Genomic DNA, 120,184 nt, shown 5'->3' with positions numbered 1-120,184 from the left:
TGCAGCACTGCTGGTCACAGCTGACCTCCAGCTGGAGCGCTCGAGGGCCAGGGCCTCCCAGTTCTCAGTGTCTATGCCAGAGTTTTTAAGGTTGGCTTTGAGCCCATCTTTAAATCTCTTTTCCTGCCCACCAACATTCCGTTTTCCGTTCTTGAGTTCGGAGTAGAGCAACTGCTTTGGGAGACGGTGGTCAGGCATCCAGACAGCGTGGCCTGTCCAGCGGAGTTGATGTTGGAGGACCATCGCTTCAATGCTGGTGGTCTTTGCTTCCTCCAGCACGCTGACGTTTGTCCGCTTGTCTTCCCAGGAGATTTGCAGGATTTTCCGGAGGCAGCGCTGATGGAATCGTTCCAGGAGCTGCATGTGACGTCTGTAGACAGTCCACGTCTCACAGGCATATAGCAGGGTTGGGAGGACAATAGCTTTATAAACAAGCACCTTGGTATCCCTACGGATGTCCCGGTCCTCAAACACTCTCTGCTTCATTCGGGAAAATGCTGCACTTGCAGAGCTCAGGCGGTGTTGTATTTCGGCGTCGATGTTGACTTTGGTGGAGAGGTGGCTGCCAAGGTAGCGGAAATGGTCGACATTTTCTAATGTTACACCATTAAGCTGTATCTCTGGCATTGGAGAGGGGGCGGCTGGTGACTGCTGGAACAGCACTTTGGTTTTCTCGGTGTTCAGTGACAGGCCAAGCTTTGTGTATGCTTCTGCAAAGGTGTTGAGAGTGGCTTGTAGATCTTCTTCTGAATGCGCACAGACGACATTGTCATCAGCATACTGGAGTTCTATAACAGATGTTGTTGTGACCTTGGTTTTGGCTTTCAGTCTGCTGAGGTTAAATAGCTTGCCGTCTGTCCGATAGATGATTTCCACTCCGGTGGGAAGCTTCCCATCAACAAGGTGTAGTATCATGGCGATGAAGATGGAGAATAAAGTTGGGGCAATAACACATCCCTGTTTGACACCCGATTCCACCTTAAATGGGTCACTTTGGGAGCCATTGCTGTCCAAGACTGTTGCCATCATGTCATCATGGAGGAGCCGCAGGATGTTCACAAATTTGCTTGGGCACCCGATTTTGTGGAGGATGGTCCAGAGAGCGCTGCGATTCACTGTGTCGAATGCCTTTGCAAGGTCGATGAATGCCATGTACAGAGGTTGGTTTTGTTCCCTGCATTTTTCTTGGAGCTGTCGTGCAGTGAAGATCATGTCCACGGTTCCTCTGGAGGGGCGGAAGCCGTTCTGGGATTCTGGGAGGGTGTCTTCTGAGAGGGGCAGAAGGCGGTTTGCAAGGATTCTTGCGAGGATTTTCCCAGCAGAGGTTAGAAGGGAGATACCTCGATAGTTTCCGCAGTCTGTTCTTTCCCCTTTTTTGAAGAGGGTGATGATGGTGGCATCCTTGAAGTCTGCTGGGATTTTCTCGGTCACCCACACTTTTTCTATGAGCTGGTGGAGTTGGTGTGTCAGCGCAGGTCCTCCCTCTTTAAAGATTTCAGCAGGGATCCCATCCGGTCCGCTGGCTTTGTTGTTCTTTTGTTGGCTGATGGCATTGCTGACTTCTTCCAAACTAGGCAGTGCTGCAAGCTCATCCCTGGTTTGTTGTTGCGGGATTTGTGAGAGGACCTCTTCGGCCACACTGGAGCTGCGGTTTAGGAGGCTTTGGTAGTGTTCTTTCCAACGTAGTGCAATTGACTTTTGGTCCTTCAGGAGTTTGGTTCCGTCTGATGAGCGTAGAGGCTGTATGCCATGGTTTCTTGGCCCATAGATGACCTTTGTGGCTTTGAAAAATCCTTGAGCATTATGGGTATCTGCCAGGTGTTGGATTTCTTCAGCCTTCTTTGTCCACCAGATGTTCTTGAGTTCTCTTGTCCTTCTTTGGACCTCAGCTTTTGCACTGGCGTAGATCTTTTTCTTAGCAGCACAGTTGATGTCTCTCTGCCATGCTTGGAAGGCTTTCCTTTTCTTGTCAATTAGCTGTTGGATCTCGATGTCATTTTCATCAAACCAGTCTTGATGTTTCTTGGCTTGGTATCCAATAGATTCTTCGCAGGCTTGGATGATGGAGGTCTTCAGTTTGTTCCAATGTTCCTCAACATTTTCGGGGTGTACTGTGGGTAGATGGTCCTTGAGTGCTGTTTGGAGATGGGCTCGCCTGGAGGGCTCCTGAAGGGCTTGGGTGTTCATTTTGCGCCTTGTCTTTCTTCCTTGGAGTCTGCGCTTGGGGGCGATCTTGATAGCCATCGTGGATCGGATTAGCCTGTGGTCGGTCCAGCAGTCGTCAGCACCTGTCATGGCTCTTGTGAGGAGTACGTCACGCCGGTCTCTGGCACGTGTGATTACATAGTCTAAGAGGTGCCAGTGCTTTGACCGGGGGTGCTTCCATGATGTCTTGAACTTGTTTTTCTGGCGGAAGAGCGTGTTGGTGATGACAAGGTTGTGCTCCGCACATTTGGTGAGAAGCAGGATGCCATTCGAGTTGCTGTTTCCAACCCCGTCTTTTCTGATGGTCCCTGGCCACAGGTCGAGGTCTCGCCCGACTCTTGCATTGAAGTCCCCCAGGAGAATGATTTTGTCCTCCTTAGGTATCCCTGATAGGACGGTGTCCAGCTGACAGTAGAATTTCTCCTTGATGTCTTCGTCAGCATCTAGTGTTGGTGCATAGGCACTTATGATGGTTGCCCGTTGGTTTTTGGCAAGATCAATTCGGAGGGTGGAGAGTCGTTCGTTGATGCCAGTGGGTGCTTCGGACAGATGTTTCACCAGATCACTCCTGATGGCAAAGCCAACTCCGTGCAGTCTTTGGTCTTCTTCGGGCAGTCCCTTCCAGAAGAAGGTGTAGCCTCCTTTTTCTTCCTTCAGCTGTCCCTCTCCTGCTCTCCGGGTCTCCTGAAGGGCTGCTATGTCGATGTTGAAGCGTCCCAGCTCCCTTGCGATGATGGCAGTTCTGCGTTCGGGGCGTTCACTGTCACTGTTGTCCATCAGAGTCCGTACGTTCCACGTACCGAAGTTCATTTTCCTATTTTGGCCGCAGGGTGGTGACCCCACTGGACGCGGCAGTCCAGTCAGGGATAGGTGAGGCAGACTATGTTTAGGGCACCTTTTCTAGCCCCCTCCCCGTGTGGGGTGAGCAGAGTGGGTCCTCAAAAGGGCTGCTCAGTCGCGGATACAGCTGCCGAACTACTCAACTGCCTCGGACCTTGAGGTAGAACGACTGAGTCCGTACCCACCGCCCATGTGCCAGTCTGTGACTAGGGGCTTCCAGATTTCACAGTCCTGCCCCCGTCGCCACTCGCTGATCGCCATGGGACTTTGGTTGCTTGGTTTTTATTTTCTTTGGAAGACGCCTGTGCGTGGGTTTTTTTAATGTGTGGAGGTCAGTGCACAACTGATCAACACACAGTCTTCACAGATGAGGTTCCACTGGTGATGTAGTTTAACACAATGACCGTGGCTTCTCAGTCTGTTGCAGCCTTCTTCCGCCTTCGCAGCCGTTGTAACATGTGCCATGTTATCCTCCGCCTGCTCCGCCGTTGAGGTCTTTGGGTCTTCGGACTGTGCTTGGTCTGGTACCTCCCCCCCCCCCCCCGCGGCCACTCCTGGGAGTGCACGACTCCAGTTGTTGTGCCCACAGGTTCATCGGAACACGCAAGCCCCCTCACCACGACAAGGTGACAGTCCATCGAGGGGGATGTTTCTTTATAAAATACATGTGTTGACTACTCAAGAGTAAAGACATTTTTTCTTTTATACTCTGTGTATTTTCAACTTGGGGCCTGACGCTGGGAAGACTACTGTGTATTTTCAATATAAACTAACAAGCCACAACAGAGCCAATACTCCAGAGGACAGGAGCAGGATTCAAAACCATCTTGACAGATTAGAGAGATGAAGGGCCAAAACTAACACAATGAAGTTCAACAGTGACAAATGCAAGATACTCCACTTTGGCAGGAAAAACGAAATGCAAAGATACAGAATGGGGGACAATGCCTGGCTCGAGAGCAGTACGTGTGAAAAAGATCTTGGAGTCCTCGTGGACAACAAGTTAAACATGAGCCAGGAAGGTGATGTGGCGGCAAAAAAAGCCAATGGGATTTTGTCCTGCATCAAGAGGAGCAGAGTGTCTAGATCTAAGGAAGTCATGCTACCCCTCTATTCTGCCTTGGCTAGACCACATCTGGAATATTGTGTCCAATTCTGGGCACCACAATTCAAGAGAGATACTGACAAGCTGGAATGTGTCCAGAGGAGAGCGACCAAAATGATAAAAGGTCTGGAGAACAAGCCCTATGAGGAGCGGCTTAAGGAGCTGGGCATGTTTAGCCTGAAGAAGAGAAGGCTGAGAGGAGATATGATAGCCATGTATAAATATGTGAGAGGAAGCTACAGGGGGGCGGAGGGAGCAAGCTTCCTTTCTGCTTCCCTGGAGACTAGGACGCAATGGAACAATGGCTTCAAACTACAAGAGAGGAGATTCCATCTGAACATTAGGAAGAACTTCCTGACTGAGAGCCATTCAGCAGTGGAACTCTCTGCCTCGGAGTGTGGTGGAGGCTCCTTCTTTGGAAGCTTTTAAGCAGAGGCTGGATGGCCATCTGTCAGGGGTGCTTTGAATGCAACATTCCTGCTTCTTGGCAGAATGGGGTTGGACTGGATGATGGCCCAGGAGGTCTCTTCCAGCTCTAGGAATCTAGGATTCTATGATTCCCAATGTTACCTGACTAAATGTAGACCAATGATTCTCAACCTGTGGGTCCTCAGGACCTTTGGCCTATAACTCCCAGAAATTTCAGCCAGTTGACCAGCTGTTAGGATTTCTGGGAGTTGAAGGCCAAAACACCTGGGGACTTGCAGGTTGAGAACCACTGATGTAGACCTTGCATATACGAAAAAAACATATTGGAGATCCAAATACATTGTATTGTCATATCTGTTCTCTGTGCCTGGGAAATCATCTCCCATATATTGGCAGTTTTCTATTTATTTATTTATTTATTTATTTATTGACCTGACTTCTATACGGCTGTTCTCAGCCCGAAGGCGACTCACAGCGGTTCACAACAAATACGAACAGCAACAATTCAGTGCTACAGTATAGAAACAGTTAACAACCTAACACATTACACAATTAATAAACAGTTACTACAATACCCATTCACTGTCGTCTCATCATCAGAAAACATGTTCCAGATTCGTCATCCATTGTTCCATTCCAGTGTTCATTAACCAATCATTGCACTCATTATTGGAACGCCTGCTCAAACATCCAGGTCTTCACCTTTTTGCGGAATACCATTAGAGATGGTGCTAGTCTAATGTCCGTAGGAAGGGCGTTCCACAGCCGAGGAGCCACCACCGAGAAGGCCCTATCTCTCGTCCCCGCCAGCCGAGCTTGAGAAGCAGGCGGGATCGAGAGCAGGGCCTCCCCGGAAGATCTCAAAGTCCTGGTGGGTTCATAGGCAGAGATGCGGTCGGATAGGTATCTTGGGCCGGAACCGTTTAGGGCTTTAAAGGCCAACGCCAGCACTTTGAATTCAGCCCGGTAGCAGATGGGTAGCCAGTGGAGTTGGCGCAACAGGGGGGTTGTATGCTCCCTGCGCTCCGCTCCTGTTAAAATCATGGCTGCCGAGCGTTGGACTAGTTGGAGCTTCCGAGCCGTCTTCAAAGGCAACCCCACGTAGAGAGCATTGCAGTAGTTTAAACGGGATGTAACCAGAGCGTGGACTACCGTGGCCAAGTCAGACTTCCCAAGATATGGGCGCAGCTGGCGCACGAGCCTAAGCTGTGCAAATGCTCCCCTGGTCACCGCCGAAACCTGAGGTTCCAGGCTCAGTGACGAGTCCAGGGTCACACCCAAGCTGCAAACCTGCGTCTTCAGGGGGAGTGCGACCCCGTCCAACACAGGCTGTAACCCTATGCCCTGCTCAGCTTTCGACTGTCTTGTCTGGATTCAGTTTCAATTTGTTCGCCCTCATCCAGACCGTCACAGCGGCCAAGCAACGGTTCAGGACCTGGACAGCCTCCTTAGTAGCAGGTGGAAAGGAGTGACAGAGTTGGACATCATCCGCGTACAGATGACACCGTACCCCGAAACTCCGGATGATCTCCCCCAGCGGCTTCATGTAGATGTTAAACAACATGGGAGACAATATTGAACCCTGAGGAACCCCACAAGACAATGGTTTTCTAGCATAGTTTTATACGGGGGAGCGGGGGGTACATAAACTATTTCTTACCATGTAGTAATGTTGTGATGAGAAACTAACTGTGACAGTTCTGAGCTACACTTTTATAGTCAACACTCACAAAAGTCACAGAAAAAGTACTATTTGGGTCAGTTAATGATGATCTATGAGGTCTCTTCCAACTCTATTATCCTATGATTCCAATATCATCATCCTCGTCATTTTTGCCATCAACTTCTGGTCGATAAACATCCCATTTTATCATACAGTCTTTCACTTGCTCATCTTCCAACTGAAATGTAAAAATATATATATAGATGTATTGGTAAGTATTTATACCAATATTACCAATTATCTGTTCACAACCGACCCTTTTGGATGAGTGAGAGAGTGCTTCATGTTAAACTCTTCTACACCAATTGTGTAACTTCCAATAAAGAACACCCTAGGCGCCATCATGCATTCTGCCATACGTAGCTTCATAGATTGCAGTTCAAAGCAGTTCAACTATATTCTATAGTATTGCAGATGGGGCCTGGTGTCAAGGGTTGCCTCAACTGTGGTTGACATGGAGTCAGCCTCAGCTGATCACAAACACTCTGATGCCATGGGTGATGATGATGATGATGAGGTCACTATGGGGATGACCTTCAGGTCTGAGCAGAGGTGGCAGCTGGGAGGGAGAGAGGCTGGCCACTGGCAAGGCATCCAACTCCTGTCCAGTTGTGTCTTTGAATCCGTTACAGATGCGGTTATATGCGGCTTGACTACACTACCTAGAAAACCCAGATTTACCTTGAATTCAACATAGAGTTTATCTGCTATGCACATGTATTTTTGGTGAGTATTCTAGGTTTTCCTGGTTGAATGCTATTTTGCCCCATTTAGGCAAAGTCTGGGGATGCTCCTTCTTCCCTATGGCATGGGAGTCTCATTCTGACATTAGCAGACTCGATTGGTGACAGACAGGCAGTCGCGCAGAGATCCATGGCCCCCAAGAAATGGTGGTGGTGGTGGTGGTGACTCAAAGGAGAATGATGTCCCAGTGTGGCCAAATTGGAAGTATGACATTTCCTTTGTGATGTTTGTGATCCGTTCCTGGTTAATTGACCCGCGATTGGGGAAAGAAGGAACCTTTCCCAAAGTTTTTAGTGCTGTATATTTTAGCAAAGTGGAAACATTTGGCATCTTTGACATTAATTGTTATTGAATAGAACAGAAATACAACCATGCAAGCAAGCAGAATCAAGACTCTACAAAGGAAGAGGAAGAGACAAACATGTTTTTCTATATGCAAAACTAAATGACAGCCAGGAACAGAACTCTAAGGCCATCATCCTAATCGATGCAACCCACACTGCTCAGAAGAAGTCCCATAGAATGACTCTGTGAGACGGAGCCCCCAGCCAGTGGCGCAAAGGATGAAACCCTCGTGTCAGCAGCAGGACTGCTCTTTGGGAACCAGACGCCTTGTGCCGTGGACTCAAGCCCTTTCTCTCTTTCTTTCTTTCTTTCTTTCTTTCTTTCTTTCTTTCTTTCTGCAGGAGCACAGCTTGGACGACAAGCCCCACAAGACACACCAAGGGTGAGGCCAAGCTTTCAGGCAAAGCTCCAGGCACATCAAAACCCACCCCGCCCCCATGGTACAAGTATGTATGGATAAGTTGTACCATGAAGATCTGTATCACGAAGACATGCTCACACGTATGGCTGAGAAAGACCCAGGCCTGTTTGGTTGCCAACCATGCAAGGAGAAGGATGCTGCAAGTGGCTTCCAACTGACACCAGAGCTCTTGGGTTGCCCCGTTCCTCCTCCTGAGGTGAGTCCAAGGCAGCACAGGACAAAGTCTGTTCTAGAAGTCTTTGGTAGTTTTTGCATTTCCTTCTCTGGTTCATTAAAGCAGTTTGAACTGGTCTGGCTGGCTTCCCGGCATGGGGTCTCCACTCCTCTTCCCTGCTGGACTTCTGATCTGGGAAGGGAGCCAGGCAACAGGCATCCTCATATTTGAGATCTGGGCCCAAAATTGGGTCCTTCACCAAGCTGGTGAAGCTGCCTTGTGTCATGGGATGTCCTTCTTCTCATTCTCCTCAGGTGAAAAGCCTCACAAGTGTTGGGATGTGGCAGAGATATCAGCCAGGGTTTCAGCCGGATCAAGCCCAGTCGGAAACATACTCTGTGCCAAAGACTTGGAGAGAAAGGTGAATTTGCGGAGACAACAGGAGACAACAGCACCAAGAGAGAGAGCCAGGTGGAATCCGAGGAAAGCAAGAGAACCACGACTACGCCAAGGCGGCGTTTGGCCTTCTTCTTCTTCTTCTTCCTGATGGGTTGTTGCCCAATGCCCAATGTTCCTCTCCTCAACCGCCTGGATGTTGGATCCACTTCTGGCTAGATTGGAACTCAACAGGACATCACAGCATTGACCAGTCGTGGACAGAACTGAACCCAAAACATCTTGAGATGAGAGTAGAAGGCCATGCTTGAAGGAAGGCAGGCTGAACCGTCCTCTTTTTTTCCTGCTTTTTTATACTTCCCACCAGTTTGAAATCCCAAAGACTCGAGATGTGTGTTCAGTTGTGGCAAAAGTCTGACTGTTCAATCCCCCCCCACCCTTTCCCCTCCCCCCTCCCTCCCCCCCCTTCCTTCTCCCCTCCCCACATCTGACACACCACACACATCACACAGAACACTTCATCACACAGAACACACACATCAGGTCATACATAATACACGCACCTCATACACCAGGCAAACCACACACATCACACATCATACACCACACACATGTCACACAACATGCTATATTCCTGCTTCTTGGCGGAATGGGGTTGGACTGGATGGCCCATGAGGTCTCCTCCAACTCTTTGATTCTAGGATTCTATGAACATGCCCATTTCATATCACCCATTTCATGTCATATGCAACACACAGAATACGAACATCGCACAGAACACATACCACACGCATAGTACACACAGTTCATACACCACACAAATTGTGCACATTATACTGCACACACATCACATACACCATGCACATCTCACACATGTTGCCCATCTCAGATCACTCTTTTCTCCCTTTTTCTTGTTATATTTTGCTTTTTTTCTGGTTTTTCCCCTCTCTTTTACCTTTTTCTTCTCCCACACTCTACACATCTCACATCCCTCACATTCTCACTCATCTGCCTCACTCTTTCCCTCCTTTCTGTCTCTTCTCCCTCCTTTCCTCTCTCTCCTCTCCCTCTTCTCTTTGCCCTTCTCTGTTCTCTTTTTCTTTTCTCCTTCTCTTTTGGCCTTCTCCTTCCTTTTCTCAGTTTTCCCCTCTCACGCCTCCGTCTCCCTCTTCTTCACCTCAGTTTCATACTTTGATCCAATTCTCGCCTAGGTCGTAAGAGTTGGTAGATTTCACTTTCTTGCTCCAAATTCTTTTCCCAATCAGTCATTCATATCGTGTGTCCAACATTTGCTGCTCACTTTGTGAAGCAATCTTTAATTTCTTCCTTTTCAGATGACCATGTTAGAAGGGCTTTATATACTTTAGTCATCACTTTTGTCTGTGATACCATTATCTTGTCCCATAGTTTTCCTCCTTCTTCAAATCCTAATTTCTTGTCCTTGTTGAAGGCCTCCTTCAGCTGTCTGTATTGGAACCAGGAGAGATTTCCATAGAGTTTTCTGATTTCTTCCTGGGTCTTTAGCATAACTATTGTTTGGGTTCATTGTCTCTCTTTGTACCTGAGCCACCTTTCCCACCCTAGATCTCTCCTCTGTACCGCTTCCCCGGTGGGTATTCAGAGGGTTTTTGAAAAATGAAATCTGCTTTTCTACTTTCCCCAAATTCTTATCAAGGAGGATCTTACAAATCGGTATATTATTCTATACCGATTTTATGGCATTTATGAAGTAGTGCCCCATATCGAATTCTTGCATGAGTTAGATGAAGGACTTCCAATTTATGTTGTTGAAGGCCTTCTCTGCGTCTAAGAACACACATTCTTTATCGTTGTTCTTTTCAGAATGACGTTTGTCGTGGTTCTGACGTTATCATTCATTCTTCGTTACGGGAGGAAGCCCCATTGTTCTTCCTTTCTCCATTAGAAAGTGCTTTAGTCTTTCTACCAAGATATTAGCAATAATTTATCATCAATATTCAATACTGAAATTGAGCGGTAGGTTTCTTTACATCCATCTTCTCTTTTGTTTTCTCTTTCTGATTCTCTTTTCTCTTTCTCTTTTTCTGTATCCTCTGATTTCTATTTTTCTTTTTCCCTTTCCTTTCTTTCTTTCTTTCTTTCTTTCTTTCCTTCTGTTTCTCCTGTCCCTCCTTTCTCCTCCCTTCCCCTTCCCCTTCCCCTCCCCTCCCCTCCCCTTCCCTTTTCCTGCCACTCTTCAGCTGCCTACTTGCAGAATTCAAGTTATATCTTCTTCTTCGAAGAAATGTAAGAGCAGCTGGAAAGGAAGAGACTAAAAACAAAGAAATAAACTGAGTATTTTGCTATTAAGAACTGATGTTGTGTGATGTTGTGTCAGAATGGGAGCAACCCGTGCGCAGAAACAGACCTTCCTTCTGAAATGGTGGTTGGTGCTTGAAGTGTGGAGGGATGGGTGTGTTGTTTTTGTGACGTCTGTTGGGGAATTCATTTCCTTTTATTGTGCAATGTACAGAGACAATACAGTTATTCTATCATTCTAAAGACTTTAAGGTTTCTGTGGTTATTGGACCATTCAGTGAGAGGTAGCCAATGTGCTTCTGATACTCTGGTGTATGTATGTGGGGGACTTGCTCTGAAATGTCCCTGTTTCTGGAATGACTGAGGACTTTGTGTCTATGGGAAGAACAGTAGGACACCCGTGTGATAAATCCCTAAGGCCACCCAGCCCAAGCCCTTTCGGCTAGGAAGGAAGACCAGGGAAAGCCCTCCCAGAAGACGGCCATCCGGCCTGTTTATGTAGCTCCAGGGAATGAGATGCCAGAGACCCCCAAAGGGAATTTGGTCCAGCCCCCTCCAGCCAGCAGAGAAACTGACTCCCTACAGAAGTGGAAAGCTGGTCTTGTTCCAGTGGAGATGATACTATTAGCACGTTTATCACTTGCACAAAGTGTAGATTGATTTGAGTTAAATAACACTAACATGGATCCTATTTTTCAAATTAATGGGCGTAATTTGGCACAAATAACCGATATGCCCAAATCTGAATACTGCTGGAGTTGCAGTGGGATAGATGTTGTCATTTGGGAGTTGTAGTTGCTGGTATTTCACCTACACACAAAGAGCATTCTGAACTCCACCAATGATGCAATTGAACCAAACTGGGCACACAGAACTCCCATAAGCAACAATAAATACTGGAAGGGTTTGGTAGGCATTGACCTTGAGGTTTTGGAGTTGTTGTGCTGTCGTACGCTGGGCCTGCGCATAAGACTGTAGGCAGGACATAAATTCTGTGTGCCCAACGGGATGCCCAACGGGGCTGCCTCAGGTGAAAGGCCCTTGGATTTCCTTAAACAAAGTTCTGTCGAGGCTTAAAGGAAGTCCAGCAAAGTTCTTTATGGATGGAAACAAAGAGGGACTTTAAAGCTTTCTTCACAGTCTATTGGCTCTTGCAATCTTGTCCACAGGGAACAGGCACTATCTTCATAAACTGTATACTAACTCATGGGGAAATGCTTAACTTCTAATCTGGGCAGTCTGTACATGCCTCTGTTGGCGTGGAGCCCCTGCACCCGGTTCCAACTGCGCCCGGCTTCCGCGAGCGACCCTTACCGAGCAGAGCTTTGTAGACTTCCAGGGCAAAAGAAGGAGTTCAGGGTGCTGTGATGGCTGACTGGAGTCCCTCAGCAAAGGAGCTGTAAGGTGGTAAAATCCTCCGCCAAGCTGTGGGGCCTTTTCTCCCCGGCCAAGCTGTAGGCTGTGTATCTCCCCGGCCAAGCCGTAGAAGACTGATCCCCTTGTTGACATGCAAGGAGGAGGGAGCAAGGTTGTTTTCTGCTTCCCTGGAGACTAGGATGCAAAGGAACAATGGCTTCAAACTACAAGAGAGGAGATTCCATCTGAACATGAGGAAGACCTTCCTGACTTTGAGAGCCGTGTATAAATATGTGAGAGGAAGCCACAGGGAGGAGGGAGCAAGCTTGTTTTTTGCTTCCTTGGAGACTAGGACGCAAGGGAGGAATGGCTTCCAACTACAAGAGATGCTGTTGCCTTAGAGTTGGATCCAGAGTGGCCTCCCAATCAAAGAGTTGGAAGAGACCTCATGGGCCATCCAGTCCAACCCCATTCTGCAAGAAGCAGGAATATTGCATTCAAATCACCCCTGACAGATGGCCAGCCAGCCTCATAGAATCCTAGAATCAAAGAGTTGGAAGAGACCTCATGGGCCATCCAGTCCAACCCCATTCTGCCAAGAAGCAGGAATATTGCATTCAAATCACCCCTGACAGATGGCCAGCCAGCCTCATAGAATCCTAGAATCAAAGAGCTGGAAGAGACCTCATGGGCCATCCAGTCCAACCCCATTCTGCCAAGAAGCAGGAATATTGCATTCAAATCACCCCTGACAGATGGCCATCCAGCCTCTGTTTAAAAGCTTCCAAAGAAGGCGCCTCCACCACACTCCCTCCGGGGCAGAGAGTTCCACTGCTGAACGGCTCTCACAGTCAGGAAGTTCTTCCTCATGTTTAGGTGGAATCTCCTCAAGGGCGAGAAGGCAGGAAGGCCACTCTGGATCCAACTCCAAGGCAACAGCTCTAGCTTCATGACATCGATGCTGGGTCCAGGGCTCCTCCTCAGGGTCAGATATACATCAGAGTCACCTAGCCAGGGTTGACATATCTCGGAAGGCGTATCGTAAATGTCATCAGAGGATAGGTATTGAGCACCCATTTGCTTATTGGTTTATCTATCCATAACCCATCCATGTTTAGGTCAGTTAATACAAGTTCCAGCAGATTGGAGGAGGGCCAATGTGGTCCCAATCTTCAAGAAGGGAAAAAAGGATGACCCAAACAACGACCAGTGTCCGGTCAGCCTCACGTCGATACCGGGCAAGATTCTGGAAAAGATTGTTAAGGAAGCGGTCTGCAAACACTTAGAAGGAAATGCAGTCATCGCTAATAGTCAACATGGATTTATCAAAAACAAGTCATGCCAGGCTCATCTGATCTCTTTCTTCGATAGAGCTACAAGCTGGGTAGATGCGGGGAATGATGCCGTGGATGGAGCGTGTCTGGATTTCAGGAAGGCCTTCTTTGACAAGGTCCCCCATGACCTTCTGGCAAGGAAACTAGTCCAAGGTGGGCGAGGCACAACTATGGTGAGGTGGATCTGGAATTGGTTAAGTGGACGAACACAGAGAGTGCTCACTAATGCTTCCTCTTCATCTTGGAAAGAAGTGACAAGTGGAGTGCCACAAGCAGGGTTCCGTCCTGGGCCCGGTCCTGTTCAGGATCTTCATTCATGACTTGGATGAAGGGTGAGAAGGCATGATCATCAAGTTTGCAGACGACACCAAATTGGGAGGGATAGCCAATAGTCCAGAGGACAGGAGCAGAATTCAAAACGATCTTGACAGACTAGAGAGATGAAGGGCCAAAACTAACAAAATGAAGTTCAACAGTGACAAATGCAAGATACTCCACTTAGGCAGAAAAAACGAAATGCAAAGAGACAAAATAGGGGACAATGAGGCCTGGCTCGATGTGTGGGGCCTCGGCCTCTTGTAAGCCACACCTATGTAAGTCCTATGGGAGATGTTAGCGGGGTAGAAATAAAGGTTTATTATTTTTATTATTATATTATAAAAATAATATAATGAACTATAACAATAATAATAATAAATATAATACAAAGAGAATCATAGAATAATAGAGTTGGAAGAGACCTCATGGGTCATCCAGTCCAACCCCATTCTGCCAAGAAGCAGGAATATTGCATTCAGATCACCCCTGACAGATGGCCATCCAGCCTCATAGAATCCTAGAATCCTAGAGTTGGAAGAGACCTCCTGGGCCATCATCCAGTCCAACCCTATTCTGCCAAGAAGTAGGAATGTTGCATTCAAATCACCCCTGACAAATGGCCATCCAGCCTCTGTTTCAAAGCTTCCAAAGAAGGAGCCTCCACCACACTCCCTCCGGGGCAGAGAGTTCCACTGCTGAACGGCTCTCACAGTCAGGAAGTCCTTCCTCATGTTCAGGTGGAATCTCCTCTCTTGTAGTTTGATGATGATGATGATAATTATTATTATTATTTAATCCAGCGTCCAGTGACAAACATCCTAACTTTTTGGACAATCCCCATTTACTTGGTCTTACCATCTGGAGCAGAGTGGAGGGTGGGACCTGGACCTCAGCAACAAAGGTGACACTCATATGGTATTAAGGCCTGAGCATGAATCCTTCCCGGTAAAGCAGTGCCTCCCAACCTTTTGAGCCTCCAAGTGTTTTGGACTTCAACTCCCAGAATTCCCAGCCAGTTTGCCAGCGGTTGGGAACTATGGGAGTTGTAGTCCAAAAGACCTGGAGGCCCAAAAGTTGGGAGCCAGAGGTAAAGAAAGAGCAAAACATACACACATTCATGAGGTTCTTTCTACGATTTTTATTTTCCTAGAAGTGATGGGAAAGGAAGAGGAGGAAGGGGTTCATGGGTGCACGACTCGAACTCAGGATCCGGAAGAGGAAGAAGAGGAAGGCCCTCCGTCCCGGTTACGCAAAAGTGGATCCGTTCCATCCCACGTTGGCCGCATTCATGTCATAGTAGTTGATGTAGACCCTGCGGGAATAGTTGGAGATCTCTTATGTATACGTTTGTGTATATTAAATATATAATATTTGAATTATATATGCCACACATGGTCCAACTTCGGCCCTCCCTCCCTCCAGGTGTTTTGGACATCCAACTCCCACAATTCCTAGCAGCTGGTTTGTTATTATTATTATATTTTAATATTTATTATTATATTGTTTTATATTATTATATTTTATTATTTTGTTTTAACATACTATTTTTAATATTTACTAGCCATCCCCTGCCATGCGTTGCTGTGGCCCAGTCTGTGAATATTATTATCATTATAATTATTATTATTATATCTTAATATTAATATTATATTGTTTTATATTATTATACTTTATTATTTTGTTTTAACACACTATTTTTAATATTTACTAGCCATCCCCTGCCACGCGTTGCTGTGGCCCAGTCTGTGTATATTATTATTATTATTATTATTATTATTATATTTTAATATTTATTATTATATTGTTTTATATTATTATACTTTATTATTTTGTTTTAACACACTATTTTTAATATTTACTAGCCATCCCTTGCCATGCGTTGCTGTGGCCCAGTCTGTGTATATTATTATTATTATTATTATTATTATTATTATTATTATTATTATATTTTAATATTTATTATTATATTGTTTTATATTATTATATTTTATTATTTTGTTTTAATGTACTATTTTTAATATTTACTAGCCATCCCCTGCCATGCGTTGCTGTGGCCCAGTCTGTGTATATTATTATTATTATTATTATTATTATTATATTTTAATATTTATTATTATATTGTTTTATATTATTATATTTTATTATTTCGTTTTAACATACTATTTTTAATATTTACGAGCCATCCCCTGCCATGCGTTGCGGTGGCCCAGTCTGTGTATACTATTATTATTATTATATTTTAATATTTATTATTATATTGTTTTATATTATTATATTTTATTATTTTGTTTTAACACACTATTTTTAATATTTACTAGCCATCCCCTGCCACGCGTTTCTGTGGCCCAGTCTGTGTATATTATTATTATTATTATATTTTAATATTTACTAGCCATCCCCTGCCATGTGTTGCTGTGACCCAGTCTGTGTATATTATTATTATTATTATTATTATTATTATTATTATATTTTAATATTTATTATTATATTGTTTTATATTATTATATTTTATTATTTCGTTTTAACATACTATTTTTAATATTTACGAGCCATCCCCTGCCATGCGTTGCTGTGGCCCAGTCTGTGTATACTATTATTATTATTATTATATTTTAATATTTATTATTATATTGTTTTATATTATTATATTTTATTATTTTGTTTTAACACACTATTTTTAATATTTACTAGCCATCCCCTGCCACGCGTTTCTGTGGCCCAGTCTGTGTATATTATTATTATTATTATATTTTAATATTTACTAGCCATCCCCTGCCATGTGTTGCTGTGGCCCAGTCTGTGTATATTATTATTATTATTATTATTATTATTATTATTATTATTATTATTATATTTTAATATTTACTAGGCATCCCCTGTCATGCGTTGCTGTGGCCTACTCTGTGTATATCATTATTATTATTATTATATTTTAACATTTATTATTATATTTTATTATTTTGTTTTAACATACTATTTTTAATATCTACTAGCCATCCCCTGCCATGCGTTGCTGTGGCCCACTCTGTGTATATTTTTATTATTATTATTATTATTATTATTATTATTATTATTATTATATTGTTTTATATTATTATATTTTATTATTTTGTTTTAACACACTATTTTTTAATTTTTACTAGCCATCCCCTGCCATGCGTTGCTGTGGCCCAGTCTGTGTATATTATTATTATTATTATATTTTAATATTTATTATTATATTGTTTTATATTATTATATTTTATTATTTTGTTTTAACATACTATTTTTAATATTTACTAGCCATCCCCTGCCATGCATTGCTGTGGCCCAGTCTGTGTATATTATTATTATTATTATTATTATTATTATATTTTAATATTGTTTTATATTATTATATTTTATTATTTTGTTTTAACACACTATTTTTAATATTTACTAGCCATCCCCTGCCACGCGTTGCTGTGGCCCAGTCTGTGTATATTATTATTATTATATTTTAATATTTATTATTATATTGTTTTATATTATTATATTTTATTATTTTGTTTTAACACACTACTTTTAATATTTACTAGCCATCCCCTGCCATGCATTGCTGTGGCCCAGTCTGTGTATATTGTTATTATTATTATTATTATTATTATTATTATTATTATTATTATATTTTAATATTTATTGCTATATTGTTTAATATTATTATATTTTATTATTTTGTTTCAACATACTATTTTTAATATTTACTAGCCATCCCCTGCCACGCGTTGCTGTGGCCCAGTCTGTGTATATTATTATTATTATTATTATTATTATTATATTTTAATATTTATTATTATATTGTTTTATATTATTATATTTTATTATTTTGTTTCAACATACTATTTTTAATATTTACTAGCCATCCCCTGCCATGCGTTGCGGTGGCCCAGTCTGTGTATATTATTATTATTATTATTATTATTATTATTATTATTATATTGTTTTATATTATTATATTTTATTATTTTGTTTTAACATACTATTTTTAATATTTACTAGCCATCCCCTGCCACACGTTGCTGTGGCCCAGTCTGTGTATATTATTATTATTATTATTATTATTATTATTATTATATTTTAATATTTGTTATATTGTTTTATATTATTATATTTTATTATTTTGTTTAACATACTATTTTTAATATTTACTAGCGATCCCCTGCCATGCGTTGCTGTGGCCCAGTCTGTGTATATTATTATTATTGTTGTTGTTGTTGTTGTTGTTTATTCAACTTGTATACAGCTACTCCCAATTTGGCTCGGAGTGGTTTACAGAAACAGATTAAAACAATACAATTAGCTTTAAAATGACCATAACAATAACAACATGTGTTTTGTGTGTGTATATGTGTATATATGTGGTTTTGCACATGCATTGTAATGTATTTTTTGCTTTTTAAGCCCTTTCTGCTGTGTTTTTCAGTGTTTTTATGAGTAATGGTCACTTGTCGGCCTGATTCGTGTCTTGGGTCCAAATTTGGTGTCCATTCGTCCAGTGGTTTTTGAGTTATGTTCATCCCACAAACAAACATTACACATTATTTATATAGATTGTTATATCTCATATTATATTATTATATTATTTTAATTTTTATGTGTCAGGAGTAACTTGAGAAACTGCAACAAACGCACATTACACATTATTCATATAGATTGTTATATCTCATATTATATTGTACTATATTATTATATCATTAAAAATATTTATTATTACATTATTTAAATTTTTTCGTGTCAGGAGTAACTTGAGAAACTGCAACAAACGGACATTATACATTATTTCTATAGATTGTTGTATCTCACATTATATCATATTGTATTATTATATTATTTAAAATATTTATTATTATATTATATCATTTTAATTTTTTTCATGTCAGGAGTAACTGCAACAAACGGACATTACACATTATTTATATAGATTGTTATATATCATATTGTATTATTTAAAATATTTATTATTATATTATATTATTTTAATTTTTGTGTGTGTCAGGAGTGACTTGAGAAACTGCAAGTTGCTTCTGGTGTGAGAGAATTGGCTGTCTGCAAGGATGTTGCCCAGAGGCTTCCCTCATTTCCCCGCATGGAGCTGAAGCTGACAGAGGGAGCTCATCCATACTCTCCTTGGGTTGAATTCGAACCGGCAACCTTCAGGTCAGCAACCCAACCTTCCAGTCATCACTCCTGCACCACTAGTGCAATTCTGCAAGTTGCTTCTGGTGTGAGAGAATTGGCCATCTGCAAGGATGCTGCCCAGAGGCTTCCCTCATGTCCCTGCATGGAGCTGAAGCTGACAGAGGGAGCTCACCCCTACTCTCCCTGGGTTGGATTCGAACCGGCAACCTTCAGGTCAGCAACCCAACCTTCCAGTCATCACTCCTGCACCACTAGTGCAATTCTGCAAGTTGCTTCTGGTGTGAGAGAATTGGCCATCTGCAAGGATGCTGCCCAGAGGTTTCCCTCATGTCCCTGCATGGAGCTGAAGCTGACAGAGGGAGCTCACCCCTCCTCTGCCTGGGTTGGATTCGAAACGGCAACCTTCAGGTCAGCAACCCAACCTTCCAGTCATCACTCCTGCACCACTGGTGCAATTTAATAATAATTAAAATATTATTATTATTTTATTATTATTATTATTATTATTATTATTATTATATATTATATATTATTACCAGCTGTTAGGAATTGTGGGAGTTGAAATCCCAACACACCTGGAGGGGGGGAGGGCCCAGGTTGGCCCATGCATGGTGTGTGTGTGTGTGTGTGTGTGTATATACACACACACACACACATACATACATACACACACACACACACCATGCATGGGCCAACCTGGGCCCTCCCCCCCTCCAGGTGTGTTGGGATTTCAACTCCCACAATTCCTAACAATTCCTCTATATATATATATATATATATATAGTATTTCCTGGAGTCTAATGCGCCATCGAATCTGATGCGCCCCTCCATGTTCAAAACCCTGAAAGCCACAAAAGTATTGACCATAGATGATGTGAATCTAATGTGCAGCCTGGTTTTGGGAAGGCAGTTTAGGGGAAAATAATAATAATAATAATAATCTTTAATTGTAACCCGCCCAAAGGGGTGCGCCTTAGATTTGAGTCAATGTGGTCCCTAGCGATGGGTGGGGTGCCTGCTTGGCTGCCTTCTGTGGTCCCCTGGCGCTCTGCCCACCTGTCTACCTACCTGTCGGGCGGGATGTGTAGCTTGTCCTGGAGGAGTGCGCAGAGGAGCTTGGAGTAGGCCTTGTTCTGGGCGGCCCCGATCTTGCCGATGCTGTGGAGGCTGCACAGGGCGCACGGCTCCGACGAGGAGCCCCCAAAGGACATGCGCTGGCCGGGAAGGACGTGCACCGCGATGTACTGGGGAAAGTGAAAGAGGGAAGGAGAGAAGGAAGGAAATGAAGGAGGGAAGGAAGGAAGAGGAAACAAAGGGTGGGAGGGAGGGAAGGAAAGACATGAAGGAGGGAGGGAAGGAAGGAAGGAAGGAAGGAAGGAAGGAAGGAAGGAAGGAAGGAAGGAAGGAAAGAAGGAGGGGAAAAAGGGTGGGAGGGAAGGAAGAAGGGAGGAAAGGAAATTAGAGGAAAGGGAAGGAAGGAAAGAATTAGGTAACAGGGTGGAAGGGAATGTAGAAGAGAAGAAAGGGAGGTAAAGAGGGGGGAGGGAAGAGAGGAAAGAAAGGGAACAAACAGGTGGAAGGGAGGAAAGGAAGGAAATGAGAGGGAAAGGAAGGAATTAAAGAGGTAAGGAAGGAAATGGAGGCAAGGCAGGAATGAACAAAGGGAGAGAAGGAAAGAAATGAAGGATGGAAGGGAAGGAAGGAAAGAAGGAGGGGAAAAAAGGTGGGAGGGAAGAGAGGAAAGAAAGAGGGAGGGAAGGAAAGAAGGGAAGGATGGAGGAAAGCAAAGGAAGGAGGGAAGGGAAGACAGGAAAGAAAGAGGGAACAAAGGGTGGAAGGGAGGGAAGGAAATGAGAGGGAAAGGGAGGAATTAAAGAGGGAAGGAAGGAAAGAAGGAGGGAACAAAGGGTGGCAGGGAAGGAAGAAGGAAAGAGGGAAGGAAGGAAAGAAGGCAGTAGCCAAGGGTGGGAGAGAATGAATGAAGGGAAGGATGGAGGGAAGGAAAGGAAGAGGAGAAGGAAAGGGAGGGAAGAGAGAAAGGAAGGGGGGAAATAAGTAGGTCACAAAGGGTGGAGGGAGGGAAGGAAGGGCGAAGAAGACAAGAGAGCATTGTCTGGGTGTGAGCTTTCTCTCAGAGAAGATTCCTCCCTCCCTCTTTCCCTCCTCTCATTCCTCCTCTCCTGGAATCTTTCCTCTTTCTTCCCTTCTTTCCTTCCTTTGCCCTCCCTTCCCATCCTTTCCTGTGTTCCCTCTTTCCATCTATTCCTTCTTTAGCATTTTGTTTTCCCTTCTCCCTTTCTCTCCTTCCTTCCTCCCTTCTCTCCTGGAATCTTCCTCCCTTTTCTCTTCCTTCTTTCCCCTTTTCCTCCCTCCCTCCCTTCCATCTTTCCTTCCTTCCTTGGTCTTTCCCTCCCTCCTTTTCTCTCCTTCTGTGTTCATTCTTCCTTCCGCCCACTTCTTCCTTCCTTTCCTTCCTTCTCTCCTTTCACCTCTCCTATAGTTTTCCCTCCTTCCTCCCTTTTGTCCTTCCTTCCATCCATCTATCCCTTCCTTGGCCCTTCCTTTCTCTCTCTGCCTTTCTCTCCTTCCATCTCTTCCTCTTTCTTTCTTTTCTTTCTCCCTTCACTTCCCTCCTTCCTTTGCCCTCCTTTCCCACCCTTTCCTCTCTTCCTTCCTTCCTTCCCTTCCTGAGCCTTTCCTTCCTTCCTTCTCTCCTGCAATCCTTTTTCTCTTCCCCCTTCTTTCCCTTCACTTCCTTCCTTCGCCCTCCCTTCCCATCCTTCCCTGTATTCCTTCCTTCCATAGCCTTTCCTCTCCTCCTTTCCTTCCAGACCTTCATTCCTCTCTCCTTCCTTCCTCCTCTCCTGGAATGTTTCCTCTATCCTTCTTTCCTTCCTTCCTTCGTTTTCCCTTCCCATCCTTCCCTCTCTTCCTTCCTTCCTGAGTTTTCTCTCCTTCCTTCTCTCCCTCTTCCTTCCTTCCTTTGTCCTGCCTTCCTCCTATCCTTTCCTCTATTCCTCCTTCCTTTCCCTCTTTCCCTCCTCTCCTTTCTCCTCTCCTGGAATCTTTCCTCTATCCTCCTTTCCTTCCTGCCTTTGTCCTCCCTTCCCATCTTTCCCCTCTCCTTCTCTCCTTCCTTCCTTTCTCTCTCTTCCCTTCCCTTCTTTCCCTCTTTCCCTTCCTCTCCTCCTTTCCTTCCAGCCCTCCCTCCCTCCCTCCTTTCCTGGAATCTTTCCTCTATCCTCCTTTCCTTCCTTCCTTCGTTTTCCCTTCCCATCCTTCCTTCCTTCCTTCCTTCCTGTGCTTTCTCTCCTTCCATCTCCCGCTCTTCCTTCCTTCCTTCCTCCTTCCTTCCTTCCCTTCCTTCCCTCCTTCCCTTCCTCTCTTCCTGACCTGGCTGGGCTTCCCGGTGGCCTTGGCCAGCTGGTCGGTGATCTCTGCGGTCAAGCTGTCCGGAATGCCTTCCGCCGCCACGTTGGTGTTCAGCACGAACATCGGCATCTTCCCCCAAGGAAGGAAGTCGAAGCAAGGAAGCCAAGGAAGGAAGGAAGGAAACAGAAGCCCGCCTGGGTCGCAATGCAGCGCAATGGCAGGAAAGGAAGGAAGGAAGGAAGGCAGGAAGGCAGGGAAGAAGGCAGTCTGTGCGTGCAAGCACGTAGCTGGCCAGGACCGGAAGAGGGCGGGGCCAGGGGAGGGGTGGCCACACCCCCTTGGGGGGGACACAGACACGCCCCCCGCGTCACGTGGGAAGGAGGGAGGCAGAGAGGGTTCAAACGAGGACAGCCTGGAAAAGGCAGACAAACAGGCAGACCCTCCTGGAGCCCGAAGGCAGGGAAGGAAGAAGGAGGAAGGAAGGAAGGAGAGCCCTCCCTCCCCTTGGCAGAGAGTTCCACTGCTGAACAGCTCTCCCAGTCAGCTTTCTAAACAAGCCCCTTGGTCTCTCCCTATGGATTTCCCGGTCCTCAAGCACTCTCTGCTTCATTTGGGAAAATGCTGCACTCACAGAGCTCAGGCGATGTTGTATTTCAGTCTCAATGTTGACATCTGTAGACAGTCCATGTTTCGCAGGCATAGAGCAGTGTTGGGAGGACAATAGCTTTATAGACAAACACCTTGGTCTCCCTACAGATGTCCCGGTCCTCAAACACTCTCTGCTCCATTCAGGAAAATGCTGCACTCGCAGAGCTCAGGCGGTGTTGTATTTCAGTGTCGATGTTGACATCTGTAGACAGTCCACGTTTCGCAAGCATATAGCAGGGTTGGGAGGACAATGGCTTTATAAACAAGCCCCTTGGTCTCCCTACGGATGTCCCGGTCCTCAAACACTCTCTGCTTCATTCAGGAAAATGCTGCACTCGCAGAGCTCAGGCGGTGTTGTATTTCAGTGTCGATGTTGACATCTGTAGACAGTCCACGTTTCGCAGGCGTAGAGCAGGGTTGGGAGGACAATGGCTTTATAAACAAGCCCCTTGGTCTCCCTACGGATGTCCCGGTCCTCAAACACTCTCTGCTTCATTCAGAAGAATCTTGGCAGAGAGTTCCACTGCTGAACAGCTCTCCCAGTCAGCTTTCTAAACAAGCCCCTTGGTCTCCCTTCGGATGTCCCGGTCCTCAAACATGCTCTGCTTCATTCAGAAGAATGCTGCACTCACAGAGCTCAGGCAGTATTGTATTTCAGTCTCAGTGTTGACATCTGTAGACAGTCCACATTTCACAGGCATAGAGCAGGGTTGGGAGGGGAATAGCTTTATAGACAAGCCCCTTGGTCTCCCTACGGATGTCCCGGTCCTCAAACACTCTCTGCTTCATTCGGGAAAATGCTGCACTCGCAGAGCTCAGGTGGTGTTGAATCTCAGTATCAATGTTGACTTTTGTGGAGAGGTGGCTGCCAAGGGAGCGGAAATGGTCCACATTTCACCTGGTGGGCCATCATCCAGCTCAACCCCATTCTGCCAAGAAGCAGGAATATTGCATTCAAAGCACCCCCGACAGATGGCCATCCAGCCTCTGTTTAAAAGCTTCCAAAGAAGGAGCCTCCGCCACACTCCGGGGCAGAGAGTTCCACTGCTGAACGGCTCTCACAGTCAGGAAGTTCTTCCTCATGTTCAGGTGGAATCTCCTCTCTTGTAGTTTGAAGCCATTGTTCCATTGCGTCCTAGTCTCCAAGGAAGCAGAAAGGAAGCTTGCTCCCTCCTCCTCCCTGTGGCTTCCTCTCACATATTTATACAGGGCTCTCATCATATCCCCTCTCAGCCTTCTCTTCTGCACGCTAAACATGCCCAGCTCTTGAAGCCACTCCTCACAGGGCTTGTTCTCCAGACCCTTGATCATTTGAGTCTCCCTCCTCTGGACACATTCATAGAATCATGGAATCATGGAATCCTAGAGTTGGAAGAGACCTCGTGGGCCATCATCCAGTCCACCCCCATTCTGCCAAGAAGCAGGAATATTGCATTCAAATCACCCCTGACAGATGGCCATCCAGCCTCTGCTTAAAAGCTTCCAAAGAAGGAGCCTCCACCACACTCCCTCCGGGGCAGAGAGTTCCACTACTGAACAGCTCTCCCAGTCAGGAAGTTCTTCCTCATGTTCAGGTGGAATCTCCTTTCTTTCCTGTAGTTGGAAGCCATGTCTCCCTTGCATCCTGGTCTCCAGAGGTTGGAGATCTTCTTCTGGAAGTATAATTAGATATCAACCAAGGAATCCTTTTGGGAGAGGAATCAACAGCAGAAGAAATAAGTCATGAAAAGTAATGTATGGACTCAAGAGGCTGGGGGACCCAAGCGGATGGACTGGATGGCCTTTGGGGGACCATCCCAACTCTGCCATCCCATCACTAGGATTCTATGGCTCACCCGGTCAGAGACTAAGGCGGCCATTCTGTCCGTCTCTCCCTCTTTCTTTCCACTTTGGCCAAAGGAAAACCAAAAGTTGATGCAAGCTAATTGTTGACCCTTTTCAAGTTTGCAGTTAATGCAATTTCTGGGCAGAAGTTGGCAGAAAATGCAGGAAGTGAGTTGACAAGGACCAATCAGAGAGCGGGAAGGGAGAGTGCCCCTTAGAAAGTAGTTCAAGACACACCTTGTCCAGCATTCGTTACTTAGGCATAGTGATAACGTTATCTACACCGATCTCTTTGAGCCGCTTTGAGTTCGCTTTAGGGAGATACAGCAAGGAATAAATACATAAAATAATAATAATAGTATCTGCAGTTCAACTACATATCATGGTTTTCTTTTTGTAATTGCAGTTCCTTTTGTACGTTTCGTTTGGTATTATAATTACTCACATTTCCTTTTGCAACTATGATTATTCTTGAGTGGTTACTTTTGTGTTGTAGTTACTTGTCATTACTGTTGCTGCTACTTTTGTACCTTTAGTTTTATGATGTCATTACTTACATTTCCTTTTTCAACACATTTTTGGAATTGCAATTACTTTTGTACATTTCATTTTGTATTGTAATTAATTACATTTCCCTTTGCAAATGCAGTTACTTTTGAGTAGTTACTTTTGCACATTTAGTTTTACAATGTTGTTACTTACATTTCCTTCAGCAACTGCAGTTACGTTTGAGCAGTTACTTTTGTGTTAGTTACCTGTAATTACTATTGCTGTTACTTTTGCACATTTAGTTTTATGATGTCATTACTTACATTTCCTTTTGCAACAAGAGTTACTTTTCAGCAGTTGCTTTTATGTTATAGTTGTAATTATTGTTAGTTACTTTTATACATTTAGTTGTACGATGTTATCTACATTTCCTTTTGCAACAAGTTACTTTTCAGCAGTTACTTTTGTGTTAGTTACTTGTAAGCACATTTAGTTTTACAATGTCGTTACATTTCCTTTTGCAACAAGTTACTTTTGAGCCGTTACTTTTGTATTGTAGTTACTTGTAATTATTGTTACTGTTATTTTTACACATTTAGTTTTATGATGTTGTTATTTACATTTCCTTTTGCAACAAGTTACTTTTCAGCCGTTACTTTTGTATTGTAGTTACTTGTAATTATTGTTACTGTTACTTTTGCACATTTAGTTTTATGATGTCATTACTTACATTTCCTTTTGCAACAAGAGTTACTTTTCAGCAGTTGCTTTTATGTTATAGTTGTAATTATTGTTAGTTACTTTTATACATTTAGTTGTACGATGTTATCTACATTTCCTTTTGCAACAAGAGTTACTTGTCAGCAGTTACCTTTGTGTTAGTTACTTATAAGCATATTTATTTTTATGATGTCGTTACTTACATTTCCTTTTGCAACAAGAGTTACTTTTCACCAGTTGCTTTTATGTTCTAATTCATTGTAATTACTTTTGCAGTTACTTTTATATAATTAGTTTTACAATGTAGTTACTTACATTTCTTTTTGCAACTGCAGTTATTTGGGTAATTTGCATTATAATTAGTTGCCGTTACTTGTAGTTACTATCAGTAATTCTTTTGTGGTGGACAGACACAGATAACAAGGATGCAAAGTAACTTAGAGAGCGAGAACAGTTGCTTTATTAACAAAAAATGGAAGCATAAATTTGGATTTCTAGAAAGAAGGAATTTTGGGGTCCAAAAATCTATCCCCCCCCCCCCCCCCCCAATCCTTATAATTTGGTGCAGAAGGCGGGGGCGTCTGGGGCAGCGCTCGTTTCCAATTCCTTCTTGAAATTGATCTTGTCGAATTCCTTCCGGATTTCCATGATCGACTTCTCTTTGGTTTCCGGAAGATAGAAGTAAACGAGGAAACCGGAGAGATACAAGACGGCCATGAAAAGCAGGAAGCAGAACTGGCCAAAGTGTTCCTGCAGGAAGGAGAAAAAGAGGAAAATTACATTCATGTTAAATCAATTGTTCTACAAAAGTAAAAATTTAAAAAATATTTAATATTTTAAAAATATTTAAATTAAACCATTTTTCATATTTTAAATATTTTAAAATATTTAATATTTTGAAATATTTAAATTAAACCATTCTTCATATTTTTTTAAAAATGATTAATTTTATTTTAAATTATTGAAATTTAAAATGGAATAAAAAAATTTAAAAACAAGAAAATTAACCAAACTTAAAATATTACATAGAAAATTCTTAAAATATTACATAGAAAATTCTTCTAAATATTTTTTTAAATGATTAATTCTATTTTAAATTACTGAAATTAAAAATAGAATAAAAATGTAAAAATAAGGAAATTAACTAAACGTAAAATATTACATAGAAAAATTAAATTCATATTAAATTAATTTTTAAGTAAATATTTTAAAAATATTTAATATTTAAAAAATGATTAATTCTATTTTAAATTACTGAAATTAAAAATAGAATAAAAATGTAAAAATAAGGAAATTTACCGAACTTAAAATATTACATAGAAAAATTAAATTCATATTAAATTAATTTTTTTTAAAAAAAGTAAATATTTTTAAAATATTTAATATTTTAAAAATATCAAATTAAATCATTCTTAATGTTTTTTTAAAAAATGACTAATTCTGTATTAAATTATTGAATTTTTTTAAAAAATGTAAATATTTTAAAAATATTTAATATTTAAAAATATTTAAATTAAATCATTCTTCATATTTTTTAAAAAAATTATTAATTCTATTTTAAATTATTGAAATTAAAATTTTAATAAAAAATTAAAAATAAGGTAATAAACTGAACTTAAAATATTACATAGAAAAATTATTGAAATTAAAAATGGAATAAAAAAATTTAAAAATAAGGAAATTAACCAAACTTAAAATATTACATAGAAAAATAAAATTTGGTATTAAATTAATACAGATTTCAAAACTTAATTTAAGTGGATTTTTTTTAAAAAAAGGTTTAAAAAATTTAATTAATGGTTTAATGTTTTAAATAAGGCCGGGCATAAGTAAGCCTAAGAATAGTGGTTCTGATTGTAGGGATGGCGCAGGTGCGTGCCCCTTACTTACCACAATGAAGGGGAAGACCATCCCGATGACGAGGGTCCCGACCCAATTCAAGACCGCGCTGAAGACGAAGGAGGAGGGTCTCGAAGCCTGGTCAAAGATCTCCATGCGGACAGACGCCGTGGCCCCTGCTGTGGACCCAAGTGGGAGAAGAGGGCTGGGAAGGGAAGGGGCCCCAGGGGTCATCTAGCCCACCCCCCTGGGAGTGGGGTGCAGCAGCGCAAATGCCCAATGCAATCCTAGTCCATAGCGCCTAGGCCAGGCAACTTCAGCCCTCCTTCCCTCCAGGTGTTTAGAACTACAACTCCCACAATCCCTAACAGCTGCTAATAATACTATAACAATAATAAAAATAAGAATATAAAATGTTTTTAAAAATAATAGAATAATAATAGTACATAAAACAACATAATAATATATTATTATTGTACAAAAATTGTAATATATAATAATATAAACAATAATAAAATAACATAATTGCAACCGTAAAAATATAATATTATTATAAAGATAATATTACCATTATTTTTTAAACTTTAATTACATTTGGCCCAGCCATAAGACAATTAACTGAACTTAAAATATTACATAGAAACATTAAATTAATATTAAATCAATTTTTTAAAAAGTAAATATTTTAAAAATGTTTCATATTTAAATTGAATTCATATTTTTTTAAAAAATGATTAATTCTATTTTAAATTATTGAAATTAAAAATGGAAAAATTTAAAAACAAGGAAATTAACCAAACTTAAAATATTACATAGAAAAATTAACTTCATATTAAATAATGTAATATGCCATAGATTTTAATTGCGCACTGTATTTTGTTAAATGTTTATGCTTTTTGTGTTATGAGATTTTAATTGCTTTGTATTGTATTGTTGTTGCTTGTTTTGCTTGTATTGTTGTATTGTGGGCTCGGCCTCATGTAAGCCGCACCAAGTCCCATGGGGAGCTGGTAGCGGGGTATAAATAAAGTTTTATTATTATTATTATTATTATTATTATTATTATTATTATTATATGATATAAAATGTTGTAAAATGAGAGCGCTGACCTGGTCCCATCCCGAACGAGAAGACAAAGCCAAAAATGAGGCCAAGGCTGCAGTACGGAATCCAAGGCTGCAAATGCTATCAAGAAGAGAAGAAAATATATATATCTCATTATATTGTATTATTATAATCACTTATATAAATATAGCTGCCTTGAGTCTCCTTTGTGGAGAGAGTGGAGCATAAATAAACATAATAAACATAATAATAATAATAATAATAATAATAATAATAATAATAATATAAAATTTAATTCAGTTACTCAACCATATGTTTTAATGGTTTTTGACTGGGAATTTTTAAATACTGTTTAATCCTGTTTTCATGTTTACATATTGGTATGTTTTAAATTGTATGCTGAAGCTTTTATGTTAAGCTGATTGGTCTCTTCCTGCAGGAGAGATAAAGTGGGGTGTAAATAAATATAATAATAATAAATAATATAATATATACTAATATATACTATAATAATAGCAGTAATAATAATAATTTAAATTTTATGCTGATGCTTTTATGTTAAGCCACTTTGAGACTACTTTGGGAGAGATAAAACAGGGTGTAAATATAATAATAATAATAATAATAATAATAATAATAATAATAATAATATACTAACATATAATAATATTGGTATGGAGTTTCCTGCAGGAGAGATAAAACAGGGTGTAAATATAATAATAATAATAATAATAATAATAATAATAATAATAATAATCTAATATATAACTATAATAATATTAGAGATGGGATCCATGCAGGCAAAGGCCCATCGCCCACACCTGGCTCACCTGTAAGGAGAGGGTCAAGGTGAGTCCGGCCAGGACGGTGGCCATGACCCAGTATCCGCCCCACAGCAAGACCCGGCGCCCAAACCGCTCAATGACAGCACTCTGCAGACATAATAACATAAGAATAGAATACACACCTAATATAATAGGAATGTAATGATATAATATAATGTAATAATAATAATAATATAAAAATAATGACATGTGAATATATAATATAATATAAAAACAATCATAATATAATATACACCTAATATAATATGAAATTAATGATATAATGATATAATATAATGTAATAATATAATAATAATAATAAGTAATAGTATGTGAATATATAATATTACAATATAGTTAAATAGTATAATAATAATATAATAGTATAATATAAAACCAATCATAATATAATACACATAATATAATATGAAATTAATGATATAATATAATGTAATAATAATATAATAATAAATAATGATATGTGAATACATAATATTATAATATAGTTAAATAGTATAATAATAATATCATAATAATAGTATAATATAAAAACTATCATAATATGATACACACCTAATATAATATGAATGTTATGATATAATATAATGTAATAATAATATTATAATAATATAATAATAAGTAATAGTATGTGAATATGTAATATTATAATATAGTTAAATAGTATAGTAATAATCATAATATAATATACACCTAATATAATATGAAATTAATGATATAATATAATGCAATAATAATATAATAATAAATAATGATATGTGAATATATAATATTATAATATAGTTAAATAGTATAATAATAATATTATAATAGTATAATATAAAAACTATCATAATATAATACACACCTAATATAATATTAATGTAATATTATAATATAATGTAATATAATAATAATAATAATAAATAATGATATGTGTATATTATAATATAGTTAAATAGTTTAATATTATAATAGTACAATATAAAAACAATCATAATATAATAGACATATAATACAATATTAATGTAATAATAGTCATGAAATAATATATGACAGATGATATGTGATAATATAATATATAATAATGTAGTTAAATAATATAATAATAATATAATAGTATTGTAATATTAAAATAATAGGTTGTTGTAGATTTTTGGGGCTCTATAGCCATATTCTAGAAGCATTCTCTCCTGACATTTCGCATGCATCTCACTACCTCTGAGGGTGCTTGCCATAGATGCAGGTGAAATGTCAGGAGAGAATGCTTCTAGAACATGGCCACACAGCCCGAAAAACCTACAACATCCCAGTGATTCCGGCCATGAAAGCCTTCGACAAGACAATATAATAATAGATAATGATATGTGATAATATAATACATACTAATGTAGCTAAATAGTATAATAATAAAATAGTATGATATAAAAACATCAATAATAATAAAATAATGTAAAATACACATAATGTAACATCAATGTAATACTAGTAATCTGTATAAATAAAAATGTAATGTTCGTTTGTGGGATTAGCATAACTCAAGCACTGAAATGTATAGAAAAATTAAGTTTCCTCTGTATCAGAAACCCAAGCTGACCGGACAAGCAAGCTGCGTCCAGGCACAGCAAGAGGGAGGTGAACATTCCAGGGGGAGATAAGCTCGTCCTAGTAGCAACAGAGACTGGTACAACATAGCCCAGCGTCTTCCTTCTAAGTAAGGAGCCTATCTCTCCCTCCTGACAGGTCAAAGAAGGCCCCTTGATTGATGAATGTAAGCTGTAAGCTGTATGCTGCTCTTTAGAAAGAAATACAGAGACATGCCTTTCGCATGCTGGAAGATAGAATTTGATATTCGTATGATGCTAAAGTGATGCACTAAATGATGTCAATCTATGTAGAAGCATGTTTCTTTGTTTGCCTGCAGTGGAAGTGTATAAAAGGCAGTCAACGCCTTTATCGGGCACTCTGGTTGCTTTTGGACACAGCTCCACTCCAGGGTCCCAGCTGGAAATAAAACCGTGCTTTTTCAGACCTCAGGAACACTCCTTGTCTCTTTTCCTCAAATCTTCTCCCTGCCATTTAAACAGAGCATTCCGAACCCCACCAATGACAGAATTGGGCCAAACCTCCCACAGCAACGCGTGGCAGGGGACGGCTAGTATATAATAAATAGGCATAATATCGTATCATATGATATAATACAATTGCACTGGCCACCTGCCCCCAAATACTCCTGATATGGGAGGGGATGATGGGGACTCACGCAGAGGAGGGCCGAGAGCAGCTCGAAGGCGCTGAGGCCCATGGACAAGGAGGGAATGTCGTCCTCTTGGAACCCGGCCGCGCTCAGGACCTCGAAGGTGTAGCTGTAGATCTGCGGAGGGAAGGAACAGGTGCCGGGCAGTCCATGGCGGAGGGGTCACTCCAGGTCACCGCCCCCCAAGCCTGACCTGGCCTGGCCCCGGACTCAACTGCCTGGATGCCGCTCAGCTGGACGCCCGCGGTCAGCAGGATCAGCAGGCAGAGCTGCCGGCGGAGGGACCGCTCCCGGAACAAGGACCAGCATGCCCGGGGACCCCCCGCTGAGGAGCAGGCGACACCGCTGGCCTTCTGCCGCCAAAGGTCCTCCATCTCCTCCTGGATCCGCCATGGCTTCCCCGCGCCCCAATAGGCCTCCATGGCTGAAGAGGGGAAAAGTTGCATCAGATCACATTATGACCCATTCATTATATTATTATTATTATTATTATTATTATTATTATTATTATTATTACTGAAGTTGAACATGACCCCCTCCCCCATAAAAGATAGTAACTTATAGTTTTGCTAAGGACAAGGACACCAGACTGGATAATAAGGGTTAAGCCTTGGTCAGTTTGCTAAGACACTGACAACAACAAGGACCCTTTCCATGCTAGATACTAGTGTGTACATTTAATCAAGGTGTTATGCCCTAGGTTTCATATATAGCAGAAGGGAGCACATTTATTACTGAGAAACCACTTCCCTTTACACTTATGTACTCTCTTGAACTTCTATGGGACTCTGGTGGGAGGGAAAAGTGGGTATGTTTTCTATATCATGATTTCTGTATTTCTATATTTCTCCCTATGTGCCTGACCTTTTCCTGACCCTTTTGCCCAATTCCCCTTTATTGAAAACATGTATAAAAATCTAAGAAGCCACCCCTGTGACCCTGTAAAGGAGGAAATCCTCGGTTAGAAAAGACCCTTATCAAAAGACACTATTTGCATGGACAATAACAAAGGACCGTGACCTCTGGCCTCGGAGTTGGCCCCCCAGGGGAAGCGGTCACTTGGCATTTATAATCATATCTCAACAGGACAAAGGAAGCCTTCGGAAAGCCACGCTTTGTCCTAATCTGTTACTGATTCAACTTTTATTCACTGAAACCACAGCCAAGATTCCCTCATTGTTTCTGTGTCTCAGCACTGGAAAAATCCGGATTATGGCAGGCCTGCCAGACAATCAACGTTTATTGCAGCCATTCAAGGACAATAGCAAAGGCTAACTCGCAGGCCCTTGGGACTCGCTGGTCACTTGGACATCTCAAAATCTCCATAATCCACTCAAGAATGCATTGTTTCCCCTTGTCCTGCCTCCCTCTCTCCTGATTCGTCAGGACGCCGAGACAGCAGAAGCCCAACAATTGGCCTAGGCACTCAGGAGGCAGTCAAGCCTCCTCCCAGCTGTAGAGCGCCAACCAATCATCGTCGAGCCGGCAGAGGGGCGGGGAATGGGAGATTCAAAACTGGAAGCTCTGTTTTATGTATAAAAAGGCCTTTATTTTTGTACACTGTATGCTTAGCTTGGCAAAATATTGCTGCTCTGCATCCTTTTCAGCTGAATCGCAATAAAATCGTCATGGTGGTGCTTCCTTCAACTTTGGTGAGATTCTTTTGGGAACTTAGGGAAAAATCTTTGAAATTGCGGCTTCTCTTGCTCACCATTGTAGCGAGCCCTTTTTGGTGGGTCCGCAGGGTCTCTCCTTCAGGGCCAGACCCTTTTAAATTCCTCCATGATTTTTATTATTATTATTATTATTTTATTATTACATTATATTATACTATTATATGACAAGCTGGAATGTGTCCAGAGGAGAGCGACTAAAATGATAAAAGGTCTGGAGAACAAGCCCTATGAGGAGCGGCTTAAGGAGCTGGGCATGTTTAGCCTGAAGAAGAGAAGGCTGAGAGGGGATATGATAGCCATGTATAAATATGTGAGAGGAAGCCACAGGGAGGAGGAGGGAGCGAGTTTCCTTTCTGCTTCCTTGGGGACTAGGACGCAATGGAGCAATGGCTTCAAACCACAAGAGAGGAGATTCCATCTGAACATTAGGAAGAACTTCCTGACTGTGAGAGCCGTTCAGCAGTGGAACTCTCTGCCCCGGAGTGTGGTGGAGGCTCCTTCTTTGGAGACTTTGAAACAGAGGCTGGATGGCCATCTGTCGGGGATGCTTTGAATGCAATATTCCTGCTTCTTGGCTGAATGGGGGTGGACTGGATGGCCCAGGAGGTCTCTTCCAACTCTTTGATTCTATGATTCTATGATTCTATTTTATTATTGTATTACATTATTATATAATATATCATCACATATCAAAAATAATAGTATTGTATTGTGTGATGTGGCAGCATAAAAGGCCACCGTCCGCTCCGGTTTTCAGTCCCAATCCCCCAGTGGCTGACCTTCTCGGCTGCGCTGCTCGTCTCCTCGGCACAAGAAGAGGTCCGGCGGAGACTCCGGGAAGAAGGGCAGCGTCAGGAGCTGGACCAAGGCCGGGAGGCCGCTGAAGGCCATCAGGAAGGGCCAGCGGTCAGCCGAGCCCAGGACCTCCCTGCAGGCATTGAGACAGAGAGAGAATAGCAAGACCCATCACCCCTGCATGCATCTAGATTGCATGACCCATATGGAGTTGGACTACAATGGGGGGCAATGGGGCCTCCGCTGCCTTTACCTCTGCCCGGTCACCTGTCCGCAGACCTTCCCCAAACTCCAGAAAGTGGAGGCGGTGGCATTGGCGAAGCCCCGGAGGGATTTCGGGGAGACCTCCCCCAGGTACTGCGGGTGCAAAGGGATCCCCAGCCCTGAGGACAAGAACATTCATATACTGATATAATATAATATAAATACATATATATGAATATAATGTATATAAATATTATATATACATATATGTTATAATATATAATTTAATATATTTAAGTATAATATATATTTGTAATATATATTATATTTATAATATATAAATATAATATATATAGATATATATATTTGTAATACATTTATTATTTTGTATTTATGTTCTGTCCTTCTCACCCTGAAGGGGACTCAGGGTGGATCACAGAACATACATACATGGCAAACATACAATATCATTTACACACTGACAAGACAGACAACTGTACATAGATAGAGGTATATATAGGCTTTCCCCATCTTTGGCACCTTGGAGGCTTGTTCTTCCTCCTTGATTGAATCGCCGGCATTTCCTGGCATTTCTTTATGGCTGCCTTAAATACCTCCCCACTTAAAGCGGTACCTATTTACCTACTCACATTTTGCTTTCAAACTGCTGGGTAGGCAGAAGCTGGATTAAAGGCCAGGAGCACACCTGAACACGGGCTTCGGTCAGCCTTTCGATTGGCAAGATTTACTGCAGCTTGCGGTTAACCTGCTGTGCTAAATATATATTATAATGTATACACACACACATATATATATTATAATATATAACAATTTATATTATATACATAAATATATATGTATAATATATATAATATTATATAAATATTGTGTGTGTGTGTTGTAGTAGAGTCTGTTGGCAACGCTGCAACTGGTAGTAGGAGTGGTAGAGGAGGGAAACGAGGCGCCCAGGTGTTGGATGAGGAGCAGCAAAGGAAGAGAATTCGGGAGATACTTATGTCACCCACTGATGAAGAGTCCTTTGAAGGGTTCTCCGAGAGTGAAAAGAATGAGGAGGAGGAGGAAGGAGATACAGATGGGAATAGAGGGACTAAGAGGATTACTTCAGAGCAAGAGTCAGACGAGGAGGGTCAGCGAAAGAAGATTCAGGACATATTTATTTATTTATTTATTAATGCACTTGTATACCGCTAATATCTCAGCCTAAATCGGCGACTCATTGCGGTTTACAACATTTAAAAAACAATATTCAGTTAAAAGCATAAAACACATATACAGTACAAATTATTGGGCCACCAATAACAATCCTATGCATCTCATAACTGGAATCGTAATCCAAAATTCATCGTCCGTGTATAACCAATCCTTAGTCATCACAATTCGTTACAACGGATTAACCGAATGCTTGTTTAAACATCCATGTCTTCAATCTTTTCCGAAACACCATCAGCGAAGGGGCTGATCGTACCTCTATGGGGAGGGTGTTCCAAAGCTGGGGGGCCACCACAGAAAAGGCCCTATCTCTCGTCCCCGCCAGCCGAGCTTGAGAAGCAGGCGGGATCGAGAGCAGGGTCTCCCCGGAAGATCTCAAACTCCTGGTGGGTTCATAGGCAGAGATGCAGTCAGATAGGTAGCTTGGGCCGGAACCGTTTAGGGCTTTAAAGGCCAACGCCAGCACTTTGAATTCAGCCCGGTAGCAGATCGGTAGCCAGTGGAGTTGGCGCAACAGGGGGGTTGTATGCTCCCTGCGCTCCGCTCCTGTTAAAATCATGGCTGCCGAGCGTTGGACTAGTTGGAGCTTCCGAGCTGTCTTCAAAGGCAACCCCACGTAGAGAGCGTTGCAGTAGTCTAAACGGGATGTAACCAGAGCGTGGACTACCGTGGCCAAGTCAGACTTCCCAAGGTATGGGCGCAGCTGGCGCACAAGCTTTAGCTGTGCAAATGCTCCCCTGGTCACCGCCGAAACCTGGGGTTCCAGGCTCAGCGATGAGTCCAGGATCACTCCCAAGCTGCGAACCTGCGTCTTCAGGGGGAGTGTGGCCCCATCCAACACAGGCTGTAACCCTATGCCCTGTTCGGCCTTGCGACTGACCAGGAGTACCTCTGTCTTGTCTGGATTCAATTTCAATTTGTTCGCCCTCATCCAGACCGTCACAGCGGCCAGGCACCGGTTCAGGACCTGGACAGCCTCCTTAGTAGCAGGTGGAAAGGAGTGACAGAGTTGGACATCATCCGCGTACAGATGACACCGTACCCCGAAACTCCGGATGATCTCCCCCAGCGGCTTCATGTAGATGTTAAACAACATGGGAGACAATATTGAGCCCTGAGGAACCCCACAAGACAATGGTTGTGGGGTTGAACAGGTGTCCCCCAACAACACCTTCTGAGATAGACCCTCCAGGAATGACCGGAGCCACTGCAAGACAGTACCTCCAAGACCCATTCCCGCGAGGCGTCTCAGAAGGATACCGTGGTCGACGGTATCGAAGGCCGCTGAGAGGTCGAGCAGCACCAACAGGGACACACTCCCCCTGTCGAGCTCCCGGCGCAGGTCATCCACTAAGGCGACCAAGGCTGTCTCGGTACCATGTCCCGGCCTAAAGCCAGACTGTGCCGGGTCTAGATAATCCGTGTCTACCAAGAATACCTGGAGTTGTGAGGCCACCACACGTTCCAAGACTTTGCCCAAGAAGGGGAGATTGGAAACTGGCCGATAGTTGTCGAATTTAGTGGGGTCCAGTGATGGTTTCTTCAACAGCGGTTTTATTATAGCTTGTTTTAAGCTCGCTGGAAACTTGCCTTCCCGAAGGGAAGCATTAACCACCACCTTAACCCACTCAGCCAATCCCCTTCTGGCCTCCTTTAGAAGCCAGGATGGGCAGGGGTCCAGGATGCATGTGGTTGGCCTCATTCCTCCAAGTATCTTGTCCACATCCTCGGGTTTCACCAATTGAAATGAATCCATCAAAACTGGACAAGCAGGTGCTCGTGTTACATCCTCAGAGACTGCCATTAACATGGTATCCAGACCAGAACGGATCAAAGCGACTTTGTCTGTAAAGAACTGAGCAAAAGCTTCACAGCGAGAAGTCGAATCGTCAGGGTTCCCACCTTGAGTGGTGGGATTTAAAAGGCCTCTGACAATTCGGAACAGCTCAGCCGGACGGTTCTTTGCAGACGCAATAGTGGCCGCAAAGAAGGCCTTCTTTGCGGCTTTTATTGCCGCGGCATATGCCCTTAAAAAGGACACAAACCGTGTTCGATTTGGCTCACTCGGATCTGAACGCCACACACTCTCTAGTTCCCTCTTCCTTCGCTTCATCACTGCCAGCTCCTCGGTGAACCAGGGAGCTGGTTTAGCTCGGCTACTTGAGAGGGGACGTTCCGGAGCGATCGTGTCAATTGCCCTAGTCATCTCCCCATTCCAGAGAGTGACCAGGGCCTCGACAGGATCACCTACCGAGGCGGCGGGAAACTTCCCAAGAGCCATCAGGAATCCATCCGGATCCATAAGCCTCCTGGGGCGGACCAACTTAATGGGTCCTCCACCTCTGCAGAGGTTAGGGGGTGCAGTGAGCCTAAATCTGACCAGGAAGTGGTCGGTCCATGGCAACGGAGAGATGGTCAGCTCCTCGACCCCACCACCTTCCTCCCATCCCTGGCAGAAAACCAAGTCCAATGTATGTCCTGCACTATGAGTGGGGCCAGATACTTGCTGGGACAGCCCCATGGTTGCCATGGCAGACATGAAGTCCTGAGCCGCTCCTGAAAGGGCCGCCTCAGCATGGACATTGAAGTCCCCCAACACAAGGAGCCGCTGGGATTCCAATGCCAGGCCTGAGACCACCCCCGCTAGCTCAGGTAAGGAGACTGTAGTGCAGCGAGGTGGGCGGTACACTAACAGAATCCCTATTCTGTCCCGGTCACCCAACCTCAAGTGGACACATTCAAAATTTGTTGACTGCGGGATGGGGCCCCTGGTCAGAGGGATGGAATCTCTATAGACAACTGCGACCCCGCCTCCCCGCCCTCCGGATCTCGGCTGGTGCTGCACGGAAAAACCTGGTGGGCAAAGCTGGGTCAAATTCACGCCTCCCGCTTCGTCCAACCAGGTCTCCGTGATGCACGCCAGATCTGCCCGCTCATCCAGGATTAAGTCTTGGATGAAAGTTGTTTTTCCATTGACAGATCTGGCGTTCAACAGCACCACCTTCAATCCAGAGGGACCGCCATCCTGGTTACACCATTTTACCATATCAGGAGACCTGTTTGGAATCACTAATGTTGTTACACGGTCCCTAGGCCGAATTAATGGTCTCCTTTTCCCGCATCTCCCCTTCCCCACCACCACTTCTATGGGGGCCCCTCGGCTGGCGCAACACCCCCCCTCCTCCATGCCGCATTCCATATCCAGAATCTCAATATACTTACTGCTCCTACGGAAGAGGAGGATTTCATGGGTTTTTCTGGGAATGATGGGTCTGGGAGTGATGGGGATGAAGAGGGATTGGACCAAGGTGCAGGAGGTTCAGAATGTGTGTAGTCAACCAACGTCCAGTGGCACTTTTGCGGGGTTTTCTGGTGGCGGGGATTGGCACTCTGGTGATACTGTGAAATCCTGGGGAGACCTAAGTCTTGACAGCTGATAGTGATGAGAACAGGGTGGAGGGCAGCTCATCATCGGATGATGAGTTGTAAGATAAATGAAGGCACTGGAGGGATAGAACTTGGCAGTAGGCAAAGTGTTGGTTTCGTGCCTTGGGTCTTGTCGCTGCCGCTTTCTTGTTGGGCTTGGGTCCTGGATCTGCAGGTTGCTGCTTTCTTCATGTACCGACCGGCTTGGATTCTCGTGAGTGCGGATTTCCCCTCTCCTTGACGTCGGACTGTTTTGACGACGACGCTGCCCTTTGGACTTTGGAATCTTCAACTGGGATTTCTTCGACTGCTACTGGATGACGGCTTCTCTTCACGGCTCTTTGTTTGCTTACTTTCTTTGAACTGTGTGATTTTGGTGTGTTTTGGAAGAACTCTTGTTTAATCCGGATTTTTTGCCAGTTTAATCCAGTTTATTTTCTGAGTTTGTTTTAGAAGCTGCAAATTGCTGCAAACTTTGAGTTTTGACCAGAGGCACTGAAGCAAGTGTCTCTGAGTCCTGTTTACTTTGCTTTAATAAACTATTTTTTTGGACATACTCCTGTGTCTGGCTCTTCAAGGCGTCTGGGTTCCAACAGTCTGTGTGTGTATTTGTGTGTGTGTGTGTGTGTGTGTGTGTGTGTGTGTGTGTGTGTATCGGTCTTTCTCACTGTGCTGTCACACCCAAACGCCTTAAAAATAAGACTGCGATGTGTTGTTCTCTTTGTCTGGGTGGACCGCTGGGATCTTTCTTTAAAGGCTCAAACTTTCTGAGTAACTGAGTCCACTTCAAGTACGGAACAGCAAACAGAGCATTTATTTCCAGAATCTTTGTAGACTGGGCACAGCTTATCAACGTTACAAACAGTCAATTGGTAAAGCATAGAGATGAGTTTTCTTGCATTTAGATATTGAAGTAATCTTCCTCCAAAAGGTATAACGAATTCTGAAATCCTTCTACCCTAACCCTGAGCTCCTATGGTTAGAAAAAAGCAGGTCTTTTTCCCCCTATCTATGGCTCAGGGTTAGCTTTGGAGGCAAATGCTCAATACTATCTACCGTATATACTCGAGTATAAGCCGACCCGAATATAAGCCAAGGCACCTAATTTTACCATAAGAAACTGGGAAAATTTATTGACTCGAGTAGAAGCCGAGGGTGAGAAATGCAGATGCTACTGATAATCATCAGTAGGTTAAATGTTTTTGTGTCTTTACATAAAACTGTAATTTAAGATAATACTGTCCAGCTGTCCAAACCATTATGCTAACCTTCCTCAATGTAAATGTGCTTACGTATCCTTCCGATAATAATAGAGTAAAATAATAAATGTAATAATAATAATAATAATAATAATAATAATAATAATAATACATAGAATAAAATAATAAATGTAATAAAAATAATAGTACAGTAAAATAATGTAAAGGTAATAATAATAATACATAGAGTAAAATAATAAATGTGATAGTAATAATAGAGTAAATAATGGAAATTTAATAGTAGTAATAGAGTAAAATAATAAATGTAATAATAATAATAATAATAGAGTAAAAAATGGAAATTTAATAACAGTAATAGAGTAAAATAATAAATGTAATAATAATAATAATAATAATAATAATAGAGTAAATAATGGAAATTTAATAACAGTAATAGAGTAAAATAATAAATGTAATAATAATAATAATAGAGTAAATAATGGAAATTTAATAACAGTAATAGAGTAAAATAATAAATGTAATAATAATAGTAATAATAATAATAGAGTAAATAATGGAAATTTAATAACAGTAATAGAGTAAAATAATAAATGTAATAATAATAGTAATAATAATAATAGAGTAAAAATGGAAATTTAATAACAGTAATAGAGTAAAATAATAAATGTAATAATAATAATAATAATAATAATAGAGTAAATAATGGAAATTTAATAACAGTAATAGAGTAAAATAATAAATGTAATAATAATAGTAATAATAATAATAGAGTAAATAATGGAAATTTAATAACAGTAATAGAGTAAAATAATAAATGTAATAATAATAGTAATAATAATAATAGAGTAAATAATGGAAATTTAATAACAGTAATAGAGTAAAATAATAAATGTAATAATAATAGTAATTATATTAATAATAGTAATAATAATAATAATAGAGTAAATAATGGAAATTTAATAACAGTAATGGAGTAAAATAATAAATGTACTAAAATAATACTAATAACATAGTAAAATAATAAACAACCTTGACTTGAGTATAAGCCGAGGGGAACCTTTTTAGCCTAAAAAAGGGGCTGAAAAACTAGGCTTATACTCAAGTATATACAGTATCTATCTATCTATAATTTCTCTATAAACTCAATAGAGTTTATATCTATCTATGACTCAATTTCTATTCTATCTAAATAACTCCATTACTCAATATTACTCAATATCTATCTATCTATCTCTATAACTCTCAATATTATGTATTTAGTACTTGCAATGATTTTCTCAGAGCTTCCCTGTTCTGGCCCTCCAGCACATCTGAATCCTTCCTCTAGATGGAAGAGGCAGGGGAAACTCTAAAATGGAGACCCCTTCCCTGGGAGAAAGGGCGGGCTCAAAGAGCTGCTCTCTAAGCCAATAGCTGCAAAGGGTCTGCAGATTGATTTTCCTGCCTCTGAAACTGCTAACCTTTTAAGGCTTTGCAAAGCTGCATCAGCCCTGCGAGCAATGCAAGGGGAAGATACTCTAAGCAACTAAAAAGGTAATGTAAACCAGACTCCTGGGAGACGGAAGACTCACCAACGCAGAATCCGCACAGGAAGCGTCCGGCGAGGATCAGCTCGAAGGAGGCGGCCCACCGGCTGGAGGCGAGCAGCAGAGAGGCGGCCAGCATCGCAAGGTTGTTGCCCAGAAGGCACTTCTTCCTAGCAAGACAAAAGGTTCTGGGTTCAACTCTTTCTCCTTTCGGGGAAAGAATGGATTCCATTGACAAAGGGAGAACAGGACGACTTACTTGCCGTATTTGGTGGCCAAGTAGCCGCTGAGGATGGAGCCCAAGAGGCCCCCGAAGGCAAAGATGGAGACGACCAAGGACCAGAGGAACGTGAGGGTCTCGGGGGGGACGGGGTCCCGGAAAGTGGAATTGAGGAAGGCCTTCACGTGCTGCAAGAAATGGAAGAAGGGAAGAAGGGAAGGAAGCACGAAAAGAAATAAAAGGTGAATGAGCAAACAAAAAAAAGAAAGGAAAGACAGAAAAGAATGGAAGAACAAGTGAAAGAAAGAACAAAATAAGGAATGAAAGAAACAAGAAAAAGAGCAAAAATGACGAAAATAAAGAACGAACTATTATTATTATTATATGTATTATATTTATTTATACCCTGCTTTATCTCTCCCGAAGGAGACTCAAAGCAGCTTATAATTAAAAGTATGACCACATCATTCATAATATACAAATATGCAAACATTAAAATGCAATTAAAAATACATAACGGTATTTTTAAAAATCAGAGTTAAAATCCATTAAAACATATCCAAAACTAAAAATCCCAAGCAAAACAAAGAAGAAGAAAAACAACTAAAGGACAAACGAAAAACGTAAACAAAGGAAAGAATAAAGAAACAACATAACAAAAGAAAGAAAAGAAAGAAACAAGTGAATAAAAAAGAATGAAGCAAAAGAAAGAAAGAACAAATGAAGGAAAGAAAGAATGTACAAATGAAAAAAAGTAAACAAAGGAAAGAAAGAGTAAAGGAACAAGATAACAAAAGAAAGAAAGAAATGAATAAAAAAGAATGAACAAGCAAAAGAAAGAAAGAACAAAAAAGGAAAGAATCAAGAGAAAGAGCAAGAATGAATAAAAGAAAGAAAGAGCAAGAAGGAAAAGAAAGAAAGAAGCAAAAATGAACAAATGAAGAAAAACAAAGGAAAGAAAGAGTAAAGGAAGAAAATAACAAAAGAAAGAAAAGAAAGAACAAGTATGGAAAGAGAGAGAGAGAAAGAAAGAAAATAAATAAATAAATGAAAAAGGGAATCAAAGAATGAAAGAACGAATGAAAGAACAAAAGGAAGGAAGAACAAAAAAGGAAAGAAAAACAAAAGAAAGAGCAAAAATGAATAAAAGAAAGAAAGAGCAAGAAGGAAAAGAAAGAAAGAAGCAAAAATGAACAAATGAAGAAAAACAAAGGAAAGAAAGAGTAAAGGAAGAAAATAACAAAAGAAAGAAAAGAAAGAACAAGTATGGAAAGAGAGAGAGAAAGAAAGAAAATAAATAAATAAATGAAAAAGGGAATCAAAGAATGAAAGAAAGAATGAAAGAACAAAAGGAAGGAATAACAAAAAAGGAAAGAAAAACAAAAGAAAGAGCAAAAATGAATAAAAGAAAGAAAGAGCAAGAAGGAAAAGAAAGAAAGAAGCAAAAATGAACAAATGAAGAAAAACAAAGGAAAGAAAGGAAAGAGTAAAGGAAGAAAATAACAAAAGAAATAAAAAAGAACAAGTATGGAAAGAAAGAAAGAAAGAAAGAAAGAAAGAAAAGAAATTAACAGAAGAAGGAAAGAATCAAAGAATGAAAGAATGAAAAAACAAAAGGAAGAAAGAACAAATAAAAGAAAGAACAAATGAAAGGAAGATCAAAGAATAAAAAAGAAAGAATGAACAAACGAAAGAAAGAAAAAAATGAATAAAAAAAGAACAGATTAAAGAAAGAACAAATGAAAGAATAAATGTATAGTATTTATACTATTATACATTATTATATTTTTATAACTATTCATATTTTTATATTTATTATTGCTACATAAAACTATTGTATTTATTATAACCATCATTATTTACAGTATACATTATATATAAGTGTGTGTGTGTGGGGGGGGCTGTCATATTTATTATAACAATTCTATTTATTACGTATCATATTTATGATTATTTATAGTATTATATATTATATGTGTGTGTATGTGTGTGTAAAACATATATTTTATACAAAAATGTAATAGAAAACAAATGAAAGAAAGAATAAAGGAACAAAAGAAAAAGAAAGAACGAGCAAACAAAAGAAAAAAGAACAAAAAGAAAAAAGAAAAATTAAAGAATGAAAGCAAGAAAATAAACAGCAAGAATGTATAAAAAGAAAGGAAGGAAGAAAAGAAAGAGCAAGAATGAGAAGAAAGAAAGAAAGAAAGAAAGAAAGAACGAGAAAAAGAATGGAAGGAAGGAATGCATTGAGGCTGACCTTAGGTGACCCCAAGCCAGACCTCCCATTAGGAATAATGGGGGAAGCGTGACCTCCTTACTGGGGAAGTGAAGGTGATCATGGAGACCTGGAACCCGGCCTGGAAGGTCCCTCCGATCCCAAGGACGAGGATCATTTGGAGGAGCTTCCGGTACTGGATCTATTGGGAAGAGAATTGATCGATTGGTGATCCATCAGCCCATTTGCATCCCCCCCCCCCACCCGAAGAGGCCAAAGGGCTACTCACTGCGTCCCAAAAGGAAGAAGTAGAGGAAGAGGAAGGCATTTTGGCCCTGGGGTCACTCGGGGTCAGGCTGGGGGTCCAAGTGTCCAGTTGTCCGGCTGGTGGTCAGTGTCCCTCTGGACTTCGCAGAGAGATGGAGAAGGGTTAATGTTTCCTGGGAAGTGGATGATGCGGTCCGATGGGTCAGTCGCTGGACCGGAAAAACCTTAATTCTGATTAAAAGGAGCTATTAACCATTATAAAGGTGGATAGTTCTATTTGGGGAAAGGGGGGATGGAAGCAAATGACATCATCATCACCACTATCACCACCACCATCACCACTAACATCACCACCATCACCACCACCACCACCATCACCACCACCATCACTATCACCACCACCATCACCACCACTACCACCATCCCTAGCATCACCACCACCACCATCATCACCACCATCATCACCATCATCACCACCATCACCACCATCACCACCACCATCACCACCACTACCATCATCACCATCACCACCATCACCACCACCACTACCATCATCACTACCACCACCATCCCTAGCATCACCACCACCACCATCATCACCACCATCATCACCATCATCACCACCATCACCACCATCACCACCATCATCACCACCATCACCACCATCACCACCACCACCACCACCACCATCACCACCACTACCATCATCACCATCATCACCACCATCACCACCACTACCATCATCACCATCACCACCATCACCACCACCACTACCATCATCACTACCACCACCATCCCTAGCATCACCACCACCACCATCATCACCACCATCATCACCACCATCACCACCACTACCATCATCACCATCACCACCATCACCACCACCACTACCATCATCACTACCACCACCATCCCTAGCATCACCACCACCACCATCATCACCACCATCATCACCACCATCACCACCACCACCACCATCACCACCACTACCATCATCACCATCACCACCATCACCACCACCACTACCATCATCACTACCACCACCATCATCACCACCATCATCACCACCATCACCACCACCACCACCATCACCATCACCACCACTACCATCATCACCATCACCACCATCACCACCATCACTACCATCATCACTACCACCACCATCCCTAGCATCACCACCACCATCATCATCACCACCATCATCACCACCACCACCACCACCACCATCATCACCACCACCACCACTATCATCATCACCATCACCACCATCATCACCACCACCACCATCACCACCACCACCATCATCCCTAGCATCACCACCACCACCATCACCACCACCATCACCACCACTATCATCATCACCACCACCACCACTATCATCATTACCTTGGTTACATGTATTATCATTATATTTATTATAACTATTCTTTTTATTCTTATACTTATTATTGCTATAGAAAATTATTTATTATAATTATTCTATTTATCATTATTTATAGTATTATACATTATTATTTTTATTATAACTATTCTTATTCTGATATTTATTATTGCTATAGAAAATTATTGTATTTATTATAATTATTCTATTTATCATTATTTATAGTATTATACATTATTATTAATATTATAACTATTCTTATTCTGATATTTATTATCGCTAGATGAAATTATTATATTTGTTATAACCATTCTATTAATTATATTTATTGTTATTTATAGTATTATATATTATTTTTATTCTAACCATTCTTATTCTTATATTTATTATTGCTATAGAAAAGTATTGTATTTATTATAATTATCCTATTTATCATTATTTATAGTATTATACACTATTATTTTTATTATAACTATACTTATATTTATTATCGCTATATAAAATCATTGCATTTATTATAATTATTCTATTTATTTTATCTATCATTATTTATAGTCTTATACATTATATATATGTGTGTGATATTTATTATATTTACTATTTTGGGTCCCCGTCGTTGGCCAAGTTATCTGAAAATGTCAATTTTTTAATTATACAAAATGCATAAGGCTGTGGGTGAACTACAACTCCCATCATGCCAGGTTCACCCCCTGGAACTCCCTCAAGTGCTTAAAGTTTGTTATGTTGGGCAAGTTTGCTCTAGGTGTATCATTGGTGGCACTCAGTCTGCTCTCTGGACTTAGGGTAAACTACAATTCCCACTATGGTGAATCAATCCCCTCAAACCCCTCCAGTAGGTTGAGTTGGTTGTGGCGGTTCTGTGTACCAAGTTTGGTCCGGGTCCATCATCGGTGGACGTCACAGTTGCTCTGGTTGCAGGGGAACTACAACTCCCAGAAAGGAAGGTCAGTTATCCCCAAACCCCTCCAGTAATCAGCATTATCAGGGATGTGTGCCTAATTTGGTTCAGATCCATTGGTGTTTGGATTCACAGTGTACTCCAGATGTAGGTGAACTACAACTCTCTCAAATCAAGGTGAATTTTCCCAAAAGAGTTCCAGTATTTTTAGCTGACCATGGGGAGCTCCATGTGGAGCTCAGAGTGCTCCTCGATTGCAGGTGAACTATACATCCCAGAAACTATAACCCCCAAAATGTCCAGGCCAATTCCCCTCAAAACCCAGCAGTATTCAAATGTAGGCATATTGGGAGTGCATGCCAAGTTTGGTCCAGATTCATCGGTGTTTGGGTTCATAGTGCTCTCTGGATGTAGGTGAACTACAACTCCCTCAAATCAAGGTGAATTGTCCCCGAAGAGCTCCAGTATTTTTAGCTGACCATGGCGGGTTCTGTGTGCCAAGTTAGGTCCAATTCCATCTTTGGTGGAGTTCAGAGTGCTCCTTGATTGCAGGTGAACTATACATCCCAGGACCTACAACTCCCAAAATGCCCAGGCCAATGTTGGTTGTGTTTCTCTCTACATTTGTTTATTTGTTTATGGTTTGATTGGTTTTTTTCCAGTTTGCAAATTTGTAGCTCTGTCACTGTTGTAAACGAGGGGGGAAATGTTGCCAAACAAAAATGTGCATGTGTGTGTATATGTGTGTGTGTGTAGGTTATATGTGTGCGCGTGTGTGTATGTGTGGCTGTTATACATATGTGTGTATATGTGTGTATATGTGTGGATGAATATATATGTGTGTGTGTATGTTTGTATATGTATGTGTGTACATGTGCATGTATATATGTTTATGTGTGTTACATATATGTGTGCATATGTGTGAGTGTATATATATGTTTGTGTGTTTGTGTGTTATAGATATGTGTTTACATGTGTGAATCCATATATTATGTGTGTGTGTGTTGGTTATATATATATGTGTGTGCGTGTGTATGTGTGGCTGTTATACATGTGTGTATATGTGTGTATATGTGTGGATGAATATATGTGTGTGTGTGTATGTTTGTATATGTATGTGAGTATATATATATGTGTGTACATGTGCATGCATATATGTTTATGTGTCTGTTACATATATGTGTGCATATGTGTGAGTGTATATATATGTGTTTGTGTGCCTGTGTGTTATAGATATGTGTATATATGTGTTTATATGTGAGAGTGCATATATTATGTGCATGTGCGTGTATGTGTGTTGGTTATATATGTGTGTGCGGGTGTATGTGTGGCTGTTATACATATGTGTGTATGTGTTTATATGTGTGGATGAATATCATAGAATCATAGAATCAAAGAGTTGGAAGAGACCTCCTGGGCCATCATCATCCAGTCCAACCCCATTCTGCCAAGAAGCAGGAATATTGCATTCAAATCACCCCTGACAGATGGCCATCCAGCCTCTGCTTAAAAGCTTCCAAAGAAGGAGCCTCCACCACACTCCGGGGCAGAGAGTTCCACTGCTGAACGGCTCTCACAGTCAGGAAGTTCTTCCTCATGTTCAGATGGAATCTCCTCTCTTGTAGTTGGAAGCCATTATTCCATTGCGTCCTAGTCTCCAGGGAAGCAGAAAACAAGCTTGCTCCCTCCTCCTCCCTGTGGCTTCCTCTCACATATTTATACATGTGCCTCATCATATCTCCTCTCATCCTTCTCTTCTTCAGGCTAAACATGCCCAGCTCCTTAAGCCGCTCCTCATAGGGCTTGTTCTCCAGACCCTTGGTCATTTCAGTCGCCCTCCTCTGGACACATTCCAGCTTAGAGTCAATATCTCTCTTGAATTGTGGTGCCCAGAATTGGACACAATATTCCAGATGTGGTCTAACCAAAGCGGAATAGAGCATGGGGAGCATGACTTCCCTAGATCTAGACACTAGGCTCCTATTGATGCAGGCCAAAATCCCATTGGCTTTTTTTGCCACCACATCACATTCCTGGCTCATGTTCCCCTTCCTCCCCACGAGGACTCCAAGATCTTTTTCACACGTACTGCTCTCGAGCCAGGCGTCCCTCATTCTGTATCTTTGCATTTCGTTTTTCCTGCCAAAGTGGAGTATCTTACATTTGTCCCTGTTGAACTTCATTTTGTTAGTTTTGGCCATTCATCTCTCTAATCTGTCAAGATCCCTTTGAGTCCTGCTCCTGTCCTCTGGACTATTGGCTCTCCCTCCCAATTTGGTGTCGTCTGCAAACTTGATGATCCTGCCTTCTCGCCATTCGTCTAAGTCATTGATGAAGATCCTGATCAGGACCAGGCCCAGGACGGAACCCTGCGGATGGCACTCCACTCGTCACTTCTTTCCAGGATGAAGAGGAAGCATTGGTGAGCACTCTCTGTGTTCGTCCACTTAACCAATTCCAGATCCACCTCACCGTAGTTTTGCCTAGCCCACATTGGACTAGTTTCCTTGCCAGAAGGTCATGGGGGACCTTGTCAAAGAAGGCCTTCCTGACATCCAGACACGCTCCATCCACGGCATCATTCCCCGCATCTACCCAGCTTGTAACTCTATCGAAATATATATATATATATATATATATATATATATATATATATATATATGTGGTGTGCGTGTGTGTTTGCATATGTATGTGTGTATATATGTATGTGTGTACATGTGCATGTATATATGTTTATGTGTCTGTTACATATATGTGTGCATATGTGTGAGTGTATATATATGTGTGTGCCTGTGTGTTATAGATATGTGTATATATGTGTTTATATGTGTGAATGCATATATTGTGTGTGTGTGTGTGTACTGAATGGTGACGAACTCTCTTTCTTTGGTATTTGGATAGCCGTCTGTCGGGAGGTATTTTATTGTGTCTTCCTTCCAAATATGGATCATGCAATGATTATATCCACACAGAATTGTTTACCATTTTGTTTATTGACACATTACAAATCTGGAATCCAAATAAACAGAAAACAATTCAGAAGTTCTCGTAGGGAGATAGATCTTTCCGGAAGCCCTTCCGGAAGACGGCGGCCATCTTGCTTCTCGGCCTTGGCTCCGCCTTGAACTCGGCATCGATTTCCGCCAAGGATTTCCCCTTCGTTTCCGGGAGGAAGAGGAAGAAGAAGGTCCCGGAGGCTGCCATGGCGACAGCAAATATGAGGAAAACGAATGGCCCCAAGGCACCCTGGGAAGGAAGGAGCGACGGGATTGGCTCGATCAAAGCCTGGATTTGCATATCTGCCTGAGGAGGCGGGGCCTGAGGGGTGACAGGCACTCACCACGGCGAATGGGAAGGTGATCCCTATGAGGAAGAGCCCCGCCCAGTTGAGGCAGCCACCAATCACGAAGGCCGAGGGGCGGGACGAATGGGGGAAAATCTCCATCATGACGGACATGGCAGCCCCGTCTGCGAAGGAAGGAAGGAAGGAAGGAAAGAAGGAAAGAAGGAAAGAAGGAAAGAAGGAAAGAAGGAAAGAAGGAAGGAAGAGAAGAAAAAGGAAATGAGAGAAAGGAAGAGATGAATGAAAAAAGGAAGGAAGAGAGAAGGGGAAAGGAAGAAGGAAATATTTGGAAGAAGAGAAGGAATGAAGAGAAGAAGACAATGAGAGAAAGGAAGAGATGAATAAAAAAGGAGAGAGAGAAAGGAAGAAGGAAGGGAGGGAGATGTTGGAAATATTTGGAAGAGAAGAAGGGAGGAAGAGAAGAATGAAGTAAGGAGGAAAAAGGGAATGAGAGAAGGGAATGAAGAGACGAATGAAAAAAGGAAGGAAGAGAGAGAAAGGAAGTTGGAAGTTGGAAAAATTTGGAAGAAGAGAAGAGATGGAGGGGAGGGGAGGAAGGAAGGAAGAGAAGGATAGGAAAGAAAGGAAGAAGGAAGGAAGAGAGAGAGAGAAAGGAAGAAGGAAATATTTGGAAGAACAGAAGGAATGAAGAGAAGAAGACAATGAGAGAAAGGAAGAGATGAATAAAAAAGGGGGAGAGAGAAAGGAAGAAGGAAGGAAGGAAGAGAGAGAGATGTTGGAAATATTTGGAAGAAAAGAAGGGAGGGAGGAAGAGAAGAAGGAAGTAAGGAAGAAAAAGGGAATGAGAGAAGGGAATGAAGAGACAAATGAAAAAAGGAAGGAAGAGGGAGAAAGGAAGTTGGAAGTTGGAAAAATTTGGAAGAAGAGAAGAGATGGAGGGGAGGGAAGGAAGGAAGGAAGAGAAGGATAGGAAAGAAAGGAAGAAGGAAGGAAGAGAGAGAGAGAAAGGAAGAAGGAAATATTTGGAAGAAGAGAAGGAATGAAAAGAAGAAGACAATGAGAGAAAGGAAGAGATGAATAAAAAGGGAGAGAGAGAAAGGAAAAAGGAAGGGGGAGAGAGATGTTGGAAATATTTGGAAGAGAAGAAGGAAGTAAGGAAGAAAAGGGGAATGAGAGAAGGGAATGAAGAGATGAATGAAAAAGGAAGGAAAAAAGAGAGAGAGAGAGAAAGGAAGTTGGAAGTTAGAAGTATTTGGAAGAAGAGAAGAGAGGGAGGGAGGGGAAGGAAGGAAGGAAGGAAAAGAAGGACAGGAAAGAAAGGAAGAAGGAAGGAAGGAAGAGAGAGAAAAGAAGAAGGAAATATTTGGAAGAAGTGAAGGAAGGAATGGAGAGAGGGAGGAAAGAAAGAGAAGGAGGAAATGAAGAAGGTGTCACCATGACGTCTGAATGGACTCCCTCCCCGATTCTTCCCAGGCGAGTGTCAGGTGTCCCGATGCGCTACTCACTGGGCCCCAATCCGAAGGCGACGACGAAGAGGAAGACGAGGGCAGCGCTGGCACAGGAGGCCCAGGGGAGACGATCCTGGGTGGAAGAGGAAGGGAAGGAGGGAGGGAGGTCACAAAAGACGTGCGGTCTGAATGAAATTGTATGAAAGGTTGGTCCCTAGATAGCCTAGGGATTCCATCTTAAGTGAGGAATTCATGAACTGTCATTCAAAGTTGCGGAAGAGAAATGCTGAGGATGATGAACTCTTGGTGGAAAACAACATGTTTCCATTACCAGAGACAAGGGCTCTTTGAAGTTTCGTCAACACAATGGTTCCTTATATTAAGAAGGAAAGCCAACATCTGTCTGGAACGGAAGGGTCAGCAGGCTTTAGCTGGGCAAAACAACCTGTCCGTCATTTACAACATTCTGGAACAACAACAGCAAGGAAGTTGCTCTATAAGAGACCTTTTAACTCTCCCAAAGTGTGCCAGACTGCCGGGGAATGCAGAGCGCCTAACGTAGTTCTATGCAGTGGGTGGGCCTACTTTCTTTCTCTGTTTTGCTCTGTGAGATCCTCTCATTGAGAACGGAATAAAAGAACTCTTTTAATGTTTAAAAAGCATGAATTTCCCCCTCGTGTGTTTGCAGGTCTTTGCAAAACGTTATACATCTAGATATCTAGAGATTTCCATGTCCTTGTATATCTGTATCTATATGTATATATTATTTTTATATATGCATTTCCCCCTCACATGTTTGCAAGTCTCTGCAAATCCTATATAGATATCAATAAACATATAGTTACCTATATATTTGTATATCTCTCTGTGTATATATATATATTGTGTATATATATAAAAATTATATATGACTTTTCCCTTCACATGTTTGCTAGTCTTTGCAAATCTTATATAGATATAATAACCTATATAGAGAGAGGTGTCTAGATAGATATATATGGATATAGATATGTAGGGCTTGCAAATATTACAGGGGGGAAATGCACACACATCTTTTTTTTAAAATATGGCAAATATTCAAAAACATTGAATTAAAATATACGTACGCAACAGACCTAAAGGAAAATTGGCTAAAAATGGCACATAGATGGTATATGACACCGTACAAATTAGGCAAATGCTACAGTAATGTCAACACAAATTGTTGGAAATGTAGAAGGAAGAAGGAAGGTACTGTGTTCCATATGTGGTGGACATGCGAAAAAGCGAAGTCTTACTGGAAGAAAATACATGAGATAATGCAGAAGATGTTAGGCATAAATATTCATTTAAAACCTGAATTATTCCTGCTGGGAATGACAACATCAAAAATGGAAAAAAATACTGATAAACTACTATTTCTGCTAACAACAGCGGCGAGGATGTGCTACGCAAAATTATGGAAGAAGGAAGAAATACCAGACAAGGAAGAATGACTACAAAAAGTGTTCGACATTAGAAATATGGACCGGCTTACATTTCTATTATCCAGAAGCAAGGACAATCCGATACAAGAGACAAATTGGGGGAAAGTCACTGATTATTTAAAAGAGATAAAATATAAGGCAAATAATTTAAACTGTTGTGGTTCAACAACAACAGCATGATGGGGATGAGAGTGCAGAGAGTGCAGCTGATGATGTTGGCTTTCAGTTTTCTCAGTCCCAGCCTGTATCTGTAGAGAGGCCGCAGTTCTCACAGGAAAGGAATGCAGATGATAAGACAGACGCTGGGAACCAGGGTCAAGGTGCCCAGGTGTTGAGACGGAGCCCACGGATTGCGGCCAAGTGTTGAGATCATCAGTTTGGTGGGAAAGCAGATTGTTTTGATGTTTAGTGAATATATGCTCTGCTCTGGGGATTTTTGGGTGTCAGTTCCAACGTTGCTTTATGGCTAGCTCCAGCTCCTGGCCTTTGGGAAAGGCTGCTACATGCTATTTCATGGACTTTATATTGAACCTGTGCTTCAAGTCTCCTGCTTTGGCAATACGGATTATATTGGATTATAACCTGTACTATTGATCTTTTCACTGCTTATGAACTGCCTTTGGTTTAGAAACCTCACAATAAACTATATACCTCACAACTGCGGCTGGTTTGTTGTAGAGAGCAAGGTGAATCTTATTCTGAGACACAACATAAACAATGAAAATAACCCTAGGAAGAAGGAAGGAGAGAAGTTTACTATGGAAAAAAAAAACAATGAAGAGTAGAAGACAGAGAAAAGGGGAACATCTCCACCAAGATACTCAGGAAGTCACGAAGATCTTCAACTTTGTTTTTTGTTTTTGTTTGTTTTTTTCATTTCCTTTTTTCTTTTATTGTTTTCTCTGCTATTCTTCTCACACACTTTTTTCTTTCTATCTGTTTTTAATAAAACAGATAGAATAAAAATTAAAAATAAAATAAAATAAATAAAATTAAATTTAAAAAATTCAAAAAATATTTAAAAAAATATTCAAAAACATTGAATCTTCGGATGCCCCAATTAATGTAATTTTATTGGTATCTATTTTGATTTTGAAACTGACCCATAGTGGATGCATTTCCCACCCTCGGCTTATACTCGAGTCAATAAGTTTTCCCAGTTTTTTTGTGGTAAAATTAGGTGCCTCAGCTTATATCCGGGTTGGCTTATACTCGGGTATATACGGTATGTGATTTTCTGGTTTTTTTCGCCTCCGTTCTCCCTCCCCGCCCATCCGTCTACTGACCTGGAGGCCGAGCGCGAGGGTCAGCAGCCCCAGGGTGGCGGCCATAGCCCCGCAGCCGCCCCACAGGAGGACCCGGCGGCCAAAGTGGTCAATGGTCAGCGCCTGAAGAAAGGAGGGAGGAGGAGGAGGAGGAGGAGGAGGAAGACCACCGGAGAGCATTGCAGTTAGAGCCAGGGAAGGGAGGAAACAGGCCTCTGTCTCAGAGCCGGAGAAAGGGGAAAGCGGTCACGAAAGGCTGTGCTTGTATTCTGCCCTCTCTCTCTCCCCACGTGGACTCTTTCTTACGCAAAGGACAGCCGAAGCCAGTTCGCAGAATCCGACTCCGAGGGACACGTAAGGGATCAGGTCCTCCTTGAACCCCAAAGTGCGGAAGACGTCGGAAGTGTAGAAATAGACCTGGTAATAATGATAATAGTAATAATAATAATAATAATAATAATAATAATAATAATAACGTATTGTCGAAGGCTTTCATGGCCGGAATCACTGGGTTGTTGTAGGTTTTTTTGGGCGATATGGCCATGGTCTAGAGGCATTTTCTCCTGACGTTTTGCCTGCATCTATGGCAAGCATCCTCAGAGGTAGTGAGGTCTCTTGGAACTAGGAAATTGGGTTTATATATCTGTAGAATGACTATGCAATATTTTGTTGAATCACCTCTCAACAAAAGATTGCCCCAGGCACTGCCAGGCCATCAAATGCTAATCAAGGTGGTCAGTTGAAACATTCACACCTAGCTCCAGTAGACAAGAGTCCTTTGTCCCACCCTGGTCACTCCACAGATATAGAAACCCATTTTCCTAATTCCAACAGACCTCACTACCTCTGAGGATGCTTGCCATAGATGCAGGCGAAACGTCAGGAGAGAATGCCTCTAGAACATGGCCATATAGCCTGAAAAAACCTACAACAACCCAATATAATAAATAAATAATAAAATAAAAAGAATGCATATAATAACACAAATAATAAAATTAATAAAATAGCAATATAATAAAGATCAATAATAAAACAAATATAGATAGATAATACCATGGATAATAAAATAAAATACCGTAAAAAAATAAATAGAACAAACGAATAAATAAAGCGAAAGGACCCTTTCCTTTATTTATTTTTTTAATTTATAGATGAATAGATAGATGTAAATAATAATAATATTAAAATAGACTAAAATAGAGAATAATGTAAACAATAAAATAAAATAATATAAATATATTATGTCTCTATATAGATAATATATTTAATTTATATTATTTTTTATTATTTACATTATTGTCTATACTATTCTATTTTAATATTGACATTATTACCTATTCTATTGATTTGCTAGTTTATTATGTTATATCATATTTAATGTTATATATATATATATTCCGCCCCCCTCCCCAAAGAGAAGCCAGGGCGCTCACCGCATTGATGCCGCAGAGCTGCAAGGTGAGGACGGAGGCGGCCAGGATGTGCACCTGGGGCCGGAGGGCGGGGTCTCTCAGCAGCGCCAAGGGGCTCAAGGGGGGGTCCGGAGTCGCTTCCGCCTTGAGCTCGGCCAGGCCTTCTTCGTGGGCCCCGGGGCCCCACAGTCTCTGCAAGGCTTTGGGGGTAAATGGGTGGGTGATCTTTATAGTCTTCCATAGGCAACCCATTGATTGATTGGTTTCGTGGCCCCTAACCCATCCATCAATCAATAACATTATTGACATCTTGAGATTCTTAGGATGGATTTCAAGATAGAAAAGACAGTATGACGTTAGATGCGGTTAAAAACACACACACACACATACAGTATGTGATTGATTCTGTGATCCCTAATAATTAATCAATCAATCAATCAATCCAATCAATCAATAATTTTATTGACATCTTAAAAGTCTTAGGATGGATTTCAAGAGAGAAAAGACAGTATGACATTAGATGCAGTTAAACACACACACACACATATCCAATATGTGATTGATTGATTCTGTGACCCCTAATCATCAATCAATCCAATCAATCAATAACTTTATTGACATCTTAAAAGTCTTAGGATGGATTTCAAGATAAAAAGGACGGTATAACATTAGATGCATATATTAAGACGTCAATAAAGTTATTGATTGATTGATTGGATTGATTGATTGATTAGGGGCCACAAACTTATATGTGTGTGCGTGTTTGTGGCCCCTAATCAATCGATTGATCCAATCAATCAATACCTTTATTGATGTCTTAGGATTCTTAGGATGGATTTCAAGATGGAAAGAAAGGTTGGCATGAAAACATAGACAGTTAGAAACATATAAATTGCAATATCTTATTGATTGATTAATTGGCTTTGTGGCCCCCCCAATTAATTGATTGATTCCAGACTCACCGTAAAAGAGCGCAGACGCCCATCTTCTCCCGACCGAGTCAAAAACACGTTTTTCCTTTTGGTTTCAGTGTCTCTTTCTCCACTTTTTGTGGAGGAAACCACAACACCCAAGTTAGTAATTAACTAACGAGGCCTTATAATTATTTATCCGGGTGAATAAATGTCTCGTTAAGGCAATCGCGGGGATCCCCTTGGCCGAGGCCAGGCTAGATGACCACTAGTCCCCCCCCCCATCCATTCCTCACCTTTCCGGCATCCCTCTTCATCCTTCTTCTGAATCAAGAGGAAGGGAGGCGATTCAGGGAAGAAGGGCAAGGTCAGCAGCTGGGCAAAGGCCGCGACCCCGACAAAGGACAACAGGAAAGGCCACGACCCTTGCGACCCCAGGAGCTCCCTAGGAGGCGGGGCAGAGGTCAGACAAAAGGAAACCCTTTTGATTGCACCTACTTTTAATTATTATTATTAGTGTTATTATTTCACCTGAGTCCTAATATTTGCCCCAAGGATTTCCCAAAGGACCAGAAGAAGCCGGACGTTGCGTTGGCGAAACCCCGAAGCCTCTTTGGGGAGACCTCCCCGGCGTACTGCGGGTGGACAGCCATCGAAACGCCTTGGAACGAAGGAAGGAAGGAAGGAAGGGACGAAAGAAGGGAAGGTCAAGGAGACACGACACGGCGGCAAAACATTATGGAATTATGCCGGCCCTAGAAAACTACAAATCCCAAAAGCAGCAAGCTAACGACAAACAGCAGACAACTGCAAATCCCAGTTTTACAACCGTCCGCCAAGAAACGTCTTCTCCAAATCAAGAGGCGTTTCTCTGAAGCAGCTCCTTAAGACACTTAAGCAAACTTTAAATCCCAGAAAACTACAAATCCCACTGGGGTGAAATGGTCCACCAAGAGCCCTCTTCTCAAAAACCAAGATATATTTCTCCATAAGATGTGGTTAACCCCCCCCCCCAATGAAAAGGACACTTAAGCAAACTATAAATCCCGGCGAACTACAAATCCCACTGGTGTCAACTGGGCGGTAATGGTCCATCAACATCCTCTTCTTCATCCCAACAAATAGTTTATTTTATTTAGTAACTCCCCCCTCACACACACAAAAAGGACCCTGAAGCAAACCGCAGATCCCAGAACCAAACTACAGATTCCGTATTACCAGCGCCGACTCCGAAGAGGAAGCGGCCGAGGAGAAGCATCGGGAGGGAAGCGGCGCTTTGGCTGAAGGCGAGGAGGAAGGAGGCGAGCAGGACAAGGAGGTCATTGCCCAAGAGCGTCCGTTTCCTGCAAGACAGGGACCCGTTAATAGGCATATTAAATGAAGGACTGGCTGATTAATGAACATCTGGCCAATTAGGGAATAATTAATTGACTGAGTAATTAAGGGCTGGCTAGTTATTTAACTGACTAATTAGGGACCAAATTAATTATTGAATAATTAATTAACTCATTGGGAACCGGCAAAAATAGAAACTAAATGAATTGACTAATTAGTGGCTCATAAACTAATTAGTGACTAAGTAACTGGCTACATAGGGACTGATTAATTAAATGATGAATTAGAGACCTATTAATTGACTAATTAGGGATTGAATTAACTGACTAATTAAGGAGTAATTAATGAACTGGCTGATTTGGGAATAATTATTTACTGACTAATTAGAGACTGACTGATTAATGAATTGACTAATCAGGGACTAATCAACTGGTTAATCAGGGACAAATTAATTAACTGACCAGCTAGGGACTGATTAATCAACTGGTTAAATAGGATCTAAATTAACTGGCTAATTAGGGTCTGATTAATTGACTGATTAATTTAATTCATTGATGAGTAACTGATTAACTAATTAGGGGCTAATTAACTGGCTAATTAGGGACTGATTAACTGACTGGTTAGGGACTGATTAATTAACAGGCTAATTAGGGACTAATTATTAAGATACATGGCTAAATTCCAGTGGGATCGCTGTGTTAAATAAGGCATTATATGGTCTTAAACAGTCAGGACTTGCCTGGCATGATTGTTTGAGTGATGCTCTGGCCAAAATGGGGTTTGAGAGAAGCTGAGCAGGCCCATGCGTGTATACTAGAAGTCTACAACATGACTATCAAATTCTTATTATCTATGTATATGATTTGTGTTTAGTTTTAAATCCAGATGACTCATTGGATTTAAAAGTGTATGCAGACTGATTTTGGGACCTACTGGAGTTCTAACACAGTTCTAGACTGGAGATCAAAAAAGCAGGGTTGTGTTGCTTTACGTTCCAGTGAAGCTGAGTTTGGAGCACTAAGCTTAGCAAATACTGAAATCTGTGTGATAAAACAGCTACTCAAGGATTGCTGTTGAAGATTCCACAAGGATTTATGAAGATAACCAAACATGTATCCTAATGGCAATACAAGCCAGGGCAAAACAAAGAAGTAAACACGTGGATATAAAATATAGTTGTGTAAGAAATGCGGTAAAGAATAGTTAAATTGGGTTAAAGCCGCGAGCTGCAGAAAAGGCTGCTGTCCGGAGGCTCAACTGCTTGAAGTTGTGAGTTTGAGGTGAGCTCTTGACTGTCAGCCCTAGCTCCTGCCAACCTAGCAGTTCGAAAACATGCACTGCGAGTAGATCAAGAGGTACCACCTCGGCGTGAAGGTAAAAGGGCACCCCATGCAGACATACTGGCAAAAAGATGGGAGAGGTCTACGGACAGCATGGAAAAAAGACCAAGAGCACCTCCCTGTAGCCGGAGCTGAGCTTGGCTTCCAGATGCCAGAAATGGAAAAGGATAAGTCCTTTGCCATATTTGTGTATTGTATGTCATTGCTTGTTATGTAAAAGGCATTGAATATTTGGCTTATATATATACTATAATCTGCTCTGAGTCCCTCCGGGGAGATAAAGCGGAATATAAATAAAGTGTGTTGTTGTTTGTTGTTGTGTTGTAACACATCTCTGAATCTGGCCGATGTATTAACAGAGGTATTAAGTGTTCAGAAGCACCAACAGGTCCTGAATAACTTAGGAATATTTGAGTGCACCGTGGAATAAGACATTTTTTAAATTCTTCACACAAGGAGGGGTGCCAAGGCACATGGTTAAGTTCCTGTGGGATCACGGTGTGTGTTAAGAGAAAAAGCCTCATCCTAGCTGATTACAACCCACAGGCTGAGTAATTGGAGTAATTAAAGTCAACCAGTTTTGAGCCACTCCTGGAGGGGTATAACTGGGGAGTGTTGTCGTCTGATTTTGGGCTCACTGAGTGCTTGACTCTGGGCTAACTCGGTCTATTTGGCACTGGCCAGTTTGCCTTCCATGCTCATCTCCATGAACAAGAAATGAAGATTGGGAGAAGACCTAGGTCCTGATGGAAAGTGTTGCAAGAATTAAATGCAAGGACTATACACGAGCTTGATCCTCCAGAGCAGTGGTTCCCACCCCCTTTTTGACCAGAGACCACTTTGACCAGGAACCACTTGGTATTAATTGACTAACCATTCAATGTAATTCATCAATTAGGGATCAATTGGGCTCCTTCTCACACTCACTTGCCAAACCGCAGGGCCAGGCACCCGCTCGCGAGGGACCCAAGGAGACCCCCAATGCCGAAGATGGAGACCACCAAGGACCAGAGGAAGAGGAGGGTCTGCTCTCGAGGGGCAGCGGTCGGTCCCGAGGAGGTCTCGTTGATGAAGTCCTTGATGAACTGAGGAAGGAGAAGGAGGAGGAGAGAGGGAGATAGAGTCCCCTCACAGACCTCCCTCCCTCCAAGCAAGCAAGGCCTTGGGATCTGTAGTTGGGGAGGGGTCCTGGACGCTCACCGCTGAAGGGAAGCCGACGACCGCGATCTGGAATCCCACCAGGAGGTTCCCCCCGAGTCCCAGCACCAGCAGCATCTGGAAGAGGCCCTGCAAGCAGATGGCGGGGGGGGGGGGGATAATTAGCACTATTAATTAGCATTGAGACATTACCGTAAAATCCCTCTGTCAAACTGCAGCACTCCCTCCAGGTGTTTTGGACTCCAACTCCCACAATTCCTTAACAGCCAGTATTATATTATTATTTTTATTATATTATATTTTTATTATTATTTTTCATTATTATATTATTTTTATAATAATAATAATAATATTTGTAACATTTATTATGCATTTTATTATATTATATATTATTTTCATTATGTATTTTATTATTGTTTTACATTATTATATTTTATCATTTTATTATTATATTATTTTTAATATTTATTTATTTGTTTGTTTATTTACTTATACCCCGCATTTCTCTATTTATACCCCGCATTTCTCTACCCTGAAGGGGACTCAATGCAGCTTACTTACCGGCAATTATTCAGTGCCTTAAAACACATACAATTCCAGTAACATTCAAATTCAAATTAATACATATTAAGCATTTAAAACGTTTAACAACATTACATTTAATATTTTATTACTATATTATTATTTTTTATAAAATTATATTTATTTTATTATTACATCATTGTATTATATTATATTATTATTACTGGCTGTTAGGAACTGTGGGAGTTGTAGTCCAAAACACCTGGAGAAGGGCCAAAGTTGGCCCAAGCCTGCTCTAATTAATACAACCAATGAATTGATATGCATCTGATATCATCAATCAATCAGTCAATCAATACATCTTTCAATCAATAACATATCTTGAGGATCTTAAGGTGTGTTTCAAGATAGAAAGACAAGATGAAAACGCACTCAGTTTAAAATATATTAATTTAAATAGCATATAATAATAAGGATTGAACTGATTGCTTGATCTAAAAATATCAATAATTAAATAATAATAATAATAATAAGGATTGGATTGCAAAAACATTGCAAAGATTCAACAAATATACATATTTCTATAAAAGATCCACATTAAAACTGCATTCCTATCAAATATGTATTAAAATACACAAAACTGACATCAAACAAAGGACAAGAGCTTAATGACTGATCAGAGTGATTGATTGGTTGACCGATGGATCTTGCGGCCTCTAATTAATCAATAATAATTAATCAATAAATAATCAATAATCAATAATTAATCAATAAATAGCTTTAGCTACATTTTGAGATTCTTAGGGAGGATTGAAAGATAGGAAAAAAAGTTGGCATGAAATCGCACCTAGTTGAAACAGATGAATTAAAACAGCTTATTGATTGATTGATTGATTGATTGATTGATTGATTGATTTTGTGGCCTCTAATCAATCAGTTCAATCAATCACTTTAGTAACATCTAGAGATTCTTAGGATGGATTGAAGAATAGATAGATAGATAGATAGATAGATAGATAGATAGATAGATAGATAGAAAGGGTGGCATGAAAACATAATTATTGATTGATTGATTGATTGATTGGATTGATTGATTAGAGGCCACAAAAATCAATTAATCAATAACTTTAGTTAAGCCTTGAGATTCTTAGGATGGATTCCAAGATAGAAAGGATGGCATGAAAACATACACACCTAAAAACATAGATGATTGATTGATTGATTGATTGATTATGTGGCCTCTAATCAATTAATCAATAACTTTAGTTAAGCCTTGAGATTCTTAGGATGGATTCCAAGATAGAAAGGGCAGTATGAAATTAGATGCAGTTAAAAACACATATTTTAAAAAGGTTATGGGTGGATGGATTGATTGATTGGTTTTGTGGCCCCTAATCAATCAATCCATCTATCAACAACATTTTTGACATCTTTAGATTCTCAGGATGGACTTCAAGAGAGAAAGGACAGCATGACATTAGATGAAGTTAAAACATACTTCTTTTTTTTAAAAAAAAGATTAATTGATTGGTTCTATGGCCCCTATCCAATCAATCAATAACTTTCTTGGGATTCTTAGGATGGATTTCAAGACAGAAAGAAAGGATGGCGCGAAAACATACACAGTTAAAACAATATAAATTGCAGTATCTTATTGACAGATTAATTGGTTTTATGTCCAATTAATTGATCTATTAATTGATCAGTTCTGTGGCCCCTGATCAATCAATCAATAACTTTATTAATGTCTTGGGATTCTTAGGATGGATTTCAAGACAGAAATAAAGGATGGTGTGAAAACATACACAGTTAAAACAATATAAATTGCAGTATCTTATTGACTGATTAATTGGTTTTATGTCCCATTAATTGATCTATTAATTGATCGGTTCTGTGGCCCCTGATCAATCAATCAATCCAATCAATCAATAACTTTATTAATGTCTTGGGATTCTTAGGATGGATTTCAAGACAGAACGGAAGGATGGCACAAAAACATACCCAGTTGAAACAATATAAATTGCAGCATCTTATTGACTGATTAATTGGTTTTATGTCCAATTAATTGATCTATTGATCCCAGACTCACCGTAAAAGAGCGCAGGTCCTCCATCGTTTGCCGACCGAGTCAAAAACACATGATTTTTTCCTGTTGTTGGTTTCAGTGTCTCTTTCTCCACTTTTCGTGGCGGAAACCATGACACCCAAGTTAGTAATTAACTAACGAGGCCTTATAATTATTTATCCGGGAGAATAAATGGCTCGTGAACGTGATCGCCTCGCGATGCCTCAGACGGAGGGAAAGGTGAAGACCCGCCAAGCGTTAAATCTCTCAGCTTCCTCATTGCTTCAAAAGACAACTCCCCAAAAAAGCTTTGACGCTTAAGTAACATTTTAAATGACACTAGCCGTCCCCTGCCACGTGTTGCTGTGGCCCAGTCTGTGTATATGTGTTTTGTGTGTGCATATATGTGTGTGTATATATGTGTGTATATATGTGTGTTTGCAAATAAGTATGTGGGTATATATATATGTGTGTGTGTATATTTGCGTATTTGTGTGTTTATATGTGTACATTAATATTGTGTATATGTGAGTATATATGTGTATTTGCTTATATATATATATATATATATGGGTGTATATATGTGTGTGTATATATTTGTGTATTTCTGTGTTTATATGTGTACATGCATATTGTGTATATGCGTGTATATATTTGTGTATATATGTGTGTATATTTGTGTATTTGTGTGTATGTATTTGTGTATATTTGTGTATGTATATATGTGTGTATTTGTGTGTATATATGTGTGTATATATGTGTGTTTGCAAATAAGTATGTGGGTATATATATGTGTGTGTATATATTTGCGTATTTGTGTGTTTATATGTGTACATTAATATTGTGTATATGTGAGTATATATGTGTATTTGCTTATATATATATATGGGTGTATATATGTGTGTGTATATATTTGTGTATTTCTGTGTTTATATGTGTACATGCATATTGTGTATATCCGTGTATATATTTGTGTATATATGTGTGTATATTTGTGTATTTGTGTGTATGTATTTGTGTATATTTGTGTGTGTATGTATATATGTGTGTATTTGTGTGTTTTTATGAGTACATGCATATTGTGTATATGTGTGTATATATTTGTGTATATTTGTGTGTGTATGTATATATCTGTGTATTTGTGTGTTTATATGTGTACATGCATATTGTGTATATGTGTGTATATATTTGTGTATATTTGTGTGTGTATGTATATATCTGTGTATTTGTGTGTTTATATGTGTACATGCATATTGTGTATATGTGTGTATATATTTGTGTATATATGTGTGTTTGCTTATATATATATATGGGTGTATATATGTGTGTGTATATATTTGTGTATTTCTGTGTTTATATGTGTACATGCATATTGTGTATATGCGTGTATATATTTGTGTATATATGTGTGTATATTTGTGTATTTGTGTGTATATATTTGTGTATATTTGTGTGTGTATGTATTGTATATGTGTGTGTATTTGTGTGTTTTTATGAGTACATGCATATTGTGTATATGTGTGTATATATTTTGTATATTTGTGTGTGTATGTATATATGTGTGTATTTGTGTGTTTATATGTGTACATGCATATTATGTATATGTGTGTATATATTTGTGTATATTTGTGTATGTATATATTTGTGTATTTGTGCGTTTATATGTGTACATGCATATTGTGTATATGTGTGTGCTTGTCTATATGCATATTTGTGTATATATGTATGTGGATATGTATATGTGTGTGTATGTATGTGTGTATATGTGTGTATTTGTGCATATATATATGCGTGTGTATGAATGTGTGCATGTGCATATGTATATGAGTGTATGTGTGTATGTATATATGGTGTATTTTGGGGGTTTTTAAGTCTGTTCCGCTGGAGATTTGTGTGTGTGTGTGTGTGTGTGTGTGTTTATGGGTGATGAACACTCCTTGGCCTGAGAGATGAATTATGTCCAAATTTGGTGTCAATTCATCCAGTGGTTTTTGAGTTAATCCCACAAACGAACATGACATTTTTATTTATATAGATTTCAATCCTTCTTCACAACGATTCAAAATGTACTCAACCACTTGTGACGTATTGCATGACATTTGGCACATTTTAATAAATTCGTAACCTTTAATTTAGTATTTAAAATTTACATAACACTCTGCGGTATTTTATATTACATTTTCTACATTTAACGACATCTACATTTCGCAACGTTTACGTTATAATAATGACTGACATTTTAGGGACGGAAGGAAAATAAAATTAGCATTTTAAACCACTGTCGTTGTTGTTGTTGCTGTTGTTATAATATTTATTGATTTTATTTATTTATTTATTTATTTATCGTGTCAGGGGCAGCCAGACCATATTTATTGACACCCTGTTTTCATCTCTTGAGACTCAAAAGTTAAACCCAAATGTAATTTAATTCTATTTATTTATTTTATTTATTTTCCATGTCAGAAGCAACTTGAGAAACTGCAAGTTGCTTCTGGTGTGAGAGAATTGACCGTCTGCAAGGACGTTGCCCAAGAGATGCACAGATGTTCTACCATCCTGTAAGATGCTTCTCTCATGTCCCCACATACTGAGCTGGAGCTGACAGATGGGAGCTCACCCCGCTACCCGGATTTGAGAAACTGCAAGTCACTTCTGGTGTGAGAGAATTGGCCATCTGCAAGGACGTTGCCCAAGGGATGCACAGATGTTTTACCATCCTGTAAGAGGCTACTCTCATGTCCCCACATGCTGAGCTGGAGCTGACAGATGGGAGCTCACCCTGCTACCTGGATTTGAACCTGCCAGGACCTCCTATTATATGATAGTATGTATACATACATATATTATTATTATTATTATTATTATTATTATTATTATTATTATGTGTATATATATATATATATACACACACACACATACACACACTTATCGTATGTATAACATATATAATACTACAAATAAAATATAATTACATGTAATTTTACATAGATATAATTATGTATAATGAAATATAATTACACATAATGTTATATATAAAATACTTACGTTATATATATATATATATAGTAAATAAAATATAATTACATGTAATTATATATATTATAAAGTAATCCTGCTCCCTAGTGGATACCATTTACCTTGTAAATAAAACAACAACAATGCCATTTGGGGGTCTCTTGATTCTTTCCTGGGGGTCAGACTGGATGGCCTTCTGTGGTCCCTTTTGTCCCTTTTATTCTCTTTGTTTGTTTCATAATTTAGTGCAAAGGCTGCCACCCGGGGCTCGTTTGCCCCCCAAATTCATCCCCTGAAGTTCGTTGGTAATTTCCGTAATGGATCTCCCTTTGGTTTCCGGGAAGAAGAAGTAGACGAAGGCGGCGATCCCAGCATCCACTGCCAAGAAGATCAGGAAGCAGAAGTATCCCATTGACTCCTGAAGGGGAAAGAGAAAGAGAGAGAGAGACGGGCTGGATGGCCATCTGTCGGGAAGGATCTGTTGCAGCCCAGTCACCAATGTGACACCTTTTCACCCAAAATGAAAAGCCAATTAGTCCAAATCTAGCTCCGCTAACAGGAATCAATCAACTGATTTAGAGTGCTCTACAGAGTATAAAAAGCAAAGTACTTCCAAGGTATACAGAAAAGGCAAAAGCAGGAGTACATCCCAAATACCGGCTTCAAAAATAATTCCAAAATATAGTTTACAGTCATCATATTCTTGATGCCGCAAACAGCAGAGTCCAATACGGAAAGTAAAGTCAAATATCCATAGGCCTTAGGCAAAGAACTGTATCTAAAATGTGATTCCCTAATACCAAACAAAAACAAAACATATGTAAACAAGGCAAGAAACACATGAAAAGATGACTTTCTCTTGAAATTTCAAAGTTGTTCCCACTCAGAAAGACTCCAGGACTAACTTAAGAAACCAAATCCATTCCCAGGGAGACACCATCAACAAATCAAGAATTTTGGTCCAAAAGCAAGGCGCTGGCTGCTGGAGCTGATGGACAACTGCACTGCATCCTGTCAGATCCCCAAAACCTGGAGGAAAGCAAGAGTCATCGCCATCTTGAAGCCAGGCAAAGACCGAATGACCCAAAAAGCTACAGACCAATCTCCCTGCTGTGCCATCTTTACAAAGTTCTGGAGAGCCTTATTTTGCATAGAATTATGGAAAAAATAGACCCCTGTCTGATCCCACAGCAAGCTGGCTTCAGGAAAGGCAGAAGCTGCACATCGCAAGTGCTGAACCTGACTCAGCACAGAGAAGATGGCTTTGAAAGGCAGCAGATCACAGGAGCCGTCTTCATAGACCTGTCAGCAGCCTATGATACTGTGAACCACCACCTCCTCCTGAGAAAAATGTGTAGTATGTATCACAAAGGACAACCACCTCACCCGCCTCATAGGAAACCTGCTACAGAACAGGAGCTTCTTTGTTGAGTTCCAGGGCCAGAGAAGCAGATGGCGGACACAGAAGAACGGCCTCCCTCAGGGGAGCGTGCTTGCTCCTTCCATGGTCAACATCTACACAAATGACCAGCCACTGCCAGAAGGGACAGAGAGTTTCATCTATGCTGATGATCATGCCATCACCACTCAAGGAAATCAGCTACAGAACAGGAGCTTTTTTGTTGAGTTCCAGGGCCAGAGAAGCAGGTGGCAGAAACAGAAGAACGGCCTGCCTCAGGGGAGCATGCTTGCTCCTTCCATGGTCAACATCTACACAAATGGCCAGCCACGGACATAGAGCTTCATCTATGCTGATGATCGTGCCCTCACCGTCAAGCAGGGAGCTTTGAGATGGTTGAACAGAAGCTCTCCGAAGCTCTAGGTGCCCTTACTGCCTACTACAGGGAAAACCAGCTGACCCCTCATCCATCTAAAACACAGACATGTGCTTTTCATCTCAAGAACAGACAAGCATCCCGAGCTCTGAGGATTATTACCTGGAAAGGAAGGAATCCCACTGGAGCATTGCAGCGCACCCAAATACCTGGGAGGAGTCCCTCTGGACCATACCCTGACCTACCAGAAGCACTGCCTGAACATCAAGCAAAAAGTGGGTGCTAGAAACAATATCATACAAAAGCTGACAGGCACAACCTGGGGATCATAGCCAGACACAGTGAAGACATCTGCCCTTGTGCTTGCTACTCTGCTGCTGAGTACGCATGCCCAGTGTGGAACACATCTCACCACATGAAAACAGTGGATGTGGCTCTTAATGAGACATGCCGCATTATCACGGGGTGCCTGCGCCCTACACCACTGGAGAAATTACACTGCTTAGCCGGTATTGCACCACCTGACATCTGCCAGCAAGTAGCGGTCAATAGTGAAAGGACCAAGGCAGGGACATCTCCAGCTCATCCCTTGTTTGGGTATCAGCCAACACGTCAACAACTTAAATCTAGAAATAGTTTTCCAAGATCTACAGAGACACTCACTGGAACACCCCAGCAAGCAAGAGTCCAAAGTGGCAGGCTCAAACCCAGAACCTGATACCAAAAGAGAGACTCCCCTCTGGGCACACAGAAGACGGGGCAACTTGGAAGGCACTGAACAGACTGCGTTCTGGCACCACGAGATGCAGAGCTAATCTTAAGAAATGGGGCCACAAAGTGGAGTCCATGACATGCGAGTGCGGAGAAGAACAAACCACTGACCACCTACTGCAATGCAACCTTCTTCCTTCTTCCACGTGATGCACCAGGGAGGACCTCCTTGAGGCAACACCAGAGGCACTCCAAGGGGCCAGAGACTGGCCAAAGGACATCTAATCAACTACCAAGCTTGCAAACTTTGTGTTTTGTCTGTTTGTTTGTTTTGTTCTGTTAGAAATGCAATACAATTGACTGGTTGCCCTGACACGACAAATAAAATACAAATCCAGAGACTCACCACCAAGACGGGGAAGCCCATTCCAGAGAGGAAGAGTCCAAACCAGAGGATGGTCCCCAGGATGACCAGTGCCGGCGGCCGGACTGCGCGGCCAAAGATCTCCATCATGAAGGCGAAGGTGGCCCCCGCTGGACAGGACAAAAAGAGATGGATGACCAGTCGTTGGGAAGATATGAATGGGGAGGGTCAGCTGTGGTCATTCCTTCACTCGTTCATTCATGGACTCACCGGGACCAACAGCATAGAAGACGACGAAGAGGAAGATGAAGGCGATGCAGAAGTAGGAGAGCCAAGGAAGGCGGTCCTTCGGGATAAAGAAAATACTATTATTATTATTATTTCATACTATTTTATTATATTACAATTATTAAACTATTTTACTATGACCTTATATTATTATTGTTAAATTATTATTATTATAGAAAAAAATTAATATAATTATTAAACATTATTACAGATTCTTATTATTATATATTGTTATAGTATTATACTATTATATCATTATATTACAAGGTATTGTCGAAGGCTTTCATGACCGGAATCACTGGGTTGTTGTAGGTTTTTTCGGGCTCTATGGCCATGTTCTAGAGGCATTCTCTCCTGACATTTCACCTGCATCTATGGCAAGCATCCTCAGAAGTAGTGAGGTCTGTTGGAACAAGGAAAATGGGTTTATATATCTGTGGAAGGACCAGGGTGAGACAAAGAACTCTTGTCTGCTGGAGCTAGGTGTGAATGTTTCAACTGACCACCTTGATAGCATTTGATAGCCTCTCAACAAAAGACTGCTCCAGGCACTGCCAGGCTATCAGAATCTAATCCAGATGCAGGTGAAACGTCATGAGAGAATGCCTCTAGAACATGGCCATATAGCCCGAAGAAACCTACAACAACCCATTATATTACAATTCTTATGCTATTATATTATCTAATATTATATTTACTATGCTATTATTTTATTACAATTCTTACCCTATTTTATTTTATTATTTATTCTTGTTAGAGGTTGTGAGGTCACAATCTGTGAGGATGCCTGCCATTATTATTGTTTATTATGTGTTGTTATATTATTACTACATTATCATTATACTATTGTATAATATTATTTATTTATTTTTGCTTACTATTATTATGATTATTGTGGTTTATTGTATCTATCCTAATTATGAAATATGCTGCATTATTTCTGTATTATTGTTCTATGATTATTATGGTTTATTATATTATATCATGTTATGGTAATGACGATCTCGTATGTGTTGCTGAGGGATGCTTCTACCTGAGCTCACCTGGAAGAAGAGGGCGAGGATGAGGAGCGCCATGGAGAGGCCCATCATCAGGAAGCCGCCCCAGAGCAGGATCCGGCGGCCAAAGCGGTCAATGATGGTGGACTGGAAGAAGAAGAAGAAGAAGAAGGAAGAGGAAGAAGGGAAAGGTGGAATCCGAGGCTGGCTGTCCCGCTTGGCAGGGTCGGCGTTGGCCTTGTGGACTTACGCAGAGGATGGAGGCCAGGAACTCGCAGGCGCCAGTGCCCAGGGTCACGAAAGGGATGAGGCCCTCCTGGATGCGCGCCGTGCGGAAGACGTCAAAGGCGTAGAAGTAGATCTGGAAGGAGGAAGGAAGGGAGGAAGTGAAGGAGGGAAGGGATGGAGGGAGGGAGGAAGGAAGGAGGGAAGGAAGGAAGGAGGGAAGGGAGGAAAGGAGGAAGGAAGAGATGGAAGAAGGGAGGGAGGGAGGGAGTAAGGAAGGAAGGAAGGAAGGAAAGGTGGAAGGCGGAAAGAAGGAAGGAAGGGGGGAAGAAACGAACGAAGGGTGGAGGGAGGAAAGAAGGGAGGAAGGACAGAAAGAAGGAAGAGTGAAGGGAGGGAGGGAGGGAGGAGAGAAGGGGAGAAAGGAGGGAGGAAAGAAGGAAGGAAGGAAGGAAGGAAGGAAGGAAGGAGAGAAGGGGGAGGAAGAAGAGAGGGAGGAAAGAAGGATGGAAGGATGGAAGGATGAAAGGAAGAAAAGAAGGGCGGAGAGAGAAAAAAAGGGAGGAGGGACAGAAAGAAGGAGGGAGAAAGGAGAGATGGGAGGGAGGGAGGAAAGAGGGAAGGAAAGAAGGGAAGGAAGGAACAAATGAATGAAGGATGGAGAGGGGGAGGGAAGAAGGGAGGAAGGACAGAAAGAAGGAAGGTTGAAGAGAGGAAGGAAAGAAGAGAGGGAGGAGGAAAGAAGGAGGGAGAGAGGAGAGATGGAAGGGAGAAAAGAAGGAAGGGAAGAAGGGAAGGAAGGGTGGAGGGAGGAAAGTAGGGAGGAAGGACAGAAAGAAGGAAGGGTGAAGGGAGGGAGGAAGTTAAGGGAGGAAGGGGGGAATGAAGAAAGGAGGGAGGGAGGAAGGAGAGGGGAAAGAGGAAAGGAGGGAAGAAAGAAAGAAAGGGGAGTGCAGACAAGGAAAGAAAAGATGGAGGAAGAGAAGAAAAGGAAGACAAAAAGTAGGAAAATGAAGAGAAAGACGAAAGAAGAGAAACACAATGGAGGAAGAGGAAAAGAGGAGTAGAAAGACAAAGGAAAAAAGATGAGAAGAAAAGAGGAGAAGGAAAAAAGAAAAGGAAGGAGGCTGACGGAGGGTTAAAATGAGAAGAGAGGAAGGAACAAGAAGGAGGAAAGGAAGAAAAAGAAGGAACTGAGAAGGAGAAGAGAACCCGGGGCCAAAGGAGGAAGAGGAAGAAGAGGGAGGAAGGAATCCCATTCATGATTTCCTCCACGGAACCTCTATTAATGAATTAATCCTTAATCATGAATTGATCAATCAATCAATCAATCAAGGACCCCCTTTGCCCCCGATTGGGCTCTACTCAACGGCGCTGAGTCCGCAGAGCTGGAGGCCGAGGACGAGGAGGAGGGCGAGGGCCAGTGGTCTGCGCAGGGCGGGGGCCCTCAGAACCTCCAGGGCCCCCCACTTCCGCTTCCCGTCTGCAGCGTCCGCCTCCGCTTCCCGCAGAATCTCCTCCACTTGGGCCTCGTGGCGGTGTCCGCAGTTGGGTCCCCAGAGCGTCCGCATGGCTGTTGGGGGTCAAGGGAGGGAGGGAGGGGGTGAGCGGAGTCAAGGGCTGGGAGGGGCCCCAGGGTCAACCAGACCACTGCTGTAGCCTGGTCAGGTCCTGAGGGCTCAGAAGAGGAGGAAGGGGATGCTGGGAGAGATTCGGAGGACCCAGAGGAGGATAGACATGGCGTAGAGAGCGTTGTTTTGGAATGTGCTGGCAGTTCCCATGAGACTGGAGACAGTGATATCCATTCCCATGGGAACCTGCCGGAAGTGCAGGCTGCGAGAATCGTGGGAGAAGAAGGTTTGCTTAGAACTGTAGAGACAGAGTATGCAACGAAGACACTCGCCTTTCCCTGAGGCTTAGAGACAAGGAGAGGAAAAGCAAGTGCGTGAGAAATGATGTCATGGGAGGGATTGAGGCCTTTTAAAGTGGTTCCTGCTGGTACACTCTTTGTGAGAGCAACGCTGCATTCAGGTGAACAGCTCTCAGTCTTCTGAAGCCTATGTTCTTGGAATTCATGTAGTCAAGTTTCTAACTTGTTCTTGCTTCTAGTTCAATGTTTCTCAACCTTCCTAATACCGTGACCCCTTCATACAATTCCTCATATTGTGGTGACCACCAACATAAAATTATTTTCGTTGCTACTTCATAACTGGGATTTTGCTCCTATTATGAATCGTCCTGTAAATATCTGATATGCAGGAAGTATTTTCATTCAGTGGACCAAATTTGGCACAAATACCCGCTATGGTCAAATTTGAATACTGGTGGGGTTGGGGGTGGGATTGAATTTGACATTTGGGAGTTGTAGTTGCTGAGATGTATAGTTCACCTACAATCAAAGAGCATTCTGAATTCCACCAATGATGGAATTGAACCAAACTTGGAATACACAACTCCTATGACCAAGAGAAAATACTGGAAGGGTTTGGTGAGCATTGATCTTGAGTTTTCAAGTTGTAGTTCACCTACATCCAGAGACTCAAGCTAGGATGGATCTGGACCAAAGTTGGCAAGAATACTCAATATGCCCAAATGTGGACACTGGTGGAGTTTGGGGGAAATAACATTTGCGGTGTGTGGGGGGGTGTTGTTTCTGGGATTTATAGTTCACCTACAATCAAAGAGCATTCTGAACCCGACCAACGACAAATTTGGGCCAAACTTCCCACAGAACTCCATGACCAACAGAAATTACTGTGTTTCTGATTATCTTTGTTGACCCCTCTGACACCCCTCGTGACCCCCCCAGGGGTCCCGACCCCCAGGTTGAGAAACACTGTTCTAGTTCATCTGTGCCATAGGTTGGCTGCCTTAGTTTCATGCCATCTTGTCTTTGGATATCTTTGTGGATTGATTTTGGAGACTGAATGGATTTGAATGCATTTTTGGACTCTTGGATTTCATGGAAATTACCCTTTGAACTTTGATCCTTTCTTTTGAGTTTGCTTTTTTTATATAGATACTCTTCTGTCGATAAACTTTGACTTGCTGGACTACCTGGACAGAGTGTGGTTTGTGGTGCAAAGGTGTTTCAGGGCTCAAGCGCAACAACCACAACACAAGGCCTCCCAGGGACCACCCAGGACAGGAGGGAGCAGCACGGCCCCCACCACTCCCACTCCTCCTCCTGTGTATCCCATCATCCCCATTGACTGACCCCTGAGGCAGGCTTCCTTGTCCCCATTTTGGAGCAGGAGGTGCGGAGGAGAATTGTGGGAGACGAAGGTTTGCAGAGACAGAGCATGCAACAGAGACACTCGCCTTTCCCAGTGGCTTAGAGATAAGGAGAGGAAAAGCAAGTGCGTGAGAAATGATGTCATGGGAGGGATTGAAGCCTTTTAAAGTGGTTCCGGCTGGTACACTCTTTGTGAGAGCAATGCTGCATTCAGGTGAACAGCTCTCCGTCTTCTGAGGACTATGTTCTTGGAATTCATGAATTCTTTGTGGATTGATTTTGGAGACTGTACTTGAATGCATTTTTGGACTCTTGGATTTCATGGAAATTACCCTTTGAACTTTGATCTTTTCTTTAGAATTTCCTTATTTTTTTATATACTCTTCTGTCGATAAACTTTGACTTGCTGAATTACCTGTACAGTGTGGTTTGTGGTGAAAAGGTGTTTCAAGGCTAAAGGGCAACAACCACAACCCAAGGCCCCCCAAGGGCCCACCCAGGGCCCCCACCACTCCCACTCCTCCTCCTGTGTATCCCATCATCCCCATTGACTGACCCCTGAGGCAGGCTTCCTTGTCCCCATTTTGGAGCAGGAGGTGTGGAGGAGTTTCCGGGAAGAGCGGGAGCAGCAGCAGCTGGACCAAGGCGGGGGCCCCGTTTAGGGAGAGCAGCAGCGGCCACCGTGAGGGGCCTCCCAGCACCTCCCTGGGACAAGCAGGGAGGAAAAGACCCATCGTCCATAAACAACCCCTCCACCATAAACAACTCCAAAACCCATTGGTCATAACCCATTGGCCCATCATCCACACCATCTCCCAAATGACTGCAAATCTCATCACATCCATCATCCCCTCAAATGACTCCAAAACCCATCGTCAACATCATTTCCTCTCAAAATGACTCCAAAATCCACCATCCATACCATCTCCCAAAATGACTTCAAAACACATCATCCACATAATTTTCCCCAGATGACTCCAAGACCCATCACCTACACATTTCACCCCTTGAAATGACTACAAAACCCATCATGCCACCCCGAATGATTCCAAAGTCCATCATCCACACAATTTACTCCAAATGACTCCAAGTCCCATCATCGCCACTCATAGCCTCAAACCCCATCATCCACATAATTTTCCCCTGATGACTCCAAGACCCATCACCCACACCATTTCACCCCTTGAAATGACTACAAAACCCATCACGCCACCCCAAATGATTCCAAAGTCCATCATCCACACCATTTACTCCAAATGACTCCACGTCCCATCATCACCATTCACAGCCCCAAAGTGACTTTGAACCATCACCACAATCATCTACAATGACTCCCAAACCCATAATCCATATCATTCCCAGTAATTCCAAGACCCATCATCCACACCTTTTATCTCTACTGATGACTCCAGAAATCATCACCCCCATTCCCCTAAATTACTCCGAAGCCCACCATCCCCTCAAATGACTCAAAACCCATTGTCAGCAACATTTCTTCTGCCTCCAAAACTTACCATCCGCATCATCTCCCAAAATGACTTTGAAGCACATCATCCACATAAATTCCCCCAGATGACTCCAAGACCCATCACCCACAGTTTGACCCCAAAACGACTTCAAAACCCATCACCCACTCACCCGAAATGACTCTGAAGCCCATCATCCACACCACTTACTCCAAAATGACTCCAAGGCCTATCATTCACACCCACAGTCCCAAAATGACTTCGAACCATCATCACAATAATCCACAATGACTCCAAAGCCCATTGTACCCAATCCCCTAAATTACTCCAAAGCCCATCATCCCCGCCACGACTCCAAAACCCATTGCCCCTTCCTTCCTTCCTTACCTGAGCCCCAGGACCTGCCCCAGGACCTTCCCCAGCGAGAAGAAGACGACGGAGGCGGTGATGGCGAATCCCCGGAGCCTCTGCGGGGAACTCTCCGCCAAGTAGGGGCCGATCGTGTTCATGCAGATCCCTGTTAATGGGAAACGAGCGAGAGAAGGAGGAAAGCCACACGTCAAAGTTGTGCCCTGAGCCCCAAAAACAGCCTGAGGTACCCCCTCCTGTCACGAAAATATTATTGTGGATTTGAGAAATGTGGATTTGATATAATGATGTGTGGGAATGAACGGAAGAATGGATGGACGGAGCTAATAATTTTGGAAACACCCGTATCATATTAAGGCCTGCCATGACTAACGACCTGCTTGCTGGAACTGTGATTAAAACCTGTTAATGAGAGTAAACCCTGATAAGAACTGGGACAGTGATAACAGAAATGTTTGCAACCTTCCTTATGTTAAGAAGGAAGTCAACAGAACATCAACACCAATCGAGAAGAGTCAACATCTGGCCAGGAAACGGAGATGGATCCAGGATGGAAGACATCTGTCATTCATTTACAAATTTGGGAACACATCAGCAGAATCTATCTGTTGTTGTTCATTCGTTCAGTCGTCTCCGACTCTTCATGACCTCATGGACCAGCCCACGCCAGAGCTCCCTGTCGGCCGTCACCACCCCCAAACTTCCTTCAAGGTCAGTCCAGTCACTTCAAGGATGCCATCCATCCATCTTGCCCTTGGTCGGCCCCTCTTCCTTTTGCCTTCCACTTTCCCCAGCATCATTCCCTTCTCTAGGTTTTGCTGTCTCCTCATGATGTGGCATTCAAAGGACTTCCGCTTTGTCTCTCGTCTCCTTCCCTCCAATGAGCTTTAGCCGGGCTTTATTTCCTGGAGGATGGACTGGTTGGATCTTCTCGCAGTCCAAGGCACTCTCAGCACTTTCCTCCAACACCACAGCTCAAAAGCATCTCTCTTCCTTGGCTCAGCCTTCCTGAAGGTCCAGCTCTCACATCCGTAGGTGACTACTACAGGGAAGACCATGGCTTGGACTAGGCAATGGATCTTGGTTGCCAGTCTGATGTCTCTACTCTTCACTATTTTATCGAGAAGAATCTATCTATATATATATAAATGCTCTGTGCATAATGAGTACCTTAAAAACAAAAGAACCAATGAACGACATCACACCAAATTTGGCAACAAAACGTCTCACAACACAAGGAGTGACCATCACTCAAAACTTTATGATTTTGTCATTTGGGAGTTGTACTTTCTGGGATTTATAGATCACCTACCATCAAAGAGCACTCTGAACCCATTTTGTCATTTGGGAGTTGTAATTTCTGGGATTTATAGTTCACCTACAATCAAAGAGCATTCTGAACCCCACCAATGACAGAATCCGGGCAAAGTTCCCACACAGAACCCCCCTGACCAACAGAAAATACTTAAGGCCATCCAGTCCAACTCCCTTCATCAGGGCAAGAAAACGTAATCAATGCCCTCCTGATAAAGAGACATCCAGCCAGAGATATAGATAGATAGATATGATTCACACACACAGAGATATAATATCATATATTTGAAAGGGACCCCTAAGGAAAGACAATGATATGTTGCATATTCCAGAGTAGGCAAACCAGACACTCTCCACATCAACAATGACTTTGTCATTTGGGAGTTGTAGTTACTGGGATTTATAGTTCACGTAAAATCAAAGAGCATTCTGAACCCCACCAACGATGGAATTGAACCAAACGTGGCATACAGAAAATACTGGAAGGGTTTGGTGGGCATTGATCTTGAGTTTGGGAGTTGTAGTTCACCTCCATCCAGAGAGCACTGTGGACTCAAACAATGATGGATCTGGACCAAACTTGGCACAAGCACTCAATACGCCCAAATATGAACACAGATGGAGTTTGGGGAAAATAGACCTTGACATTTGAGAGTTGTAGGCACTGGGATTCACAGTTCACCTACAATCAAAGAGCATTCAGAACCCCACAAACGACAGAATTGGGCCAAACTTCCCACACAGAACCCCCATAACCAACAGAAAATACTTAAGGCCATCCAGTCCAACTCCCTTCACCAGGGCAAGAAAACGCAATCAAAGCCCTCCTGACAGAGAGCCATCCAGCCATAGATAGAGATATGTATAATTCACACACACACAGATATAATATAAATTTGAGAGGGACCCCTAAAAAAGGACAATTCTATGTTGCATGTTCCAGAGTAGGCAAACCAGACCCTCTCCACATCAACACTGACAAAGAAACAGCAAGGAATACTGTTTACCCACAAGCAGAAAGACATGACATAGATTAGAAACCAACACTTTCACGTTACTTTATTTTCCAGATCAACAGACTGGGCCACAGCAATGTGTGGCAGGGGACGGCTAGTATTCCTATAAAAGACTCAGTCTAATAATGCTCAAAGTGTGGCAGACCTGAGGAGTCTGTTCCACCCGCCATGCTCTGCTCCATGGGAAGGAGAGAAATGGTGTATCCAGAGAGTGGCAGATGTGCACGGGAGCAGCCTGGTCACTTTGGGGCTTCTTTCTCAAGGGAAGGGGAAGAAGGAGGGCGCTTTTGGAGTCTTGGATTTTGTGCAGGGAGTCAGGTTCTGTTGTATGGAAAACAGGGATCTGGTCCTTGGCATTGCGCTTAGGGAAAGGATGCATTTTGGAGTTTTGAAGTTTTGACGTTATGGAAGTTATGGAACTTAGGGTCTTGCCTAAGAGGGGCTTCTCCAAGGAAGGAGAAAAGGATATGGTAATATTTTGGATGCATGTGGATGAACGCTACATGTGTAAGTACATGTGCGTGAATGCTCAGTGAAAATGTAATTCCCCTTTGTGTGTGAGTTTGTTAATCAATGTAATTATATGTATTGTTGAAGGTATTGTCATGGCCGGAATCAATGGGTTGTTGTAGGTTTTTTCGGGCTGTATGGCCATGTTCTAGAGGCATTCTCTCCTGACGTTTCGCCTGCATCTATGGCAAGCATCCTCAGAGGTAGTGAGGTCTGTTGGAACAAAGAAAAAGGGTTTATATATCTGTGGAATAATGACCAGGGTGGGACAAAGGACTCTTGTCTGCTGGAACTAGGTGTGAATGTTTCAACTGACCACCTTGATTAGCATTTGATGGCTTGGCAGTGCCTGGGGGAATCTTTTGTTGGGAGGTGATTAGATGTCCTTGTTTGTTTCCTCTCTGTTGTTGTGCAAGGACATCTAATCACCTCTCAACTAAACAAGGATGTCTAATCACTTCTCAACAAAAGTTTGCTCTAGGCTCTGTCAGGCCATTATATGCTAATCAAGGGGGTCAGTTGGAACATTCCCACCTAGCTCCAGCAGAAAAGAGTCCTTTGTCCCACCTGGGTCATTCCACAGATATATAAACCCTATTTCCTAGTTCCAACAGACCTCACTACCTCTGAGGATGCTTGCCATAGATGCAGGCGAAACGTCAGGAGAGAATGTCTCTGGAACATGGCCATATAGTCCCAAAAAACCTACAACAACCCAGTGATTCCGACCATGAAAGCCTTTAACAATACATTGATATGGTAATATTTTGGATGCATGTGGATGAACACGTGTACATGTGTGTGAATGCTCAGTGAAAATGTAATTCCCCTTTGTGTGTATGTTTGTTAACCAATGTAATTATAAATCCAATGTAGTTGAATCTGTCTGTCTGTCCAATGTCATTCTTGGTCTAAATGTTTTTTTCTGTCATCTGATGTCCCCTCTCACACTGGAAATGGCAATCAAAAGAACCTATGCGTCAAAGTGATTGAGAAGTCCTTCCTGGCCCTCCGCCCTCCCCGCTTGACCTGCGGACACTCCGTAGCAGAAGCGCCCGGCCAGCAGCATCTCGCCGGAGTCGGCCATTTGGCTAAAGCCAATCAGGACGGCGCCCAGGATGACCAGCAGGTCCGACCACAGCAGCGCCTTCTTCCTGCAAAAGAGAAAAGGCACCCGGCACACTATGAAAGGGGGGGGGCTCCACCTCTGCTCGGCGCACTTTCCTATCCCAACTCCTTGTATTTTAACCCTCTAACATATTTTTGAATATGTATCTACACATAGATTAAAAAACTAGGTTGAATTGGTTGAGACTCAAGGATGAGAGACATTCAGTGGAAAACCAGGGGCAAATGTGCTGCTTCTGCTGCTGCAGGATGAGGTCCCCCCACAAAAAAAAATTGTGTTACACAGTGGAATATATAATAATATTAATAATAATAATAATAATAATAGTAATAATAATGTAATAGTAATAATACTAGTAATAATAATAATAATAATAATAATAATAATAATAATAATAATAATAATAAATGTGCCATTACACCCAGAAGTTATATAAATAAAGCTAAGATGTGCTTCTCCCTATGTCTGAGCTAACTGCAGGTGTCTTTCTTTAGAAGCTTGAGATATTCAGCAACTGAGGCTATTAAAGGTTTTGAACATCAAAAAAGGGATATTTATTCTTCAAAGTCCTTGCAGACTAATAATAATTATAATTACTAATAATAATACTAATAATAATTACTAAAAAATTATAATATATCATAAAACAATATAATACAATAATAGTAATAATATACTAATAAAAATTTACCAAATAATATAATATAATAAAAATAAAATAATAATACTAATAATAATTACTAAAGTATTATAAAATATAATAAAACAATATAATAAAAAGTAATAACATTTAGAAATAACATATCATTTTGTAATATAATATTATAATAAAATATAATAATTGTAATATAAAACAATATAATAATAATAAATTAATAAGATAATAATACTAATATTAATTACTAAAATATTATAATATATCATAAAACAATATAGTAAAAAGTAATAATAACATTTAGAAATAACATATTATTATAAATATAATATTATAATTGTAATATAAAACAATATAATAAGAATAATAATAAATTAATAAAATAATAATACTAATAATAATTACTAAAATATTATAATATATCATAAAACAATATAATACAATAATAGTAATAATATACTAATAAAAATTTACCAAATAATATAATATAATAAAAATAAAATAATAATACTAATAATAATTACTAAAATTTTATAATATATCATAAAACAATATAATAAAAAGTAATAATAACATTTAGAAATAACATGTTATTATAAATATAATATTATAATAAAATATAATAATTGTAATATAAAACAATATAATAAGAATAATACATTAATAAAATAATAATACTAATAATAATTACTAAAATATTATAATATATCATAAAACAATATAATACAATAATAGTAATAATATACTAATAAAAATTTACCAAATAATATAATATAATAAAAATAATAAAATAATACTAATAATAATTACTAAAGTATTATAATATATCATAAAACAATATAATAAAAAGTAATAATAACATTTAGAAATAACATGTTATTATAAATATAATATTATAATAAAATATAATCATTGTAATATAAAACAATATAATAAGAATAATAATAAATTAATAAAATAATAATACTAATAGTAATTGCTAAAATATAATATATCATAAAACAATATAATAAAAAGTAATAGTAACATTTAGAAATAACATGTTATTATAAATATAATATTATAATAAAATATAATAACTGTAATATAAAACAATATAATAAGAATAATAAATATTAAAAATAATATATTGTAATTATAAAAATAATATAATCATGAAATATAATAATAATAATAATAATAATAATAATGATAATAATAATAATAATAATAATAATAAATATGTAAAATCATAAAATAATAATATAATGCCGGCTGCCAGGAATCACCTGGAGGGAGGGCCCAAGTTGGCCCATGCCTCGTCTAGATGCCCCCTGGGTGCCCCTTTCCTAACAGAATGGCACTCTATGTGGCGGCCACTCACTCACTTGCCGCATTGGTGGAGGAGGGCCCCGCTGGCCAGGTTGCCACAGAGGCCTCCGAGGCAGAAGACGGAGACCACGAAGGACCAGAGGAGGGTCAGCGTCTCCGGGGAGAGAGGCACCCCAAAACGTCGAACCCAGGACGCATTCAGGAAGGCCTGGACGTCCTGCAAAAGGTGGAGGGGGGGAATTTATTATTATTTTATCATCATCATCTAGGCAAAAATTAAATGTATTTCACATGTGTTGTTGTTTATTCATTTAAAAAAATTAATATTTTTCATATTTACATTTTTACAAATTAATTGAATATCGTTCACATTGATTTTTTAAAATTCAATATATTTCAAATTAATTTTAAAAAATTAAATGCATTTCACATTTATTCCTTTAAAAAGTAAAATATATTTCAATTTTGAAAAATTGAATGTATTTCAAATTTATTTTAAAAATTAAATGTATTTCAAATTCATTTTAAAAATTAAATGTATTTCAAATTCCTTTAAAAAATTAAATGGATTTCACATTTATTCTTTTAAAAATTAAATCTATTTTTATTTTATTTTTAATTGAAACTTTTTCACATTTTGCTCTCTCAAAAATTAAAATATATTTCAATTTTATTTTTGAGAGATTAAATGTATTTCACATTTATTTAAAAAAATTAATTGTATTTCATATTTATACTTTTACAAATACAATACTATTCATAATGATTTTTAAAAGTTCAATATATTTCAAATTAATTTTAAAAATTTAAATGCATTTCACATTTATTCTTTTAAAAAGTAAAATATATTTCAATTTTGGAAAATTAAATTTATTCAATATTTATTTATTTTTTTAAAAAATTAAATGAATTTCAAACTCATTTTAAAAAATAAATGGATTTCACATTTATTCTTTTAAAATTAAATCTATTTTTATTTTATTTTTAATTGAAAATATTTCAAATTTTTTCTTTCAAAAAGTAAAATATATTTCAATTTTTATTTTTGAGAGATTACATGTATTTCACATTTATTCTTTTAAAAATTAAATCTATTTTAATTTTGTTTTTAATTGAAATTATTTCACAATTTTATCTTTCAAAAATTAAAATATATTTGAATTTTATTTTTGAGAGATTAAATATAATTTTTAAAAATTATAATTATAATTTGTTGTTTGGGCTTGGCCTCATGTGTATTTCACATTTATTTTTAAAAATTAAATGAATTTCATATTTATACTTGTATATAAATATAAATGTATATAATATTTATTTTACAAAGAAATTGAATACCATTCATATTGATTTTTAAAGGTTCAATACATTTAAAATTAATTTAAAAAATTTAAATGCATTTCACGTTTATTCTTTTAAAAAGTAATATATATTTCAATTTTGAAAAATTAAATGTATCCAAAATTTATTTATTTATTTAAATTTATTTATTTAAATGAATTTATTTATTTAAATGAATTTGTATTTATTTAAATGAATTTATTTATTTAAATGAATTTGTATTTCAAATTCATTTAAAAAATTAAATGTATTTCCCATTTATTTTTTGAAAATTAGATATGCCTAAAATTTATTTCAACTCCATCCTGTGTTTACCTGGGAAGGGTAGGCGATGACGGAGACCTGGAATCCCACCAAAAGGTTTCCTCCAAATCCCAAAATGACAATCAGGAACAGGAGGCAGCGGTGCTGCGCCTACAAGAAGGCATCAAGTCCAGATATATATTATATATATATATATAGGAATAAATTGGGGACAAAAAGAAGAGGAAACCACTCACCAGTTCGGCCAGGAAAGAAGCCGCCATCCTTCTTCCGTCCTTTCCTTTCTCTTTTCCTTCCTTCCATCCAGAAGAAAGTTCAAAACTTCTGCCCTTTTCGCTACAAGTAAATGATTTGCCTTTTCCTGGGATTATTTCGGGTTAAATAGTCCAAGAATAGTTGACGAAGGAGGGAAATATTCCTTCGTCACAGTGGAGTCAGCCTTTTTCTTCCTCTCGTTCTGTCCTTCCTTCCTTCCTTCCTTCCTTGTCTCAATGTCCTTCAATCCTTCCTTTGACTTCATATACATATTTACACAATATACACAATATACTCTCTCTCTATATATATATATATATCCTTATTCTTCTGTATAACCTTCAGAAGACATTTAAATATTTAAATTATTTTTATTTCATTTCTAGCATAATTTTCCTTATTTATTTATTTATTTATTTATTTATTTACATCATTTCTACCCCACCCTTCTCACACACACCCTGGAAGGGGGGGGGACGACGACTCAGGGCGGCTTACATGGGAAACAATTCAATGCCATAATATCAGTACAACAACATAAAATCATTCATAAAACCACATACTCATATACTAACATAGTCTCATTTGGGATCAGCTATTGGTTGAGGTTCTGGGTTTGAGCCTGCCACTTTTGGACTCTCGCTTGCTGGGGTGTTCCAGCGAGTGTCTCTGTAGATCTTAGAAAACTATTTCTTGATTTAAGTCGTTGACATGCTGGCTGATACCCAAACGGGGGATGAGCTGGAGATGTCTCTGCCTTGGTCCTTTCACTATTGGCTGCTACTTCCCGGCGGATGTCAGGTGGTGCAATACCGGCTAAGCAGTGTCATTTCTCCAGTGGTGTAGGGCGCAGGCAACACATGATAATGTGGCATGTCTCATTCAGAGCCACATCCACTGTCTTAGTGTGGTGAAATGTGTTTTAGCGTGGTGAGATGCGTACTCAGCAGCAGAGTAGCATAGCGCAAGGGCAGATGTCTTCACTATGGTTGTGATCCCCAGGTTGTGCCAGTCAGCTTTCGTATGATATTGTTTCTAGCGTACACTTTTTGCTTGATGTTCAGGCAGTGTTTCTTGTAGGTCAGAGCACGGTCCAGAGTGACTCCTCCCAGGGATTTGGGTGTGCTGCAATGCTCCCGTGGGGTTCCTTCCTTCCCAGGTAGTAATCCTCAGAGCTCGGGATGCTTGCCTGTTCTTGAGATGAAAGGCACATGTCTGTGTTTTGGATGGGTTGGGGATCAGCTGATTTTCCCTATCATAGGCAGTAAGAGCACCTAGAGCTCCGGAGAGCTTCTGTTCTACCATCTCAAAGCTCCCTGCTTGAGCGGTGATGGCACGATCATCAGCATAGGTGAAACTCTCTGTCCCTTCTGGCAGTGGCTGGTCATGTGTGTAGATGTTGAACATGGATGGAGCAAGCACGCTCCCCTGAGGCAGGCCGTTCTTCTGTTTCTGCCATCTGCTTCTCTGGCCCTGAAACTCAACAAAAAAGCTCCTGTTTTGTAGCAGGTTTCCTATCAGGCAGGTGAGACGGTAATCCTTTGTGATATTATATATATGATACATGATTAGGGATCAGCTGGTTTTCCCTATAATAGGCAGTGAGAGCACCTAGAGCTTCGGAGAGCTTCTGTTCAACCATCTCAAAGCTCCCTGCTTGAGCGGTGATGGCACGATCATCAGCATAGATGAAGCTCTCTGTCCCTTCTGGCAGTGGCTGGTCATTGGTGTCGATGTTGTACGTGCATGGAGCAAGCACGCTCCCCTGAGGCAGGCCGTTCTTCTGTGTCTGCCATCTGCTTCTCTGGCCCTGGAACTCAACAAAAAAGCTCCTGTTCTGTAGCTGATTTCCTTGAGTGGTGATGGCACAATCGTCAGCATAGATGAAACTCTCTGTCCCTCATCGCTGGTCCTTTCTGTAGATGTTGAAGAAGGATGGAGCAAGGACGCTCCCCTGAGGCAGGCCGTTCTTCTGTTTCCGCCATCTGCTTCTCTGGCCCTGGAACTCAACAAAAAAGCTCCTGTTCTGTAGCTGATTTCCTTGAGTGGTGATGGCACAATCGTCAGCATAGATGAAACTCTCTGTCCCTCATCGCTGGTCCTTTCTGTAGATGTTGAACATGGATGGAGCAAGGACGCTCTCCTGAGGCAGGCCGTTCTTCTGTTTCCGCCATCTGCTTCTCTGGCCCTGGAACTCAACAAAAAAGCTCCTGTTTTGTAGCAGGTTTCCTATGAGGTGGGTGAGACGGTCGTCCAATATATTTAAATGACTATTTGGGGAGGGGCCTGTTCGTCATTTCCAAATTCCTCAATTATGGGATTAAATTGCACAATTTAATAGCGGCTTTAAATTAATGAGCTAAAACCCAAAACCTGTCTCTTTCCCAGGAATCGGCTGCAAAGGAACAAATTCCAGAGCGAATTTGGAAGGGAGGGATCTCAATTAATCCTCTTTTTCAATTAAAGTATTTCCCAGGAAAGAAGAGAAACAACAGCCTTGGAAAAATACTCGCTTAAAAATATCCTCTTACTTCCCAAATCAGAAACAATTCGTTCTCATGCGTCGACATTCACAATATTTGGCAGAAGGATTTATTTCACAAATTATATATAAATACATCAAAGTGTGGGTTTAAAGCATCATATCCCACAAAACAAAGAGAATATTGTTATCCCAGAAATAGAACAAAATACAGATTGTCTCTTTGAGGTAGGTCTTGCAGGAAGGAAAGGCGGGGTTTCAATCATTAAATAATAATAATAAGGATTGGGTTGATTGCTTGAACTAAAAATATCAATAATTAAATAATCATATTAATAATAATAACAAGAAGAATGCTTGGATTGATTGCTTGATCTAAAAATATCAATAATAATAATAATAATAATAATAATAACAACAATAACAACAAAAAGAACGATTCGATTGATTGCTTGATCTAAAAATATCAATAAATAATAATAATAAGGATTAGATTGATTGCTTGATCTAAAAATACAAATAATTAGATAATAAGAATAAGAATAATAAGGATTGGATTGATTGCTTCATCTTAAAATAACAATTAAATAATAATAATAATAATAATAACAACAACAACAAGAACGATTGGATTGATTGCTTGATCTAAAAATATAAATAAAATAATAATAATAATAATAATAATAATAATAACAACAATAAGGATTGGATTGATTGATTGATTGATCTTAAAGTAACAATAAAAATAATAATAATAAAGATTGGATTGATTGCTTGATTTAAAATATCAATAATTAAATAATAATAATAATAATAATAATAAGGATTGGATTGGATTGATTGTTCTAAAAATATCAATAAATAAATAAATAAAAAGGATTGGATTGATTGCTTGATCTAAAATATAAATAATAATAAGGATTGGATTGATTGCTTGATCTTAAAATAACAACAACAACATTAATAATAATAATAAAAAGGATTGGATTGATTGCTTGATCTAAAAATATCAATAATTAAATAATAATAATAATAATAATAATAATAAAAAGGACTGAATTGATTGCTTGATCTAAAAATATCAATAATTAAATAATAATAATAATAATAATAATAATAAGAAGAATTGGATTGATTGCTTGATCTAAAAATATCAATTAAATAGAGAAGGGCAGCATATAAATGTTGTAAATAATAATAATAAGGTTTCCTAAGGATTGCATTGCTTTCTTCATGTCAAACTAACATGAGTTCGTCATAATAATCATAAATAGCAATAATAATAATAATAATAATAATAATAATAATATAAATACAGTTTCCTACAGATTGCATTGCTTTCTTTGGGTCATACTAGCATGATCATGTCATAAACATCATAATCAATAACAATCATAATATATTTCCCAGGGATTGGGTTGATTTCTTCTCAAAAATAAATATCTTAATAATAAGAACAATAAAGAGTAGTTTCCTTGCAATTGCATTGATTTCTTCAGCCAAACAAACACGATTTCATCATTATCAATGATGAAGATAATAATAATAAATTGATTGCAATGTTAATAATATGTCAATCCAATTACATTCAATATTCATGATTAATATGATTAATACTGATTTGGAAAGAGGCTTCCCTCTCATGCACCAGTGTGGAGATTATGGATGATGCAGTGCAATACCCTCTCTCTCCATATAGATATAGATATATGTATATATATACATTAAGGCCTTAGGAAGGGGCATGGCCCCCATTCCAGCGTCAAAAGGGTTTGTTTACATTGCTTTAAGTGCCGTGCAAAAGTGCAAAGAGCAGAAAGGGGAGGCGTCTGTCCCTCTCAAAGTGCGGTGGCCCTCTCTTCTTCCTTTTCCTCTTCCACTTCCTCTTCCTCCCTGCAGACCTCCAGGGGGGCTTGGCCTTGGGGGAAGTTGCGCTTCCTGAACTCGGCAGAAATTTCCAGGAAGGTCTTCCCTTTTGTTTCCGGGAGGAAGAGGCCCAGGAAGAGGGCGGCCGAGAGGCAGACACACAGGAAGGGCAGGTAGCAGAAGGGGCCCAGGGCGTCCTGGGAAGAGGAAGAGGAAGAGGAAGCAAGTCATTTCCTCCTCTTGTGGGAGGGGAGAGGAGAGGGAGGAAGGAAGGAAGGAAGGAAGGAGAGAAGGGAGGGAAAAAGGAATAAAGAAGTTAAGAGAGAAAGGAAGGAAGGAAGGAAGGAAGAAAAGGGAAGAAGGGAGGGAAAAAGGAATAAAGAAGTTAAGAGAGGAAGGAAGGAAGAAAAGGGAAGAAGAGAGGGAGGAGAAGAATGAAAGAAAAAAGCATAAGGAAGACTATAAGGAAGGGAGGAACAGACTAATAAGGAAAGAGGGACTGAAGGAAGGAGGGAAGGGAAGGAAGCAAAGAAGGAAGAAAGGAAGGAAGGAAGGTGGAAAGGAAGTGTAGAAGAAGGGAAAGAAAGAGGGAGGGAGAGAAGGGAGGGGTGAAAAAAGGAAGGAAGGAAGGAAGGAAGGAAGGAAGGAAGGAAGGAGAGAAGGTAGTAAAGAGGGAGTGAAGAAAGGGAGGGGAGAAGGGAGGGGAAGAAGGAAATAAAAAATATAAGGAAGATTATTAGAGAAGGGAATAAGGAAAGAAAGAGAAAGAGCAGGAAGGAGAGCGAGAAGAAAGGCAGGAGCAAAGAAAGGAAGGAAGGAAGGAAGGAAGGAAGGAAGGAAGGAAGGAAGGGGGAAAGGAAGTGTAGAAAAGAAAGAAAGAGGGAAGGAGAGAAGGGAGAGATGAAAAAAGAAGGAAGGAAGGAAGGAAGGAAGGAAGGGAGAAAGGAAGGAGAGAAGGGAGGGAAAAAGGAATAAAGAAGAGAGGAAGGAAGGAAGGAAGGAAGAAAATGGAAGAAGGGAAGGAGGAGAAGAATGAAAGAAAAAAGCATAAGGGAGGAAGACTATAAGGAAGGGAGGAATGGAGTAATAAGGAAAGAGGTACTGAAGGAAGGAGAGAAGGGAAGGCAGGCAGGCAGGCAGGCAGGCAGGAAGGAAGGAAGGAAGGAAGGAAGGAAGGAAGGGTAGAAGAAGAGAAAGAAAGAGGAAGGGAGGGATGAAATAAGAAGGAAGGAAGGAAGGAAGGAAGGGGGAGAAGGTAGTAAAGAGGGAGCGAAGAAAAGAAGGAGAGAAGGAAGGAGGAGAAGGAAAGAAAAAAGCATAAGGAAGACAATTAGAGAAGGGATGAATTAACTAAGGGAAGGGGATAAGGAAAGAAAGAGAGAGAAAAGGAAGGAGGGAGAGAAGGGAGGCAGGAACAAAGGAAAAAAGGAAGGGAGGGAGAGAAGGTAGTAAAGAGGGAGTGAAGAAAGGGCAGAGAGAAGGGAGGGGAAAAAGGAAAAGAAAAAGTATAAGGAAGATTATTAGAAAGGGATGAATGAATTAATGGAAGGGAATAAGGAAAGAAAGAGAGAGGGAGGGAAGGAAGGAAGGAAGGAAGGAAGGAAGGGAGAAGAGAATAAAGGGAGAGGAAAGATAGGAAAGAGAGATGGAAGGAAGGAGAGAAGGAAGGGAAGACTGAAGGTAGGAAAGAGGGAGGCAAGGAAGGAGAGATGGAAGGAAGAAGAAAGGAGAAGGAAAAGGAAAGATAAAACTATATGAGAGGACTTCTATAAGGAAGGGAAGAATGAACAAAGGGGAATGAAAAAGGAAAAAGAGGGACAGAAGGAAAGAGTGAAGGGAAGGAAGTAAGGAAGGAAGGGAGGAAGAAAAAGGAAGAAGGGAGAGAGGAGAGAAGATAGTAAAGAAAGGAAGGAGAGGAGGATGGGGAAGAAGGAAAGAAAGAAGCTGGACTAGAAGGAAAGGATGAATGACCTCAGGGGAGGGAACAAGGAAAGAGGGAGAGAGGAAAGGAAGGAAGGAAACGAGGGAGGAAGGGGTGGAGTTCTTCCTACCACGAGGAAAGGGAAGGCGGTGCCGACCAGGAAGAGGTTCACCCAGATGAGTGACCCCGCAACCACGTAGGCAGTCGGGCGGGAGACCTGGTCAAAGATCTCCATGGGGACGACCCCCGTGACCCCGGCTGGAGAGAGAAGAAGAGGGAGAGAGATGGGGTCAGGCTAAGTGCCCTTTGGGTGCCCCTCCCTTGACGGGTGGGGGGCTCTTTGGAGGTGGAGTTTATGCATTTCTTTATATAAATCATGTTTATTTATTTGTTTATTTAGAGCGGCTTACAAGTTATATGTATACACAATATATTATATTATTAGCATAGCACAATATTAGTATTATATATTATTCCATTGTACTCTACCATTATACTGTAATGTTATTAGTAACATGTAATATGAAATATAAATTATAATGTATTATTATTATATTGTATTACATTATAATATTATCAGTATTATATGTGTATACAATATATTACTATAAATTACTATAGTGTACTATACTACTACACTGTAATATTGTTAGTAATATTACATGAAATATTAAATATATAATTACTATACTGTATAATGATTAGTATTATATTGTATTACATTATAATATTATCAATATTATATGTGTATACAATATATTACTATGCATTACTATAGTGTACTATACCACTATCCTGTAATATTATTAGTAATATTACATGTAATATTAAATATAAAATTATTATATTGTATTATTAGTAGGATTGCATTACATTACAATATTATCAATATTATACATATTACTATATTATACTACACCACTATACTGTTACATTATTCGCAATATTACATGTAATATAAAATATATAATTATTATATTGTATTATCATTAGTATTATATTGTATTACATTATAATATTACTGTCAATATTATATGTGCATACAATATATTATAATATTAGCACAGCACAATATTAGTATTATATATTACTATATTGCAATATACTAATATACTGTAATATTATTAGTAATATTACAGGTAATATAAAATATATAATTATTATATTGTATTATTATTAGTATTAGATTGCATTACAATATTATGAATACTATATGTATTACTATATTGCACTATACTAATATACTGTAATATTATTAGTAAAATTACAGGTAATATAAAATATAAAATTATTATATTGCATTATTATTAGTATTATATTGTATTACATTATATTATTGTCAATATTATATGTGTATACAATATATTATTAGCACAGCATAATATTAGGATTATATATTACTATATTGCACTATACTAATATACTGTAATATTATTAGTAAAATTACAGGTAATATAAAATATATAATTATTATATTGCATTATTATTAGTATTATATTGTATTACATTATATTATTGTCAATATTATATGTGTATACAATATATTATGATATTAGCAAAGCACAATATTAGTATTATATATGGCTATATTGTTGATGACCCCTATGATATCTCAATCTGTTGTCCTTAAGTGACCTCTGGATGACCTCATGCCAGCCAAGGGCCGCTCACCGGGCCCGATGCCGAAGCTGAGGATGTAGGCGAAGATGCAGCTCATGCTCACGTAGGGCATCCACGCCAAGCTTTCCTGAGGAAGAAAAGGAAGCATCTTTCATATTTTCCTTGACATAAATATTCCCTTCTGCACATGCCCAGACGCTATGGGGAGCCAGGCGTGCCCACGACCCTGCTTCGTCCCCAACTGACCTGGAAGTAGAGGGCGAAGGTGAAGACCAGGGCCCAGAGGGACATCAGGCTGTAGCCACCAACCACCAGGACCCTCCGGCCGGCCCTCTCGATGACCACCGTCTGCAAGGAGGAAGGCATTACTCACCCTTTCCATTGCGTCTCTATATGGAGGCCCCATCACGAGCCCTTCCACCATAGCCTCTGGGCATGCGCAGAGTGACTCACGCAGAGCATGGCGGTCAGCAGCTCGCAGCTTCCGGTGCCGATGATGCAGTACTGGATGCTCTCCCCCGGGATCCCGGCCTCCTGGAAGACCTGCGAGGCGTAGGAGTACATCTGCGGGCGGGACACGGGCTGCCCGTCACAGCAGGGCCTTGGCAAGAGTGGCCCCAAGGGAGCTAGCTCCGCCCCCTGGAAGTGAGGCTCCTCCCCTTAAGCCTGTCATTCGCAAAACCCCGCCTCCACTGAGCCTCCTCTCCTCAATGGGTTCCGGCATCTGCAAAGAGCCAAGCCCCACCCACCCTGAACAAGGCTCCGCCCCCTCAATCTGTCACTTGCAAAATGAAGCCCCGCCCCTTTCCAAGTGAGGCTCAGTCTCTTATTCGCCTGTCACTTGCTTAGAGGGAAGCCCCGCCCCTTCCAAGTGAGGCCCCACCCCTGTAAATGCCCCACCCCTTCAACATCCGCCTGTCAATTGCATAAAGCTAAGCCCCGCCCCTTCCAAGGGGGTCTCCTCCACTCAATGGATTCTGCTATTTGCATAGAGCCAAGCTCCACCCACCTTGAGCAAGGCCCCGCCCCTCAACCTCTGCCAGTCACTTGCAAAGTGAAGCTCTGTCCCTTTAAGTAAGGCTCCGCCCCTTCTACTTCGGCCTGTCACTTGCAGAGTGAAGCCACGCCCCTCCCAAGGGAGGCCCCGCCACCTCATTCACCTGTCACTGGCATAGAGTGAAGCCCCTCCCCTCCAAGTGAGGCTCCTCCCCTTTCTCTTCTACAAGGGAGGCTCCTCCCCCAAACCTTCCTCTTGTCACTTGCATAGAGTGAAGCCCCGCCCCTCCAAGTGTGGCCCCGCCCTCTCAACCTGCACCTGTCACTCGCATAAAGCAATGCCCCACCCTTTCCAAGTGAGGCCCCGCCCCCTCATTCTACTGTCACTTGCTTAGAGTGAAGCCCCTCCTCTTCAATTGAGACTCCTCCTCTCCAAGTGACCTGAGGCACCCCCTCCTCCTCCTGTCATTTGCATAGTGAAGCCCCTCCCCTCTAAGTCCTAGGGGGTTGAGAAGGGCGGGGCAAAAATACCTGAAATAAATAAATAACAAGTGAGGCTCCTCCCCCTTTCTCTTGCTATTTGAATAGAGCTAAGCCCCATCCACCCCGAGCAAGGCCCCATCCCACATTGTCACTTGCAACGTGAAGCCCCGCCTCTTCTAAGTGAGGCCCGCCCCCTCATTCTCCCGTCACTTGCTTAGAGTGAAGTCCCACCCCTCCAAGTGTGGCTCCTCCCCTTTCTCTTCTCCACATGTGGCTCCTCCCACTAACCCTCTTTTTGTCACTTGCACAGATTGAATGCCCTCCCTTCCATGAGAGACAAGGCTCCTCCCCTCTTTCTCTCATCACTTACACAGAGCCAGGCCCCACCCTCTAACAAGGCTCCTCCTCTTTTGTCACTTACATGGAGCCAAGCCCCGTCCCCTCCAGGTGAGGCTCCTCCTCCCCAAATGACACCCCTCCCCTCCAAGTGAGGACCCTCCCCCTTTTGCTCCTGCCATCTGCATAGAGCCAAGCCCCGCCCCTCAAGGGAGGCCCAACCCCCTTTGCCACCCGCCACTCACGGAGTCGTTCCCGCAGAGCTGCATGGCGGAGGAGAGGACCACGACGGAGAGGAGCTGCCAGCGGGTGTCCCGGGCGCGGAAGAGGTCAAGGAGTGAGGGGGCCACTTTACCCCAGACGGCGGCCTCTTCTGCCAGGAGTTCCTCCACCTCCGCCTCCAGGGACCCCGATGTGCCCCTCAGTCTCCGCAGCGCTGGAGGGAAGAACGGGACAAGGGGAGGGTCAGTGGGAGGAGCCTCACTTGGAGGGGAGGGGCTTGGTTCTATGCAAAGAGAAAGAGGGGGAGGTGCCTTGATGGAGGGGTGGGGCTTCACGCTCAGCAAGTGATAGGAGAACGAGGGGGCGGGGCCTCACTTGGAGGGGAGGGGCTTCACTATACAGGTGACAGGAGGAAGTTATGGGGTAGGGTTTGGCTCCATGCAAATGACAAGAGGATAGTTAGTAGGAAGAGTCTAGGAGAAGAGAAAGAGGTGGAGCTTCACTTGGAAGGGGTGGGGCTTCACTCTAACCAAATGACAGGAGAATGAGGGGGTGGGGCCCACTTTGTGGGGGTGGGGCTTCACTCCGTAAATGAGAAGAGGAAGGTTAGTGGGAGGAGCCACATTTGAGAAGAGAAAGGGGAGGAGCCTCACTTGGAGGGGAGGGGCTTGCTTCTATGCAAAGAGAAAGAGGGGGTGGGGCTCTCTTGGAGGGGCGGGGCATCACTCTAAGGCTCCACCTCCAGGAACCCCGATGGGCCCCGCAGCCTCTGCAGCGCTGGAAGGCGGGAAGGCAGATCAGGAGGCATCATGGGGGGCCGTCATGGACAAAGGTGGGAGGACCCCCCACACACACACACACAAACACTGTTGAGACCTGTAAAGCCTCTTGTTACACTCCAGGTCAGGAAAAAGCCCTCTGACCTTTTCCTGACACACCACACAAAGAATGAAGAAACAAATCTTCTTTTATTGAAGCTTAGTAAATAGCCAGAAGAAATAAATGCTTGTAAGTCCATAAAAAATAGTAACACAAAGCAATGTCCACACAAGAAATAAAAGCAATCCAAGACAGCATTAATCCAGACAGGAATCAAACAAGATGCAAAGACAATCCAAAAGGCTAAAATACTCCACAGGAACAAGACCCCTTGAACAGGATTTCCAGGGCACATGAATTTGATTTCCAAACGATGCCTGATCTAACAGGTTTCCTCTTGAGGCAAACCTTATATTCCAACACTCAGAAATTGGTTTCGCTTTCCCCCACACTTGCCCCTTATCAGACAAAACCTTTCAGAACGACGTAAACACTGAGTTTGTGTCGATCCTGGCTAAACTCCAGCCATCTATTCTTCAACTCCCTGCCTGGCTGCTCATTAAAATTCCCAGGGGTCAGATTGTTTTCCAGACCCAAATATTGAGAGCTCACACAGAGAGGGAGTGAACCATCATTGCTAGGCCCAGCAGGAATATTCTCATGAGAAACTGCCCTTTGCACTGAGGCCTCTCTGACATTGTCTGCCTGAAAATCATTGACCAAACCGTCTTGCACCTCAGCCTCGGCACCATCATTTCCCTCATCATTTCCCACATCAGGATCCTGAAACACAAACAAAGGCTGTTTCCCAACACCTCTGAGGAGGGGGACTTTTTGGTGTGGTCTCAAGAAGTTCCCTTGGAAGATAGGAATTCTGCAGTGGGAATGGAGTTGTTTATTGTGGTGTTAGGGAAACAGAAAGCAGTTCTCATGGGAGTCTGCCGGGGGGATGGATTCGGAAAGAATGTGGGGGAGAGAGGAGCAATCCCTAGAACCCAGGGGTTCCGGTTCTGCAAGGTTCCGCAAGGATACTGTTGCACTCTAGCCCTGAGGCACTTTCTCACCCAACACCACACCAGAGGCCAGTAAGTCTATTTTAAAATCTTTATTAAAGAAAACAGAGTAAAAAAGGGGGGAAAGAGCAATTCCAACAAGATCTGTAGCACGGAAAATACAAAATAACAGTAATCCAAAAATGGCAAGGAACATAAAGTCAAGGAAACAAAGAAAGGCATGGACATAAATCCATTGACATGAAAACAGGATCTTTACTAAGGAAACACAGGCATCAGTCAACACAGGAAACTTGGGAATACTTGGACATGAACTTCAGAGCAGAAAAAGAAGACCCATCTTCTATAGCAATGTTGTCTCTTCTGAGGGGCCTGAAGCCAAACCCTTTAATTTAAGCCCTCTGAGATACCCATGAAATCTTGTCTGACACACCTGGCTTTCAAAGTCTTATCTCCGATCCGCTGGGAATACCTAGTTGGCCTGGTTTTCACTCTCTGTGTTCTCATGTCTAATCTCCTCTCTCTGGAAACCTCCTTATCTGGTTGGTTCTTCAAGGAACCTGAACTTTCACTTTCCACGGAGCGAGCACAGAAATCCAAAACATCAGCCTGAATCTGCTGGCAATCCTCTTTGACCTCTCTGATCAGACATTTTGAAATCCATCATCCCACTCATCTTCTGAACCAGGGGTCCTCAAACTTTTTAAACAGAGGGCCAGGTCACAGTCCCTCAAACTGTTGGAGGGCCAGATTATAATTTGAAAAGAGCATGAATGAATTCCTATGCACACTGCACATATCTTATTTGTAGTGCAAAAGATATTTAAAAACAATACAATAATTTATTTATTTATTTATTTATTGGTATGCTTGTATACCGCGATATCTCAGCCCGTGCGGCGACTCATCGCGGTTTACAACATGTTAAAATATACAATGTTAAAATATACAATTCACTAAGCATAGAAAACTAAAATTTTGAGAATACATACAAAAAACATACGCAGTATTGGGCCACCAATACAGATCGGGACATCTCATAGTTAAAATCATCATCCAATTCGTTGTCTTGATTGCTAATCCATGGTCAGATAAAACATCACAATAAAGGTCAATTGAAGACTTGCTCAAACATCCAGGTTTTTAATTTTTTCCTAAATGCCATTAGCGAGGTGGCTGATCTTAGTTCAGTAGGGAGGGCATTCCAAAGCCGGGGGGCCACCGCAGAAAAGGCCCTATCTCTCGTTCCCACGAGCCGCACCTGTGAAGCAGGTGGGATAGAGAGAAGGGCTTCTCCTGAAGATCTAAGGGTCCTGGTGGGCTGATAGGCCGAGATACGTTCAGATAGGTATGTAGGGCCAGAACCGTTTAGGGCTTTAAAGGTCAAAACCAGCACTTTGAATTGGGCTCGGTAGCTAATCGGTAGCCAGTGAAGCTGGTACAGCAGAGGAGTTGTGTGCTCCCTGCGCCCAGCTCCTGTTAATACCATGGCTGCCGCCCGTTGGACTAGTTGGAGCTTCCGGGCCGTCTTCAAAGGCAGCCCCACGTAGAGAGCGTTGCAGTAGTCAAGACGGGATGTAACCAGAGCGTGGACTACCGTGGCCAAGTCAGGCTTCTCAAGGTACGGTCGCAGTTGGCGCACGAGTCTTAACTGTGCGAATGCTCCCCTGGTCACCGCCGAAACCTGGGGCTCCAGGCTCAGCGATGAGTCCAGGATCACACCCAAACTGCGAACCTGTGTCTTCAGGGGGAGTGCGACCCCGTCTAACACAGGCTGTAACCCTATACCCTGTTCGGCCTTGCGACTGACCAGGAGCACCTCTGTCTTGTCTGGATTCAATTTCAATTTGTTCGCCCCCATCCAGACCGTCACAGCGGCTAAGCACCGGTTCAGGACTTCGACAGCCTCCTTAGTAGCAGATGGAAAGGAGTGACAGAGTTGGACATCATCTGCGTACAGATGACACCGCACCCCGAAACTCCGGATGATCTCGCCCAGCGGCTTCATGTAGATGTTAAACAACATGGGGGACAGTATTGAACCCTGAGGAACCCCACAAGACAAAGGTTGTGGGGTAGAGCAGGAGTCCCCCAGTGACACCTTCTGAGACCGACCCTCGAGGAATGACCGGAGCCACTGCAGAGCAGTACCTCCGAGACCCATTCCCGCGAGGCGTCCCAGAAGGATACCGTGGTCGACGGTATCGAAGGCCGCTGAGAGGTCGAGTAGCACCAACAGGGACACACTCCCCCTGTCGAGCTCCCGACGGAGATCATCCACTAAGGCGACCAAGGCTGTCTCGGTACCATGTCCCGGCCTAAAGCCAGACTGTGCCGGATCTAGATAATCCGTGTCTACCAAGAATGCCTGGAGTTGTGAGGCCACCACACGTTCCATGACTTTGCCCAAAAAGGGAAGATTGGAAACAGGCCGATAGTTTACCAATTGAGTGGGGTCCAGTGATGGCTTCTTCAACAGCGGTTTTATCACAGCTTGCTTTAAGCTGGCTGGAAAAATGCCTTCCCGAAGGGAGGCATTAACCACCACCTTAACCCACTCGGCCAATCCCCCTCTGGCCTCCTTTAGAAGCCAGGATGGGCAGGGGTCTAGGATGCATGTGGTAGCTCTCATTCCTCCAAGCACCTTGTCCACATCCTCAGTTTGAACCAATTGAAATGAATCCATCAAAATCGGACAAGCAGATGCTCGTGTTACATCCTCAGAGACTGCCGTTAATGCGGCGTCCAGTCCAGAGCGGATCGAAGCGACTTTGTCTGTAAAGAACCGAGCAAAAGCTTCACAGCGAGCAGCCGAGTCATCAGGGCACCCATCCTGAGTGGTGGGTTTTAAAAGGCCTCTGACAACTCGGAACAGTTCAGCCGGACGGTTCTTTGCAGACGCAATAGTGGCCGCGAAGAAAGTTTTCTTAGCGGCTCTTATTGCCGTGGCATATGACCTTAAAAAGGCCACAAACCGTGTTCGGTTTGACTCGCTCGGATCCGAACGCCACACGCTCTCTAGTTCCCTCTTCTTTCGCTTCAGCACCGCCAGATCCTCAGTAAACCAAGGGGCCGGTTTAGATCGGCTACTTGAGAGGGGACGTTCTGGAGCGATCGTGTCTATTGCCCTGGTCATCTCCCCATTCCAGAGAGCGACCAGGGCATCAACAGGATCACCAACCGCGGTGGCGGGAAAATCCCCAAGAGCCGTCAGGAATCCTTCCGGATCCATAAGCCTCCTGGGGCGGACCAATTTAATAGGTCCTCCACCTCTGCGGAGGTTAGGGGGCGCAGTGAGTCTAAAGCTGACCAGGAAGTGGTCGGTCCATGGCAACGGAGAGATGGATAACTCCTCAACACCGCCACCTTCCTCCCATCCCTGGCAGAAAACCAAGTCCAATGTATGTCCAGCACTGTGGGTGGGGCCAGTTACTTGTTGGGACAGACCCATGGTCGCCATGGTAGACATGAAGTCCTGAGCCGCTCCCGTTAGGGCAGCCTCAGCATGGACATTGAAGTCCCCCAGCACAAGCAGCCGCTGGGACTCCAACGCCAGGTCCGAGACTACCCCCGCTAGCTCAGGTAGGGAGACTGTAGTGCAGCGAGGTGGACGGTACACTAACAGAATCCCTAATCTGTCCCGGTCACCCACCCTCAGGTGGACGCATTCAAAATTTGTTGACTGCGGGATGGGGGTCCTGGTCAGAGGAATAGAATCTCTATAGACTACTGCAACCCCTCCTCCCCGCCCTCCGGATCTCGGTTGATGCTGCACAGAGAACCCGGGTGGACAAAGCTGGGTCAGATTTACACCTCCAGCTTCGTCCAGCCAGGTCTCCGTGATGCACGCCAGATCTGCCCGCTCATCCAAGATTAAATCCTGGATGACAGTTGTTTTGCCGTTGACAGATCTGGCGTTCAACAGCACCACTTTCAATCCCAAGGGACCGCCATCCTGGTTACACCTACTTACCGTATCAGGAGACCGATTTGGGATTACTAAAGTTGTTCCACGTTCCCTAGGCCGAATTAAAGGTCTCCTTTTCCCGTATCTCCCCTTCCCCACCACGACTTCTATGGGGGCTCCTCGGTTAACGGAAGCCTCTCCCTCCTCCATGACGCTTTTGGTGCTTATATTAATAAACCAGGGATCGTTATGGTTTACATACCATGTTATAATTGCACTTTGCCATAGCTTATCCTTCCAAGTGTTCTTCAATCCCATTAAACTGTATTCAAAATCCCTTGCACAATTCCATTTAATCTTACCCACATATACAATTAGCAGCCAAGTCAACAGCTGCCAAAGAGCAGATGGAAGCATGGGTGGTCAAAGTTACACACAATTAGAGCAGGGATTACGCTGTTAAATTACGGATGGTGTTTTAACACAATGCAATAGAACAACAATATAAATGCGATGGCTTAATAACCCAAGGTGTTAACTAAAATGCGTCATGGAGGTCTGCCTCAATACTAGTTATACAATCAAGGTTAAAGTGCTATAGTTGGCTAGATGCACCAAAAGGTCGTTTAAAGTGCTAATGGCATAAAGTGCAAGATCAACAATTAGTAAAGTGCACAAGGTAACCAACTGGTCATGGAATTAAATTAATTAGCAAATAGCAATAACAAAGGATGGTCCACACAGTCAGAGGTCAACACAGATAGAATTTAAAAGCGATGGTCAACACAGTCTATCTAAGATTCTATCTGAAATTAGAGCAACGAGATGCCCAAATGCCAAAATACTGGGGCCAAAAGATGAAGAAAAATTTAAACAAATATAAACTTATTAGTATTTTAGTGGGAAGTGTGGGCCTGCTTTTGGCTGATGAGATAGGATTGTTGTTATTGTTGTGTGCTTTCAAGTCATTTCAGACTTAGGTTGAACCTGAGCGAGGGCCGGGTCAATGACCTTGGAGGGTCGTACCCGGCCCCCGGGCCATAGTTTGAGGACCCCTGTTCTGAACCTTCAGAAAAATCCTCTGACGCTTGCTGAACTGCAAAGCATAGTGAAGAAGAGACAACTATGTTTTCCTCAGAGACTGAGGGATAAACAAGGATGGTAATCAGTACTACTGGACTCTGTTGTGGTGCTGGGTGAAAAGTTACCTCAAGGCTAGAGTGCATAACATGTGAGCAGCTGTACGCGCGCACACACATACACACACTTGGACTCACCCTCCAGGCAGGCCTTGGGGTCCTTCTGGTCGATGAGGAGGAAGCGGGGGCTCTCAGGGGCCCAGGGCAGGAGGGCCAGCTGCAGGACTGCCGGGACAGCGTTGCTGGACAGCAGGAAGGGCCAGGCCCCCTCCGACCCCAGGATCTCCCTGCAAAGGAAGCAAGCAAGCAAAGAAAGGAAGTAAGCCCCCCTCCATTTACGCCTCTTCAGGCTCTTTGCCCCTCTGACTCCTTGACGAGAATACTTTTCAATCAAAGGTTCTTTCGACTGCAATTTCAGCACGAGAGAGTATATCAGAGCAACTTTTGCACAAAGAACAACCTCAAATATACAGATTCTATATAACTACATTGGATACCCCTGCTCTCGACCCCGCCTTTATCTCAAGTGAGGCTGGCGGGGACGAGGAGCAGGGCCTTCTTGGTGGTGGCCCCTCACCTATGGAACTCACTCCCTGGGGAGATCAGATCAGCGACCTCCCTTCTGTTGTTCAGGAAAAAACTAAAGACCTGGATTTGGGACCAAGCTTTTGGAGATTCTGGCAGCTAAAACAAGGACCCATTGATGAGCAGGAATTGTTGGAACGAATGGACATCTCAGAACTCGGAATCACTGTGCATGAAATTGTCTTACTATATTATGTAGTGATGTGTTTTAATTTTGTTAAATGTTTATACTGTTTTATATTTGCTGTATATTTTGACAGGCATCGAATTTGTGCCTTTGTTTTGTAAGCCGCCCTGAGTCCCCCCTCGGGGGTGAGAAGGGCGGGGTAGAAGTAACTGCAATAAATAAATAAATAAATAAATAAATAAATAAATACACAAACAAGCAAAGGGGATTTTACCACATCTACTTCGCATTCACACTTACACATATATAAACATTCATTCACCATCATGCAAACATCACCACTCTTCCTCCATCTCGGCCAGGTTGCTTCCCTGCAGATCTCCCACTTTCCCAGTACTTCCAATTCTTTTCCAAGATGCACTCCTTCCCTTCCAACCCAAGAAGGAGGCAGGCGGCCAGACTAGTGCTTTCCATGCAGATCTCTCACAATGCAAATACACCATCTCTCTCTACTTTCCATGGAGCAGAACATGGTGAGTAACCAGACTCCTCCAGTCTGCCACAATTTTGGAATATTAAAAGGTCTCTTATCTATATAAATAAAAATGTAATGTGCGTTTGTGGGATTAACAGAACTCAAAAACCACTGGGGGAATTGACACCAAATTTGGACACAAGACACCTAACAGTCCAATGTATGTCCTTCACTTTAAAAAATTGAGTTTGTCATTTGGGAGTTGTAGTTGCTGGGATTTATAGTTCACCTACAATCAAAGAGAATTTTGAACTCCACCAATGATGGAATTGAACCAATCTTGGCAGACAGGACTCCCATGACCAATAGAAAACACTAGAAGGTTTGGGTGGGCATTGACCTTGAGTTTGGGAGTTGTAGTTCACCTACATCCAGAGAGCACTGTGGACTCAAACAATGATGGATCTGGACCAAACTTGGCACAGATATTCCATACGCCCAAATATGAATACAGATGGAGTTTGGGGGAAATAGACCTTGACATTTGGGAGTTGTAGTTATCGGGATTTATAGTTCACCTACTATCAAAGAGCACGCTGAACCCCACAAACGATAGAATTGGGGCAAACTTTCCACAAAGAACCCACATGACCAACAGAAAATACTTAAGGCCATCCAAGTCCCTTCTCCAGGGAAAGAAAACATAATCAAAGCCCTCCTGACAAAGAGCCATCCAGCCATAGATATAGATACATAAATATGATTCACACACACAGAGATATAGTATCATAGATTTGAAAGGGACCCCTAAGAAAGAATAATGATATGTTGCCTGTTCCAGAGTAGGCAAACCAGACAATCTCAACGTCAACACTGACAAAGAAACAGCAAGAAATACTGTTTACCCACAAGCAAAAAGAAATTACATATATTAGAAAACAACATTTTCTCATTACTTTATTTTCCAGATCATCAGACTGGGCCACAGCAACACCTGGCAGGGGACAGCTAGTATAGCAATATTCCTTGCTGATGTTCCAATTGTCTGAATGACAAGTGTGTTTCCAGCTAAAACATCCTGGCTCCTCATCAGTTCCCGGACAGATGTTGACTTTGCTTCCTTACGTGGTAATTGGCTTTCCTTCTGGGCTGGAGTGAAGAGAAGGGAGGCCAGGGGACAGCAACATCTTGTCTCCTGAAAAAGCCATCGGTTGGGGACCCCTCCCCCCAGCACCAACTATCACTCTGGGCCAGAGAGAAGGGAGGGAAGGGGACAGTTCCACCTTGTCTCCTGTGCTATTCTAATAATGTAATATATAATATAATATTTATAATATTTATAATTATAATATTTATAATTATAATATAATTTATATATATTTTTATTATTTATATAATAATATTTATAATATTATAATGTAATGCAATATAATAATAATAATATGATATTATAGTTATATATTTATATTACATGTAGTATTACTAATAATATTACAGTATAATTAATATAGTACAATATAGCAATATTTAAAACTGATATTGTACAATGCTAATAATATATTGCATGTATATATACCTTGTAAGCTGCTCTGAGTCCCCTTCGGGGTGAGAAGGGCGGCATAGAAATGTCGTAAATAAATAAATAAATAATATTAATAATAATAACAATAATAATTGTGTCTCCTGCACTGGGCTAGTAATATAATATAATATAATATAATATATATAATATTGATAATGTTATAATGTAATGCAATATAATAGCACTACTAATGATATTGTAATTATATGTTTATATTACATGTAATATTACTAATAATATTACAGCATAATTGATATAGTACAAATAGCAATATTTAAAACTGATATTGTACTATGCTAATAATCTATTGTATGTATATATATCTTGTAAGCCTCTCTGAGTCCCCTTTGGGGTGAGAAGGGCGGCATATAAATGTTGTAAATAAATAAAAAAATAAAAGTAATAATAATAACAATAATACCTCACTACCTCTGAGGATGCTTGCCATAGATGCAGGCGAAACGTCAGGAGAAATGCCTCTAGAACATGGCCCTATAGCCCGAAAAAACCCACAAGAACCTAATATAATTGTGTCTCCTGCACTGGGCTAAAAATATAATATAATATAATATTTTGTATATACATATAATATTGATAATGTTATAATGTAATGCAATATAGTACTACTACTACTACTAATAATAATAATAATAATAATAGCAATAATAATAATATGATATTATAATTATATATTTATATTACATGTAGTATGACTAATAATATTACAGTATAACTGATACAGTACAATATAGCAATATTTAAAACTGATATTGTACAATGCTAATAACATATTGTATGTATATACCTTGTAAGCCGCTCTGAGTCCCCTTCAGGGTGAGAAGGGCAGCATATAAATGTCGTAACTAAATAAATAAAAGTAATATAATAACAATAATAATTGTGTCTCCTGCACTGGGCTAATAATATAATATAATATAATATATTTTATATACATATAATATTGATAATGTTATAATGTAATGCAATATAATACTACTACTACTACTACTACTAATAATAATAATAATATGATACTATAATTATATATTTATATTACATGTAATATTACTAAGAATATGACAGTATAATTGATATAGTACAATATAGCAATATTTAAAACTGATATTGTACCATGCTAATAATATATTGTATGTATATACACCTTGTAAGCCTCTCTGAATCCCCTTCGGGGTGAGAAGGGCGGCCTAGAAATGTTGTAAATAAATAAAGAAATAAATAAATAAAGTAAGGAGCCTTACTTTAACTTTACTTTTCTTAACTCAAAAGAGCGGTAATGTAAACATTACTAAAGAGTTAATCATTTGTCTCTAGTCATCAACGTCAGCAGTTCAGCCACTTTTAATTACTGTTCATGAATTCAGTACTTTGGGAAGTCTGACTTGGCCACGGTGGTACACGCTCTGGTCACATCCTGCCTTGACTACTGCAACGCTCTCTACGTGGGGCTGCCCTTGACGGCCCGGAAGCTTCAGCTAGTCCAGCGCGTGGCAGCCATGTTACTAACAGGAGCGGGACGCAGGGAGCACACAACGCCCTTGTTGTTCCAGCTCCACTGGCTGCCGATCTGCTACCGGGCCCAATTTAAGGTGCTGGTGTTATCCTACAAAGCCCTAAACAGTTCCGGCCCAAAATACCTTTCGTACCGCATCTTGGCCTATGAGCCCACGAGGGCCTTGAGATCGTCTGGGGAGGCCCTTCTCTCGATCCCGCCTGCCTCACAGGCACGTCTGGCGGGGACGAGAGAGAGGGCCTTCTCGGTGGTGGCCCCCCGGTTGTGGAACGCCCTCCCTGTTGACATCAGACAGGCGCCCTCCCTTATGTCTTTCCGTAAGAGCCTAAAAACATGGCTATTTGAGAAGGCATTTAACTGAGTGCTACAATAATTGGTTAATGACGACCGGAACGGAATATGGATTACGAGATTGGTTATGATTCTACGATGAGACGGAGCGGATTGCTTAGTGTAATTATATTATTGTGGTATTAGTGATGTGTTGATATTTTGTTATGGCTTTATTGTAAATTGTCTTTTTTATATGTTGTACACCGCCGTGAGTCGCCCTAGGGCTGAGAATGGCGGTCAACAAATGCAGCAAATAAATAAATAAATAAATAGTTTTCCTAACCTCAGTATTCCTTCGGATGGCATGTTTAGGCGATATATCTAGACCCTAACCATACTCCTAGGAGCTCCTGGTGGCGCAAAGGGTTAAACCAGATATAGGCAAACTTGGGCTTTCTCTCGAGATGTTTTGGACTTCAACTCCCACCATTCCTAATTTCTTTTCCCCCTCAACTGCTTAAGCTGTTAGGAATTGTGGGAGTTGAAGTTTGCCCATGGCTGGGTTAAACCTTTGTGCCGGCAAGACTGCTGTCCGAAAGATCGGTGGTTTGAATCCGGGGAGCGGGGTGAGCTCCCATCCGTTAGCTCCAACTTCTCATGTGGAGACATAAGAGAAGCCTCCCACAGGATGGTAACACATCCGGGCGTCCCCTGGGCAATGTCCTTGCAGACAGTCAATTCTCTCACACCAGGAGCAACTTGCAGTTTCTCAAGCCGCTCCTGACACACCCACACACAAAACATAATCTTTTCATTCAATTCCATTCAAACCATAATCTCATATTTATCCCCTGACCCTTTGACCGTCCTCACCTGAGCCCCACCACTTGGCCCAAGACCAGGCCAAGGGCCGTGAAAGCGGCACCGGTCAAGGAGACGCAGCCACGGAGGTCGCGGGGGGCACTCTCCCCCAAGTACATGGGCTGGACATTCAACCCCACCCCTGCAGAGAGTGGAATTGATCAACAACAACAACAACAACAAATAATAATAATAATAATAATAATAATAATAATAATAATGGTAGATAATAATAATAATAATAATATCACTGATATAATAACAATACCAGAGTTGATTCCAGCCAGGAAGCGTGCCAGGAAGACCATCTCAATGGACTTTGCTGACCTGCTGCTGACCACCAACACGGCCGAGAGGAGGACAAAGGCGTTGTTGAGGAGCAGAGATTTCTTCCTGTTTGATTTTGGTAGGAATTGTGGGAGTTGGAGTCCAAAACATCTGGAGGGAGGGCTGAAGTTGGCCCTAGAAGAAAGGCCATCTTTGCCAACACCCTCAGACCCCTCCCGACAGATGCCTGTCCATCCCTCCCTCCCTCCGGCACAGGCTCACCGTCCTGCCTTGAGGGCCAGGGGTCCGGCCAGCAGCGCCCCCGCCAGGCCCCCCAGCGGGAAGAGGGAGACCACCAGCGACCAGCACAGCTTCGTCCCAAAGACCCCCAGCGGGGACCCCCAGTGTGCCAACCAGGAGGTGTTCGCAAAGGCCTGGAGGGGCTGCAAGGGGGGAAGTGGCAAAAGACATGGCAAAGTCAGAGAGAGATCCATACAGGAACGCCTTCATCCAATAAACATACCTGCTGTGCTACAGGTTAATTTAAACACCATTCAGATACATTTCAGGTAAGAGAGAAAGCCCTTGAACAGAGCAGAGCTATCATAATAGGAATTATAATAGGAATAGGAACAACCCCAGGCTATCATGTGCTTTTCACCTGAAGAACAGACAAGCATCCCGAACTCTGCAGATGATTTCCTGGGAAGGAATCCCACGGGAGCATTGCAGCACGCCCAAATACCTGGGAGTCACTCTGGACCGTGCTCTGACCTACAAGAAGCACTGCCTGAACATCAAGCAAAAAGTGGGTGCTACAAACAATATCATACGAAAGCTGACGGGCACAACCTGGGGATCACAACCAGACACAGTGAAGACATCTGCCCTTGCGCTGCGCTACTCTGCTGCTGAGTACGCATGCCCAGTGTGGAACACATCTCACCACCCTAAAACAGTGGATGTGGCTCTTAATGAGACATGCCGCATTATCACGGGGTGTCTGCACCCTACGCCACTGCAGAAATGACACTGCTTAGCCGGTATTGCACCAGCTGACATCCGCCGGGAAGTAGCAGCCAATAGTGAATGGACCAAGGCAGGGACATCTCCAGCCCACCCCCTGTTTGGGTATCTGCCAGCATGTCAACAACTTAAATCTAGAAATAGTTTTCTAAGATCTACAGAGACACTCGCTGGAACACCTCAGCAAGCGAGAGTCCAAAAGTGGCAGGCTGAAACCCAGAACCTCAATCCATGGCTGATACCCAATGAGAGACTCCCCCCTGGGCACACAGAAGATGGGGCGACTTGTAAGGTGCTGAATAGACTGCGCTCTGGCACCACAAGATGCAGAGCCAACCTTCAGAAATGGGTCCACAAAGTGGAATCCACGACATGTGAGTGCGGAGAAGAGCAAACCACTGACCACCTGCTGCAATGCACCCTGAGCGCTGCCACATGCACAAGGGAGGACCTCCTTGCAGCAACACCAGAAGCACTCAAGTGGCCAGATACTGGTCAAAAGACATTTAATCAACTACCAAACTCACAAATTTTGTATTTTGTCTGTTTGTTTTGTTCTGTTAGAAATGTAATGCAATTGACTGGTTGCCCTGACACGACAAATAAATACTCCCCCATTTCACAACCAGAAAAGTCAGAAATATAAAAAATGTAATAGATAATAAATATAAAATATAAATAAATATAATACATATAAAATTTATATATATAGAGAGAGAGAGAGAGAGAGAAATCAATAATTATTTTAAAATATTTTTGGGAGAGACCCCTAAAGGCCATTCAGTCCAACCCATGCACCATTCGATCCCCCCCAACAGATGGCCTTCCAGCCTCTACTTAACAACCTCCAATGAAAGAGAAACCAAGACCTTTCCTTCCTTTCCTTGCACTCCCTACATCCCTTCCCTTTCTTCTCTCCCCTTTCTCCTTCTTTCTCTTCTTCCTTCTTGCTTTAATTCCTTTCTCTCCTTCCACTCTTTCTTTACCTCCGTCGGAGCGTTGATGATGGTGAGGTTGTATCCGTATTGGAAGGATCCCCCGATTCCGGCCGCAACAACAGTGAGGATCAGGACCCGGCCCTGAAACTAAGGAAGGAAAGAAGGAAAAAAGGAAGGAAATAAACAAATAAGGAAAGAAAGACGGAGGGACGGAAGGAGATTATGGAGAAAAAAGAAGAAGGAAAACGAAGGGGAAGTGAAATTTGAAGGTGGAGAGGATAGAAAGGAAGGGAGTAGAAAGAAATAGAAAAGAGATGGGAGAGGAAAAAGGAGCAAGGAAAGAAGAATGGAGCAGGAGGGAGGAAGAAGAGAAGGAAGGAAAGTGGAGGAAGGAAAGAAGGAAGATGATTAAGAAATTGAAAGAGGAAGAAGGAACAGAAGGAGGAAAAGGAAAAGGAAGGGAAGAAGGGTATGCTATTTATATTCATTATATATATGTGTGCGTGTGTGTGTGTGTATATGTATATATATAATATTCAAGCAAATATATATAAAGAGAGAAAGCACTCATAGATGTGTGTGTATGTATGTCTATGTGTGTGTGTGTATATATATGTATATGTATATGTATATGTGTGTATGTATATATATATGTGTGTGTGTGTGTGTGTATATATATATAAAAGCTGCCTTGAGTCCCCTCAGGAGGAGGCGGAATATAAAGTAAATAAATAAGTAATCAGTAATAATAATAATACTATATGTGGAAGAGGTGTGGTATAAAGTAAATATATAAGTTGCCTTGAGTCCCCTCAGGAAGAGGTGGAATATAAAGTAAACAAATAAGTAATCAGTAATAATAATAATAATAATAATAATAAGTGGAGGAGGTGGGGTATAAATAATTAATTAATAATAATAAGATAGACAGATAGACAGTAAATAAATAATAAAATAAATACAATAAATAAATAAAATAATAAAATAAATACAGTAAATAAATAATAATATAAATAAATAAATACAGCAAATAAATAATAAAATAAATACAGTAAATAAATAAATGAAATAATAAAATAAATACAATAAATAAATGAAATAATAAAATTAATACAGTAAATAAATAATAATATAAATACAGTAAGTAAATAAAATGAAATAATAAAATAAATACAGTAAATAAATAATAAAATAAATAAATAGAGGGAAGAGGTGGGGTATTAAATATATATATATATAGAGAGAGAGAGAGAGAGACAGTGCTTTCTTGTTATTTCAATGCACTGCATTGATGGGAGAAATAAAATATTTATATTTTATTTATATATTATTATTATATTATAATTTAACTGCCTTTAATTATTGGTTTATGTTGTGCTCTAATTAATAATTAATTGTATTCTGTAGCATAAATGAAGATCAATGCCTCGTCCAGGTAGAGAGCCAACCTGGGCCCTCCCTCCTGGTGTTTTGGACTACAACTCCCACAATTCCTAAGAGCCGGTAGGCTGTTAGGAATTGTGGGAGTTGTAGTCCAAAACACCAGGAGGGAGGGCCCAGGTTGGCTCTATGGCTGCAACAAGCGATAGAGTATATTTACCATCTTCTGGAGGAGGGAAACCATGGCCTGGCTGCCTTTCTTCCTTCCTTCCCTCCTGGTTAATTCCTCATCCTTTAATGGCAGAATCCTGAGGGAATTTCTCTCCTGAGTGAGCCATTACCTTCTCTGACTGTATGCAAATGAGGACAGCGCTGGTTGGCTGGCGGCTCCTGTGCCGGCTTCGGCCCCCTAGTGGTGACGTCCCGCTCCCACGTTTCCTGAGGCCACGCCCCCTTGAGGCTTCACCGTGATACACACGTATGCAAATGACGCCAGTGCTGATTGGCTGGCCGGATTCGGGCCGCTCGCTGCTCGTAGGCCACGCCCTCTCCGCCCGCGATTGGTCGGGAAGGGAAGGAGGTGGCGTGCCCGTCCTTCCAAGCGAGGCTCCTCCCCTCAATCCACTTGCAAATGTAGAATGAAGCTCCGCCCCTTCAAGAGAGGCTCCTCCCCTCCGTTGCATAAACAAGGACACGCCTCCAAGCGAGGCTCCTCCCCTCAAGGGCATACAGCAAAACCACGCCCTCCAAGCGAGGCTTCTCCCCTTCATTGGGCGAGAGAAGCCACGCCCCTCCAAGATAGGCTCCCCCCCTCGAGAATAAAACCACGCCCCCAAGCGAGGCTCCGCCCCTCAATCCACTTGCAAACAGAATGAAGCTCCGCCCCTTCAAGCAATGGCTCCTCCCCTTCATTGCATAAACAAGTACATGTCCTCCAAGAGAGAGCAATAAAGCCACGCCCCTCCACGATAGGCCCCTCCCCTTGAGAACAAGGCCACGCCCCTCCAAGGAAGCTCCTCCCTTCAAACCACTTGCAGTTGTAGAATGGAGCTCCGTGCCTTCAAGCGAGGCTCCTCCCCCATTGCATAAACAAGTTCTCGCCCTCCAAGAGAGGCAGAGAAGCCACGCCCCTCCAAGATAGGCTCCTCCCCTCAAGAACAAGGCCACGCCCCAGCAACTCTCCCCTCAATTGAGTAGAGCAAAGCCACTCCCCTCCAAGCTAAGCTCCTCCCCTTCATTGGGGGAGAGATACCACGCCCCTTCAAGATAGGCTCCTCCCCTTGAGAACAAGGCCACGCCCCCAAGCAACACCCCTCCCCCTAAGCGAGGCTCCTCCCCTCAATTGAGTAGAGCAAAGCCACGCCCCTCCAAGCGAGGATCCTCCCCTCAACCACTTGCAATTGTAGAATGAAGTCCCGCCCCAAGTGTGGCTCCTCCCCTCAATCCACTTGCCATTGTAGACCGAAGCCACGCCCCTCTAAGAGAGGCTCCGCCCCTCAATCCACTTGCAAATGTAGAATGAAACTCCTCCCCAAAATTGCATAAACGAGCGCACGCCCTCCAAGAGAGGCAGAGAAGCCACGCCCCTGCAAGATAGGCTCCTCCCCTCGGAAACAAGGCCACGCCCCCAAGCAACGCCTGTCCTCAATCCACTTGCAATTGTAGACCAAAGCCCTACCCCAAAATTGAGGCTCCTCCCCTCATTTACATAAAACTAAGCCACACACCACAATCCAGGCTCCTCCCCTGAATCCACTTGCAGATATAGAATGAAGCTCCGCCCCTTCAAGAGAGGCTCCTCCCCTCCATTGCATAAACAAGGACACGCCTCCAAGCGAGGCTCCTCCCCTCAAGTGCATACAGCAAAGCCACTCCCCTCCAAGCGAAGCTCCTCATCTTTATTGGGCGAGAGACGCCACGCCCCTCCAAGATAGTCTCCTCCCTTTGAGAACATGGCTACGCCTCCACATGAGGCTCCGCCCCTCAATCCACTTGCCATAGACCGAAGCCACACCCCTCGAAAACAAAACCACGCCCCCAAGAGAGGCTCCGCCCCTCAATCCACTTGCCATTGTAGACCGAAGCCACACCCCTCTAAGTGAGGCTCCTCCCCTCAATCCACTTGCAATTGTAGAATGGAACTCCGCCCCTTCAAGTGAGGCTCCTCCCTCCATTGCATAAACAAGGACACGCCCTCAAGAGAGGCAGAGAAGCCACGCCTCTCCAAGATAGGCTCCTCCCCTTCATTGGGAGAGAGACACCACGCCCCTCCAAGGTAGGCCCCTCCCCTCGAGAACAAGGCCACGCCCCCAAACAACTCCCCTCCCCTCAATCCACTTGCAATTGTAGAGCAAAGCCCCGCCCCTCCAATCGAGGCTCCTCCCCTCAATCCACTTGCAATTGTAGAACGAAGCCCCGCCCCAAAATTGAGGCTCCTCCCCTCCATGGCTTTTCAATGAATGGAGGGAAGCCTCACCGCGAAAGCAAGGCTCCTCCCCTCAACTGTATAGAACAAAGCCTAAAGACCCGCTCCCAAGCGAGGCTCCTCCCCTCAATCCTCTTGCAATTGTAGAACAAAGCCCCGCCCTTCCGAGCGAAGCTCCTCCCCTCTGTTGCCTTTCAATCGTAGAGCGAAGCCCCGCCCCCTAGGGAGGCTCCTCCCCCTCAAGGTCCCAATCCCTCATTCCAGGGGAATAAAGAGCCCGGCAAGTGAGTGGAAACCAAAATATTAACACGTTTATTCAAAAAGTTGTCTTCAAGGGAGAGAGAGAGAGAGAGAGAGAAACACAGAGAGGGAGGGAGGGAAGGAAGGAAGGAGGGAGCCAGTCCCAGGGCGGCCGCGGCCTTGTCTTCATCTCCATTCAACGGCTACCAGGCCGGAGCCGTGTTGGCCAAACGCCTCATGCGCCTGCAGAGAGGAAAAGACAGCACCCGCATTACCATGGGACCCCATTATTATTATTATTATTATTATTATTATTATTATTATTATTATGACTGGGCAGGATGGCCATCTGTCGGGAGGGATCAAGTGGCCACCTTTCCCCAACTCTAGCAGGGTTCCATGAGCAAGACCTGCAAACCTTCAAAGAGACGCCCAAAAGGGGAACCCACAGGGTCATCTAGCCTGACCTCATTCTAGAATAAATTTTATTCTTGCAGTGTTGATGTCTTCTGCCTGTATTTTGTGTGTTTTATGGCACTATTGTGTGCTGTCCATAAGCCGCCCTGAGTCCCTCCAGGGAGATGGTGGCGGGATATAAATAATGTTGTTGTTGTTGTTAGGAATACAAGACCAAATCCCTCCCAGCAGATGGCCAAGATCCAGCCTACAATAACAACAATAACAACAACAATATACCTTTTGTTGTTGTTGTTATATTATTATTATTATTAACTTCATTTTTACCCCGCTAGCATCTCCCGAAGGACTCGATGCGGCTTACAAAGGCCAAGGCCTCAACACAACACAACAATACAACACCTAAAGCAAATTAAAAACAGTTAAAGCAATATTAACAACAAGCAATAAACAATACATCAAGACACTATAAAACTGGGCTGGGCCAAAGTAATGTTGTTCTTGTTGTTGTTGTTATGTTGTTGTTAGGAATACAAGACCAAATCCCTCCCAGCAGATGGCCAAGATCCAGCCTATAATAATAATAATAATAACAACAACAACAACATACCTTGTGTTCCTGTCCTGGTCGCGGATCTTCTTCTCCATCTCGGCGTCCGTCAGGGTCTCCAGCAGCGGGCACCACTGGTCAGCGTCCCCTGTGTTGCGGATGGCGATCTCCACTGTCGGGAGGGGGTTCTCGCTGGAAGGGAAGCACATGGAGGGGCCTTTGGTTAGTTCTTCTTGCTGCAGCATCACACCCTTGGCTCACATTGGCCTTACAGTCAGTAGAGGTGTCACTCATTCCTATCCCATACTGAGACTCCTATTCATTAAGCCCACAATTCTATTAGCTTTGTTTGCTGCAGCCTCACACTCTCGCCTCCTGTCCATCCTACAGTCTACTAAGACTCTTAGGCCCATTTCATTGGCAGGTGACACCCTTCCACTCCCTGCAATGCTGCCCTCAGTGCAAATAATCATAATCATAATAAATATTTCATACATATTTAGGCCCCCTTCATTGGCTGATGTCACCCCTCCATTACTTGCAATGCTGCCCTCAGTGCCAATAATAATAATAATAATAATAATAATAATAATAATAATAATATTTCATAAATATTTAGGCCCCCTTAATTGGAAGATGTCACCCCTCCATTCCTTGCAACGCTGCCCTCAGTGCAAATAATAATGGTAATAATAATAATAATAATAATAATAATAAATATTTCATAAATATTTAGGCCCTCTTCATTGGCAGATGTCACCCCTCCATTCCTTGCAATGCTGCCCTCAGTGCAAATAATAATAATAATAATAATAATAATAATAATAATAATAATAAATATTTCATAAATATTTAGGCCCCCTTAATTGGAAGATGTCACCCCTCCATTCCTTGCAACGCTGCCCTCAGTGCAAATAATAATGGTAATAATAATAATAATAATAATAATAAATATTTCATAAATATTTAGGCCCCCTTAATTGGAAGATGTCACCCCTCCATTCCTCGCAACGCTGCCCTCAGTGCAAATAATAATAATAATAATAATAATAATAATAATAATAAATATTTCATAAATATTTAGGCCCCCTTAATTGGAAGATGTCACCCCTCCATTCCTCGCAACGCTGCCCTCAGTGCAAATAATAATAATAGTAATAATAATAATAATAATAATATTTCATAAATATTTAGGCCCCCTTCATTAGCAGATGTCACTCCTCCATTACTTGCAACGCTGCCCTCAGTGCAAATAATAATAATAATAATAATAATAATAATAATAATAAATATTTCATAAATATTTAGGTGCCCTTCATTGGCAGATGTCACCCCTCCATTACTTGCAATGCTGCCCTCAGTGCAAATAATAATAATAGTAATAATAATAATAATAATAATAATAATAATAATAATATTTCATAAATATTTAGGCCCCCTTCATTAGCAGATGTCACTCCTCCATTACTTGCAACGCTGCCCTCAGTGCAAATAATAATAATAATAATAATAATAATAATAATAATAAATATTTCATAAATATTTAGGTGCCCTTCATTGGCAGATGTCACCCCTCCATTACTTGCAATGCTGCCCTCAGTGCAAATAATAATAATAGTAATAATAATAATAATAATAATAATAATATTTCATAAATATTTAGGCCCCCTTCATTAGCAGATGTCACTCCTCCATTACTTGCAATGCTGCCCTCAGTGCAAATAATAATAATAATAATAATAATAATAATAATAAATATTTCATAAATATTTAGGCCCCCTTAATTGGAAGATGTCACCCCTCCATTCCTTGCAACGCTGCCCTCAGTGCAAATAATAATGGTAATAATAATAATAATAATAATAATAATAATAATAAATATTTCATAAATATTTAGGCCCCCTTAATTGGAAGATGTCACCCCTCCATTCCTTGCAACGCTGCCCTCAGTGCAAATAATAATGGTAATAATAATAATAATAATAATAATAATAATAATAAATATTTCATAAATATTTAGGCCCCCTTAATTGGAAGATGTCACCCCTCCATTCCTTGCAACGCTGCCCTCAGTGCAAATAATAATAATAATAATAATAATAATAATAATAATAATAATAATAATAAATATTTCATAAATATTTAGGCGCCCTTCATTGGCGATTTTTTTTTTTTGCTCCTGTTGTGAGCAGATGTCACCCCTCCATTCCTTGCAACGCTGCCCTCAGTGCAAATAATAATCATAATCATAATAATAAATATTTCATAAATATTTAGGCCCTCTTCATTGGCAGATGTCACCCCTCCATTCCTTGCAATGCTCCCCTCGGTGCTCAAATATATATATTCAGCCTGGGATCAGATTGGCCTTCTCTGCTGTAGCATCACACTCTTGGCTCATGTTCATCCTATAATCTACTAAGACTTCTAAATCCCTTTCATAGGCAGATGCCACGCTCCCTGCAATGCTGCCCTCAGTGCAAATAATCATAATCATAATAAATATTTCATACATATTTAGGCCCCCTCCAATGGCAGATGTCACCCCTCCATTACTTGCAATGCTGCCCTCAGTGCAAATAATAATAATAATAATAATAATAATAATAATAGTAATAATAATAAATATTTCATAAATATTTAGGCCCCCTTCATTGGCGGATGTCACCCCTTTATTCCTTGCAATGCTGCCCTTGGTGCACAAATATTTTTATATATATATATATATATATATATATATATATATATATATCTGCCTGGGATCAGATTGGCCTTCTCTGCTGCAGCATTACACTCTTGGCTCATGTCCATCCTACGGTCTACTAAGACTCTTAGATTCCTTTCACTAGCAGACGCCACTCCTCCATTCCCTGCAACGCTGCCCTCGGTGCATATAGAAGAACTATATATAATTCAGCCCACCCACCCGTGCTCCTGCCGCTCGCTCACCTGAAGGCGTAGGTCTTCTGGTGCCAGCTGAGCTGCCCGCGGATGCTGTAGGCGATGGTGGTGACGAACTCCCCTCCGAGGCCGAGCTCCGAGCAGAGCTTCAGGGCAAACTTCTCCGGGGAGTTCTCCCGCTCGGACATGTCCCACTCGAACTGGTCCACCAGGGAAATGTTCCCCACGTGGATGTTCAGCTGCAGGGACGGAAGGAGAGGCGCACCTCACTGAAAGCCAGAGGCCCAGGAGCACACTCCGGCCGCTAAGGAAGCAACCCAGCCAGGCCCTGCCCATGCCTGACCCCCGCAGTGCTTGAGAGGCCGGCTGCCGACCTTGATGATGACCCTCTGGTCGGACTGGTCCTCCAGGATGCTGTCCGTGGGATACGACTCGATCTGCTGCCGGATGGCCGAGGCAATGGCCGGGACAAAGGTCAGGGGGTTCAAGTCCAGGTCGTCACACAGGATCTCCGAAAACATCTCCGGGGTCATCAGTTTCTCTGCAGGGAAGGAAAGGCAAACAACAACAACAACAATAATAATTACACCATGATGATGAAAAGTAGAGTCTTATTACTGGGATAATTTGAAATTATTGTAATAATCCAATAATAATATATTGTAATAATGGAGTATCATTATAATAGTATTATATCATAGCAATATCTGTATTATAATTATATTATACAAATATATCATTATTATATTATGGTGATATAATAGTATATTACTATAATTACAATAGTATGATTACTACTACTAATAAAATAATAATTATTTATTTTTAACTTATTATACATTATAAATGTTATTATAGCCCATTGTTGTTGTTATTATTATATCCCATTATCATTATTCTACGATGATTTTATTTATAAATTATTATTATTATACCTATTATTGTTATAGTATTACATCATAGCAATATAACAGGATTATTATTATTATACCTATTATTATTATTATTATAGTATTACATCATAGCAATATGACAGGATTATATTACATCAATATTATATCATTATTATATTATGATGAAATAATAGTAGCATTTTATTTCACTGTAATATAATAGTAGTACTAATAATAATCAAATTATTATTATTATCAATATTATATTCCACTTATTATACATTATCAAAGTTATTATTACTATTTGGAACACAACAAGATGAGTCCACAGCAGATGAGATCACTCTGCTGGCATATTATTATTATTATTATTATTATTTAAACAAATAAATATTATCATGTAAACAAATAAATACAGAAACAAACAAATAAATATACTCCCTTATTACTATTTTGTGATGATTGTAATTATATTTATACATTATTATTTTACCTATTAATAAAATAATAAAAATTAATATATAAATAGTAGTATATTATAATACTATAATAGTATTATTATATCACTATTATTGTTAAAGCCATGCTCCCAATCGTGGTGGGATGGCTATCTGTTGGGAGAGCTTTGACGGTGGACCCTTCTCTGGATCCTATGCGCAGAATACAATGAGAGCCCCCCCCCCCCCCCCCCGCTTGGGTGCCTACCGTTCATGTTCCAGGTGAAGGCGTCCCGCAGCTTCTGCCCATCGATCTCCATGTCCAGCCGGATCGGGACCAGGACCTCCGGCTGAGAGGCGTTTTCGTGGATCACGGCCGGATCGTGGTCGTCAAAGCTGCATCCACAGAGCCATGGGGGGGGGGGGGGGAGAGAGTCAGGCCACGCCCCTCCAGCCAGGCCCCTCTCCCCACCCCCCAAAGGGACGGCTTGTAGGCCAAACACCCCCCTCCCTCCCCTTTGCGTAGACTGACCACAAGGGGAAGGTCCTCTTCTTGTCGCGTCCCATGCGGTTGCGGTTGATGGTGGTGGAGCAGGGCACGGCGTCCAGGTGGTGGGAGCTGTTGGGCAGCGTGGGCACCCACTGGCTGCTGCGCTTGGCCTTCTGCTCCCTGCGCGGGGACAGACAGAGAGAGAGAGAGCGAGGGAGAGGTCACAGGCAGGTCAGGAGGGAGGAGCCTTGCCCCGAGGGGAGGGGCCTCACTCAGAGGGGCGGAGCTAGGCTCTATACAAGTGACAATAGGAGGCTGAGGGGGAGGAGCCTCACTGGGAGGGGAGGGGCTCAGCTCTATACAAGTGACAGGTGGAGGGGGAGGAGCCTCACTTGAAGGGGCGGAGCTTGGCTGTAAGCTAGTGGTGAGAAATGGCTGAGGGGGCGGAGCCTCACTTAGAGGGAGGGGCTTCATTATGAAGGGCGGGGCTTGGAAATAGGAGGGCTAGGGGAGGAGCCTCACTTGGAAAAGAGAATGAGGGGAGGAGCCTCAGCTTGAGTGGCAGACTCACTTGGAGGGGCGGGGCTTGGCTCTATAAGGGAAAGGAGGGTTGTGGGCGTGGCTTCACTTGGAGGGGAGGGGCTTGGCTCCATGCAAGTGACAGGAGGCTAAGGGGGAGGAGCCTCACTGAAAGGGGAGGGGCTTGGCTCCATGCAAGTGACAGGAGGCTAAGGGGGAGGAGCCTCGCAGGAATGGGAGGGATAAATGACAGGAGGGTGGGGGAGGAGCCTCGCTTGAGTGGTGGACTCACTTGGAGGGGCGGGGCTTGGCTCTATAAGGGAAATGAGGGTTGTGGGCGTGGCTTCGCTTGTAGGGGAGGGGCCTGGCTCTCTCCAAGTGACAGGAGGCTGAGGGGGAGGAGCCTGCTTGGAGGGGAGGGGCTTGGCTCTATGCTGTTGACAGATGACTAAGGGGGAGGAACCTCACTTGAATGGGCGGGGCCTGGCTCTATGTAAGTGACAGGAAGATGAGCGGAGGAGCCTCACTTTGAGTGGCAGGCCCTCAGGTGGAGGGGCGGGGCTTGGCCCTATGAGCGAAAGAGGAGGTTGTGGGCGTGGCTTCACTTGGAGGGGAGGGGCCTGGTTCTATGTAAATAACAGGAGGCTAAGGGGAGGAGCCTCACTTGGAGGGGAGGGGTAAGTGAGGAGTGTGGGGGAGGAGCCTCACCTGGAGAAGTGAATGAGGGGAGGAGCCTCAGCTGGAGTGGCGGACTCACTTGGAGGGGCATGGCTTGGCTCTATAAGGGAAAGGAGGGTTGTGGGCGTGGCTTCACTTGGAGGGGAGGGGGCTGGCTCTATGTAAATAGGACACTAAGGGGAGGGGCCTCACTTAGAGGGGAGGGGCTTGGCTGTACACAAGTGGGAGGAGCCTCGCTTGGGTGCCAAGGAGGATGCCCCTGTCCTGCAGGATGACATTCTTAAGCCAGAGGCAACCCTTTGCCTGGAAGCTCCCTGGCGGCCGAGAGAGTGACCAGAGTAGAACACAATTTGTCAACTGCAAAAAGGCCACCTTACTTGGAGCTGCACGCAACATTTGAAAATACATCACACAGTCCTAGACATTTGGGAAGTGTTCGACTTGTGATGTTGTGATACGAAATCCAACATATAGATCTCGTATGCTGTGACATACTGTGTTTTTGTGTCAGTAAAATAATTATATATATATATATATATATATATATAATTATTATTTTACTGACACAAAAACACAGTATGTCACACACATATATATATATATATATATAAAATTATTATTTTACTGACAAAAAAACACAGTATGTCACAATATATATATGTGCGTGTGTGTGTGTGTGTGATAGAATCACTACGAGATGATAGACTACTGCTACTAAGAGGAAAATAGAAAATAATATGAGGGGATATAATAATATGTGTCTTTTATAAAGGGAAATAAATAGTAAGGGGAATATATACACACACACATATATAAATAAATAAATGTAATGTTCGTTTGTGGGATTAACATAACTCTAAAACCACTGGGTGAATGGACACCAAATTTGGACACAAGACGCCAAACAGGCCAACGAGTGACCATCACTCATAAAAACACTGGAAAAAACAGCAGAAGAGAACTAAAAAGCCAAAAAACCAAGAAATACATTACAACACATGCGCAAAACCACATATATACACAAACACACACATATACACAAATATACACACACAAAACACAGGCTGGGCCACTGCACACATCCACAAAACCACATATATGCACAAACACACATATATACAGATACACAAAGATATACACACATATACACAGACTGGGCCACAGCAACGCGTGGCAAAGGACAGCTAGTATACACACACACACACACACAAACCTGAGGTAGGTGGGGGGCTCCGTGCTGATGGAGACGGCCTTGTACTTCTCGTCATTCCCGTCCAGGATCTCCTCCACTTCGGAGGCCTTCAGGAGGGTGACGCTGGTGGCCAGAGTGGTGTAGCCGTGGTCTGGAGGGGAACACGAGCCAGAGAGCGTGATGCTGCAGCAGAGAAGGCCAAAGCCAT

General features: G+C 41.8%; 7 protein-coding genes across 7 annotated transcripts in view; all 7 read right to left on the bottom strand.

The window, feature by feature from the left end:
- Positions 1–14,765: 14,765 nt before the first annotated feature.
- Positions 14,766–22,486, bottom strand: MIF (macrophage migration inhibitory factor). The gene is made up of 3 exons (XM_060779780.2): positions 22,198–22,486; positions 19,873–20,048; positions 14,766–14,959 (listed from the first exon to the last, which is right to left on the bottom strand). Exons 1-3 carry the CDS (start codon positions 22,303–22,305, stop codon positions 14,893–14,895), a joined length of 351 nt encoding a protein of 116 aa, XP_060635763.2. The 5' UTR covers positions 22,306–22,486; the 3' UTR covers positions 14,766–14,892.
- A 3,923-nt stretch (positions 22,487–26,409) lies between these two features.
- Positions 26,410–44,996, bottom strand: LOC132777469 (solute carrier family 2, facilitated glucose transporter member 11-like). Its single transcript, XM_067469551.1, has 12 exons — positions 44,940–44,996; positions 44,458–44,556; positions 42,176–42,324; positions 41,962–42,086; positions 34,564–34,693; positions 34,295–34,443; positions 32,033–32,263; positions 31,846–31,997; positions 29,592–29,693; positions 28,806–28,881; positions 27,748–27,875; positions 26,410–26,607 (listed from the first exon to the last, which is right to left on the bottom strand). The coding sequence occupies exons 1-12, from the start codon at positions 44,994–44,996 to the stop codon at positions 26,410–26,412; spliced, it is 1,596 nt and encodes a 531-aa protein (XP_067325652.1).
- A 4,940-nt stretch (positions 44,997–49,936) lies between these two features.
- Positions 49,937–57,698, bottom strand: LOC132779154 (solute carrier family 2, facilitated glucose transporter member 9-like). The gene is made up of 8 exons (XM_067469627.1): positions 57,259–57,698; positions 57,024–57,172; positions 55,838–56,016; positions 54,711–54,821; positions 54,426–54,527; positions 51,731–51,806; positions 50,262–50,389; positions 49,937–50,167 (listed from the first exon to the last, which is right to left on the bottom strand). Exons 1-8 carry the CDS (start codon positions 57,378–57,380, stop codon positions 49,958–49,960), a joined length of 1,077 nt encoding a protein of 358 aa, XP_067325728.1. The 5' UTR covers positions 57,381–57,698; the 3' UTR covers positions 49,937–49,957.
- A 179-nt stretch (positions 57,699–57,877) lies between these two features.
- On the bottom strand, positions 57,878–63,195 carry LOC137097305 (solute carrier family 2, facilitated glucose transporter member 11-like). Its single transcript, XM_067469550.1, has 4 exons — positions 63,172–63,195; positions 60,603–60,689; positions 60,330–60,487; positions 57,878–58,070 (listed from the first exon to the last, which is right to left on the bottom strand). The coding sequence occupies exons 1-4, from the start codon at positions 63,193–63,195 to the stop codon at positions 57,878–57,880; spliced, it is 462 nt and encodes a 153-aa protein (XP_067325651.1).
- A 3,068-nt stretch (positions 63,196–66,263) lies between these two features.
- LOC132779153 (solute carrier family 2, facilitated glucose transporter member 11-like) lies at positions 66,264–83,393 on the bottom strand. The gene is made up of 12 exons (XM_060782859.2): positions 83,367–83,393; positions 83,182–83,280; positions 81,585–81,745; positions 79,463–79,587; positions 75,612–75,741; positions 74,315–74,463; positions 71,894–72,096; positions 70,549–70,659; positions 70,344–70,445; positions 69,283–69,358; positions 69,055–69,182; positions 66,264–66,580 (listed from the first exon to the last, which is right to left on the bottom strand). The coding sequence occupies exons 1-12, from the start codon at positions 83,391–83,393 to the stop codon at positions 66,398–66,400; spliced, it is 1,494 nt and encodes a 497-aa protein (XP_060638842.2). The 3' UTR covers positions 66,264–66,397.
- A 3,680-nt stretch (positions 83,394–87,073) lies between these two features.
- On the bottom strand, positions 87,074–109,628 carry SLC2A11 (solute carrier family 2 member 11). The gene is made up of 12 exons (XM_060779778.2): positions 109,455–109,628; positions 107,903–108,001; positions 106,173–106,333; positions 105,892–106,016; positions 105,636–105,765; positions 100,328–100,476; positions 93,335–93,525; positions 91,728–91,838; positions 91,521–91,622; positions 91,326–91,401; positions 89,785–89,912; positions 87,074–87,930 (listed from the first exon to the last, which is right to left on the bottom strand). The coding sequence occupies exons 1-12, from the start codon at positions 109,476–109,478 to the stop codon at positions 87,706–87,708; spliced, it is 1,521 nt and encodes a 506-aa protein (XP_060635761.2). The 5' UTR covers positions 109,479–109,628; the 3' UTR covers positions 87,074–87,705.
- Positions 109,629–111,948: 2,320 nt separating this feature from the next.
- SMARCB1 (SWI/SNF related, matrix associated, actin dependent regulator of chromatin, subfamily b, member 1) overlaps positions 111,949–120,184 on the bottom strand; it is a 13,046-nt gene continuing 4,810 nt past the window's right edge. Inside the window, exons 4-10 of the mRNA XM_060779777.2 lie at positions 119,998–120,127; positions 117,630–117,767; positions 117,366–117,493; positions 116,142–116,308; positions 115,816–116,006; positions 112,927–113,058; positions 111,949–112,142 (exon numbers count right to left, since the gene is read on the bottom strand). Of these exons, the coding sequence (XP_060635760.1) occupies positions 112,103–112,142; positions 112,927–113,058; positions 115,816–116,006; positions 116,142–116,308; positions 117,366–117,493; positions 117,630–117,767; positions 119,998–120,127 (926 nt within the window). The 3' untranslated portion in view covers positions 111,949–112,102. The remainder of the gene's footprint in view (positions 112,143–112,926; positions 113,059–115,815; positions 116,007–116,141; positions 116,309–117,365; positions 117,494–117,629; positions 117,768–119,997; positions 120,128–120,184) is intronic.

This window comes from Anolis sagrei, chromosome 6 (assembly GCF_037176765.1).
Source record: "Anolis sagrei isolate rAnoSag1 chromosome 6, rAnoSag1.mat, whole genome shotgun sequence".
Taxonomy (NCBI): domain Eukaryota; kingdom Metazoa; phylum Chordata; class Lepidosauria; order Squamata; family Dactyloidae; genus Anolis; species Anolis sagrei.
This window is presented reverse-complemented; position numbering and strand designations above follow the sequence as displayed.

What these genes read in the sequence shown, in the direction of transcription:
- MIF (XM_060779780.2), bottom strand. Translation starts at nt 22,305, where the DNA reads ATGCCGATGTTCGTGCTGAACACCAACGTGGCGGCGGAAGGCATTCCG. An exon ending in CCACCGGGAAGCCCAGCCAG is followed by an intron (nt 20,049 to 22,197) that starts GTCAGGAAGAGA and finishes CACTTTCCCCAG; the next exon opens with TACATCGCGGTGCACGTCCT. An exon ending in CTACACATCCCGCCCGACAG is followed by an intron (nt 14,960 to 19,872) that starts GTAGGTAGACAG and finishes CTATTCCCGCAG; the next exon opens with GGTCTACATCAACTACTATG.
- LOC132777469 (XM_067469551.1), bottom strand. Translation starts at nt 44,996, where the DNA reads ATGGTGGTGGTGGTGGTGATGGTGGTGATGTTAGTGGTGATGGTGGTG. An exon ending in GGACAGGTGACCGGGCAGAG is followed by an intron (nt 34,444 to 34,563) that starts GTAAAGGCAGCG and finishes CAATGCCTGCAG; the next exon opens with GGAGGTCCTGGGCTCGGCTG. An exon ending in CGAGCAGCGCAGCCGAGAAG is followed by an intron (nt 32,264 to 34,294) that starts GTCAGCCACTGG and finishes TCCCCTCTTCAG; the next exon opens with CCATGGAGGCCTATTGGGGC.
- LOC132779154 (XM_067469627.1), bottom strand. Translation starts at nt 57,380, where the DNA reads ATGGCTGTCCACCCGCAGTACGCCGGGGAGGTCTCCCCAAAGAGGCTT. An exon ending in AGCTCTGCGGCATCAATGCG is followed by an intron (nt 54,822 to 55,837) that starts GTGAGCGCCCTG and finishes CATTATTACCAG; the next exon opens with GTCTATTTCTACACTTCCGA. An exon ending in CCCTCGCGCTCGGCCTCCAG is followed by an intron (nt 51,807 to 54,425) that starts GTCAGTAGACGG and finishes TCTTCCACCCAG; the next exon opens with GATCGTCTCCCCTGGGCCTC.
- LOC137097305 (XM_067469550.1), bottom strand. Translation starts at nt 63,195, where the DNA reads ATGGAGGACCTGCGCTCTTTTACG. An exon ending in TCGTCGGCTTCCCTTCAGCG is followed by an intron (nt 60,488 to 60,602) that starts GTGAGCGTCCAG and finishes CTCCTTCCTCAG; the next exon opens with TTCATCAAGGACTTCATCAA. An exon ending in CTGGCCCTGCGGTTTGGCAA is followed by an intron (nt 58,071 to 60,329) that starts GTGAGTGTGAGA and finishes CCTGTCTTGCAG; the next exon opens with GAAACGGACGCTCTTGGGCA.
- LOC132779153 (XM_060782859.2), bottom strand. Translation starts at nt 83,393, where the DNA reads ATGGCGGCTTCTTTCCTGGCCGAACTG. An exon ending in CTTCTATGCTGTTGGTCCCG is followed by an intron (nt 69,183 to 69,282) that starts GTGAGTCCATGA and finishes TGTCCTGTCCAG; the next exon opens with CGGGGGCCACCTTCGCCTTC. An exon ending in TGGGCTTCCCCGTCTTGGTG is followed by an intron (nt 66,581 to 69,054) that starts GTGAGTCTCTGG and finishes TTTCCCCTTCAG; the next exon opens with GAGTCAATGGGATACTTCTG.
- SLC2A11 (XM_060779778.2), bottom strand. Translation starts at nt 109,478, where the DNA reads ATGGTTTCCCTCCTCCAGAAGATG. An exon ending in TTTCCCTCCTCCAGAAGATG is followed by an intron (nt 108,002 to 109,454) that starts GTAAATATACTC and finishes TTCCTTCCTTAG; the next exon opens with TTTCAGGGCCGGGTCCTGAT. An exon ending in GGCCAAGTGGTGGGGCTCAG is followed by an intron (nt 100,477 to 105,635) that starts GTGAGGACGGTC and finishes CTTCCTTTGCAG; the next exon opens with GGAGATCCTGGGGTCGGAGG.